Here is a 130,555-nt window from a genome sequence, read left to right on the forward strand (position 1 = left end):
AACCGGTAGGTCCATTATCAGGGTCCAGAACAGTCCATGATATAACTGAATAAGTGAAAGCACTCAAAGACCAAGATTCTGGAATATTCGGAAGTACAGAGCATTATGCAACGCAAATTAAGTTTTAAACACCCAAAAACTATCGGCCCACCGACGTTTGCCTTTTTTCGAAGCATCCGCTTCCACCGGCTAATTGAAACGAGTAATAGAGATACTTTCAACCAAGTATGGGATTGAATTGCGGTCAATTGTATTCTTGTATTTGATACTTCCTTTCAAGTATATACTCTACAATTTTCAGATGTAAACAATAGCAAAGGTTTCAGGTGAATAAAATCAACACAAGGTTGAAATTGAAAGTGTGTTACATGTCTGTATTAACAGATAAACAGAAGTCTCGCTTTACGTTTCGAGCGTTAGCCCTTAGTGTTTTTTGTTATCTATCGAAGGGCTCAGTAACGCTCAAAGAGTCGGCAACTACTCTGTTCCATAGAGGCGTAAAACACACTATTTTAACCTGATTCCACAACGCCTTCGCAGAGCACTTAGTTATTCTACAGCTTTTCTGTTGTTTTTCTAGTCATAAGTTCGAAGAAGTGTGATCGAAATTCTCAGAAATAATGATTACCTCACGGGTAATTTGGAATTATTGGACGCCTAAATCATAATCAGAATAACTTTATTGTTACTATGCATTTAGCTTGGTTGCGGGATTTTTAAAGAATGAATTTTGGTCATTTCATGCTGGGTCTGGGAAAATTATATTTTCGAGCAGGGGAGATCTTTGTTTTCTGGTCATTACACATTTCGTGTGTCGGGGGGGGGGGGGGGGGGGGGGGGGAGGAGGGTGCCAGTGAAATTTTGCGCAAAGCCCTAACCTGCTGCAATACAAATTCATGAATGTTTATATCTTACAAAAAACGTTTAAGCAAAAAGTTTGCACAAAAATTCCATCTACGTGCCATATTTCCCTATCGACCGTACCTCCCTGTTACTTACAGTTCACGCGGTCTCTCGGGACTGAAGACATCCAGACTATCCCCGCCTTTCCTTCATGGCAAGAGCTGACTAAAGGCTTCTATGAGATGGTCTTTCTTTTATAACAGATTATCTGAGTTCAGCGGATTGCTTGCTAAAGTACTATATACCCCCCAGGGACAGTGTGAGAATTTGTCAGGATATTTCCTAAAAAAAACAACCCAAGATGGCTGATATCCTTCTTGTAATAGTCACTTTTATCGTCTCACAATGCGGATCCGTGACTTCTGCGTTTCCCGTTAAGATATGGTTGTTGGCTATTGTTCTTACAAAGGGAAGAAATGGCAGATGGACTGATTCGACACCCTTTGCATGATGGTCTCCCGTGATCCTTTGCGCCCGTCTTAGTGTGTTAAAAAACACAACGTAATATACACAACCAACATGTAACACCTAGAAAAGTCTTATTAATGCAGCTATCATATTGTAGCAGCTCAGTGGTTAAGATATTTCCTATCGCTTCTTAGTCGCAGTTTTAACAAACAAGAAATGCTATTTCATGTGATACTGTCTTTTATCCTTTTTTACATTCTCTTTCCTCCCTCAAGGGCAAACTACAAATCCCTCTAATTTAGTTATCAATGGCTTTTGGTGACTTGACACCATCGTTTTTAGTGCTTGTCTTTTGCTGATTTAATTAAATGCATTTAATCTTTTTTAAGCCTACAATTTCTTATCGTTTTTTATTTTTTCATTTTTCCATACTATACATTTTTCACACATTTTTAAATTACATCACATTTAAATCACATTTTTAAATTTAAAAATTACATTCAATAGATTAGCGCTCTGAGTCTGAGGGGAATAAACAGCGAAATAAAAACTGTGTGTTGAGATGGAGAGGGCAACATGCGCGAAGGCGTGGCGAGGGTGTAATATAAGACATTTCTCAACGAAAACATCTTAAATTCGAAAAAAATATACAAAGTACGACTAAAAAATAAGACTTACAGACGGCAAACAAAGAGAGCCGGAAATTGGTAAGATAGACAGAGAGGTGAATTCTGTGATTGCATTTACGATTTACACAAATAGTCTAAATAAAATATGCGCCTCGACTTAATTGAGCAATCAGTGGTGTCATTTAAGCAGACGGTTCTTGAAATGGGTTGACATAATTTCGATGGATAACATATGTCTCCAGTCTGACCCGACTTAATGAGGTGAAACAGAGTGTTGAAAAAAACAGCAGATTGTTAAAACATTCGCCCTAGCAAGTGTTTGAGTCCATTCAGGGAGTATAAACAATACCTTTCTACACTTCTCATAGTATAATCTATTAAAATTTCTGGTCTTATATACCTTTGTAAATCAACCGAATAATGAAATAAGGGTATCCAATTGGTTGTGTAGAATTATTCTCATAGATAGTTTTGTTTGATTGACGCATGTAATCTCACCAAGGGATGACGTCAGTGAGAGGATTGAGTGTAGGTTGGCTAAAGGGCTAAGGCATACATCAATTTGAGGATTTATTCCATATATATTGTAGACGCATGAGAGGTGTAAACCAGGTGATGGAGGTTTTCATGATGTAGACGAAGAAGTAACACAGTCACAAAAACACGGTATGAAACAAATTTCAGCTCTTAACACTCGTGCATTTTTCACATTCTCTAGCTGTTGCCTGTTGGAATAAGTATTCTTTTGTTGGTCGAAAAAAGAGCATGGTTTCTAACCCAGGCATTTGCCCCGCGGGTATAACACACTTTAATAAATGTTTTCTTTCTATGTTTCATAGCAATCAAATTTGGCTTTTGGGTCGGAGATATACCGAGTGTCAATTTTGCTCAAGCAGTTATAACAAAAATATTATTGTATGCACTCTTCAATCTTTGACATTTCTTCTGTTCTGTGATAATGCTAGCTTACGCAGTTCACAGGAAGGTTCGTATTAAGGTTAACCTAATGCATTTGCAGAGGATTGAATTAATCAAGTTCATTAATTGTTGCAAACTAAATAAGTCAGGGAATACAATATTCGGGGATATTCTAGCACTTTATACTTTTTTTATTGTTTACGATCTTTGTCGGTGTTTTCCTCTTTCCTTTTCCTGTCCTCCTCTATTATTGTTTCGATTGTGGATATATATATCTTCTCACTTTAGAAGATAACGCTTATTCCATTAAACTTCTGGTTATAAGGGGATTATCTAGGTGCTAAAATTGTTTAGTGTCGTCTTTCAGGCTTTCAGGCCTGGATCACGGCACGATATTGTATTTTCGCGTTTCAAAATCATATTATCTTATTGAGCAAGGACATCATAACCCCCGATGGTTATATTTATTGATCTTGTTTTGCTTGATTTATATTGAAATGGTTTATTTTCTTAAAAGTTTACACATTTTATTCACTAGTAGAGTAGCTGTAGATTTTGCACGATTGTTTGCCATCTAGTGAGTGTGTTGGTTCGTGACCTCCAGTTCCTGAATGAGAATTTGAACAAGATTAACTCGGAACCATTTAAACTTTGAAGAGCTAAATCAATTATAAAAAGAGACCAGCCAATGAATACGAATGCACTTTTAGAGCTCCCTGGACATTACAGTAATTGTTTCTCAATAAAATCTTTCTATCCGATAGAGACATACGTAGAATTTATCGCCAGTTTTTTGTTGCGCGCTATTGATTTGCTGTTCATTAGTCAGCAAAAGTCTATCTGGTCCAATACGTATTAAGCGAGAATTATCAAAGACATATGCCGTCTTGCTTTATCCTCGGCAGAGTAACTTATCAAACAACCACTGGCGCTGAGCTATCAACCAGATCACTTGCAAAGTTGATTTGGGACTTGTGCACAGTATTGCACCGCTGAGGTACCTTTTTCATCTATGATATTTTTTTCATATCTTAGATGTTATCGTCAAAATGTTATTGACGGCGTGCCTCTTTAGGATAGGTATTTCTAGTCAAGCTTTCATAGAAGCATTTTATTCATATAGTTAATCTGCACAAGAGAGAGAGAGAGAGAGAGAGAGAGAGAGAGAGAGAGAGAGAGAGAGAGAGAGAGAGAGAGAGAGAGAGAGAGAGAGAGAGAGAGAGAGAGAGAGATTTGCAACATTGTGCCTAATTCTTCAGTGATTACAAGCGACGGCACAGTGTAACATGGTGCAACCCCTGCTTTTTGCGTTTGCGCAGAGTGACGATACTGGTTTCCGAACTAAAGCTGCACTAATTTACCGCTTATCAACAAACATGTTTAAGACTGCAACGATGACCACTTTCTTGACAGAGGTCAACTATCTTCAAAGATTGGCTTTCACGGGGACTCAAGTACGGAGCATTGCATGTGCCATTCTTATATTTTGGTAGTTTTTTGCGTTGTTTTTTTTTTTTAGTTGTTTTTTTTTTTAGTGCGATTCGCATTGCCGCTAAGGTTGCGACTAAGGTAGTGTCTTAGATTGCTTACTTAGGCTGCAACTTTAGTTACAACTTAGGTTGCGACTTCTGTTGCGGGTTATGTCAAATCGATCACAGGCGCAAAGATATCGAGCAGGTGTATCATTTTTCATTAGCGTTTCACTGAAAATAAACCTACATTAATCGTGCTACACATGTCGTGCTCGACATGTCGCCTAGTTTAGCCAGGCCTTTACTTATATGTTTTTTTATGTTGATGCTTGGGTTAGAAAGCTTAAAACCGTTTTGTCTATTGCAGTCAACATGAACATCACCAATCAAACCAACAGCTCGACTCTACCCTCCCACATCCATCCCAGCTACCCCCGCGAGCTCAGGCTTTTCATGCGATCCGTGGAGGGATTGACGACTATTGTGGGTATCCTGTGTAATGTTCTGGTGTGCGTAGTGATCCTGGGGCGCGCGCGCAAATCCGCCATCTCACATTATCTGCTGAGCCTCGCCACCGCTGACCTAGGTATCCTCATCTTTATCGTCCCTGTGTTCATTGTCCGCATGGAAGCCGTCACGTGGCCATTCGGGGAGTTCGGCTGCGTGTTTATGCTACCACTCGCCGAGATGTTCTACCCAGCGTCCATTTGGACAATAACCTTCATCGCTGTGTCGAGATACATCAGCATTGTTAGAAGATCCCATCTCCGCCCCCGCGTGCGAGGCACCAAGTCCTTGAAAGTCACCAAGGCTACCCTCGCGGGTATCTGGCTGGCGGCGTTCCTGTCAGGAAGTCTCCCGATGTTCTTCATGTTCAGGCTGATTAAAGTGCGCTTCAAATGGTTTTGCTCACCGCAGTGGCCGGCGCGTAACACTATAGCTTACGTACGAGCGTACCATCTAATCACCTCGCTTATCCACTACTTTATTCCGCTTGTTATCATTCTGGCGACTTACTGCACCATTCGCAACACCCTCGAGAGTAGCATCGACTTCCATAAGAAGATGCACCAAGGCAGAAAGAATGAAGACTCCAACACCATCGCCCTCAACATCAAATCCAAGCGGATCTTGACTCCCTTAGTGCTGGCCTTTGCAATTCTCATGCTCCCAGTCACCTTAGCAAGACTCCTACAACTATTCAATGTAGCCATCCATTACTACTTGCTTTCGGACATTTTCCTGCTTTGCTTGGCCACCAATAGTGCGATAGATCCGTTCATTTACTACATGGTGAATTCGGAGTTCCGCACGGACCTGATAAATATGTTCAAAGCTAGACCACGTCTGCCTTCGCGTGCCAGCAATATCTCCCTCACTGTAACGTCCCTGCCGAGATCCGGGCGAACTCTGAGTGTGTGCCGGAACACGAGCGACGGGAATGTGCGCAATGAGCCGAGAGACTTGCAAGAGATTGATTTTGCAGTGTTCCCTTACACGCGCACTAACAGTGATGCAGGACTTACCTTTCAGGCAAGAGGAAGGGGGGAGGTGGATCTGTGCGGGATAATACAAAGGGAGGGGAGGGATACTAATTGCAATTGGGACATCCAAAGCGATAGTAGTTCTGGCATCAAAGATCCAACAGAGGGATGCTCTGTTATTTGTGAAAATCGTAACGCCATTGAGTGAAGTGATAGGGCTGTTTCCAATGCAAAGACACGCAAAGAATGTATATACCGTAAAAAAAAATCCGATTGCAACGCTAATGCATCTTATGGAATTATCATATACATACGAACGAAATATCATCAATAAAATCAAGCAGTTAAAAAAAACTTTTTTTTGCATTTCTTTATGGGCCAACATGGAGAGGTGTGTATTAATCAAATCAACAACGAAAATAAAAATGAAAGTACATAAAGACTGCTGATACAGTTTCCAAGGGTTCCCCATAGTGCCACACAGGTAACTGCTGATACAGTTTCCAAGAGTTCCCCATAGTGCCACACAGGTAACTGCTGATATAGTTTCCTAGAATTCCACAGTGCCACACAGGTAACTGCTGATACAGTTTCCAAGAGTTCCCCATAGTGCCACACAGGTAACTGCTGATATAGTTTCCTAGAATTCCACATAGTGCCACACAGGTAACTGCTGATATAGTTTCCTAGAATTCCACATAGTGCCACACAGGTAACGGCTGATACAGTTTCCAAGAGTTCCCCATAGTGCCACATGGGTAACTGCTGATACAGTTTCCTAGAATTCCACATACAGCCACACAGGTAACTGCTGATACAGTTTCCTAGAATTCCACATACAGCCACACAAATAACTTCTGATACAGTTTCCAAGAGTTCCCCATAGTGGCACACAGGTAACTGCTGCTACAGTTTCCTAGAATTCAACATACAGCCACACGAGTAACTGCTGATACAGTTTCCAAGAGTATTATTTCATAAATAAAGTTTCTGAGAGTTCACCATAGTAACACACAGGTAAGTGATGATATTGTACAGTAGTTTCCAAGATTTTATTACAGATAACTGCTGACATAGTATCACAGAGTTTACAGTAGTGTCACCAAGACTTTTCCACAGATAACTACTGTTACCTTTTTCAAGAATTCACATAGTATAATACAGTTAAAGCAACCGCTGGTACGGCTTTCGAGAGTTCATTGATTTTATCAATCCTTCTTTGCAACCTTAAGGAAGCCAGCAGTGCTAGAGAAGTACTTTGCATTCGCATCTGCCACCTTCTTCTCTGCGGCTTGTGGGTTGACAATCTCTAGACCTTGCAAGGGAGTGAAGGCAACACTAGATGCTGTCCCTGAGACTGTACTACGAGCACTGCGAACCGTGGACTGACCTCCATACCCTTGAGACTGCTGAAGACTCCGCTATAAAAAGAAGCAACAACAAATAAGTTTAGTTACAGTTAATTTCACAAAACTTTTCCACGGGGGGTTAAGAACTTCGTTGGGTAGTTGGGAACCTAGTTCGCAACCTAAGTTCCCAACTTCGATTTTAAGGTTGGGCTCTTCAAAATGAGTTAGAAAAATATAGATTTTAGATCGATGATGTAATGGAAATTAGACTATTACACTGTAAAGTTTGTTATATTTGAATTTTATCTGAGCTCTGATAAGAAAATGAGAAGGGTTCCCACGGCGAGAGCTAAAAATAACCTTCACATACACAAGCACGGCTTCCAAACAATCAAAGTGACATTTTCACATAAAAAGCGGTGACTAGAAATAGAAAATGTTAATTAATTATTAAGTATAGCCCGCAAACATGCATTGGCATTTTTAGCCCTTGCTTCATAAAAGGATTTCTCTCCATTTTGAAGGGCCCAACCTTAAAATTGAAGTTGGGAAATTAGGTAGAGAACTTGGGTTCTTGACAACACTAGTTCCCAACTTCCCATCAAGTTCCCAGCCCCCCGCGGATAAGTTTTGTGAAATTAACTGTATCAGTTTACCTTTTAGAAGATATATACAGAGCAACATAATATTTGACAAAACTATCTCAGCCTAAGGACCATGCATAATAGTTTTGCTTTTAGTGAATTCTTCCCTGTCAAGATATTCTGAAATTGAGTGGTCAAGAAAGTTTTTGAAACTTTTTATATTATTTAAAATAAGGGGAAAAATAGGTAGCATGGGGATGTGTCAACATTGATATCTGCACCACTCTACCAGCATACAATACAGAAAAGCCCTTTGAGTGGCTGTTATATGTTCTAATATTTTCAAGAAGTATTTGTGATTACGGTGCAATACCTGCAAACGTTTGGAGATGGAGACTTGTGTCTTCTTGTCAACCGCAGGTGTCCGCACCCTACCAGTATTCTCCTTCCTGCCGAGAGTTCCCACGGAGAAACCCAAGTCAGTCTGATACACATCCTCCCCAATCTTGCCAAACTCAACCTTGTTGGCTTGTCTCCTCATCTCTGTCACTGCAAACTTCTCCTTCATCTTTCTCACTCTACGGCCACCTCTTTTTTTCCTTGGGGCGTCATCTGGTCTCGGCAATGCCTTGGCTTCCTTGACAGGTGGAGGCTCAACCATCTTTTCAAATTTCTTGTCAATCTCCTCTTGCAGACGTTTCCCTATTGTACCTTCAGTACTCTCGTGGAAGCTGTCGACTCGGGCAGCAAGAGTGCATTTTGCAGCAACAATACGAGCAGCTTTCTTTCTCATGTCCTGAGGCATGTTCTGCAAAAAAAAAAATGTCATGTAAGAGCTTATTCATTTCTGGTTACATTTGAGCAAACCTATGAGTAAAAAGAATGAAAACAGAAATCTCCCCATTTCAAGTTCGACAAAATCAGTCAAACTCAGTATGTACATCCGATAGTGAGCCTCAAAGCATCAAACAATGCACAGTAGTCACCAATCTGCTGCTGCTAAAAAAATACAGATACACACATGTGGAGGGGCCCTATGTGCCACCGGTCACAAGCAAGACAGGGGCAGGCACCCCAGGAGGGGGCCTAGCACATCACTTAAACTGTTTGGGCAGAATGTATGCTGTGCTTACGGATTTTTACATGCTAAAGTTGATTAAGAGATAATTTTTGGTTTTTGGATTCATAAAGTGAGAAATGACTTTTCTAGGACTTACTCTACGTAGGTCCCTTTTACCCATTAATGGACCATCCCCAATTTTTTTTTTTTTTTTGCTGCTGCCATTCACTCATAGAGCAGACATTAGCATGTATATGCTTAAAATGTGATGTTTGGTTTACATCCATGATGTTTTGGGTAGTTGTGGATGAATCATCTATTGTTTTGGTGGAAAGGTTTACCCAAAGACTTGGTTTTGAAGTTTTCTAATTCCTGTTTTTTTTTTTGTGGGAGGTGGCACACATTTTCATAATATATATAATACTGTATAGAACTCTTACCTGTACAATTGGACTGAAGTAAATAAACCCAGTATGTGGAAGTATAGCAGCACTCGAGAAGCCAGACAGAGTTTTCTTCTGTGCTCCAAGGATCATAACATTACACGCAGGCATCTTCCCAAGGTTGGTCAGTCCACCAGCCGCACCCATAAGCTTTGCCGCAGTTGATGCCCCAACAATAATTGATATATTAGGAGCAATGAAAGCCATCCTAGACTCTACATACTCAAAAATTTTCAACTTAGCATCTAGTAAATGTGTCACCATTTGACAAGCCTCAAACACTCGTTCAATTTCTTCATCATCTAGTTTCTCTCCTTGCGTTGTTGAGGCAGTCACACTGATAACCATCTTGGTTGCCGGTGGTAAGATATCTGTGAGGTCAACTTTTGTCACTTCAAGCTCATTCCCCAGTAATTCAACCGTTCGTATGTAATCCAATGCATGTGGAACAAGCGATTCAAGCTCAGGAAAGCGTTTAGAGTACAAATCACGCAGATATTTATGAATTATCCCTATCTCATTATCGACCTCTGCCGTAAGGTTATTGGCCTCAACTATCAGTTGATACTCGGGATCCGCTTCCGCCGGACCAAACACTTGATTCCGTGGTTTTTCACTGAATTCTGTAATTCTTGCTAGAACACTGGTCAGCTCTTGACTGTCTCTGAGTTTGGCGACGTGTTGAACAGATTTGGAGATGTCCCCAATATCTGTAGTCTCCATCGCTTCTTCGATATCATTTTCGTTGTCCCTGTAGTCTAGATCTATACCTTCTTCTCCTGCTTCTTCGAGATCTGCCAACAATTCGTCCGCCAGAGACATTTTTCACGGTTCTTTAGAAGAACACTGAAAACAGGCGGCTTTTTACAGAATAACTCGCTGCGACGCGGAAAGGAAATAAACACACTAAAGAAGGGAATGTTAATTCTACTTCTAGCTCTGAGAACTAAGCTTTTAAAGCTTGAATACCTTTTTCTACGACAACAAATAAAATAAAGGTGAAAATTGTACGTCGTCGCCACGTTCAGTATTCGTGACGGTAGCACTCTCAGCATGATCTACGCATGCCCAGTAACAGTTTGTGCGCCCGCGGTACGGCAAGTTAAACGACCTCGAACGTTGCCGCTCGTCGCTCGTTGAACATTTGTGTTGCTGCGTTCCAATACGGAAAATCTGCAACCATCTTGCGAGCAGAATGACATCCTTGTAAGTTTTTAACTGATATGCATGGATCACATCTATTACGATCATTCTATGTCATTATTTTTCGTGAATCCATTGAGTTTTTAAAAGTTTCTTCCAAACCTATCCGCCGTCGATTGTCTTTCTTCTGGATGGGGCGCTTGAAAGCAAGACAAGAATGATATTTTGCCATTCAAAATAAAAAAAATAAGCGTGTGTACAGTCGTTGTGTCTGCATTTGGTATCTAGCTATATGTTACTCTATTTTATTAGGCGAATGTATACATTTATTCCCGTCTGTCATTCAGCGTCTATACCATGCAAATGTTGACGAATCTATCTCACTTCTTTACAGACTTACAAAACCCAAGTCAGAAATGACTCCAGAAGAGCTCGCACAAAGGGAACAGGAAGAGTTTAACACAGGACCTCTCTCTGTGTTGACCCAATCTGTGAAAAACAACACACAAGTTCTCATCAACTGTAGAAACAACCGAAAATTGCTGGCTAGAGTGAAAGCCTTTGACAGGCACTGTAACATGGTTCTGGAAAATGTTAAGGAAATGTGGACTGAAACTCCCAAATCTGGCAAAGGAAAGAAGAAAGCTAAGCCAGTCAACAAGGACAGATATATTGCTAAAATGTTTCTTCGAGGGGACTCTGTGATTTTAGTACTAAGAAATCCTCTAGCGACGGCGAAGTGAGACTTATGTACTTCACCTTTATACTATAGTATACTCTAATGAGTGTACTCATCTGGGCCAGGAGTGACTGTATTATAGTGCATTTACCATCTTTTTTTAATCAAGAGCATTCATTTAGCTATTACTTGATAACAACTCAACTTTTATTTTCTGTTAAAGGACAGTTGATTATCAATGTATTTTGAGCAAAGACTGACGAAATGGTTGCCAGTTGGAATTAGTACTTCATGTGTTGTGCTAATTGTATGTTTTTTCAACTCATCCTAGCATGCTATTGATGTAGTATAACTGTCATAAAAACAGCTCCACTGCCATACTTGTAGAAATATATCTTTTTTAGCTTCGAAAACTAAAGCTTTCAATCTCAACCATTTTATCCCTTTGGATTATCTCTAATCAGATAATAAGAACATATTTCCTTGCTTTTAGCTACTGTTTGAAGTGCTATACACCTATTTCAAATAAGTGTTTCATGGGTAACATATAAATGGCTGATCTCTAAAAGCCATGAAAGACCCAAAAAGCACTGTGGGTTATGAATAGATTCTCCTATTGCGACCTTATTTGGATAAGATGACACACCTGGTGTATAAAATATTTAGCCACCTTCAACTGCTCAACCAGGCAGAAGATGATGGACACTGGTAGTGCTTTGAGTAACTGTGATTGTGATTGAAGAAAAAGATTTTGCCTCCCCTGCTCAAGTTATTGAGTGCTCGCCCCCAGGAACCACGCGGCTTAAAATACAAAATGGCGCCCGATCAACGAAAGGAGAGGGTTTTCTGTGATGATAACACGGCCTGCTAGCAGGCTAGATTCAATGATGTTATATAAAGGCTGTAAGAATATTGTGGGCTCGTAAAAAATGATAGAGAGAAAGATGATTAATGAATGGCCAGGGTAAATTTGCACCTAATTTCACAGGCAGCCCAAATTCTTTATAAGTACAATCTACTGTTTTGATGGGGATATGCAGTAGTTTTACAGTGTTTATATGGGATCGTAAAAGAGTCATAGATAGCTCCTACTGGTTATTTCCTTGTAATTTTTGAAAATATTGGGGGGCACATGCCCCCAGTGCCCCACCCCCTGCTACGCCCCGGTATTACCTTCTTGGATTTCAATATAAGGCAACTGCATGCCTTTTTTCCAAAAATCCCTTGTAGCCAAGGCTGTGATCACGTGCCATAAAAAAAACTATGTGAGGGAGAAAAAAGGTAGGTTGAGGAGGGAGGAAAAGTAGTGTCTTCCAAATAAAAAATTCCCCAATGGGTGGGTAGAAGGGGGCTGCCTGTGGTTGCTGAGGCGAGCGACACAAACAAGATGGCGGACATTAGATGATATCTTGATTTTAGCCTTTCGTAATAAGTTTACCTCGAAATATGGCCGTCGATATGATCGATAGGTTCAACCCAAAGCTCGCTAAGTACATATCGGCCCTCACAGCTGCAGAAGAGCTTTGTTTAAGCGGTGAGCCACCGCAGATTAAGGACCCCAAGACAGGGTTAGTGTCATTCATTAAACCAGTGTTTAACCCTTATGTATTTTGAATTCAAAGTAAGTGGCCGTTGCCATTCTTTAGAATGACTAAATGATCTCTCCTTGTAGTGAAAGCTATCCCCCAACCAGCGCAAGGTGCCATGATCGATTCAAAGTCGTCATTCCTTTTGCTGGACAGACATTGAGGTGTAAGTTCTCAATCCCTTCGTGTTGCTGATCAACAATAAATTTCTAAGGTCTGTAATCTTTATCTAACGAAGACAAGTTATTGTCTATCTTTGCAGGGGAAGTGATATTTAGTGATGTTGATATGCCTCCCGACCTTTCATTTGGCTCACACGATGCAGGGTTTGTCCCAGATATTACTTCTTTACAGGTTAGCATTGCAGTATGGAGGTAATCCTGGGGTGCTCAATTGATAAAAAACAATAATCAGAAATCAAATTGATCAGTCAATATTTGTCTCCATAATCAGTAAACTGATATTGATCGATTAGACAATGAACCATCAATAGAAGGTCACTAGCAAACACAGACCAATCAATAACAAATCATTACTTAACCACAAACAATCCCAATAAACTATCTTTCATTGGTCATAATTTTTTTGTCCATTGATTATCAAATTTGGTTGATTAAGTGTCATCAACTGTTATCAACCTACCCCGAACGAAATTAGTTCTCAAGATCTACAACAGCCCAGCAATGAGTGAGATCAGGCATGTGCTTTGGGGTGTGTGTAGGATTCACGTTGTGCCTAGAGATGAATTGTAGGATGTGTGTTGTTCCTAGGGGTGTGTATATTAGGGTGTGTGTTGTTCCTAGGGGTGTGTATATTAGGGTGAGTGTTGTTCCTAGGGGTGTGTATATTAGGGTGAGTGTTGTTCCTAGGGGTGTGTATATTAGGGTGAGTGTTGTTCCTAGGGGTGTGTATATTAGGGTGAGTGTTGTTCCTAGGGGTGTGTATATTAGGGTGAGTGTTGTTCCTAGGGGTGTGTATATTAGGGTGAGTGTTGTTCCTAGGGGTGTGTATATTAGGGTGAGTGTTGTTCCTAGCGGTGTGTACATTTAGGCTGAGTGTTGTTCCTAGGGGTGTGTATATTAGGGTGAGTGTTGTTCCTAGGGGTGTGTATATTAGGGTGAGTGTTGTTCCTAGGGGTGTGTATATTAGGATGTGTGTTGTTCCTAGGGGTGTGTATATTAGGGTGAGTGTTGTTCCTAGGGGTGTGTATATTAGGGTGAGTGTTGTTCCTAGGGGTGTGTATATTAGGGTGAGTGTTGTTCCTAGGGGTGTGTATATTAGGGTGTGTGTTGTTCCTAGGGGTGTGTATATTAGGGTGAGTGTTGTTCCTAGGGGTGTGTATATTAGGGTGTGTGTTGTTCCTAGGGGTATGTATATTAGGGTGTGTGTTGTTCCTAGGGGTGTGTATATTAGGGTGAGTGTTGTTCCTAGGGGTGTGTATATTAGGATGTGTGTTGTTCCTAGGGGTGTGTATATTAGGGTGAGTGTTGTTCCTAGGGGTGTGTACATTTAGGGTGTGTGTTGTTCCTAGGGGTGTGTATATTAGGGTGTGTGTTGTTTCTATGGATGTGTATATTAGGGTGAGTGTTGTTCCTAGGGGTGTGTACATTTAGGGTGTGTGTTGTTCCTAGGGGTGTGTATATTAGGGTGAGTGTTGTTCCTAGGGGTGTGTATATTAGGGTGAGTGTTGTTCCTAGGGGTGTGTATATTAGGGTGAGTGTTGTTCCGAGGGGTGTGTATATTAGGGTGAGTGTTGTTCCGAGGGGTGTGTATATTAGGGTGTGTGTTGTTCCTAGGGGTGTGTATATTAGGTTGAGTGTTGTTCCTAGGGGTGTGTATATTAGGGTGAGTGTTGTTCCTAGGGGTGTGTATATTAGGGTGGGTGTTGTTCCGAGGGGTGTGTATATTAGGGTGTGTGTTGTTCCTAGGGGTGTGTATATTAGGGTGAGTGTTGTTCCTAGGGGTGTGTATATTAGGGTGAGTGTTGTTCCTAGGGGTGTGTATATTAGGGTAAGTGTTGTTCCTAGGGGTGTGTATATTAGGGTGAGTGTTGGGCCTAGGGGTGTGTATATTAGGGTGAGTGTTGTTCCTAGGGGTGTGTATATTAGGATGTGTGTTGTTCCTAGGGGTGTGTATATTAGGGTGTGTGTTGTTCCTAGGGGTGTGTATATTAGGGTGTGTGTTGTTCCTAGGGGTGTGTATATTAGGGTGAGTGTTGTTCCTAGGGGTGTGTATATTAGGGTGAGTGTTGTTCCTAGGGGTGTGTATATTAGGGTGAGTGTTGTTCCTAGGGGTATGTATATTAGGGTGTGTGTTGTTCCTAGGGGTGTGTATATTAGGGTGAGTGTTGTTCCTAGGGGTGTGTATATTAGGATGAGTGTTGTTCCTAGGGGTGTGTATATTAGGGTGTGTGTTGTTCCTAAGGGTGTGTATATTAGGGTGAGTGTTGTTCCTAGGGGTGTGTATATTAGGGTGTGTGTTGTTCCTAGGGGTATGTATATTAGGGTGAGTGTTGTCCTAGGGGTATGTATATTAGGGTGCGTGTTGTTCCTAGGGGTGTGTATATTAGGATGAGTGTTGTTCCTAGGGGTGTGTATATTAGGGTGAGTCTTGTTCCTAGGGGTGTGTATATTAGGGTGTGTGTTGTTCCTAGGGGTGTGTATATTAGGCTGAGTCTTGTTCCTAGGGGTGTGTATATTAGGGTGAGTGTTGTTCCTAGGGGTGTGTATATTAGGGTGTGTGTTGTTCCTAGGGGTGTGTATATTAGGGTGTGTGTTGTTCCTAGGGGTGTGTATATAAGGGTGTGTGTTGTTCCTAGGGGTGTGAATATTAGGGTGAGTGTTGTTCCTAGGGGTGTGTATATTAGGGTGAGTGTTGTTCCTAAGGGTGTGTATATTAGGGTGAGTGTTGTTCCTAGGGGTGTGTATATTAGGGTGAGTGTTGTTTCTAGGGGTGTGTATATTAGGGTGAGTGTTGTTCCTAGGGGTGTGTATATTAGGGTGAGTGTTGTTCCTAAGGGTGTGTATATTAGGGTGAGTGTTGTTCCTAGGGGTGTGTATATTAGGGTGAGTGTTGTTTCTAGGGGTGTGTATATTAGGGTGTGTGTTGTTCCTAAGGGTGTGTATATTAGGGTGACTGTTGTTCCTAGGGGTGTGTATATTAGGGTGAGTGTTGTTCCTAGGGGTGTGTATATTAGGGTGTGTGTTGTTCCTAGGGGTGTGTATATTAGGGTGAGTGTTGTTCCTAGGGGTGTGTATATTAGGGTGAGTGTTGTTCCTAGGGGTGTGTATATTAGGGTGAGTGTTGTTCCTAGGGGTGTGTATATTAGGGTGAGTGTTGTTCCTAGGGGTGTGTATATTAGGGTGTGTGTTGTTCCTAGGGGTGTGTATATTAGGGTGAGTGTTGTTCCTAGGGGTGTGTATATTAGGGTGAGTGTTGTTCCTAGGGGTGTGTATATTAGGGTGAGTGTTGTTCCGAGGCGTGTGTATATTAGGGTGAGTGTTGTTCCTAGGGGTGTGTATATTAGGGTGAGTGTTGTTCCTAGGGGTGTGTATATTAGGGTGAGTTTTGTTCCTAGGGGTGTGAATATTAGGGTGTGTGTTGTTCCTAGGGGTGTGTATATTAGGGTGAGTGTTGTTCCTAGGGGTGTGTATATTAGGGTGTGTGTTGTTCCTAGGGGTGTGTATATTAGGGTGAGTGTTGTTCCTAGGGGTGTGTATATTAGGGTGTGTGTTGTTCCTAAGGGTGTGTATATTAGGGTGAGTGTTGTTCCTAGGGGTGTGTATATTAGGGTGTGTGTTGTTCCTAGGGGTGTGTATATTAGGGTGAGTGTTGTTCCTAGGGGTGTGTATATTAGGGTGTGTGTTGTTCCTAAGGGTGTGTATATTAGGGTGAGTGTTGTTCCTAGGGGTGTGTATATTAGGGTGTGTGTTGTTCCTAGGGGTGTGTATATTAGGGTGTGTGTTGTTCCTAAGGGTGTGTATATTAGGGTGAGTGTTGTTCCTAGGGGTGTGTATATTAGGGTGTGTGTTGGGCCTCTGGGTGTGTATATTAGGGTGAGTGTTGTTCCTAGGGGTGTGTATATTAGGGTGTGTGTTGGGCCTAGGGGTGTGTATATTAGGGTGAGTGTTGTTCCTAGGGGTGTGTATATTAGGGTGAGTGTTGTTCCTAGGGGTGTGTATATTAGGGTGAGTGTTGTTCCTAGGGGTGTGTATATTAGGGTGAGTGTTGTTCCTAGGGGTGTGTATATTAGGGTGTGTGTTGTTCCTAGGGGTGTGTATATTAGGGTGAGTGTTGTTCCTAGGGGTGTGTATATTAGGGTGAGTGTTGTTCCTAGGGGTGTGTATATTAGGGTGAGTGTTGTTCCTAGGGGTGTGTATATTAGGGTGAGTGTTGTTCCTAGGGGTGTGTATATTAGGGTGTGTGTTGTTCCTAGGGGTGTGTATATTAGGGTGAGTGTTGTTCCTAGGGGTGTGTATATTAGGGTGTGTGTTGTTTCTAGGGGTGTGTATATTAGGGTGTGTGTTGTTCCTAGGGGTGTGTATATTAGGGTGTGTGTTGTTCCTAGGGGTGTGTATATTAGGGTGTGTGTTGTTCCTAGGGGTGTGTATATTAGGGTGTGTGTTGTTCCTAGGGGTGTGAATATTAGGGTGTGTGTTGTTCCTAGGGGTGTGTATATTAGAGTGTGTGTTGTTCCTAGGGGTGTGTATATTAGGGTGAGTATTGTTCCTAGGGGTGTGTATATTAGGGTGTGTGTTGTTCCTAGGGGTGTGTGTTGGGTGCACATGCAATCCTTCTTCCCAGGATCATCAAATAATATTTCCACACTTATAACTACCACCCCGCCCTGCTCTGCCCTCAGACCCCTTCCCCCCAGAAAATCCTGGGTCTGCACCTGTGCGTAGTGGTGCACTGATAAGCCCAAAATAAATCCTTGAGCTTCCTACCGGTAGCTATCCAAGTTTGATTGAAAACAACCAAACTCCTGATTTCACAAATGGTGTTCTTTTCTGTTGGTTTGCATACAAAACTGCTAATTTTTATTAATTGCAGTTCCTCAATTCCTGGGATCTTGATGACCCCAACAGCCTTGTAAGTCTGCTACAAGAGTTGATTGGCCAATACAAGCAATACCAGGCAGATTTGGTTGCGAAAATACCAAGACTGCAATTCGACTGTGACTTTCTTACATCAAGTGAAGAATACAGTGATTTTGAGATTCTGTCCTTCCGTGGAAACCAGGTTTGTCTCGTTTACCAGGGTTGTCCCTAAGAAGATTGTCTACCGGTTGGCTAGGATATTGAGCTGGTTCAATATGACACAAAACCAAGTGAAAGTGTTAATAAATAAGTCATAATTCAGCTGACTTTAACTATACCAGCCAGTGAAATTTGCCAGCAGTTGGCCCTTATGCCATTATTACGCCACCAGGCCAATGAGGCCGCCATTTTATGCTCCTGATTTATGACTAGTCAGACAAGGCATCCAATCCCATTGGGTAATTCAAGTGAGTAATCAAGATATTTTTGATCAAATATCAACAATAATGTAGACTTTCAAATCATTTGTATGATGCAATTCAAGCATGTTTTTGTCTTTTTACAGAGCTATGAAAATATTGTGAATATTTTTATCAGGATACCTGTTGATCTAGATTCCATTCCACCATATCTTATTGCGGTAAGTTCCTCCATCAGTTCCTAATGCTAGGTTACGCTAAAAGTTGTAGTGTGAGAAGACGGGTGAATGCATGAATGCACATGTTAAAGCTGTGTCAGTTTTTATATCAAAAAGAAACTACCCCCAAACTTTCTTTTTATATCAAAATGTGTTACAAAGTGTGTCCAGACTTTGTGAATCACTTCATCCCGAAGTGCATCAATTATTACAAAGTGTGTATTTTTCAAGGGGTGTAGAGAAAAATCTAGTAAGAACTCAAAAATGTTTTCAGAGTAAAAATACAATTTACTAAGAACTAGATACCTTTTCATTGGGGAAGAATACAGCAATAGATTTAGCATGCCTGTTTACTTTAATTACAAGGAGAACCCTGGCAAAGACATAGCATGTCTGCTGATTTCATACCAGTCACCGGAGGGATCAGTTCAAGTCACGCCCAAGCTGTTTCTCTCACCTCGGCTAGAACGGTGATTTTCTGTCTGATTAATGCACTTTTATCATCATTTCTTTACAATATCCATTCATACATATAGAGAGAGGGACCTGTTTGGTGGGATTATCGCAGCACAAGTTTGGGTTTTTTATTTGTTCAGGAATAAGTGCCCTTCTTTTAATTATCACTCCATGTTAAATTAGTTATTGCTTATTATGACAAGGCTTTATGGAGTGAAGAACAGTGAAGAAATTTAAAATTCTCTCTTCAAGCACCCTAATAAACAAGTGAATCAGTGCTCTGTACCAGTACTTATGCTTGATATTAATGTTGGTTAAATTTTAATTAATTTCTTAATTCTGAATTTGCTTTAGAGCATTTGGCAGATCATCATCTCTGCACATCCCTCCTTGGGGAGGACAAAATGGATCTTGCCTGATGGACTACGTGCCTGCAGTCCATCAGATGCTCACGCAAAAGGTATCCTCTAATGACAAGATTGAATATTTCAATAGGCCATTCCAGTGCATGCATGCATAACAGTAGAAACCTACCTCAACTACCAGAATGCAGCGCATGCTTGTTTAAGCTGACATCAAAGAAGCATACGCATGAAGGTAGTTGAGGTAGGTTACTATGGTGAGTGCGCATACATGCTTATAGCTTGAATGGCCTATTTATGGTGCATGTTATGCCTGGTGCACAATAGTTACATAAACGACATAACTACATATGAGCCCACTCTTATGTTCATATGTGCAAGTGACCGAAATAACCCGACATAAGAGAAAAAACTTTTTTTGTCCATTCTGTCCATGTTGTTATGTCATACATACGAACATAAGGTTGGTTCCTACTTGGACGTACAGTAAGCCCAAGCAGAACACACATACTTTTCTGATTCTTACTAGAACATAAGTGCAAGAGAACGCAACTGCTTCATTTTCTTGTGCTAAGTCTTGGTTGTCTAAGTTGTTTGACCGATTCTCACTTGTGTTGCGCTTTCATTTGGGCTTCCATTTGGGCATAAGTGTGCGCACTTATGTTATGTCATTATGTCACTAGTGTGCACCAGCCATTACTGATGACTGATCTTACTGCCTTTTTCATCCATTTCAGGTCAAAGCAGTCAGCTCTGGCTATAGGCTGAGAAAGGATTATGTCTCTGCTTTTCTGAGTTTATTTGGAGGGTAGGTTTATTTTCATGTTGTTTTAGTTTGTGAACATCTCCTTACTATAATATCAATGCCGTTTTGTAGCTCAGTGTTGGAGTATGATGCAGGAAAGTTTCACTCACTGAGCCTTCTTTTCAAAGTCCAGGGATTCTGCTGCATATTAAAAAGTAAGTCAGTTGCTCTTTTATTTGTGACTTTTTTGAAAGATGCCAAAAGAATCTGTTTTGTTGTTGAATAGATCTCTCATTGTTCTTGCTTGCTGTAACACCCCACCATTCTGTAGGTAGCCGCAAATTGTTAACATTAGTTTTTTACTACATTTAACATTATTTTGCTTTCTGTTAACTTTGCTCAGCTGAGTACACTAGCATAGCTGTCAACCTCGCTTTAGGAAAAATCTTGAGAAAATACAGTGAATGTGTCAGAAGTACCAAGATAGCTAATGCAAGAGAATTCAAGTAAATGTATGGGATATTAAAAAAAATTGGCTTGAGAAAAGGTTCAAAATTTTGAGACTCCCACCTAATGCAGGAGAGTTGACAGCTATCCCATTAAAAGTCAATCTAACAGATCTTTACATCTTTATTGCCTTTTTCTTTATTATTTGTTATGTATCAGTCCATTTGTCAGTGGGTTTTCCTCTGGATAAACCATCCTTCACCTTGCACTCAATATACCATGAGTCCAATGGTATCCCATATCACGAGGAACACAAAAATTACTCCTACTCCCCGCGGTGGTCTCCATCAGAAATGGCAGAGGCAGCAAGGTATGATGCATTCAGTGACTGATGATCTTAGACCAGGCTTCTAATGTATGACACCTAAATGCACTTTACATAACAAAATGCTTAATAGTTTCCTCACTTTATCCTTTGCTTCTTATGGTTAATGATGTTCACTTGGTTGAACCTAAATTGATGTCCACTCTTTTTCACTCTTACTGTTTTCTAGGAGCTATCTGCTACAAGCTGTACCAGAGTTCAAAGAATCTTCCTTATCCAATGGAACCTTCTGAGACAAAATATGTTGTAGACAGGACATTATATATCTGGTAAAACAAAGATCAACTCGATACAAGCCACTTTGGAATTGAAACAGATCCTTTTCCAGTGGAACCTTTTGCATCTGACCACAATATCTCATGAGCTGGTCAAATGATGTCAACTGAGTGAATCCAGACTTTTTTAAACATAAGTCTTTGATATAAGACTTCAAATGTTATTTATACACAACAAGGAGACGTATTTTTCATATTGTTTTACTATAAAAAAAGGGGGGGGGGGGGGTTGATATCCATCTCATTCACTCCCCCATATCCATCCTGATCAGGCAAAAGAGTCTTCCTTGGTTGGGGGGGGGGGGGGGTGAATAGGTTAGCGGATATGCGGATTCGGCTCCGAAATGCTCACGGATTACGGATTTTGACGATTATTTCAGCGGATTGGCGGATTTTGGTAATATGGCGGATCACGGATCTGTCGACAATTTGGGCGCGGATTTCGGATTTTGACTGCTTTGACGGTCGAATTTCGGATTTAAAATGAATTTCGGTCGATGCTATTGTTTATCTGTCAAACCATGCGGATCTAAAAATATCTGCGGATCCACGGATTTGCCCCGAAAATGTAGCGGATCTGCGGATTTACGTACCCCTATTCCCCCCCCCCCCCCCCCCCCCCTTGGTTAGACATTAAACTTTGTGGTGATACTCTAAAAGAGGATCAGGCCGATAGAAATAAGGACTCTGGTACATCGAACATAAAGGTGATATGAGATTTTTAAATTTAAGGATTAAAATAAGATATTGCAACTCAGAATCAAGTAGGCCTACGGTATTATTTTTGTAGATCACCTCATTTAGATGTTTCAAGCTAAGTTTTTCCTTTTTTATGTGTGATTTAAGAATAATCAACACCTCCTCTACTAAGGGAAATAGAAATTGAGGGAGGAAAATGTTATAAAGCGGCATAGAGATGGTGAAAACACCTGTATACAATCACTAAATTTTGTTTAATCTACTGAATTGAGATTCCATGGGTGTTTTCAGGATAAAATATCCTTCCGAGTGAAGAACAGAGTTTTTAAACCACACAACATTCTCCTTTGTATATTTCTTTTAGTTTTGTAGTGACATTGCTTGATTATACATTTATTTAAAAAAAGTGTTGAAAAGGGGTTTTTGAATCGTTTAAATCACGTTTCACGGACATCGAAATGGATTATTTTATTATTTTTTAAGGTGAAAAATTTCCAAATCTCGTTTCATGAAAACCCTTTATTACCCTGTCTTTTGGTGTATATTAATTAATTTGACGCTTTCTAAGAAAGGAGAGACTATTCTGTGATGACAAGAATGTTTAAGCAGCATCAGAGCATTTTGAGAATACCAGTAACTATAATTGACAGTCATATACCGATTCGCATCACAGCCCCTTACTAAGGATCTTTCTTGGGGGAAGGGTACAAATTTATTTTTCCGGGGGGGAGGGGGGGGGGGGGGGGCTTGGGAGCGGGTGAGTTTCTAAAGAAATTCTGACCATCCCGGAAAAAAAGAAAAGGGATTTTTAATACTTTCTATACTTGCCTATCGGGTTTGGCTAGACTTGATTCATAACGCACCAGAGTGTACCGACCTGATTGCCTTGCTTGCTCTCACGTGCTAACCGAGTGCCTTTGGTTCTGCAATCGATTTTGCGAAAAAGACTGCCGCGTAAAAAGTATTGTCCTGCAGTGATATTGTTGCGCGTCGCGTGTCTCAAGTACCCTAAAAAATTGCAAGCTGGGAGGTCAGAGTGTGTCGTCATTTTTATTATTTGTCCTAAACAGGGTCCCAAAATCAAGGGTGTTGTCCTAAACAGGGTATGTTTTTTTTTCATTTTCGCTTGCTTAATATTGTGTGGAGTTTTTTTTTTCGCGGTATTTTACTTTTGTCATTAATAAAAGAAGCAAAGGCAACCCATAGTTTACTAGTACCAGTCTCTTTCACAATTCAAGATGGCGGCCGATGCCATTCGGCGGTCTTTTCAAACTTGACAAGCCCTTTTCATTGGTAACTCCTGGAGAAAACAAACAGTTGCCGTAATGCAATGACTAATTTGCCAAGAATATAAGCATGGAGAGGCTGGATCTACCACCGAGAATAATCAGTGCTTTGAGAAAAGGTAAACATGGTGAATGAATATTGTGGTCAAGGATTCTCCATGCCTTAGAAATCAATGCGAGTTTGTCTGTTCGTTACCTCTCAGTTTATTCAAAACTTAGCTATACTGCAGCAGATATTGCCTCATTCTAGCATACATTAGAATTAATATTTCATCATTCATCAATAGAAATACAGTAGCTCGATCCCGAAATAGTATCAATTTGTATATATGGGCCAATCATCAATGGTTAATCGAAAGTTATGCAAGGTCTTCAGCTAATAATATCTATTGACATAATTAAATGTCAGTGCTACATCGTTTATAGATTGCTAATTAATTTATTTAATTGTTTGTTATCAAAAGCCTTTGATTCGAATTGATTTCTATTCAATTATCATTTTCGACTTATCAATTACGCTGGGAAACATTCAAACTTGGCAGAAAATGGACCTATTTTCTTAATGCAGAGTGGTAGCAGGCCACGTAAGATTGGGTGGGGGGGGGCACAATACAGAAACATTAAGAAAATATTGGGATGCACAGCCACGCCCCTACTGGTCATTTCCTTCTCCTACGGCCCTGTAATGAACATGAGCTTTACTCTTTCTCACTCCAGCCCGCATATCCAGCATGCACCAAGTAATATGTATGTCCGCGGCAGATTTAGAGCGCAGCACAAAGCTATCAATCACAGATGTCCAACTTCTACAGCAAGTTGTCTCGGCTGTCATTCCACGACCACCCATGCAGTCTGCTCTGGAGATGTACCAGGATTGTTTGAGCGGTGGAAGGCGTGTCAGTGTAGGGTGTCCTGTCCTAGATAAGGTGCTGAAAGGGGGGCTTCTCTGTCATGGAATCACAGAGATCACAGGAGAGAGTGCATCTGGTAAAACGCAGCTGTGTCTGCAACTATGTCTGTCTGTGCAGCTACCCAAGGTCAGGGGAGGCCTAGAGGGAGGTCAGTTTTCAACCACTAACATGATGATGGTGATAAAAGTGGGATCTGTTTCATATTCATTATAATTCATTATTATCATCATCATCATCATCATCATCATCATCAAAATATATTGATTACTATTGTCAGACAAAATTTACAACCTGCAATATGAAAATCACATGAAATGTTTGTTATTTTTATTTCTAGGTGCCTTGTACATATCCACAGAAGATGTATTTCCCAGCAAACGTCTTCATCAACTCATCCCAAACTTTTTACAGGCCCTTCCAACACAAGTTGCTGCTCAGCTAAAGCTTGGAGACAATATCTTTATAGAGCATGCCTCAGATGTGGTAAGACAATTTCGCCTTTACCAAGTTTGGGACAACAATTTGATATGTACCTGTATGTCAAAGATTTTCCCTATTTCCTTCAGTATTATATTTTCATGGCCAGTTACTTTAATATTTTTCTCTGTAATTTCGCAGTGACTATTATCCAAGGTTTCCCAGCTAGCAAAGGCCTTGCAAATGCCAGCCCAGTGAGTCCTCTACCAGCAGGGAAATTCAATGTTTCCTTGTTCAAAATTTATCTCTTAAAAATCTGGCCTGCTCCTTAATTTTAGGGTTAGTTTTGTTCTAGCCTTTCAGATGCCAAATGATCAGTTCCTTCTATTGTGCACATGTGTGTTTAAGCAATTGCAGGGGAAAAAAATTAATCTACTTAGAATTCAACCCATGATTTTTTTCTGGAATAATAAGGGTTAATTTTCCTTGTTCACAGGATGAGCTAAAGGACATCATCTATACTCGCTTACCAATTCTCCTAAGCCAGCGTAAAGTCCAGCTAGTGGTGATTGACTCTGTAACAGCACTATTCCGAGTGGAGTTTGGTTTAGGAGAGATGTCTTACCGTGGAAAAGTGTTGAGGTCATTTGGGGCTCAGTTGCACAAGCTTAGTCATGATTATCAAGTTGCTGTTGTTTGTGTTAATCAGGTGGGTCTGTTATTCAATTATAATAGCATTTTTCCACAATATATTAAAAAATATAATGAAATGAGCAGTAGGGGCATGGCTGTGCCCTCCAAAAAAGTATATGAAAATTTCCATTTATTTACCGTATATCCTCCATGCAAATTTATTGCAATTTTGATTAGGTTTTAGGCATATTGTTTAGCTGTGGGGCTTGGCAAATATGTACATCATTTATTTGAATGATGGAAGACTTCTTTTTTTTGTGCAGGTTTCCGATGTTGTGAATGGCAGCAATACAGACAGGTAAAAGGAGTAGTTTTTTTTCATAAATTGGAGTCAACCCTATTCACACATATTCCTTTCATGTTTCTCAGGTTGCACAAAGTTATCCCAGCTTTGGGCCTAGCATGGTCTAGTATGGTCACTGTAAGGCTTATGCTCTCGCGCACAGAGGAGTATGTTCACAGTACAACAAGAATAGCTGACAAGGTATTTGACTGCTAGGGCTAGCCGCACCCAGCAGAAGACATCTCTTTAAAGAGCATCGGAGACTCATGTCTGACCACAGTTGCATCTTGCATGCCAATAGCATTTTTGAATTATTTGATAATAATTTATCGAAAGTGCTTCTGATCATGTTCTGCTTTGCTTCTATTTCAGCAAACTCTAGCCCCTGGTAAAGTGGTCAAGCGCTTGCTCTCAGTGGTGTTTGCACCTCATTTGCCAAGCAAATCCTGGCCATTTGTCGTCCAAGAGGATGGAGTACATGGCATCCAGGAAGAATCATAACATATGATGGTTCTTCCAAAATGTATACCAAGCCCTGTTCTAAAAGCTTTTATAAGCATTGCCAAACTTCACTGGAACCTCAATATAACAAGGGACAAAAAACATAATAAGGGATATCATTTTATTGAGGGAGGACCTGAAATTTATATTGTTAAACCAAGAGTATTGTTACAACTATTTCCCAGGTTTTCAAACCCAGCCTCATTTGTTTTGTGTAGAGAGAAGTAAGGGATGGGTAATGTGACAAAGTCTAGTTCCCAGTGCAGGATCAAAGAAACTGCAGAGCATACACTTTCCTAGAACTTTAGAAGTATATTTGTATGCTGTTAAACAAATATTTAAATGGAAGTGTATAGTTCAAAGCAAAATAAATTATAACGATTCTCAATACATCGTGACCCTTCACCTTGTAATGGTGATTTTGGTTATTTTTTGGACGTCAATCATCCACGTTTCCATAACGATCATGCAGACTTCATTTGTTTTGTGTATCAAAAGTTGTAGTCGACTTTACTCAGGGACACATTTGAAAACACAGTAAAGAAATGCAAAAGTTCAGTTCTCATAAAAGGATAAAAAATGTATTGCAAAACATTCAAGCCTTGTTCCAAATGCTTTGAAGCAATTTCAGCTGATCATACAAGTCAAACAGACCTACGCACTTCAATTTTCAATCTCACAAACAAATGAAGTTGACTGCGAAACTACGATCATTATGGAAACATGAACTAACCAAAAGCACTTTTAGAACGTCAAGGCAATGGGTCACTATGTATTGAGAATTGCTATGTTTACTTCATATATCTGTACATCTTGAATTTGCAAATGACATCAATGACTGCTTTGTAGCAGGCTTCCCCATAGTGCTAAAGAGAAGAAAATCATACCATGGTATGATTTAGAGTTTTCTATACAAATGAAAAAACCATTCATTCAATAATTTATCAGAAACTTCACAACACCATTTTCTATGCTTCCATTGTTTATTTAAAATCAGAAGTAGGTATGTAAGTGTAGGTCAGTGTTTGACTCTAGTGTTACTTGAGTTAAGCATTTGACCATTACTTACAGAGGGTCAAAATTACTGAACCAATTTAGACAGGAATGGCTTCTTAGCGAGCCACCTTCATAGCAAGCACTTTCATTTCAGTCAAACCCAAAGTTGTCGCTTGGTCAAACTTTCCACTAAAACCAATGGAAACACTTGCTATGTAGACTATTCTTAGTGTGATATACATTCCTGTAGCCACCAAGACAAAGTTTTGAGAAATTAAGCTAATTGTGATGCAAAATTTGCTGTCTGGACACAAATGCTCAAAGCATTTCATTGACTTGCTAATAGGCTTAGTGGGTATTCTGAGACTGTCATGGTGGCTACAACAGAGTGAGTGACACTGCAAACAGTCGTAGGAATGGCAAGGCCATAGCTAGAAAACACTGTTTCTTTAGTTGACTTGTGGTCAAGCACTATTTTTTCATGTCTTGTAAATTCCTACTGAACTATGGGGGCAGCTGCCCCCCCCCCCTGGTCCTGTGCTAGCTATGGCCCCGCCCCTGTGCTAGCTATGGCCCCGTCCCTGTGCTAAGCTATGGCATGGATAAAACACATGTACTTAAAATAAAAATAAATGTTCTCTGTACCATCCGTGGTATTGTTGGCTGCATCAACTGCAGGGATCAAATAAAAAAGAATTTAAAAAGGTTGTGTACAGCCCCTTCTTTGCATGGTTTCAAGCACAGTGTTTGCTTAGTTAAGGATTGCATTTCAAACCTTGGATGTCATAGAAATGTGCAAGGATCCAGATTATCTGAAGATATGATGTCCTTTAGCATGCAAAGATTCAATCCCTAGAACACCATCTCCATCCATCATACATTCACTGCAATCACAGACATCACACCCAAAGGTTGAAATGTTTGTAATGCCAAATTATGTTCTTTCTGCAGCAAGGATAACTGTGTGTTGACCACCAGCAGACACTCCAAGTACCCGATGTGTCTCAGAATTAAGATTCTTCCCTTGTACCTTAGCAGGGGTTGTTACATCATCTTCATCATTACCATTACCTAGCTGCAGACAGCTACCCATACCCCAAGAGTAAAGTTCTCCCTTATCAGACACAGCAAAGCTCACACACTCTCCACATGCAACCTTCTCAATCACCTCATTGTCCAGTGACGTGATGTGAGCCGGTAGGGCGGTCTCTTTAGCCCCATCACCCAGACCAAGTCGGCCATAGTCGGCCCTGCCTAGCGCATACACCTTGCCGTTAGGGTCACAAACAATAGTGTGGTGTTGTCCATTTGCAATTGTGATATGCTTGTCCTTTTCACTCTTATTAAGCTGACTCAAGGATTTCACTTTGACAGGGAAATGCCAGGTCTGGACATCACCAGTACCAAGCTGACCATAGTTATTCAGACCCCACGCATAAACATCAGATCCCGTTTTGGCAACCACAAAAGTAGCAAAGCTGCCACAGAATACATCTTTGAACTTAAGACCCTTCTTGCTGCGCACCAAAGCAGGCTCAAGGATATAAGCCAAGCCCCGGCGCCCACCACGTGCTGAGAAGCATTCCTTGACACGCCCAAGCTGGCCTTGCTCAGCACAACCCAGAGTGAAGAGATTCCCAGAGGTGGTAAGGGCTGCCGTGTGATCATTCCCAGATGCAATCTTGATGATGCGATCAGACTCTGATGTCAAGATGACGGCTGGTTTCTTCTTCACGCCATCAGGTTGGAGTCCTATCTGACCACTTGCATCCTAGGAAATGAAAATGCTATGTGATATGTCTGAAGGGTCACCCATACATTAGACATGCCATGACCAATACATTGGAGTGTGATATGAGTAAGTTCGCAGCTGCTTTGTCTCCTATTATCTTTGTTCTACAAAGGAGTTCTTTTGTCTCTATTCTTCTCGTTCTTTGTGTCAAGGTGCGGATATTTTTCATCTGCCCAATCAAATTGCAGCTTGTAAGAGCTGCGTACTGACCCTGTGATATGCCAGGCATCAACTATACATACACATGCCCTGACCAATAAATTGTAGTTTAATATGTCTGGTTTTACCTATAAGCTAGGCATACCCTCATTGATAAGGCTGTAGAGTAATATGCCTGGCGTTACCTATACATTAGACATGTCCTGACTAATAAATTGGAGTGTGATATACTTGGCATCAACTATAAATTACACATGCCCTGATCAATACATTGTTGTGTAATATGTCTGGTTTCACCTATAAGTCAGGCTTACCCTTGCTAATATGGCTGTAGTGTAATTTGCCTGGTGTTACCTATTAATTAGACATGTTCTGACCAAGAATACATTGAAGTGTAACATGTCTGGCATTGTTTATAAGTTAGATATACCCTCACTAATAAGGCTGCAGTGTAATATGCCTTCATTACCCATACGTCAGACATGCCATGACCGATAATATGTACAGTAATGAATAATATGCCTAGCATCAACTATACATAAGACACACCCTAACTATTACACTGCAGTGTGATATGTCTTTCATTACCTATACCTTAGACATGTCCTGACGAATAAGGCTGAAGTGTTGCAGTACATACCCTATAAGTTCCCCATGCGTACACTGTGCCCTGATCACTAAGGGCTGCGGTGTGACTGTCTCCTGCTGATACCATGACAATGTTAACATCATCAGGCATGCTGACAACCCCAGGCTGAAACTCCTCCTCGCCCTCAGATGTCGTTTCACGTCCTAATGCTCCGTCGTCATTACAGCCCCAGGTATATACCTAGAAAGCAATGCAAAGTACTATTCAACCACAATATGCCCCTTATTATCTAGCTCATTTTTTTAAGAAAAGATTTTATGGTATACCTTTCCCGTACAGACAGGTACTGTATGATGTACGAAATAAATGCATTTCCCCCTATTATGTTATTTATTAGTCAAGTAACAAAGAATCATAAGATAGAATAGGAGGGCGTATATATCCTAAATTCATGCCATTACATAATATGCAACAACCCCTTCCTAGGGTGTGTTTCTCCATTGGGAGAGAACTGACCTTGCCGTCCTTGGACAATGCCACGGTATGCATCCCTCCAGACTCCACTTGGACTATGGGCACACCCTCCAGGTCTATTGGTACTGCTGGCTTCTTCCTCTCCAGGGTGTCAGGGCCAAGGCCAAGCTGCCCAACATCACCCTGTCCAAGGGTGAGGGCCTGCCCACTCTCAAGACTACTAGTGAACACATCTGTAGAAACAACATCACGGTCACTCCCAAGACTACTAGTAACACATTTGTAGAAACAACATCACGGTCACTCCCAAGACTACTAGTAAAACATCTGTGGAATACCACAATCACTTCAAAGACCCCTATAAACACATCTTAGGAAACAATACCACAGTCCCTTGCAAGACCACTAGTAACACATCTGTAGAATCTGTAGAAATATGTTTAAATGTCATACCTGTCAACCCCCGAAAATCTCAAGGCTTGAAAATTTTTTGGGGGGAGGGGTGGGGTATATTCATTTTATTTGGGGGAGGGGTGGGTATATTCATTTTATTTGGGGGAGGGGTGGGTTTAACCTTGCAGGCATTTGCCTTGCAAACAAATCCACTTATAGATCTACGCAAGGAAATTGTTGTTTCAAATATTTTAATAGAAAATAGGCGAAATGACTATGAAGCGATAAAAATCGCTAAAAAGCGGGAGATTTGGTGCTCAATGCGGGAGAGCGGGAGAAGGAGCCCAAAATCTTGAGACTCCAGCCTAATGCGGGAGAGTTGACAGGTATGAAATGTTGTATGCCAAAAGTACTCAAGATGATGACATGGGAAGAAATTTAGTGAACATGGAAAGAAAGCCTGTGCAATAGCTGAATATTTTTCCATTAACAGAAAACCATTGGGTATTTTTTCAATGGAGGGGAGGGTCACATCTGAAGATTAAATGGTATCCAGAGTGAATATACCAGAGTGAGCACACAAAATATGGATAAAAATATAAAATCAATCAAAGTTAATTAAGGGAAGAACTCTGCCGTTACAATAATAAATAAGGTAAGTTGTATCAGAACAGAGCCATGGTTATAATCCTGTCGTAAATCAGAAGGGGAAAGGGGAAATGTCGGTGAGCTACAACGACGTTATGCAAGAGTATTTGTTGAAATAGTCGCAACTTTTTAGCGGCTCTTCGCTAGTTTTTATCATTGAGTCTAAACTATCCACTGTATTATAATACTGCCATCCAATAATGTGGCATAAACCTCGTTTATGTCACAACTAACTACCTAGAACACTAACCTTGCTTCTCCTTGGTCTTGTCTTTAGCTCTTTTTCCTCCGCTTCCTTCCTCAGTCGAACCATCTGCTTTCCTCTTTGGTGGCTGAGCGCGCTTTTTTGACGGCATAACGATGTTTTCTGTCAATATTAGATGAGTAAATTAAACGGGATGTATATAATGTTATATCTAATAGCTGTAGCTGGGCGACTAGTAGCGTAGAAGAGGTTGAGTTTTGAGATTTTATGCAGACAGTCTTCAAAGCTCGACTGATCTTTGCACATGGAACAGAGTGCGCGCGCAACTTTGTGATTGGCGGATTTGAAATGCCCGGGACAAACATTACTGGTGTGGGGTGGGGAGAGTTTATTTCCTTGTTGTCATTGAATAATTCCTTACCCATATACTTCATAAACAGGAAAAGTGTATTTTTAAAGGATCTTTTAGGCTACAGTCAGAGGGCTACAGTGGACGCTTATTTCAGTTATTTATTGGCATGAAGCTCCTACTACTCATAACGACCCGGCCTTGCATTTTGGCAAACATGCATGCAACCGAAAAACATGAGATAGCTTTTTGATATGAACCTCATCCAGCGAAATATTTCAAAGGAGCTTTTTACTATTAATTCTCTAATAAAAAATTAAATGGCCCTCGCGTTCCACCCCACCGTACCCCCTCATGACAGACGATAAGGCATGCGCACTGCGGGTTCCATCTGGAGAAGGGAAACAAAATGGCCGCCTCTGGTGCAGGGTAGTTAGGTGTTGTGCGCTCTATCAGCGACCTTACGCGTACATGTTCATGACAAAAATATGTTCCATAGCAGGAAAAGCCACACAGATACCAAGAGGACTACGCAAAAATTTCTAGATCCCAAAAAAGAGACACAAGGGAGGTTGAAGGCTTTGCGATCGTTGCTGGGTATGTTATTGTATATATTGTGCCGTATTTTGCTTCACACTGGCCATAACTCAAATTCCTTGATCGATATTTACTTAGATATCTTTGGACCCTCGGACTCTAAAGTATTCTTTCAAGGCCATTACTCTGAGATTTTCTACGTGTTTAACGATGTCTTCTGTCAAGTGGAAACTAACCTCAAGCAAAAAGGTAGGTTCTCTTATTTATCGCGTTTGAATGCTGTGTAGCAACAAGCGACACATTCTAACATTCAGATTGAAGTGATGATAACGATGCTGAAAAGCAAAAGGAGGTTTAATCTTTGATATATTCTACGTATCATACTTAGGCTGTTAGGTTTGTATGTACAATTGAATATACTTATATGTTATTGTTGCAATTTGTTATGGTCAAGTTATGCTCTTTTGTTTACGCCTTTAGGCCATAGATCACAAAGAGAAGACCTCGATAGCGTCTTGTACATACTAGAGGTGAGATACCCCTGTAGAATTTGCTAATAATTATTTTGCGATATTTATGATCACTTCTTTGTTGTTTTAACAATAAAAAATGACCACTTGTCAATAACAATAACTTTGTTTGTATTTCATTTAAAATATGTCATTATGTTTGGTCAACAGCAAATTCTTCTACTTCTACCAGAATTAATCCATAAACGATGGCAATTCAACAGTATTGGTGAGCATTCATCAGATTTCTCTTCTTCTAAAATAAGCAATTATCTTTTGTAAACAACCAATCTTATCAGAATCTTCTTCTTATAAACCATTGTAGTTCAGGTTTTTTGGCTTTTTTTTGGAGTGACCTCCCTCCAAAAACAGCTTTTGAAGTAGGGTTTAAAGTGCAGACTACTCCATTTGCTTGGCACCTTAATTTTTTTTAATTGCAACCTAAGTTGTAATATTCCTGGCATAAATGGAAATAATATGTAACAGAAAATAATTTCTAATGTAGTGGTGCAGAATATATACATGCTCACGTCTAGTAGTATTGGCATGAGGTTTTCATCTGCACCTACAACAAACTGAAGTAGCCAACACGATGAGCTGAGTTTTGCTCAAAGTGGACCGAGGCTTCTAACAACTCACAGATCAACTATGAAAATCAAACTAGGAAAAGAAGAGATGTTATTTAAGACATTGTTTTTCTCATCCTAGGGCGTATAATGCTGAAGCTGCTGCATCATGGGAATGCCCTGAAGGTATTCCTTAAATTTAGAAGGTTTACAGTTGACAACATTTTCCACATTTAAGTCATCAACTTTTTTTACAAATGTGTGCAAGCATCAAGTGGACTATCACTCACAGATTGCTCGCCTTATCCTTCAAGCAAATCATTGACAAGTGTAAGGGTAATTTCAGCAGCTGCCTATGTTTTCAATCTAATGATTGTCTGAATTTGTCCTTGCAGCTGCGGAGAGAGGGAGTGCGTCTGTTCATGTTGTGGTACCAAGCGTTAACTGTGAACTCTGATGAGCTCACCCAGCTCATCTATGCTAGCATCATTCCTGGATTTCCGAGTGCAATTGACACCATTGACTGGTCAAAGTCAGTGCTCTCCAGAACTGAAGCTGATGAAGTGGTGCAAGCTGTTCGCAGTCCAGACAATGATGACCACTCTTACCACGGATCTGTCAGCTCATTCTATGTATCTGATAAAGATAATGAAGGTAATTGCTATTCAAATATAAATCACTAAGGCATTTCGGTTTTGTTTATAGGTCATTGTTTATAGGAATTGAGCTACACTTTGTCAAAAATAAAAAAAACCTTACAGCACAAGAAGTCCAAGTGTGACCACCTTTAATAAATTCACATACTTTTGGTCCCCTCGACCAATCACGTACGGCCTAGCCGGCATGCAATCGGCCAAGAAAGAGCTGAGAAATCTACGTTAGCCGAAGTACAGAGTGAGCTTTACAAAGATCAAATTTGGAGGAATAAACGAAAAAACTACCAAATTCCCAATAGAACTGCCTTAGTTTTCATATTGACCAGGGACTGCTACGATTTGATTGTGCTAGGAGAAAATATGAAATCGCTGAATCCCTTAAAAAAAACAGAACGTGAACTGAGAGCGGAAAGATCGAAATGGAAACACTCTTACAGCTTAGTCTAACACACTGGCTTTCAAAGTTTTTACTGATAAGGGCCGTAAATTCAATGCTTTTGCAATGTTAGAATTCAATTGCCAGTTTTATTTTGCATTCTTCGCCGGATTCCGATTCATATTCCACTCCACTCGCACGGCAGGGAATGAAAATGTGATACCTCTTGACTCAAAAAATAGCGTGACAGCCCTGACAGCCCCGGCCAGACATTTGAATTTGAATATTCGATAACGGTAAATACCGCAAAGTCTCACAACTCATCGTAATATCGAAAAAAATGCGAAACTGAGAGAGAAGGAAATTCCCACCTCCAGGTAAAATATAAAATGAATATAAAAAGAAACTTGCAGTTCCCCTACCACAATCAAATCATAGCAGTCTCTAGTAAATATTAAAACTAAGGCAGTTCTAGTTGTGAATCTGGTAGTTTTTTGTTTATTCACCCAAATTTGATCATCCCGGCTAGGCCGTACAATATTGGCCGAGGGGACCGAAAGTATGTGAATTAATTAAAGGTGGTCACACTTGGGCTTCTCGCGCTGTAAATGCTGATTTAGACAGCACTGAATTACACGCTACAATTTTCAGAGTGAGCATCATAGAGGAGTTGTCACACACTTGAATACATAGTACCATGTTATTCTGGGACTTTTGCATGACTGGCTTTCAGTGTGTGAATTCCTCTGGTTGGCACACAAATGATTGACATTTCGGATATGCATTGGTATGCTACAATGAGTTATTGCAGAACTTTAGGCTGTACTTGTGGCAAGGAGGTGCATTTTTTCAAGGCTTCCTATTAATAGCCCAAATACTGTATATACTGTTGTCAATAGAGGCTGCAATGCCATGATGGATTTTCATAAGTGAAGTTGCCCTGGCCTGATTCATTAAGAACGTTTAAAAAAATAATACTCATCTAGAGAAACTATTAAATAGGTGACGTAAGGCAGGGTGTGGGGGAGGGGTGTCGTCTGTTGCAGCCTTCCAGCCTTTATTGATGCATTAATGAGTTGGTGACTGTATGTTCCAGATTGGTGCAGCCAAGAAGAGATTTTCCCAATCTACCCAATGGCAGGGAGTGAAAAAGCCCCGCCGTTTGAGACCCTGACAAAATTCTTTCTAGACAGAGTGTTGGACTGCATGAGTTCTCAGGTAAAGATATGTTCTTAATAACTTTTTTTTATAGACATCAAAGCAGTTAATTATTTTGCTAAACATTTTCTTTATTTTCTGTCACCGCAATTAGTTTGTTGCCTTACAGTCTGTTTTTCACACACAGGGCCATATATTTAGGGTTTTAATTCTTTGAATCCAAGGGACACTTGAATGCTAAAGTTTGATTTAGCTGAAAGATTGAAAATAGACATATAGAATAACTGAAATAGACATCCAGGTTTATCAAATGACTCTTGATAAACATGAAATTGAGCTATGTCGATGAAAACAGATAAAAAATGAGCTTTTATGTTTTGGCAAAGGCTGTGCTTTACTAAAAGCTTTAAATTGTACACAACAAAAATAATTAGCTCCTTTCAGCTTATTAGACTCAAATCTACAAGAATATTTTCATTTTCTTTGCTCTTTTGTTTTAACAATTTCTGAGTACAACCATTCCCTTTTAAAGCAGTGTAAACTTGGAGATCTAGAAATAATGAACTATAGGCAAGCCCCCTGTAATGTCAACAAATGATTATTTTTTGCTTCTTAGATGGTACTTGTGGAGTGGGCTGAACCCAGGTCAAGAGATCATGCATTTGCATTCCTGTTCAATAGCTTCAAGAAGTATTACTTGCCGTACATCTTCCCCCAATGGAACCCCTCCCCAGCTTTATACCATTCTTCTCCAGGTACTTATATTTCTCAAACATTTATTGTTACACTACCTGTCCCTCCATGTTGTACAATTGCCCCCTTCTCCTCCTGAAGCATACATTTTTTTGTACAAAACTCCTCTAAAGTAGAAACATGAACACAGTTTCAGTCAGTAGTGTTTATGAATACAGGTCATTAGGGCAACCCAGTCATTTGGGTAACTGTGCAAAGTCACTAGGCAACCGGTTGTCCCATAACTTCCATGTCAATTTTCCGATAATTTTTTCAAAATGGCTCTAAAGCCATATTATAGATTTTTCTAATATTCATTTTTTTTTTCAATTTTGCTTTACACAGAACTTCAAGTGCCCATGGCAACAATGAACCCAGAGAATGTGAGCACACACATGGTGGGAGCTCGGGAATCAGTGCTCAGGTGGTTCGTAGCCTTCACAGTGCGCTTCAAGAGACAGGAAGAAGGTCAGGAACCCAGTAGCCCCACCTTCACTTCCAAGTCAATGGAGTCCCTCCCCCCTAGCACGACCACACCCGGTATGGGGTCCACGGCAGACATGATGAAAAGCATCAGTAACGACAAGAAGAAGGAGGACTTGCATACGGCTAGTGACATCATCCGCCGAGTGCTGTATTCCACTAAAGAGAATGTGCAGCTTCTTCATGAAGTTTTAAGACAGGTACAGTAGGGCCAGGGCACACTATTATGAGCAGATTGAAGCAAAAGTAGAATAGCCAGCCTGACAAAAGGAAAAGCTGAAGTACTGTACATCCACATTTAACTTGATGATAATTTTCAGGGTTTCAGGCTACCACCTAGGAACCTCAACACCATTCGGCAAGTACTATCAGTCTACCAAGAGTGGATTAAGGTACTAGCTATCATATGAGCAGTAACAAGGAAAAATGCCAGAATTAGAAAGCAATGCTTGCAAGCTAAAAATGTCCAGCATGTCAAAGTTGGCAAGAATGTAATATTATTACACTAAACTAAACAGAATGATGCTTTTTTTGTTTTTTGTTTTTGGTGATATCATCATTTAGACTTTTTTAATCTGAGGTATAAAATCATCAAGCCTTCATTCAACCCTGCTGAGTTGAGCTCAAGAAGATTAATCAACACAATTTTGGAGTTGTATGTTGGGAACCTCCTATAAAAGTAGAGTAGTCTTTTAATTAACTCCTCATACAAATAAGACAAGCAGCTAATGATTAACCCCAAACTACCTGCAATCAACAACAATCCTATGTTTATTAATTTTTCTGTTTCCACATCACCTATTAAATGTAGACCACAAGTTTTTTACAGCTTGGCTGTAGTCTTACCAACTAATATAGTTGTTAAACAAGCAAATAATCATTTATTCACAGCATACAGAGAAGCCCATCTTTATGCAAGAACAAGTGCATGGTGTCACTCTCTCTAGTGATGCTGTTGATTCTAAAAGTGATCTTGCAGTACCAGAGTCTGTGGAGCCTCCTCAGAGCCCAGTCAGGACGTGGTCTTACTGCAGAGCCTTTAGCTTTAACAGAGAGCCAGTATTTGTGCTGCCTAGTGAGGAGGTGCGTGCAGGGCTTCAGGCCAACCTCAGACTCTTCATTCTCCATTCTGCTGAAGTCTTCCTTGCCCCAGAGGACTCTCGTGATCTGGAAAAGCAGGTGAGATGAGTTAGACAATGTCCAAGAGCCTGCCATTCTCTTGGCCTTAGATGACCTCTCTAGTGAATGTAAGTCCTGATGTGATAAAAAAAACATGGAGAAATAGCTGGAAAAAGTTGAGAAGGTCATGTGCAATACTGTAGCTACAGAATTTCAGATTTGTCTGGCCAATACAAAACGCAAATTACATGTTTACAGTTTCTGGTTGCTTTGTTACAGATTATTGTATTACTGGCTGTATGTTTGCAAGTAATTCATCTGTATTTCATAGATTATGTAACAGACTTCATTCTTTCTATATTATTTTCCTAGGTTGATGTTTGCAAGCGGGTGATACATTTGTACCGCAGCATTGTGCTAGAGGTTCAGATGGAACAGGCAACATGGGAGCAGCTGCTGGTTGTACTGCTGGAGGCGTGTCGTCACCTTCTGAGTGGCAATGCGCCTACGGACAAGATGCACTCTCTCAGTGGTCAATTAGCTGCAAGTATACTACAGGTAGGTAGCATTCTTTGCTTAGTGTTCAGTTATCAGTGTCATCCTTTTTTGGAAAGGAAATTTGGAATCTTGCATTCATGTCACCTTGAAGAAAAATGTACAGTCGAAGCTCTCTGAGCGACCGCTCTCGTAAGCGACCATCCCCGATAACGACCACGATCACGAATCACCGATTGAATTGTCACACAAACTCTGTAATTCTAAGCTCTCGTAAGCGACCAACTTATCAGTGCGACCAGCTCCGTTAACGACCACAATTTCAAAACTTCAACTGAGATTTTCTTTTATTTTTAAGCTCTCGTAAGCGACCACAATGATTTTTGGCTTTACAACATCAGTCAACACCTGATAAACATCATATCCAGTGCATGCTGAAATCACATATAAAGCGGAAATGTTGTAATGTTTCACAAAAGCTGCCTTTCCAGTAGGCAATTATTAAAGAATTCCATAATTTCAATTTTCTAACTTCAATTTCAACCATTTCTTTGTCTCCAAAAAAATTACAAGGAATCTCTAGTCCATTGCCAGCTCCATGATTTATCCTTTTTTCAGTTACAATAGCCATCCACTTGTTTGTTGCACGCTGTAGAAATCGGCTAACAAAATACGCCATGCGATAGTCGTAGACGCAGAAGATATTCTCATGACGAAAAGCTTAAGTCTTCGATATAAACAAGCATAACGAGCTACTTTGCGTAGAATTATATGCTATAAAATAAAACAACTCACTCTCATGATAAGTCAAATACCTAGTTTTAAAATCAAGCAATAAACCAAAATATCACAGCGTCGTTATTATCACGGTAACTTTTAGATTCCATTTTAATTAAGCTCCCGTAAGCGACCAACACCTATTCTTCAAGATTTTTAGCGCCCAGTGGTCGCTTATGAGAGCAAGCTCTCGTGAAAGACCAGCTCCGTTAACGACCAAAATTCTCAGTTCCCAAGGTGGTCGCTTACCAGAGCTTCAACTGTTAATGTAAAATGTAAAGAGAAAAGTATTTTTTTTTTGCACCCCTGTATTGTGACCCTCTTAAAAATCCTAGATTCTGTATTTTTTAAGACGCTGTTTGTGACATGGATCCGTGCCAACCTGAAGGTGCCCATATCCCTCAGCCTGTGGGACAAGTGTCTGGATGTGCTCTCTTCCCTCACACACTGGGAGGAGGTCATAGCAGAGTGGAACGTAAGTGTGACGGTTCTGCACCTCAAAGGCTCTTCATCTAGATGTTGGGTGTTCTCTGTGGGGTGGGAAGAGGAAATGTGTGTGTTTATGTAATCCCATCTATAACAAATTAGGAGGAGGTAATGACAGAGTGGATTGTTAGTTTGGTCCTTAATTTGACAGTTTGACCTTAAGCGCAGGGGATTTTAAGCTAGAGATGGAATGTGTCTCAGGACTTTAAGAGGTGGATTCAAATGTCTTGATGTGCTCAAAATGTCTAGAATGTCTGAAATTGTAACCAATCTAGCGAACAACTGTCCCAAGTGGTTCTTGATTGTATATTTGTTTTAATGATGACTTTTGTCTTTATCTCTTAGACTACTCTGCAGACCTTGACCAGAGTACTGGCCAGAACTGTCTATAACCTTGACCTAGATGACCTCCCGTTGGACAGGCTGAGTGAACAGAAGCGTAAACGGCGGCGGCACCAAGTCCAGGACAAGCCCAACTTTGACAAACTAGCCTTCTCCCGTTGGAGTCGAATGGAGAGTCGGGGCACGGGAAGTCCTAAGATGATTCGCTCCTCTCTAGAGGTTAAGAGTGAGGGAATGTCATCTGCACCAGTCACACCAAATATCAAAAGGCCGTCTGCACAGCGAATGTCCTTAGGGGCTCCTCAACAACAACCTGTTATCACTGGACCTCCTGGGGATCTACATGTGGTGGCCCAGACAGAGAGGAGTGCATTTCAGGTGGCGGGTGCAGCTCAGATGCTGCAAGACACGCCTTTAAAGACCAGGAACCAACTACCTTCTACCACTGCTGGTAATAAGTGTACTATACCTAATGGTTAAATGATAGGATAGAATTATTAATATTGTAAAAATATGATTAACCAGGATGATGAAGTAAAACAGATATGAGTCTGAAAACAAAAAGATTGCGATTTGAATGGGTGGGTGTTTTAACATTAGAAATCTTAATATAGAGGGGAACATGGTCACTGTAAAACGTATAATCATATCAAATTTTATAACCATTATGAAGACTTCTAACATCGTATTTACATGATGTTGATCAGGCACAGTGACAACTGAAGAGACTGCTGGACAGTCATTGGTTCCTGAACATAGCACCATAACACGGTCAGACTCACAGCTGCTGAACCGAGACCATACTGATGCCGACACCCTGTCCCAAGGTGACAGCAGTCTAGAAACCTCTGCATCGGGAGCTAAGAGCCAGTCTGCCAGAGAACTGTACTCACGAGGCATCTCTGAAAGCTTGTCGAGTACTGACTTTGAGGAGGATTTGGAGAGCCTGGCAAGTACAAACCTCAGGTCTAGGGATGACAGTGAGAGTATCTCTAGTGCAGATCGGAGGTCACGAGGAGAAAACGAGGTAAGAACTAATAGGTGGCTTAAGACCAGCGGTCTGAGTTCGTCAAGATTTCTCGGAAAAATGATGTTTGGGCGCCCTAGCTCAAAACTCAGTATACTGTGAAAGTTTGAAGCAATTTGGATAAATATTTTTGGCGATAGAAGCCGAAAAGTAATTTTTCGTCTCCCGCACCCGGATTTGAGACAATTTCGTGGTTGTTAGAAAAAGACTAAAAACCGGTTCGCAACGCGTGATAAAACATTTGAAGCTTATATAAACCTAAAGAATGGATAATAAGGATTTCCCAGGCTGAAAGATAAGCTGTTCTGTCAGCACCTTATTATTTTACGCGATTTTATTTTATTTTATGTTTTTAGATGACTTTGAAAAGCCTTGAAATGATCGTGTAATATCGCTGATGAGATGTGGATTTGGCAAAAATGATTGCATTTATCGAAAAGAACATCATTTCTACTTTTGATATGTGAAATAAAATTTAGGGGCAAATAAAATCCGACTTTTTTACAAGCCGAAATATGACCCCCACTTGACCCTAATTATAAACAAATGCCGACTACTGTATCGGGTTTTCCGCATTCAAACAACGCCTTCAAATCTCCAGAAAAACAAGAAAGAGCGTTCAAATCAAAAGAAATATACTGTCGGCAATACTAAAATTTAATGGTAATAATTTCATAGCATTTATTGCATTAAATTGCGATTTTTAGGCTCGCCTGATACTATTTTGTTTGCTATTTTGTTTACGTAATTAAAGCGTGACAAACAAAGCGACAAGCATAAAATACCTCACCATGACTGCAATAAGACTTTTCAGATAATTACTTATTAAAAAGAAAAACGTCCAAAAGAAGAAAATGAGAGTTTTGCATGCTTTTATTTAATTAACAAGCGATACTGACATAATTTTGTACAGTTTTAAATTGTAATTAAACAAAAAGCTTGATCAAATTGTCAAAATTTGCTTATTTCCAAAGCCTTTGTTCAACTACAAATTTGATCAAATAAAAATACAAATTATGCAAGAACGCTGAGACATTTGCGATATTGAGGCCTCTCACGTAAGCTGTTTTCCTTTTTAGTAAAAGAGAGTATTGAAGTGTAAAAACTTACTCTGGTCTTCACAACAGAACACAGGATTACCGACTCAGAAATCTATTTCATGTAACCATGAAAAAAATATAATCGGGACCCAAGAAATCGTGGATTTATTTTGCGCAACTACATCTTCGAATAACATCCACGAGCGTGGCTACAAAAGAAGTTTGCGTCGGGTTGCTCCGGGCACTTGAAGCTCCAGCTCTTTGCAGATAGTGGGAAGGGTGGCCACTGAAAGAAAGGTGAGCCTGGACCTGGAGTACAAGTGGCACAAGTCGATGCCGTTCGCTTCTATTGGGTGATTTAGTTGGCATTCATCTAGGATGGCAGCTCTCGTACGGAAGTAGGCGGCTGCCTCCTCCGCAGCCTCTACTGCCTCCGCACCCTGTGTCTTTTTCGGAAATAATACACCTATACATGGCCCGGTTATAGGAACTCGTTGATTTAATCGGCGTTCCCCTGTATAGAGATGCAGCTTGTTGATTCTATCACTTCATTCCCAATTAATGGTACGCTCCCCTCCTCCCCCCGACTACTTTTTGGTGGTGGCCAAGCTTGCCGGGAAGGGGGACCCCGATAAAAACAGACGGGGGTGATCGTCGGCAAAATTGATTGTAACCCGTTAGGGATGGTACTTTAGGCGTGGTCAACAGAAATTATTTCCTCTAAGAGATGGAAAATTGGGTGAGGTCGAAGGAATTTTTGCCCCTAAGGGATAGCAGAATCGAAAAAAACCGTTTAACACCACCTTAGGAATAGCAATTAATCGAAGTTTATACCCTAAGAGATAACAGAATGAAAAAAAAAAAACGTTTAACACCAACTTAAGAATAGCAGTTGGTCGAATTTTACACCCTAAAAGATAGCAAAATCTGAAAAATCCTCCAACACCCCCTAAGAGATGGCAGTTGGTAGACATTTTATACCCTAAAAGATATGACGATTACCACCGTCTACATTTTTAGAGAGTCCCCCCCCCCCCCCCCCCTCCGGGCAAAGATATGCATTCCCCTTCTTTGTCAAACTCGCATTTGCCGTATAGTGTGTGCCGGTCTAACCAAGCCAAGCGTGTATAGCCTTTCACGCACTGGACAGCTGAATAGCTTTGTGGTAGGCTCTTCCTCGTTGCTGACTGCGGGTTCTGGCTCAGCAGCGTTCGCCCTGCGCTCGACAGCACGCTTGATGTCATCGAATTCACCGTCACTGAACGACCCCGGAAACGTTGAAATCGATTGGTCAGGATGCGGCTTGAAGGCTCTCTCTCCTCTTCCCCTCCCACTCCTCTCCTCTTCCCCTCCCACTCCCCTCGTGGCTATAATACACCGGGTAAACGCCCCCCCCCCCCCTTATTGAAGGCTTTTCAAATATAATTATTTTTCCAAATGGTACCTATGGTTGAGCAAGCCACACCTCCTCAGTCCTCTGTTCCTATGATCTCCTGCCTGAGACTTTGTCAAAGTAAAGAAGCGCTTATAGAGAGTAATTACCTGCTTGCAATAAGCGTTTACTGCACCTTACGCGCAATGATAGAATCCTGCGTTGTCTTGCTTGTAGTATGCCGGTAAAGTGAATAATGAAAGCGATTTTTCACTGGTTAACAAGCCAATCGATTGGCTAGGACAAAATTTGGACGGCTGTTTATCCCGGCCAGACAAATTTTGTCCTCCTAGTGCGATTAGGCCCTAAGTTAACGCGCGAAAAAATGAAAACAGAAAAGTCACCTCAAAATTTACCTAGGGAGGTTTTTTGGACATATGCTCCGTGACAAGAATGGAATTTTTTTGGTAGTATTGAAAACAATAGTAAAAGCATCAACTGTTATTTTTTCTTACTTTCTTTTTATAACTCAATTTACCTGGGGAATGGAAATTGGTTGGTTATATCATAAACAATAGTAGAAAAGCTTCAACTGTTATTTTTTTTTTATTTCTTTGTATGAACGCTTGTTGAATAGATTTACTCCTCGAATTTGCATAACAACACGACAGCAGAAGATGGTACGCGTTTCTAGTCCACGAAAGTAGGGAACGAAAGAAAATATTATAATGCTTATAGAACGAGGGATGGATAGAAATAAATATAGGACGATTTAAGAATAACTTTCGTGGGAAAAAGTTTTGTGATGCTCATGAAGCGGAAGAATAAAGAACCGGAAGTTTTTAGTGCCGATAATAATTATCATGCATGGGGATTGTACTTTAAAATGTTATGAAAATATTATCTTGAAAAGCATATAAACATCAGAGAGACAAGAATATTTGATCAAATACCAGTATTTTCAAGAATTATATTGCATCCTTTTTTGGGGGAGTTTTAATTGTTATTTATAAGTTTTTGGAAGCGAGGCATTAAAAAGTGAGTGTCGGCATTTGTTTATAATTAGGGTCAAGTGGGGGTCATATTTCGGCTTGTAAAAAAGTCGGATTTTATTTGCCCCTAAATTTTATTTCACAAATCAAAAGTAGAAATGATGTTCTTTTCGATAAATGCAATCATTTTTGCCAAATCCACATCTCATCAGCGATATTACACGATCATTTCAAGGCTTTTCAAAGTCATCTAAAAACATAAAATAAAATAAAATCGCGTAAAATAATAAGGTGCTGACAGAACAGCTTATCTTTCAGCCTGGGAAATCCTTATTATCCATTCTTTAGGTTTATATAAGCTTCAAATGTTTTATCACGCGTTGCGAACCGGTTTTTAGTCTTTTTCTAACAACCACGAAATTGTCTCAAATCCGGGTGCGGGAGACGAAAAATTACTTTTCGGCTTCTATCGCCAAAAATATTTATCCAAATTGCTTCAAACTTTCACAGGATAATCATGGTCACCCATACCTATTACCATTTTAATTTTGAGCTAGGGTACCCAAACTTCATTTTTCCGAGAAATGTCGACGAACTCAGACCGCTGGTCTTAATTATGCTGTTATGGTACTATGCATGCTCTCATTAGTTGATAAGTGGCCATACATCCTGGTACAGCCCGCTCTGAAACAAAGCAGCACCTTGACATATTGGATGGTAAAATTAGCTCCCGTAAGGCCTGTGCACTTGGTCTATAAGGGCCATTTAGTTAACTCTTTCATGTTGGCCGGGTTGGATTTAACTCATTTACTGCTTTTCTCTTACACTTTGCAACCAGTCAGAGGACGTCAGCACTTACTCTAAGCCAGAGTTTGACTCCTCCCCTCCCCATTTCCATCCATCCCCGGATTCAGCACATCTAAGGAGGGAAGACACATCTAAGTCTGCAGAATGGTTTAACATGAGCTTTGAGCCCGAGACTGGCAGTAATTATACTGCCAGTGATTTGTACCAGGGATTGTCAAGAATCAGTGAGTCAAGCCTGGAAACCAAGTTTGATGAGGTAGGAAATAGGGACCGAAATCAACGATAGACAATGATGACAGAAATCAATTGAGTTACATAGAGAATTAATTGACCTCATGTGGAAATGTTCTATGACTGAAACATTTCATCTGCTTTACAAAGTCCTAGGGCCAGATCATAGAAAGCGGATTAGCGCCAACCCAGGAATAAATGCAGCTTGACACTTGATTGGATAAAAAAGGCATTTATCCCTGGGTTAGCGTTAACCTACTTTTTAGGAACCCAGCCCTGACGTGAAAACTCCAACTTTTATGGTCTACCAAGGACACTAGGTGTTTTACCTGTAATCTTTCTGACATGGGAATCAAGTCTTCCTATGAGCATCGGTCGGTCTCGTGGCTGCTGTCAGCATAGGCTGCAATTGTGGTTAGCAACAATAACAGGGCTCAAAGTTAGCGACAAAAAGGGCCAGATCAGAATATGTGCTTTTAAATGCTCTATGATACTGTACATCATATTTTAACACATATTGGAGAAAATTAATTTTTTTCTTATAAAATGAGCTTCAAAATGTGTATACATATGCCAAGTCTGTTACTAATCTGAGGATCTACTATTGAATTAACTAAAATCCCATCCCACTAAAATTCAGCTGTGGATCTTAAATTCCAAAAATGGTCACACGTCTAGCAATATCAAGATCTTTGAGCCCTGAATAAGAACATAAGAAGATGACAAGAAGGTGATGTGATGCTTTGCTCAAGATGCAATTCCTTTCCCTTGTTGTACAGGCCAGTAAGGGTTCGACCTTTCTTTTCCTTGTGGTACACGCCAGTAAGGGTTCGGCCTTCCTTTCCCTTGTTGTACACGCCAGTAAGGGTTCGACCTTCCTTTTCCTTGTTGTGCACGCCAGTAAGGGTTTGACCTTCTTTTTCCTTGTTGTACAGGCCAGTAAGGGTTCGACCTTCCTTTTCCTTGTTGTACACGCCAGTAAGGGTTCGGCCTTCCTTTCCCTTGTTGTGCACGCCAGTAAGGGTTCGACCTTCCTTTTCCTTGTGGTACACGCCAGTAAGGGTTTGACCTTCCTTTTCCTTGTGGTACACGCCAGTAAGGGTTCGGCCTTCCTTTCCCTTGTTGTGCACGCCAGTAAGGGTTCGACCTTCCTTTTCTTTGTTGTACACGCCAGTAAGGGTTTGACCTTCCTTTTCCTTGTTGTACACGCCAGTAAGGGTTTGACCTTCCTTTTCCTTGTTGTACACGTCAGTAAGGGTTCGACCTTCCTTTTCCTTGTTGTACACGCCAGTAAGGGTTCAGCCTTCCTTTTCCTTGTTGTACAGGCCAGTAAGGGTTCGACCTTCTTTTTCCTTGTTGTACACACCGGTAAGGGTTCGACCTTCCTTTTCCTTGTTGTACACGCCAGTAAGGGTTCAGCCTTCCTTTTCCTTGTTGTACAGGCCAGTAAGGGTTCGACCTTCTTTTTCCTTGTTGTACACGCCAGTAAGGGTTCGACCTTCCTTTTCCTTGTTGTACACACCAGTAAGGGTTCAGCCTTCCTTTTCCTTGTTGTACAGGCCAGTAAGGGTTCGACCTTCCTTTTCCTTGTTGTACACGCCAGTAAGGGTTCGACCTTCCTTTTCCTTGTTGTACACGCCAGTAAGGGTTCGACCTTCTTTTTCCTTGTTGTACAGGCCAGTAAGGGTTTGACCTTCCTTTTCCTTGTTGTACACGCCAGTAAGGGTTCGACCTTCCTTTTCCTTGTTGTACACGCCAGTAAGGGTTCGACCTTCCTTTTCCTTGTTGTACAGGCCAGTAAGGGTTCGACCTTCCTTTTCCTTGTTGTACACGCCAGTAAGGGCTCGACCTTCCTTTTCCTTGTTGTACACGCCAGTAAGGGTTCGACCTTCCTTTTCCTTGTTGTACAGGCCAGTAAGGGTTTGACCTTCCTTTCCCTTGTTGTACACGCCAGTAAGGGTTTGACCTTCCTTTTCCTTGTTGTACAGGCCAGTAAGGGTTTGACCTTCCTTTTCCTTGTTGTACACGCCAGTAAGGGTTCGACCTTCCTTTTCCTTGTTGTGCACGCCAGTAAGGGTTCGACCTTCTTTTTTCTTGTTGTACAGGCCAGTAAGGGTTTGACCTTCCTTTTCTCATGCTCGAGGATCCAGTGTAATTTGCGGGCGCGCCCAAGTACGCTGGATCCTCGAGCATGTCCTTTTCCTTGTTGTACAGGCCAGTTACTGTTCGACCTTCTTTTTTCTTGTTATACAGGCCAGTAAGGGTTCGACCTCAGCAGCTGAGTGCATGTCCACTCCAACATATGATGAGGTGCTTGGTGAAGGTGGTGAGGAGGCAGAAGAATACTCAGCCCTAAACCCGGAGAGCAGGTTCTCTCCAGCAATTGGCAACCAAGGTACAGTATAGTCCCAGAAAAATTTTAATGTTTTAGTCAACCCTGCTAACTAGAAGTCGGCAAACTTGAATTCCCCGCTAACTCGAACTAAGTTCGATTCCCCTTGAACCAAAGTTTGAGTCATTTTTACTCTGCTAACTTGAATTCCCCGCTAACTCGAACTGATTTTTGCTTCCCTTCAGAGTTCGAGTTAGCAGGGTTTTATTGTATTTGTATAACGCAGATAAACCTCACGAGACATGATAAAAATGTGCTTCACTTATGCGCTTTTACTCAGAATGTAGATATGGACTGCTTCACACAGTTAACAATTTTGAGTGTGGGTTAGGGTGTAAGCACTGTCACTGAAGATGGGTACCAAGGGTCAGAATCCCAAGTAGTCTTTTACATCCCACAACACAGGCTAGTGGAGTGTAGTGAGAGATAGGATGTCCAGCATATAAGAGATTCATAGTCCCTAATGCAAAGAGCCAGGAAAAGCAAAGACGTGCCATGGATCTGACAAAACGTAAAATTTAGTGCCTCCTTTATACAAAATACCTTGAGATAATGAACCAGTAACACCCAAGTTGCAAACGTCTTGTACGCCCATAATGTGCTGGTTTAACTAGTTATAAAACATGATTCTCATAGCAGTATTTCATTGTCTGGCTAGAATTCTCCGAAGATCTCCCCCCTTCTTACCGGAGCCCATCACCCTCACTAGCTGAGACACGAGAAGAAATGTTAGACTTGGACGGGGATCACGCCGTGGGAGAGGAGATCAGTGTTTTGGCAGGCGGCATTCGTGAGGGCTGGGGACCTGTGGCTGCTGTGGCATTATGGAGAAGGATGCTGGGAATCCTCGGGAATGTCAATCAAATCAAGAGTCCATCGATACATGCCAAGGTTATAGAGTGCCTTATTTCCACCTGGAATATGCTCGCCAAGGTATGACCTGTTACATAACAACGGCAATAAAACGGGAGCTCTGATTGGTAAAAACAGCTGGTGATTATAGTACACACACATGTTTGTTGTTTGTGTGTGCGCGGTTTACTAAAATTAATTTAGTTGTTGTATAAAGCAAATAGATCTAGTTCCTTATTTGTCTGTCCTCTAATAATCCATGACTGTTGTTCATGGCGTGTGCCATCAACAACGGTCAAACACTCTGTTAGTCATCCTTGGATTATAAGATGAAACTCACAAAAAATGTGACCAATTTGTTCTCCATTCACTGTTGTTTAGACCTCCCACAAAAGGAGTTCCGTTCAGTAGCACACCTCGGACACTTTACAAAGACGTGATCCCCAATTCTTTAGTAAATCTCTATTGATAAAACCACAATTTACCGGCCTTCTCCAATGGTCCATTTTCCCGTCCAGTGTGTTTCTGTTACAAAAAGGTTCTGCCATACTCTTAAAATATCAAAGATACTCACTTACAGGAGCTTGGTATTGTTAAAGAGATTAAAATTTTAATTCCTTTGTTCTACCTGTTAGTAATGAATGTAGAATTTTTTCTACTTTGCCTATACCATCCAAACCTGAGAATATACAGCACATAAGAAAAACAGGACTAGAACCAAGCTAAAACAGTTATATTGTGTTAGCCATATATCATTCTTTCCATATATTTTCGAAAAGTGGCATTTTTATTTCGTGATAGGTACGAATGAACCAAGGTATTTCATTGGATAACAAGTTTACTCCCGCTGTACCAGATCTATTACCTCCTCTTCAGTACTATGCCACATGGGTGTTTGAGGTACACACAAATTCATTGTTGCATGTCTCATACCACCTAATTTTGTCTGTCAATGATTGCGTGCAAAATACTTGATCCACTTTACATGACCATAGTTCCTATGTGCTCTTTGATTTGTGTTCAACTCAATTTCCAGGCAGCATCATTGTTGATGCCACACAAGTTTAAGAGTGGTCGCCTACTAGCATACCAGCTTATCTGCACAATGACTGTCCGGCAGCATGATACCGCCCTATCTCAGGAGTACCTCACACACTTCTATCGGCTCATGCACATTGGTCTTACAGGCACTGACCAGGTAGAAGAACCTCACACACTCTAATACCATCTCATGCACATCGACATCACTGACTAGGTGGGGTATCTCGTACGCTTATACCACCCTGTGCACTTCCGTATCAGTGACCAGGTAGAAGAACCTCACACGCTTTTACCTTCTCATACATATCGACCTCACTGACCAGGAAGAGTATCTCACACACATTTATACCAGCTCATTCACACACCGGCCTCATTCGTACTTATACCACCAGATTACAAATCAACCTCACTGACCAGTTAATAAAACCTCATACACATACTATTTCATTCGAATCGACTTCACGGACCAGGTTGGATTATCTCACACACTTATAACACTTCATGCTTATCGATCCACACTCCAAGTTCTCATGAAAGCCTTTGTTTCTTTAGGACGTCATAAGTGTCATTATAAGGAACTGCAGCAAGTTCTTCTCGATGATGCTGCCCTGCTCCACTCTTCTCATTCTAGACTTTATTCAGGCCGCAAACACTATCTTCATCAACCAAAACCTGGAGGTAAAAGTCTTAGCTTGATTCAGTTCCTTTGTACACGCCCCCCTTGTTACCCATATAGCAGCCCTCAGCTCCTAGGTTGACTTATTCTCTTCGCATTTGACCAGTATTAGGTGATTGCTCTAACCTCCTGATGATAAACGTACTAGTAGAACACACGTCAGTCTGTTTAACACATTAAATAGCTCTATAAGATATCCTATTGTTACGTTTTACAGCTAATATTTTGTTAACATTTATTTTCTTTGCTCCTATTTTTCTACCTTTGCCATCGTTTGAGTATCTTCTTATTGGCCTGTAGGTTATACAATATTAACTTTCCTTTTCACCCCAGCATTCTATCTACTGCCATACCCACTACCCCCCCATAAGTAGCCACCCTTTCACCTCAGCTTTATCAAACGCTTCAGGAGTGTTTATGGCCCCGCATCAGGTGCTGATACATCAACGTTATCACTATGCCGCCTTCATCAGTTTGAAATAACTGAGTACCTTTTCCTAAAAAGGCAGCATTGCCGAAATATCAGCAGTGACTTCAAATAGTTCTAAATCTGGCAATTCATCAGAGATAAAGTGATACCTCCCCTTCCATTTTCATTTGCTGTTACTCAGCCTCATCTGTTTTATCGAAGTAGTCGTGATAAATAAGTAATATTATGTCTTGTAACAGCTTCCGCGTGCAGAGGCAGTGACTCTGATGGGATCTTTACTGTGTTACCCCAATGCATTTCCAAACATGCCTTTGCACCAGCCTGGGCACCAGACAAACGAATACCAACCAACCAGTACTGGTAAAGACATCAAGGTAGGCAATAGACCAGGATAAACACCACCCAAGTATCCCTGGAATGCATGCCAACCAGTACTGGTAAAGGCATCAAGGTAGGCAATAGACCAGGAAACACACCCCATCCGATTATCCCTGGAATGTATGCCAACCAGTACTGGTAAAGACATCAAGGTAGGCAATAGACCAGGAAACACACCCCATCCGAGTATCCCTGGAATGTATGCCAACCAGTACTGGTAAAGGCATCAAGGTAGGCAATAGACCAGGAAACACACCCCATCCGAGTATCCCTGGAATGTATGCCAACCAGTACTGGTAAAGGCATCAAGGTAAGCAATAGACCAGGAAACACACCCCATCCGAGTATCCCTGGAATGCATGCCAACCAGTACTGGTAAAGGCATCAAGGTAGGCAATAGTCCAGGAGACACACCCCATCCGAGTATTCCTGGAATGCATGCCAACCAGTACTGGTAAAGGCATCAAGGTATGCAATAGACCAGGAGACACACCCCATCCGAGTATTCCTGGAATGCATGCCAACCAGTACTGGTAAAGGCATCAAGGTAGGCAATAGACCAGGAGATACACCCCATCCGAGTATCCCTGGAATGCATGCCAACCAGTACTGGTAGAGGCATCTTTGGTATCCATGTATGCTGTAAAGATTTCGCATGTTTAACCTGAACTTCAACCATTTCACAGGAGAAGCTGATAGTTGCGCTGCTGAGAGCTGCAAAACTTGACCCTTCAGTCACTGCAAGGTACTGTTGCCACAGAATATGCACTTTTATTACTATTATATTAATTCAATACTATAAACTGTGTGCGTGTACCTTCTCTGAAATCTCTTATCAATTCCGTAATCAAGTCCCTGTTGTTAAGCGCCTAGAACGTGGTTGGTGTAAGCCGCAATACTAGTGCACCTAACATCTGCTGTTTGTGTCATTTCAGGTGTATAGCGTTGAACTCTTTGGGCGTGTTTTTGGTTGAGGAGCTGGTTCACTGCAAGGGACATCCTCGAGTGCATGACTGCATCTGCGTCTTGCTCCAATCAACCACGGTAAGCACATTACTTTTGCTAAAATTCTGCTAGAATATCAAAACGAACAATAGAGAAAACATAGAACGACCTATACCATATCATAAGCAATTCTTACTCGTCTAAATTATACTGTTCGCAGTTCAGTCTAAATTTTAGTTACTGAGATCTTAAAAAGCTTCACAGACTCATTATTAAAGAATTAAGGATACCATTTCATGTCTCAATTTCATGTCTCAATTGCCTTCAAAGACTCATGAGGATACCTTTTCGTGTCTCAATAGCCTTCAAAGACTCATGAGGATACCATTTCATTTCTCAATAGCCTTCAAAGACTCATTATTAAGATACCATTTCAAATCTCAATAGCCTTCAAAGACTCATGAGGATACCATTTCATGTCTCAATAGGCTTCAAAGATTCATGAGGATACCATTTCATGTCTCAATTTCATGTCTCAATTGCCTTCAAAGACTCATGAGGATACCATTTCATGTCTCAATAGCCTTCAAAGACTCATGAGGATACCATTTCATTTCTCAATAGCCTTCAAAGACTCATTATTAAGATACCATTTCATGTCTCAATAGCCTTCAAAGACTCATGAGGATACCATTTCATGTCTCAATAGCCTTCAAAGATTCATGAGGATACCATTTCATGTCTCAATAGCCTTCAAAGATTCATGAGGATACCATTTCATGTCTCAATACCCCTGATTTTGCCAAACCCTTGTCTTTCCCACCTACTTATTGCCATTTGACAAATGGTTCTTGAGGACAGTGACCGTTGAAGGTAGTTTTTTTCCCTTGTAATCTAAGCTTCCGGGGATAGCTTGGTAAGTAGGACAGTAACAAAATCGAACTCGAACTTTGTATGAGTGTTATTGTTTTTTCTCTTTTATCCCAGTTCCACCACAAGACCGTGTCCACCTTGGCTATTGACCTTCTTCACATGCTTTCCCAGTATACCCAGGAGTTGTGCGCATTTGACAGTGAATTGCCAATCAAAGTTGTAGAGGTACCATTCACAACCATGCGCGATGTCTATAAAATTGCTTCGTATTATAGCCAAATTCGGTGTTGCCCGACCTCACAGAATCCAAATCTCCTTTCTTCGTTTGGGAATAGCGCGTAGTCAATCAAACCAAACAATCAAAACCAGACAAACCGCCCCCAAAGCTTGTGTCTGACTACGCGCTATTCCCAAACGAGACAGATTTTGGATTCGCTGAGGTCGCGCAACAACGAATTTGGCTGTAAAGGGGCTATGCCACTTGTTTTCCGTGGGCCATGGTTTACACAGCTATACGGCATTAAGAGAAAGGTTAAAGCTAGTCCACATTTTCTTTGTTATGCTCTCGATATAATAAGAGAATCGAGGCCCACGCTAAATTAAGCACGTACAAACTAGATACACATCTGATGTGTTTCCTATAACTTAGTTTGTTGTCTCACTATCAGGAGATTGACTGGATACACAACTGCTGTTGCTGCCTGTTTAACTTTGTCTGTTGTTGTTAGGTGATGTGCCACACTGTGACAAGTCTACTTCCAGGAGGAGAATTTGCTAGCGTTCAGGAGGAGAACTCTGTGAGTGCTTAAAGGTCAACGCGTATTTACTATGCTGAAGCGCTAAACTAGCTGTGCTGAATGTAATCTTTATTGAGTGATATTGTGCTTAGGAAGAGAACTCTGTAAGGGTTTGCCCTTTCCATGCTCAAGCGTATCTGCTGGTGTAAAAAAAATTCTGTCAGCCGCTATTTCGATTGAGTATCGATTTTCCTCAGCTAATTTGGGCAAGCTACTGCGAGATTTCAAGTTTGTATTTGTTAAACTGAATATAAAGCTTTTTTTAGATATAGCTTTACATAATTTCTCTTCAAATATTAAATAAAAACAATAACAAAAGTGTGACTAATGCCCTCGCCTACTCATAGATTTATATCTCACATTGCCCCTTGCAGAGTTTTTTTCTACAGCTTGACTTAAGTCTTCTTAGTTATAGCATGCGTCTGAATAGAGCCGTTTAATTTGAACTGTTTCCATTCTCTTTTGTCAACTTGTCTTGATAGGTTGGGCATAGCGTTTTTAATAACTTTTATCCTGTATTAAAAATACTATGAAGGTTCAGGAATTTGTGTCAAAGGAAAACATCCCAGATTGGGATAGCGTGCGGCATTGGATCTGGCACATGGGTACAGGAGGATATGTTGACGTTCCTTTTACCTGTATATGCTAGTATGTCGTTTATATTCCGCAGATTTTGGTGTCTGTGATTCTCTGCTTACTGGATTGGGTGATGGTTATACCAAGTGCGAAACTAATGGCCAGGAAAGGGGAGGAGAATCGCTCAACTCTTTCAAGAGTTTTCCAGGTAACTTAGACTCACTTATTTAAATAATGCACTATGTTGAAAAAAAAACACACACACACACACGCATATACAGTGTAGCCCGTTTGACCCCAAACCTCGAGCGGGACGAAAAGCAATTCTAGTGGGGAACTTAGGGAACTCAGTTGGTTCGAGTTAGCGTACTATTCGAGTTATCTGAGTTCGAGCTATCATGGTTCCACTAATGATCTAATGATGCATTAGATGATGCATAAGTCTTGCATTAGACTTGCATACAGTTGCTAGTCATTTGGTTGACTTTATTCTTTGTATCGAGGCACTAAAATTTATTTACGAGGTTATAAATCTGCTCGCATTATTTCTTTTTAATAAGAACCACTATTAAATTTTTACATAGAGTGGTTGTTGTTTGGACGGTACTTGAATGGGGAATTTTAGCCTAGGCTCGTACAGCTTAGGTTCTTATACGCGTTTTTTTTTTTATGCTGTATACCATTAATGTAGTTTGTCCGTTAATAGTTCGACTGAATTCTTGAACTTCTTAACAGGTTCTTCAGATGGCAGCACATAACCGAACTGTCCCCAAACGCCGCAAATCTCTCAACATCTCTACTATTATCAGCGGTGACGGCCGGCCGGTCAGGCTTGCGCGAGTGCAGGAAACAAGCAAGACGCCTAACCACGTGCCAAGTCCCGCCGAGCCAACAGAGACAATAGAAGAAAAGAATAACGAAAATGATAGCGATAATGATGATCAACAAGGTAGGTTTACCCTCTTGTGGAGTTTATGAACAAAATGGTTACTTTTGTGAAACGAGATGGTGAAGGCAGATTGGGCTACCCTAACAATAAACAACGTGGTCGAGTCAAAGGCATTGAAGGCTTGTTGGTTTTTGCTAGAAAAAGCCTCTTCAGTTTTTCGTTTGGCTCACCAGCTAGATAAGTGTAATGACGTAAAGGGCACGTGTAGCCGTTTAACAAATCGCGGAACAAATCTCAGTGTCTACGCAATGCCGGCGATAACCGTGTTCCCTGGCGTCAAGGGTTTTTCAAGAAAATATTACCGTAATAATCTCTGATTGGCCACTCCCATTCATTTGGAGGTCATGACATCCCCAACTGCTGTTCCAGTTTGATAGAAATCCTGCTGTTCCAGCTTGATAGAAATCCTGCTGTACCAGCTTGATAGAAATCCTGCTGTTCCAGTTTGATAGAAATCCTGCTGTTCCAGTTTGATAGAAATCCTGCTGTTCCAGCTTGATAGAAATCCTGTTGTTCCAGCTTGATAGAAATCCTGCTGTTCCAGCTTGATAGAAATCCTGCTGTTCCAGCTTGATAGAAATCCTGCTGTTCCAGCTTGATAGAAATCCTGCTGTTCCAGCTTGATAGAAATCCTGCTGTTCCAGCTTGATAGAAATCCTGCTGTTCCAGTTTGATAGAAATCCTGTTGTTCCAGTTTGATAGAAATCCTGCTGTTCCAGCTTGATAGAAATCCTGCTGTTCCAGCTTGATAGAAATCCTGCTGTTCCAGCTTGATAGAAATCCTGCTGTTCCAGCTTGATAGAAATCCTGCTGTTCCAGTTTGATAGAAATCCTGTTGTTCCAGTTTGATAGAAATCCTGCTGTTCCAGCTTGATAGAAATCCTGCTGTTCCAGCTTGATAGAAATCCTGTTGTTCCAGCTTGATAGAAATCCTGCTGTTCCAGCTTGATAGAAATCCTGCTGTTCCAGCTTGATAAAAATCCTGCTGTTCCAGTTTGCTTCGAACGTCAAAAGTCAAGGAACGCTGACGATCAACTTATGCAAATATTCCCCAATAACCAGAAAAAGAATGCATTTTGCCATTGGCAGATTTTAAAAGATGGACTAAGAATATTGGTCTGGATATTAGCAACTTCAGGAAGATGTTGGAATGTTTCGTTTTGTATTGCGAGTTTTCAAAGTGTTGGCGTATTGGAATCGATGACAGGATTGTGCTATGTTTATCCATTAAAAGTCCTTAATAATTTATTATAGATGCTGGCCCCAAAGCTCCAGTCTCCTTTATATTTCCTCCGAAGCCTGAACCAATCAAACTTACTGCTAAAGCGGTGAGTACACATGTGCCATAGAAGCAGGAAAACGGGCAATGTCATGTTACTGATGGTATACCTGTGTTTAGGCTCTGATGCATATTGTGAATCATCTTGGGCACTTCCCACTCGGCGCAGGCCCCTCTCGGCTGGATAGTCTCATCAGCGAGCATGAAGATCACCTCAGCACCGATTGTGACGAGATGCAGCCCACCATATTCAACTCGCCTAACATACAGGTGCGCCTCGTAACCTTTATATTGTTCGACTGCAGAAAAGCGATTTACTTCAAGCAAGCCCCCTCCCCCGGTTTTCACCGCAATGGAAGTGGCCATAATGCAGTTTTGTAGAAAAAATTGCCACAGTATGACCAACGCCACAAACCCTGGAATTTCCCTCCTCCTTTTTGGGTAGGGATCACTGTTTTTTTTTTGGAATGAAACATTGCCTGCTCTTGATGTTACGATGTCCTTAATAAGTACATGTGACTTCTATGTCAACAGTTTTTCGTACTAAACGACAGTGTACTCGTCTCCGCCGTGGAGTTGCCCAAGGAGGTACGTTTTTGAGACTTTTTTCGTATCTTTGAACGCTTTCTGCGTATCTTTCAACACTTTATAACAACGTTTGATGAGAACGCCCTTCTCATTTCATCCGGTTCGGGTGTTAGTATCTCTCGCCTCGTTCGTGTCTTTGAATTCTAAAAGCGTCTTTTATTCTTTTATTTATGGTACTTTTATAGTAATTTGTTTCTTCTATGATTAATGACGGGAAAACAATTACGAATGTTGTTTCTCGGACACCTCTAGTAACAACCATCTCACATTGCTTTATGTCGGTTCTGTACCATTCATAGCCTCCTATTGTCATATCGTGTCTTATGGTATTTGTATTGCGTTACAAGAGCGTGTTTGATGGTGTTTGCATTGCGTTACAAGAGCGTGTCTGATGGTGTTTGTATTGCGTTACAATAGCGTGTCTGATGGTGTTTGTATTGCGTTACAATAGCGTGCCTGATGGTATTTGCATTGCGTTACAATAGCGTGTCTGATGGTGTTTGTATTGCGTTACAAGAGCGTGTCTGATGGTGTTTGTATTGCGTTACAATAGCGTGCCTGATGGTATTTGTATTGCGTTACAAGAGCGTGTCTGATGGTGTTTGTATTGCGTTACAATAGCGTACCTGATGGTATTTGCATTGCGTTACAAGAGCGTGTCTGATGGTGTTTGCATTGCGTTACAAGAGCGTGTCTGATGGTATTTGTATTGCGTTACAATAGCGTACCTGATGGTATTTGCATTGCGTTACAAGTGCGTGTCTGATGGTATTTGCATTGCGTTACAATAGCGTGTCTGATGGTATTTGCGGAGGAATTTAACATGTTTGGTTGTAAACTGTCGAAGTGTAAAGAACAAGATTGCAGACATCGCTGTAGTAATCAATGAACACCAACCTGATATCGTGTTTGGAAACGAATCCTGGCTAAAACCGGATATCAGTAGTGCAGAAGTTTTTCCCGAGAATTATAAGATCCTGAGGAAAGACAGAGACAACAATCGCGGCGGTGGAGTTTTCCAGGCAGTAAAGAATGACTTAATAATTACTCATCGCCCTGATTGGGATTCTGATTGCGAGATTATTTGGTCTCAATGTCAATTAGCCGGAACAAGAAGTGCGAAATCCATTTATTTTGGGTCCTACTATCGACCAAATAAATCTGACATTGAAAGTCTCGACGAGCTAAATTCATCACTGTTGAAAATGGGAACTACTTTGCATAAGAACAATGTGATTCTGGCCGGAGATTTCAATGCCCCAGATATTGACTGGGTGAACCCAGAAAATCCAGATAAATTAACCTCAGCATCCAAGAGGCTCCTAGACATTACTGATGACCACGATCTTAACCAGTTTGTCAAAGAACCAACTAGAAGGAATGGAAACATACAAAACATCTTGGATCTAGTGTTATCAAATAATAAGGATATTATTAGAGGTGTCAAAGTCATCGATGGTATAAGCGACCATGATATTGTGCTGTTTGCAGTAAAGTTAGCTTGCCAGCGAAAACGAAATGTGAAGCGTAAGGTCTATATTAAGAAAAAGGCTGATTCCGATCGTATTAAACAAGAACTTCATAATTTGCTGCCTACGATCCTAGAATTGAATTCAAACACTAATTCTGTTGACAAGATGTGGGATGAATTCGAAAGAAATATCCACCGCATAATGGACACTTGCATACCTCATAAAACGACTAGTTCGAGATACAACCTCCCCTGGTTTAACCGTGCTCTTAGAAGGCAGGTGAGAGCTAAACAACGGCTGTATAACAAGGCTAAAAAGTCAGGAAATCCTACTCACTGGAATGAATTTCGTATTGCCAGAAAACGTCTGCAAAAGAACTTGAAATCTGCCAGAGAAACTTACATTTCCGATTTTCTTGGAGATGCAATTGAGGAAAACCCAAAGCGCTTCTGGTCGTACATTAAGCAATTGAAAAACGACGATCCTGGTGTCGCAGACTTTAAAGTGGATGATAGGATTATCAGTGATGGCCAATTGAAAGCAGAACTCCTGAGCAAGCAGTTTTGTAGTGTTTTTACTGTAGAAGACCTGACTGATATTCCTTCTGTTGGTACTGACCCAAAACAAAATATCAGCGCCCTCACCATTACAATTCCAGGCGTTGTAAAACAGTTACAATCATTGAAACCAAACAAGGCGAGTGGTCCGGACGAAATACCCCCATGGTTTCTTAAGGAATATGCTCTGGAAATTGGTCCTATATTAACATCTATTTATCAAACTTCGATCGACACTGGACTTGTACCCTCTAGGTGGAAACATGCTAATGTTTGTGGTGTGTATAAGAATGGAGAAAAATCAGATCCTGCAAATTATAGACCCATTTCTTTAACTTGCATTGCATCAAAAGTTCTAGAGCATATTATCCACAGTCATGTGATGAAACATTTACAGCATTACGGAATTCTCACTGATGTACAGCATGGCTTTAGAGCTAAACGATCAACAGTAACCCAGCTAATTCTGACAATCCATGACATGGCCAAGGCCATTCAAGAAAATAAGTCTATCCATGCGGCAGTGCTAGATTTTAGCAAAGCATTTGATAAAGTTCCCCACGAGCGTCTTATCAAGAAATTACAATACTATGGCATCCATGGTCCCTTGCTGTATTGGTTTATGTCGTTTCTTAGGAACCGTACCCAGACTGTTGTCTGCGATGGTAAACGATCCTGCCCCTCACTAGTAACATCAGGGGTCCCTCAGGGGACAGTGTTAGGACCCTTGTTATTCTTATTGTATGTGAACGATCTGCCTGACAATTTGAAGTCTTCAATAAGACTCTTCGCTGACGACGCCCTGTTATACGGTGTGATTGTAAACGAAGAAGATGGTGACCAGCTTCAGGAAGATTTAAAGAGATTAGAAATGTGGCAAAGCAAATGGCAAATGGTATTTAATCCTTCCAAGTGTAAGACCATCTGCATATCCAATAAGAAGATCCCACCACAGAGGTCATATGTTTTCTGCGGGGTACACTTAGAGCAGGTCCAATCTATTACGTATCTAGGTGTCATCCTAAATGATGACTTAAAGTGGTCAAAACATGTTAAATCAACTTCAGGAAAAGCAAGTAAAGTCATGGGCATGATAAAAAGGAACTTCTGGAACTGCCCCCAAAGAGTAAAAGTTACTGCTTACACAGCAATAGTTCGTCCTATGTTAGAATATGCAAGCGCCGCCTGGGACCCTCATCTCCAGAAGGACATCGCCTCCCTCGAGAAAGTTCAGAGGAAAGCAGCACGATTCTGCCTTAAAAATTACATCCCTACTGCAAGTGTCACCGAAATGCTAGGTGATCTCAAGTGGTCCACCTTGGAGTTAAGACGAACAATGGCACGACTTACCCTCCTTTACAAATTGAGTCGAGTCCAAATTGACATTGACACAAGCATGTATCTCCGGCCACACCAAGATCTCAGAACTAGAAATAGTCATAATTTTAAATATTATCAAGAAAAAGCTACAAAGAATAAGTATTTTTATTCTTTTTTCCCCCGAACGATAAGGCATTGGAACACTTTACCTAATGAACTTGTCGAGCTAGGCTCAATCGAACATTTTAAGCGTGACCTCGAAATCTATCTTAATAATAATAAGAATTGAATTTTAATTTTATAATTTTATTTCTATATATTATTGAATTGTATTATTGAATTTTCTTTACATTATTTAATATTTTATATATTCTATATATACTTAGTACCTATCCATGTATATATGTATATATTTTTATTTACTTATCTCCTTATTTATTTATTTATATGTAAATACTTTTATTTAAGGTTGGTGTGATATCGCAAGACTTTTACCGACTTAATAAATGTAGATGTAGAGATGTAGATGTATTTGCATTGCGTGACAGGATCCAAAATGCCACCCCCTGCTACAGGACATGACTACAGCAAAAACCCAAGTTCGGTTGATCACGCGGGACATGACCGGCCGGTTCTCTTGGGACCACACCATGATGTACAGTCGTAGCGGCACCCCCGAGCCCGAGCGTCACGCCTTCCCCCTCCCCGGACTCCTGCTGGATCAAGAGAGGGAGGCGAAGGAGTCTCCAGAGGAGTCACGACGCACCATGAGAGGGGCACTCAGCACCTTTAAGAGTACCACGCCCATAGCGCCGGACAGACTGGATGAGGTAGGAGTCACCATGTCACGATATGGGAGGCAATGGGAGGGATGTACATTACACGCCCATAGCACCAGATGGGGGTCAGTACGCAACTCTTACAAGCTGCAATTTGATTGGGCAAATGAACAATATCCGCACATCGGCACAAAGAACGAGAAGAATAGAGACAAAAGAACTCCTTTGTAGAGCAAAGATAATCGGAGACAAAGCAGCTGCGTACTTACTCCCAGATGGACTTGAATCTAAAGCTAATTGCTATTATAGGCGCTGAGCTATATCGGCAGCAGTAGCCGGGAATGTGTACTTTTCCCAGACCAAGCACTAAACGAACCCGCCCCAGCTCCCGTTGGCCACTCCATGGAGTCTTCAGTTATGGAGCATGTGCTAACACAGCATACCGCTGAGCACTCTTACATCCGGGATAACACGACGGACGCTAGGTAAACAAGCCAAGTGCTTTTTGCCCATTCCTAAATACGGTATTGAGCCAGCGAATCATTGCCCATTTATAGTGATACCTCTGTTCAGCTCCACCTTTTTAAGCGGCCAATTCCCTGGTAACTATAATATTGGTCGCTAATACACTTTACTTTTTCCCTCTTTTAAACGGCCATAATTTTCCACTACCAAATTTCCTTCCAAAATCCCTTTAGTCTTGAAAATAAGGTCTTGATAGCCACAGAACTTAAATGATTTTTTTTTCTTGTTAGAGAGCAGCTGCATACAGATGTACCACTCATTCTTTTCTCTAAGGGTGATATTCAAGTTTTAAGGGCGCACTTCAACGCGTTTTATCCGAGCCGATATAAAAATGGTCCGAGTTCTTAGACCTTAGTCAGAATAGAATTTCAGTTTTTACCGTTTTTGTATCGTCAGGGGTTCCAAAAAATTTCCGAGACTTGATTTGCCTCGAGATCCCCAGACTGTCCTCTTGGTAACTTTCCCGTCTAGTAGTAGACCTATTGAGCCATAGATAGTGAGTAGCGAAAAAGCCGACGTTTCACAAAAACAAAAAACAGTAAATTATTAAAATCGTCATTTATATAAAGGTAGTATTTGGATTTATGCATTTTTAGTGAGTCAAATAATCAACTCGGCGCTACGCGCATCGTTGACTATCTATTGACTAATAGAAAACTCGAACTTGTAGTCTAATTGTTAAATAGCAAAGCCTTTTTGTTTTTAGTTTGTGTTCGGTGGAGTTCAGACCCCCGGCATATGTAGATCCCTCGTCACCATTCCAGCTCGGTCGGTTCCTGATCAGTGAGACTGGACTTCTCGCTTGGGAGAAAAGGTAACAAGATCATCTGGTTGTAACTTATTTGTGACTACTTACCCGCTTATGACATGACGGTAAAACCCTGAACATGCGCACTTCGAAGAAATGGAAAAAGAAGATACAATTTTTAACATTGGCCATCATTTTCCTGTATTCCGGACTGATTTTCCCTTTTCAAAACACCAATTTCCTAACAAGTGGCTGCCATGCACATACCCAGATTTTGGATTTTTATAATAACTTTCTAACTTTCTCCTTGATCATCCTTGCGCCATGGATGAGCTCAGGAACGAAAAGCTCAAATTTAAGTGACACTTTAAAAAAAGTCGCATCAATTTAAAAAAAAAGTCGCATTTGATATTACTCACTAAGTACTTAGGAGAATTTTCCGCCTTATTTGATGTGAAATGAGCTTATTGGAAACGTCAAGCAATGTGTTTCCGTCATGTCCCAGCTTATAAGAGCTAGCTCACTATCTCTTTGTACCAAATGTGTTTCCGTTATGTCCCAGCTTATAAGAGCTAGCTCACTATCTCTTTGTACCAAATGTGTAAATACACGTCTATCCTTTGTCTTCTTCTTTTAACAAAGCTGATCATAAGCCGCCTAGGTTCCGGCTTTGGCACGTTTCATCTTTCTAATGTGTATAGTTAAAGATGAATAATTTATTGCTTGAATTGATTGATATCTAGTAACTAAGTGTTGTTCTGTTATTTAAAGGCTGCGGGTTGATCTATTGAAGAAGAACGAGAAATTCCTTCGAGAACTCAAGAATCTGGACAACAGGAGATGGTATACATACTTTTCCGAAATTAAAACAATCGCTGCTGCTTATTTTGTTGTAATGAGAGGTATAAGATCGGCGGACCAGTGTTTTATCTCTTGTTTTGTTGCCCTTGTCGTTCGCGTTGTTATTGTCGTCGTAGTCGTGAGACTAATAAAATCGCCGTGCTACACGTATCGGCGTAACAGTGTTAAATGTCTTGTTTTGTTGCCCTTGTTGTTAGCGTTGTAATTGTCGTCGTAGTCGTGAGACGCATAAGATCGTCGTGCTACACGTAGCTACGGAAAATTTTTATGTCTTTAGTGTTGTTGTTTATGTCTTTTGTTTATGTCTTTATCGTTGTCCTCGTAGTCGCGAGACGCATAAGATCGCAGTGCTGTACGTGGCGGCGGGTCAGGAAGACAAGACGTCAATTATGTCGAACTCAGCGGGTAGTCAGGCGTACGAAGACTTTGTGGCCGCGCTTGGATGGGAAGTAAGTCCAACAATAACAAAGTTGTGGCTTACCAGGGCTGTTTAACTGGTTGTCTGTGTTTTGCAGGTTGACTTGTCTACGCACACGGGGTTCCTGGGGGGTCTTGAGCGGAACCTGTCCACGGGAGAAACCGCACCTTACTACGCGACCTCCATGCATGAGGTCATGTTCCACGTGGCCACGCGGATGCCTCTTGCGACAGACGGCACGGGTTTCAACAAGAAGGCAAGTAACGCGCGTGACACACGCGTGACACACTAGCGTATAAACTGTATCTTAAATGTCCTCTCCTTTACTCTACGAATCTGAATGTTTTCCTAATTTTTCCTTTCAAAGCCTGAAAAGCAGCTAATCTAGTCAACCAAATCCGAAAACTGTAATAGCTTGGGATGGTTGCCAGAAACTACAGTCAGTCATTGCCTCTTGACTCTTGTGCTCTTACATGTGCTTGTCTACTGCGACATTTTTTTATGGTCACATAGTATGTTTAGAAGCTGGTCCCATTAAGGAAGGAGGTACTCGGTGTTATTATTGCGGAAAACCCTCTCAGTTCGGTGATCGGGCGCCATCTTGTATTTTAAGCCGCGTCCGTTTTTGCGTCCGAATCCAGGAACCACGCGAGTACCGCCTGCAAGAAGGCTAGGAAGGAGGGAGGGAGAAAGACCGCAAGGAAGGAGGAGGAACCATTGCCATTTTTCAGTGAATTACATACTTAGAAGACAGAACCCTTGCACTATAACCATCTACTGTTTGCAAAATATGATATTGCCATAGAAATCACTTTTAGACATGAAAGGATTAATTGATAAATGGTCGTGATTTGCAGATGCGCCATCTCGGCAATGACGAAGTTCACATCGTGTGGTCGGAGCACAGTCGGGAGTATCGTTACGGGATCGTGAATACGGAGTTCGGTGACGTATTGCTGATAATCTATCCTCTCAAGAACCACATGTTTAGGATTCACATCATCAAGAAACCGGAGGTGAACACATCAAGGATCTTAAGATCTTTAAAGCTTAAAACCTCAGGGTTAAAGCCCCGTGTAAATAGCGCTAACATCGGCCGGCGTTTCATCGCGCGATCGAGGCTTCGTCCCCTAGTAATGGTTGATTAACTGGTCTTCCCTTGTGTAGGTCCCTAGTTTCGGGCCCTTGTTCGATGGAGCAATTGTCAACAGACGCGTTTTACCGTCCCTGGTGCGCGCTACGGCCATCAACGCCAGCATGGCGAAACGCTCCCTACTGCCACTCTACGAGAGATAGTATCCTTGCAGTAATGGTATGAAATAAATTTGCGTGGGCAAAATTCTGGGGCGAACTTTTCGAGGGCAAACCCCCCCCCCCCCCCCCACCCCGTTTTTCTCTCCCTCTCTCTGTCCGCCAGTCTGTGTTTATCTGTCCGCCTGTCTATCCACCCGCCTTTTCTGTCCGGCGGCATCTTTGTCTGTGTGTGTCTGCCCGTTCATTCGTCCATCTGTCCGTCCATGTACCTGTCTGTATTTCTGCTTTCCATCTTTCCGTCTGTCTGTCCAACCGTGTTTGTGTCTGTCTGTCCGACCGTGCTTGTGTCTTTCTCTCTGTCCGACTGTATATGTGTCTGTCTATCCAACCTTGTTTGTGTCTGTCTGTCCAACCGTGCTTGTGTCTTTCTCTCTGTCCGACTGTATATGTGTCTGTCTATCTGTCTGTCCAACCGTGTTTGTGTCTGTTCAACCGTGCTTGTGTCTTTCTCTCTGTCCGACTGTATATGTGTCTGTCTATCTGTCTGTCCGACTGTGCATCCGTCTGTTGCCTTAACTCGCTGCCACCAGCTACGAGGAGCGTGACAAGTGCATCGAGCGCATTGTGCAGTACCATAAACAGCCCTCCACCTTCGAGGAGTTTGCTTCACGCGTCTTTAGCCCCGCCCCCAACACGCTGAGCAGGCCGTCGACGCCTTTAGGGACTGCGGCTGAAGCCATGACCATCATGCGAACACAGACCTTGTCACAAGATGATTCATCTCTACGCATGCGCTCTAAGAGCACAGGAACCGGTCTGATAATGAGTCACGAGAATGACATTGGTGAGTAACGTGCATGTTTCCATGGTAACAGCTTTGGTTTGGTAAAATTTTATGTTCATTTTTTTTTAAAGTCCCCCGGGAATAATTTTTTTACAGGGACTGTGCGGTCTAATGGAAGTTTTGAAGGAAAACAATATATATCTCCTCTTCTTCTCCTAGGGACCCGGGGAGGTGGGAATCTTAATAAAGTAATAACCTTTCGGAGGGGGAGGGGAAGTCGGCAGCTGTGCTCATTCTAAGACTGGCACTATGGACGGCCGAGTAGGGAAGTCCCATTTCTGTATATCTGCTTGGCGTGTCCTTCTTGACGGCACAGCTCTTATGGCGGAAAACCTTTTTAAAAACACTGCTTTTTCCCCACTCAAACACTATGTTTACTCATTATTGTAAGAGGACAGATCCTCGTTATTAGACGCGAACAGTTCTGTACGGGGCGCAGTCTTGTGATGCCATTTGTGTCATCAGGTAACGAAGAGCTTGCCACGTCATTACCTGACGAACTTGACAAGGTTAGTAATCACTCGACCGATGGCGGCGCGACCCTACGACAAGATAAGAGGAGGCTCTCGCTGAGATGGCGTAACAAACCCTCGCCTACCCCCGAGGCGACCACTACCGACGCAAACAACCCAGCAAGCGGCGAGGAATAGGCGACAAATAACCTACACAATCAACCCAGCAAGCGGCGAGGAATAGGCGACAAATAACCTACACAATCAACCCGGCAAGCGGCGAGGAATAGGCGACAATCACCGACACAAACAACCCGTCAAGCGGCTAGGAATAGGCGACATTCACTGACACAACCACAAACAACCCAGCAAGTAGCAGGAATTGATCCCCTGTTATATGCGAGACGCAACTCACTTGCATCCTAATGTTAGTATCCGCAGATACGTTTGCTTTGAGACGCAACCGTTTGCAACTGAAGCCCGAATCGTTTGTATAAGATGTGCAACTCATTTGCAGCCTAGGCGAAAATCCTATGTCACCTGTTTATGTCCGAGGCGCAACTCGCTCACACCCCAGCTGCAATTTGTTTGCAACCCGGACGCAACTCGTTTGCACCTGGGGACTCGAGCTGGCTTGGGTGTTATCCATCTCTTGGTGATAAGATATCGCGTGTTTTTAGGTGATCTGGTTTTATAAAATCTTATACGAACACTAAATGAATTGATTTGTTTATATTTTATAAAAATAATTCAATTGTACATAGGTAATGCCGTCAGGTGCGTGTAATAGGTAAAGAGCAGGTATATGAAAATTGAGCTATGAATCAATAAATATGTCGAGAAAAAGCATGAATAAAAGAAAGAACTTTCGCGAATAAGTGTAATAGCGACAGCATGACATGACTGATCGCGTTACTTATCTGCACACAACATCTGTCGCTTGGCTGATGATACATACGTTGTGTGACACAACTGTTACGTTACGGCAAATGCCTATTGAATAACGGAGTACCCATTTGTAGTAGAAAAAATTAATTACGTAACAGTACACATGTAGCGTGACTCTGTACACAACTGTCATGCGCGTACACAGGGGGTGCGCGCACCCCCCCCCCCCCCCCCTTGACGGCCAAAAAGTGGGTTATCTCTTATAAAAGAATATTATGCTTTTACCGTGATACCACGCGCCGGACCGTTGCGTGACAGCTCTGCGTCAAGAGTGCCCAATCAACACAACAAAATATTTCATACTGAAAGGCTCTTTCAGATAAGGCTGGGGGCAACCGGGGGGGGGGGGGGGGGGGGGTATAATCGTGGATTTCGTCCCCCATTCTTTCTTTTTTCTTTAATTTCAGCTCGAAGGCGGGTCAAGGTCCTAGACTTAAGCACGTTTTAGACCGGGGAGATTAGTCGTCAATTAGACCAGACCGTACTACTGTTTAATGCAATTAATTAGAGATTATAAAAGAAACCACCGATGAGGTATTTATTGAGTCCGCACACTTTTAAAGTAAGAGAACTCCGAAAGCGTTTTCCGCTAGATTCCAAAAACTTGACTTTGTCTATAGAAACGTCGCGGCTTCAGAAAACAAACTATTCTGATCCATGTTTACCAACAATGAAATGATACGCATGATATCATGCTTGACTTAACACAAGACAAAGGCACGCAAATTCTACGATCAGTGGAATTGAGTTAAAGCCGGCGATCGCACATCTAGAAGTTGTAAAATGCCTATGAGAAGTAAATGGCCGGCAGTAAGCATCCCTGAGGACGTCTCATGGGCGGAGTACATCATGAAGGGGTTTGGTGTTCACGGCGACAGGACAGCTATCGTAAGTACGACGGGTCCCATTTTTTGTAACACTAGGCATTGCTCGGTTCGCTATGTGTCTAGCTGGTGATGATTCTTGTATAACAGCAGCATGGAACTCAATTTTACGAGAAACCTTCAAAGTAAGACTGACCAAATCTAGAAAAATATATTCGAATAAAATACATAGATCAAAAGATCAGGCAACCGTTAAATCAAGGTACTTTGCATGCGTTTTATAGTGTAATTTTCTCTGCCAGGACATCGAAACTTATCCTGAAATCGTTGTTATCGTAGGAGTTGTACTGTACGTTATAATATATATCCCGTTGATAAGGGTCATTAGTAGGACAAGAGGGAGATAGGACAAGAGCATTACGAATCTAGCGAGCTAGTTGATATATGTATCACACTGTACTCCATTCTATGGAATAAATTTGTTTCATTGTTTCCATGGAAATATTAGATAAATTGTCAAAGACAATTTATTTATAGAATTGCGCGCTTTAGGTGGCAAGCGCTAATTGCCTTGCGGGACGTACACAAGTATTATATTGATAAAAGTGGTAAAGTATCAACCTGTATGATAATCGGTCTGCTATTGATAAAAAACGTTTATAAGACAAATTGGTGATAATAATCGGTGCTAGTTGTGATGACCCAATTATAGGTAATTATGCTTACACCCGTTGCTTTGCCCGATTTACAATCACGGTACGCTTCACTTAGCTGTATACTTGAGTAACTACAATACGTTTCTTCGATTCACACTTGTGTTTCGCATTTGAGAGTACGTAATTCGTGCGTTTACCCGGTTCACAAGTAGTGCTCCTTATTTTACTCTTCGCCCGGTCCACACATTCATGTGCTGTTGACTCTCGAAAACTCCCGATAGGACTGTAATTTTTATCTTCCTTCCGGTGGACCCTCAGTTGGTCATATACTTAAACTCAGTGGGGTTCACTGACTTCCGCACTTACTTTCGCGCGGAGAGTTAAAAGTTGACAAAATGACTTGCTTGCGCGCGAAGTCTTAAACCTGGTGTTATCGTGTTCCTTTGTATTTACGAAATACTGATTACACCGGTATATGCATCACTTCCCCAGGTGGATCCACAGAGCGGCCAGTCATATACCTACCCTGAGCTGAAGGATTTAATCCACAAGATGGCTTCCGCACTTACACGCAAAGGCTTCAAACAAGGAGAAGTGCTTGCCATAATGTGTCCCAACATCCCGGAGTTCGCCATCGCTTACTTTGCAGCCATCCTAATAGGGGGTATCGTCACATCGATGAATCCGCTGTACACAGGGCGCGAAGTCGCACACCAGTTAGTGCATTCGCAAGCTTCCTGGCTCCTCACAGTACCCCCCTGCATACCCCGTGCGATGGAGGGTGCGAAAGAAGCAGGCGTGGCAAATGTTTACGTAGTCGGTGAAGCAGAGGGGTGCGCCTCTTTGTCAGAGCTCCTAGAGGATGACGGGACATGTCTACCTACAGACCTGTCAATCAAACCACGAGAAGACATCGCCGCATTGCCATACTCAAGTGGCACCACAGGGTTACCAAAGGGAGTCCAGCTGACCCATTATAACCTGATCGCGGACTCGTGTATCGTGATGGGGGAGAGCTTCACGCATTACTCACGTGACAGTCACGTGCTGGCGCTGCTTCCTTTCTACCATAGCTACGGCCTGATGGTCAACCTTGCCAATGTCCTTCTTGTGGGGGGTAGGGTGGTGTGCATTCAACGGTTTGACCAGGAGGCTTTCCTCAAGACTATTCAGAATGAGAAGGTGCCTAGCTTAATACATTATAACCTGGATATAGCGATTGTTTTCCTGCATATAGCAAAATGTGGACTTTAAAAGCACACTAGCATACACACATTGGCACCAGTCGGGCCAAGACGGGACGCTAGCACAGTCTATTACCCGTGCAGTTCGGCAACCATGGACAGCTGTTTCGTCCTTATTAGGACTCGTCAAAATGGCACATAGCGATATTCAATATAACGATGATCTCGTGAGAAAAATCACGATTTTTGGTCCCAAGAGTAAGCATTTGACATTTTTTCGATATGATTATGCTATTGTTTTTGTCCCCTTGCCTTACCCTTATATCGAGGTTTAATTGTTAGTTTATATTTTCTTCACATTAGTGATTAATCATTATCAGAACCATCACTTCTCCTTTTTATTCCACTTGTTTGTTTTCTTTTTCCCATATCTTTTTGCTTTTCTTTGTTTTTCCCTTTTTTTCATTTCCCTTTTCTCCGTTTTCTTCTGAGTCTCTTCTTCCTTGTCCTTCTTCCTTCTTTCCTTTTTTCTTCCTTTGCTATTCTTTTTTTCTACTTGTTCTTTGTCTGCTTCACCTTCTTCTTTTTCTTTTTCTCACACCTCTCCTATCTCTCATACCTATTATTGATATCATTAATTCCCTAGATTACCCATGCTGCCTTGGTGCCCCCTATAATGATCTTCCTAGCTAAGCACGAGATGGTCGACCAATACGACCTCTCGAGCTTGATTGACATCACAGTAGGCGCCGCTGGCATGGGGGAGGAGCTCATGCAATCAGTTAAAGATAGACTCAGTAATCTCAAATATTTACGACAAGGTATGGAACTATTCCCTTCTGATTAGGTCGTCATCGATGCAGAGACAGTATAGTTTAAGCGGCAATGTCAGTAATTACTTCCGGTTGATTACGTAACAATTTCCGATTGTTTTTAACGGAAAACGCGAAAAATGTTTCAATTGTAAAATGAGTTTGTCTATAGGAAGATTCTTAGAGGAAGTGACTAATAATTTAGAGCGGATGGCCTGGATTCTAATAGATTCGTTGTCTATGTCGGTTGAGGTTTCCGTCGGCCCTCCGGAAGTAAACTATTGAGCGACTAGTGCCGCTTTAACAAGTGTAAAAATTTAATATAAATTGGTTGTTCTAGGTGCTCTACTCGAACATTTCTGTTGCTATTCAATGAATTCTAAAAACGCTACAACTTTGCTGTTTTGGCATCATCTCACAGGCCCGTAGCCAGGATTTATGAAGGGTTTTTTTTTACCCATAAAGCGGACCATTTTCTCTTAGGAAGTTCGTCCTACCTGGAACTACTACTTAGAGTCGACCTTTCAGTGTTAACTGAGGGGCGGATGCTACGGGCCTGTCTCATTCTTATTTGTTTTCTTTTCTTTTCTTAGGTTACGGTATGACTGAGCTAAGTCCAGTTTCACATGTTGTACCGCTGGACACTTACAACCCGAAGTCCGTGGGCGTGCTTCTTCCTAATTTGGAATGTAAGGTAGGGAACTGCTACTAAATATGTAAAATAAAAATGCAACAGGCACACTCCCCTGGGATTGCTTTTTTCGCGGACCAATGAAACCATGATGATGCCATGATGAAACCATGATGCACCAAGACTCATGTATCTTTGCTTGTCTGCAGATTATCGATTTGTCATCTGGAGAAGAAGTGGAGCAAGGCAAAGAGGGAGAAATTTGTATTAGAGGGCCCACTGTCATGAAAGGTATAACGCATATCAAACCATTCCTTGATCAGGGCCGAAGTAGGAATGAGGGTCATTTGGGGTCACATTTTTCTATTTTCACTCAGCCTTCCCTTTGCTTTTTATTTTGTTGTTTCTTTTTCCGTATCATCAATGTCCCTTCCCAGAGATTTTTGCTTTGCTCTCCTACCTCCCCTCCGTCATTCTACTGAACAAAATGATCTCCAATTCTGACTAAACAGGCCCGTACCCAGGGGGGTCTACAACGGCCAAAAGTCTACTTTTGGTTCTCAATAGACGTGCTATTTGTAGACAAAACACAAAATCATAAGCTAGATCACTCTGGTATGTAACCAAATCCTACATAAACCTCCCGTGTACATACTGCAAAGGCATAAAAAATCCCTTTTTGTTCTTTCGGAGGTGGTTAAATTTTTATCAGAGAACTCCCTCCCTCCTCCCTCCCCCCCCCCCCCCCCCCCCCCCGGAAAAATTAGGTCCACTTTTTCGGATTTCGCACTTCCCCCCCAAGAAAAATCCTGGGTACGGGCCTGCTAAATGTCATCATCAAGTTTTGCTATGTGGCGCACCATTTTATCCATGGCGTGCTATGTGTAACGTCGTGTATCACCCTGTGTAACGCAATGTGTCACACAATGAATCACACCATCTGTCGCGACATTTATCACGTCCTGTGTAACACCACACGTCACGTAACATGTCTTCAGGCTACCTGAAAAATCCCGAGGCGACTGCACGAACGCTTGACAGCGAGGGCTGGCTTCACACGGGAGATATCGGTCACTGCGACCAAGGGGACTTCTTTTACATCACAGACAGGCTGAAAGAACTTATCAAGTACAAGGGTTTTCAAGTAAGTGCCCTTCACGACCGGTTCGGATACATCACAGATAGACTGATAGAACTTATCAAGTACAAGGGATTTCAAGTAAGTGCCATTCACGACCAGTTTGGATACATCACAGACAGACTTCGCCCCATGTAAGGTAATCCAGAATCCGTAATCCAGGTTTTTAGGGCCCTTGGAATCCGGAATCCAGAGATTGGAATCCGGAATCCACAGTTTGGAATCCAGAATCCATACTTTTCATTCAAATTAATGACTTTAAAAAATCCCACAATGACCACACAAGCGAAGATGAAGATTGAGTAGCCGAGTAAAGTGCCACGATGTTCCTCAAGCCCTTGCCTTTATTTGCATTTCTAATGATGGGGTGTGTCTGGTTAGTGTTTAGCATAATTGATTGAAAAATCATTGTCGATCATTGTACAACTTTTTCCGGTCTAATTAGCTTCAATTGGCAGAATTCTTTTATTCTTAAGAACACTAGTAAGAGTACAAAACAAGTTCTCCAGTTAAGACTCACAGTATTTTTCTTATTAGAGTTACAATTCATAAAATTGAGTAGGCAAGGATATCCAGAGAAGCCATAAGCTTATAAAATAGGACTCCCTTCTAACATTATGCATTTTGCGGGAGATATACGCATTTTAGCCTGATCTCCCGTTCTTGTTAGAATGAGCGAATTTCATATTAATGTCGAAAATTTAGCCAATCGGGAATGGAAGCCATTCAACAACAAACAAATCAGGAGGCGAAGAAAGTCAAATTTGCGTTTAGCTTTGACGTAAGTACTGGCGTTTTGATTTAGTTTGCAATTTCATTGGCTAAAATTCAAAACACTATACCCTAAACCAATAGAAACGCTAACAGAACGGAAGCCTGACTTACTTTTACTTTTTACACTCATCCGAAATCCGCTCTATGAGATAGAAGGCGTGTATTGCACAGAGTATAGCCATTCTCACGTGCACACGTCACCCAAAACTCGGTTTTGTTCGTCTTTGAATAGACCATTCCAGCTAAAACGCACGCGCGCGGCATGACGGTAGTTGTGGTAGATTCGTCGAGCAAACTGTAAAAACGTGCGCGTTGCATTCTGGTTCTGGTAGCTGTGGTAGCGTCCTCGGCATTTCTGATTGAAAATATGCAGTTATAGCTGGAATCGCCTATTACTAAATTGGAAATAATCCTTCAGTGCCTGTGAAACTTTTCGTCAAAAGAGCGAGTGAGTTTGCACTCAGACGTTAATCCATATCAATTGTTTTATTTCCGAGACCCGAGTTTGAGCAACCCTTTTATGATATCTTTCTGATTATCGATACATTAACGCGAACGCATGCATTACGAATGAAAGGATTTACAATGTGTCAACTTGAATTCCTACCAAATATACCATGCAAGCGGCCCAAATATTGTGCGTCGCGTCACGGAAGCCATGAATCCGTTTTGCAAAGTTTTTTTTTCCTGGCGACCGCGTGTGGCTGAGCAGGGTGTAACCCCGTGAAATCTCGGTTTCGAATTTGGACGTCAACCAAATGCCTTTGCTCTTTGAAAAACGTTGCAAGACGTAAAGAAAACAGTGACGCCAGTGACGCATATTTTAGTAGTATAAATCATATTTTAGTGTTATAAATGCATGTATAATGCATTTTAGTGGGATACATATCTTAGTGATATAATGCATATTTTAGTGATATAATGCATATTTTAGTGATATAATGCATATTTTAGTGATATAATGCGTATTTTAGTGTTGTAATGTATATCTTAGTGGTGTAATGCATTTTGGTGGTATAATACATATTTTAGTAGTATAATTCATATCTTAGTGGTATAATGCATATCTTAGTGATGTAATGCATATTTTAGTGGTATAATGCATATTTCAGTGATATAATACATATTTTAGTGATATAATGCATATTTTAGTGATATAATGCATATCTTAGTGGTGTAATGCATATTTCAGTGATATAATGCATATTTTAGTGATATAATGCATATTTTAGTGATATAATGCATATTTTAGTGATATAATGCATATTTCAGTGATATAATGCATATTTTAGTGATATAATGCATATTTTAGTGATATAATGCATATCTTAGTGGTGTAATGCATATTTCAGTGATATAATGCATATTTTAGTGATATAATGCATATTTTAGTGATATAATGCATATCTTAGTGATATAATGCATATTTCAGTGATATAATGCATATTTTAGTGTTGTAATGCATATCTTAGTGGTGTAATGCATTTTGGTGGTATAATACATATTTTAGTAGTATAATGCATAACTTAGTGGTATAATGCATATCTTAGTGATGTAATGGTAAACAAATGGTTTCTTTTCACTATAGTTGTCCCTTTTTAGCATTACGCTTCGATACCCTAATGTTTTCTGTTCATTGCTATGTCGAGAGTTTTGCATGATTTTCATAGAATGTCATTAATATTTTGTTGGAATCCGGAATATAAGTTGTGCCTGGAATCCGGAATCCAAGGGTCGGAATCCGGAATCCAGAGCCTGGAATCCAGAATCCGGAAGCCTCTTGGATTACCTTACATGGGGCGACAGACTGAAAGAACTTATCAAGTACAAGGGATTTCAAGTAAGTACCATTCACGACCGGTTTGGATACATCACAGATAGACTGAAAGAACTTATCAAGTACAAGGGATTTCAAGTAAGTGCCATTCACGACCGGTTTGGATACATCACTGATAGACTGAAAGAACTTATCAAGTACAAGGGATTTCAAGTAAGTGCCATTCACGACCGGTTTGGATACATCACTGATAGACTGAAAGAACTTATCAAGTACAAGGGATTTCAAGTAAGTGCCATTCACGACCGGTTTGGATACATCACAGACAGACTGAAAGAACTTATCAAGTACAAGGGATTTCAAGTAAGTGCCATTCACGACCGTTTTGGATACATCACAGACAGACTGAAAGAACTTATCAAGTACAAGGGATTTCAAGTAAGTGCCATTCACGACCGGTTTGGATACATCACTGATAGACTGAAAGAACTTATTAAGTACAAGGGATTTCAAGTAAGTGCCATTCACGACCGGTTTGGATACATCACTGATAGACTGAAAGAACTTATCAATTTCAAGGGATTTCAAGTAAGTGCCATTCACGACCGGTTTGGATACATCACTGATAGACTGAAAGAACTTATTAAGTACAAGGGATTTCAAGTAAGTGCCATTCACGACCGGTTTGGATACATCACTGATAGACTGAAAGAACTTATTAAGTACAAGGGATTTCAAGTAAGTGCCATTCACGACCGGTTTGGATACATCACTGATAGACTGAAAGAACTTATCAATTTCAAGGGATTTCAAGTAAGTGCCATTCACGACCGGTTTGGATACATCACTGATAGACTGAAAGAACTTATCAAGTACAAGGGATTTCAAGTAAGTGCCATTCACGACCGGTTTGGATACATCACAGATAGACTGAAAGTACTTATCAAGTACAAGGGATTTCAAGTAAGTGCCATTCACGACCGGTTCGGATACCTCACAGATAGACTGAAAGAACTTATCAAGTACAAGGGATTTCAAGTAAGTGCCATTCACGACCGGTTTGAATACATCACAGACAGACTGAAAGAACTTATCAAGTACAAGGGATTTCAAGTAAGTGCCATTCACGACCGGTTTGGGTACATCACAGATAGACTGAAAGAACTTATCAAGTACAAGGGATTTCAAGTAAGTGCCATTCACGACCGGTTTGGATACATCACAGAAAGACTGAAAGAACTTATCAAATAAAGGGTTTTCAAGTAAATTCTGTAACGACAGAGGGGTAGAGTTGTGATACTTAAAAAGTCCGTCAATATAAGGAATACTATGAGTATGGAAAGCATTTTATATCTCTCCGTCCCAGGTCCCTCCGGCAGAGCTTGAAGCATTACTGTTGTCTCATCCTGATGTCGAGGACGTGGCTGTTATTGGAGTCCCGGATGTTGAAGCTGGAGAACTACCTAAAGCCTTCGTCGTCAGAAAGAAGGAGAGCCTGACCGTGGAGGATGTCACTGGCTTTGTCAACTCTAGAGTGGCGCCGTATAAACGCCTTCGTGGCGGTGTCGAGTTCACCGACGAGATTCCTAAATCAACAAGTGGCAAGATACTAAGGTAGCGTAGCTCGAATGTTCTGGGGAGGGGAGGGGTATAGGACTGCGCAGTTATAGATATCGAATGCGAGAACTAGCAGTGTGTGCGTCCCCTTTGCCCGCCTTTAGATAGTTTAACACCCTCCCTCCTCTTGAGTCAAACTACCAAATAAAAGAAAATATTAAGAAAAATGAAGAACTTCCTTTTTCTTTGTCCGTTACTCGCCAAAGGCTAAAAAATTGAAATGTAAAGAGCTGAAATTTTCAAATCCAAGATCTGTTCATTTACACGAAATCTACTTCAGTTCTTTTTCTGTTGCTCTGTGTGATAATGACCCTGTCTTCAGTAGTGCAAAGTTTCAAAACCAAGATTTGATGTTTGTGTATGTGTGTTTTTAGGCGAGAGCTGAAACGCCGCGAGCTAGAGAGAAAACCACAATTCGCTGAGATAGTCAACAAAAGAGATGCCAACGTCATCAACAGCAGATACCCGGATGTAGAGATACCGGAAATGACGTTACCCGATTACGTCATGGAATTTTTTTACAAATATGGAAACGTTCCCGCTATTGTAAGTATTAAAGCCGCATTGTCACCAGTTTACTTCCGGAGGTCCGACGGAAACCTCAACCGTTAAAAGACAAAAGAATCTATTCGAATCCGAAATATTTAACAGGCCATCCGCTCTAAATTAGCAGTCACATCCTCAAAGAAACGTCCAATAGACACACTGCTTTCTATATTTTGAAATATTTTCAAAACGTGTTTTCCGTTAAAAATCATCGGAGATTCTTACGTAATCGGCCGGAAGTAAACTGGTGACAATGCGGCTTTAAGTAGTCCTCACTCATAGCTCATTAATTCGCAAATTGACATTCTACAATGCGCATGCGCCGTTTCAGACTGACTGCAAACGAGAACAGGTCTACACTTACACTCAGCTGCTCGACCTAGTACCAAAATGCGCAGCAGGTTTGATCCGTCAGGGACTGGGCAAGGGGGACGTAATGATGATCTACAGTCCTAATGTCCCATCATTCGTCATCATTCTTCTCGCCACACTCAAAGCTGGCGGTAGCGTCACCACAGCCAACCCACTCTACACACCGGGGGAATTAGCAAAACAGATGAAACTCTCGTGCGCGAAATATCTCTTCACGGTCCCAGCCTTGGTCCACCGAGCACGTGAGGCCGCAAATGTTGCTGGTATAGACACGATATTTGTGGACGGCGTGATCGAGGGCTGCAAGTCGTTTGCCAAGCTCCTAAAGAATGACGGGTCTGTTCACCGTAAAGTTCCCATTGATACGGCGGAGGACGTTGCTGTGATACCATTTTCTAGCGGTACCACAGGGTTACCAAAAGGCGTGATGCTGACGCATCGTAATGTGGTCGCCAACTGCAGTATGATGTGTGCGGACGACTTTCTTGGGTACGACTTGACCTCGGTGGTCCTGGCGTTTCTACCTTTTTTCCATAGCTACGGCATGTCAACGCTGTTCACTGGGCTTCGACTGGGTGTAAAACTCGTGTGTATGGATAGATTCGAGAAGACGAAATTCCTGCAGGCACTACAAGATCATAACGTGAGTTAACAATGGACTTATGGGGCAATAAGACCAGGGAGATACGTGCTTACGTATAAAAAGTAAATCATAAATGGTGGATCTAGGAACTGGGGTGGATCAAGGGTAGTTTATTTATGTAAACTATACCAAGTCATATAAGGCATCAAAGCCCTTCATTGTCTGCTACTAAGCATACAATCATCATTTGGCTTAGAAAGGGTCTGTGTTATCATACCGCAGTTGTGTATAAGATTGACACATTATTGTTATTGGTGATGATGATTGGCACGTTATTGTTGTTGGTGTATAACGATTGGCACGTTATTGTTATTGGTGTATGATGATTGGCAATTTATTGTTGTTGGTGTATAACGATTGGCACGTTATTGTTGATGGTGTATGATGATTGGCACGTTATTGTTGTTGGTGTATGATGATTGGCATGTTATTGTTGTTGGTGTATAACGATTGGCACGTTATTGTTGTTGGTGTATAACGATTGGCACGTTATTGTTGTTGGTGGATGATGATTGGCACGTTATTGCTGTTGGTGTATGATGATTGGCACGTTATTGTTGTTGGTGTATAACGATTGGTACGTTATTGCTGTTGGTGTATGATGATTGGCACGTTATTGTTGTTGGTGTATAACGATTGGCACGTTATTGCTGTTGGTATATGATGATTGGCACGTTATTTTTGTTGGTGTATGATGATTGGCACGTTATTGTTGTTGGTGTATGATGATTGGCACGTTATTGTTGTTGGTGTATGATGATTGGCACGTTATTGTTGATGGTGTATGATGATTGGCACGTTATTGTTGTTGGTGTATGATGATTGGCACGTTATTGTTGTTGGTGTATGATGATTGGCACGTTATTGTTGTTGGTGTATGATGATTGGCACGTTATTGCTGTTGGTGTATAAAGATTGGCACGTTATTGCTGTTGGTGTATAACGATTGTGACGTTATTGTTGTTGGTGTATAACGATTGGCACGTTATTGCTGTTGGTGTATAACGATTGGCACGTTATTGTTGTTGGTGTATGATGATTGGCACGTTATTGTTGTTGGTGTATGATGATTGGCACGTTATTGTTGTTGGTGTATGATGATTGGCACGTTATTGTTGATGGTGTATGATGATTGGCACGTTATTGTTGTTGGTGTATGGTGATTGGCACGTTATTGTTGTTGGTGTATGATGATTGGCACGTTATTGCTGTTGGTGTATAACGATTGGCACGTTATTGTTGTTGGTGTATGATGATTGGCACGTTATTGTTGTTGGTGGATGATGATTGGCACGTTATTGTTGATGGTGTATGATGATTGGCACGTTATTGCTGTTGGTGTATGATGATTGGCACGTTATTGTTGTTGGTGGATGATGATTGGCACGTTATTGCTGTTGGTGTATGATGATTGGCACGTTATTGTTGATGGTGTATGATGATTGGCACGTTATTGCTGTTGGTGTATGATGATTGGCACGTTATTGCTGTTGGTGTATGATGATTGGCACGTTATTGTTGATGGTGTATGATGATTGGCACGTTATTGCTGTTGGTGTATAAAGATTGGCACGTTATTGCTGTTGGTGTATAACGATTGGCACGTTATTGCTGTTGGTGTATGATGATTGGCACGTTATTGCTGTTGGTGTATGATGATTGGCACGTTATTGCTGTTGGTGTATAACGATTGGCACGTTATTGCTGTTGGTGTATAACGATTGGCACGTTATTGTTGTTGGTGTATGATGATTGGCACGTTATTGTTGTTGGTATATGATGATTGGCACGTTATTGTTGTTGGTGTATGGTGATTGGCACGTTATTGTTGATGGTGTATGATGATTGGCACGTTACTGCTGTTGGTGTATGATGATTGGCACGTTATTGCTGTTGGTGTATAACGATTGGCACGTTATTGTTGTTGGTGTATGATGATTGGCACGTTATTGTTGTTGGTGTATGATGATTGGCACGTTATTGTTGATGGTGTATGATGATTGGCACGTTATTGCTGTTGGTGTATGATGATTGGCACGTTATTGTTGATGGTGTATGATGATTGACACGTTATTGCTGTTGGTGTATGATGATTGGCACGTTATTGTTGTTGGTGTATGATCATTGGCACGTTATTTTTGTTGGTGTATGATGATTGGCACGTTATTTTTGTTGGTGTATAACGATTGGCACGTTATTGTTGTTGGTGTATGATGATTGGCACGTTATTGTTGTTGGTGTATGATGATTGGCACGTTATTGTTGTTGGTGTATGATGATTGGCACGTTATTGTTGTTGGTGTATGATCATTGGCACGTTATTTTTGTTGGTGTATGATGATTGGCACGTTATTTTTGTTGGTGTATAACGATTGGCACGTTATTGTTGTTGGTGTATGATGATTGGCACGTTATTGTTGTTGGTGTATGATGATTGGCACGGTATTGTTGTTGGTGTATGATGATTGGCACGTTATTGCTGTTGGTGTATGATGATTGGCACGTTATTGTTGTTGGTGGATGATGATTGGCACGTTATTGTTGATGGTGTATGATGATTGGCACGTTATTGCTGTTGGTGTATAACGATTGGCACGTTATTGTTATTGGTGTATGATGATTGGCACGGTATTGTTGTTGGTGTATAACGATTGGCACGTTATTGCTGTTGGTGTATGATGATTGGCACGTTATTGCTGTTGGTGTATAACGATTGGCACGTTATTGTTATTGGTGTATGATGATTGGCACGTTATTGCTGTTGGTGTATAACGATTGGCACGTTATTGCTGTTGGTGTATGATGATTGGCACATTATTGCTGTTGGTGTATAACGATTGGCACGTTATTGCTGTTGGTGTATAACGATTGGCACGTTATTGCTGTTGGTGTATGATGATTGGCACGTTATTGCTGTTGGTGTATAACGATTGGCACGTTATTGCTGTTGGTGTATGATGATTGGCACGTTATTGCTGTTGGTGTATAAATATTGGCACGTTATTGTTGTTGGTGTATAACGATTGGCACGTTATTTTTGTTGGTGGATGATGATTGGCACGTTATTGTTGATGGTGCAGGTCAGCCACACGCTGCTGGTGCCCCCTGTCGCCACCATGCTGGCCAAGGACCCTTTTGTCGATAAGTATCAACTCACAAGCCTGGTGGAAATCACGTGCGGTGCAGCCACGCTATCCAGCGACATCTCACAAGCCGTTTTCGACCGATTTCCGCTACTCTCACGTGTCAGACAAGGTACGTGATCACACAACACAATACGCAACACGATCACGATACATAATCTCGCAACACGAACACGGCTCACGAGCTCCACAAGTACGACCAATTTCCGGTACTCTCGCGCGTCAGACAAGGTACACGATCACGCAACATGATTCCACAACACGATTTTAAAACATGATCTCGAAACACGAGCACGGTTCAAATACACGGTTCACGATTGCCACAAGTAAGACCGAGTACTTTCTTTAACTCTTTCTAACTCTCGCGTGTTAGACGAAGTACAAGATCAAACGAAACGGTCATGGTCACGGTACACGATCACGCGACGCGGGCATGGTTTGAATAGAACAGTATAAGGACGCCTGACATCTTACTTACCGTGTTCTACCGATCGTCGATACTCGTACTTGTCCAACACGATCACGGGATACAACTAAATCAAAATGATCGCCGGATAAGGTGATGGGACGCGATCACGTGAAATGGCCCCGGTGAACAAAAGCAAACATGAACATGCTCTACTTTCACGGGGGACCATCACATAAACTGCACGATGACGGACCTTACCCTGGGCATGTTCGCAGCAATTTAACATCAAGTATCCTGACAGTAACATACGGTCGCACAAGGAAAGACCACAAAACCTGCAGACACGCTTGTCGTCCATACTTTTGTGTCATTTTTATTGCGATTTTGAGTTATCTGAGAACTCTCCCGCATTTTAGCTTCCGTCAGTCAAAAGACTTTAACCGTTTTATTTTCCTACACAAACCAAACCATCTCACTGTTTTACGTAGACCAGAGAATATAAAACATCCATTGACATCCAAACTTGATTAACGTAAGTGAGAAGCACCCTTGGTTTAGCATTTCCGGAATCGCTGGCGATAGTTCTCAGAATAATCAAGATCGGAGTAAGGTCTGATTTTGTCTGGTTCTAGGCTATGGAATGACAGAATTGAGCCCAGTTTCCCATTTTACGACAATTAACAACACAAGGCATGGAACAGTGGGTCAGCTTCTTCCGAACCTTCAGTGTAAGGTACCGTATTGCGCCGCGAAGATGAAGTGTTGTGGCCATAGTACGCATCAGTGTAAGGTACCGTATTGCGCCGCGAAGATGGAGTGTTGTGGTCATAGTACGCGTCAGTGTAAGGTAGCGTATTGCGCCACGAAGATGGAGTGTTGTTGTCATAGTACGCGTCAGTGTAAGTTACCGTATTGCGCCGCGAAGATGGAGTGTTGTGGTCATACTACGCGTTAGTGTAAGGTAACGTATTGCGCCGCGAAGATGGAGTGTTGTGGTCATACTACGCGTCAGTGTAAGGTACCGTATTGCGCCGCGAAGATGGAGTGTTGTGGTCATAGTACGCGTCAGTGTAAGGTACCGTATTGCGCCGCGAAGATGGAGTGTTGTGGTCATACTACGCGTTAGTGTAAGGTAACGTATTGCGCCGCGAAGATGGAGTGTTGTGGTCATACTACGCGTCAGTGTAAGGTACCGTATTGCGCCGCGAAGATGGAGTGTTGTGGTCATACTACGCGTCAGTGTAAGGTACCGTATTGCTCCGCGAAGATGGAGTGTTGTGGTCATACTACGCGTCAGTGTAAGGTACCGTATTGCTCCGCGAAGATGGAGTGTTGTGGTCATACTACGCGTCAGTGTAAGGTACCGTATTGCTCCGCGAAGATGGAGTGTTGTGGTCATAGTAGGCAATAGGGTTGAGGCACAGGCTAAGGCATAGCCGTAACAGGCCTCACATGATTGGGGGGGGGGGGGGGCACGTGCCCCTAGTGGACGGCGCCAAATGGTTTCCAACCACGCTAGCTCTCAGCATGGCCTTAACCACTCAAAAAGCAACAATTCTGAGTGAAGGAAGCCTAAAAGGGGTTTAGGTTGACAATTGTTGGTTGTTGGAATAGTAGTAGTAGTATGAGCGGATAAATTGGTTTACCTGCCTGAACTCCATGGGGCTTCATACAACTTACCCCCCTCCCCTCCCCCCTTAACCTCCCGAGTGACAACAAGAATGTATCCACTCCATGAGGCACTTGTTGTCCACAGATCGTGGATATAGAGAGCGGCAAGTCACTCGGCCCTGGGGTGGACGGCGAAATCTGTGTTCGTGGACCGTCTGTTATGAAAGGTGAACAACTCTGAAATTACCCATCATAACGGAACCGATATTTGACATTTTCGACGATTTTCGCCCTTGTGTTCTGTTTGTATTTTTGTATTGCTTGTTGCCTCATTGTACAATACTTGTTTTGTACTGTGTTGTTATTGTACGATACTTGTGTTGCCTCGTACGATACTTGTGTTGCCTTGTACGATACTTGTGTTGTCTTTTACGATACTTGTGTTGCGTTGTACGATACTTGTGTTGTCTTTAACGATACTTGTGTTGCCTTGTACGATATTTGTGTTGCCTTGTACGATACTTGTGTTGTCTTTTAGGATACTTGTGTCGCGTTGTACAATACTTGTTTTGTACTGTGTTGTTATTGTACGATACTTGTGTTGCCTCGTACGATACTTGTGTTGCCTTGTACGATACTTGTGTTGCCTCGTACGATACTCGTGTTGCGTTGTACGATACTTGTGTTGCCTTGTACGATATTTGTGTTGCCTCGTAAGATACTTGTGTTGTCTTTTAGGATACTTGTGTTGCGTTGTACGATACTTGTGTTGTCTTTAACGATACTTGTGTTGCCTTGTACGATACTTGTGTTGCCTTGTACGATACTTGTGTTGCCTTGTACGATACTTGTGTTGCCTCGTACGATATTCGTGTTGCGTTGTACGATACTTGTGTTGCCTTGTACGATATTTGTGTTGCCTCGTAAGATACTTGTGTTGTCTTTTAGGATACTTGTGTTGCGTTGTACGATACTTGTGTTGTCTTTAACGATACTTGTGTTGCCTTGTACGATACTTGTGTCGCGTTGTACGATACTTGTGTTGTCTTTTACGATACTTGTGTTGCGTTGTACGATACTTGTGTTGCGTTGTACGATACTTGTGTTGCCTTGTACAATATTTGTGTTGCCTCGTACGATACTTGTGTTGTCTTTTACGATACTTGTGTTGCGTTGTACGGTACTTGTGTTGTCTTTAACGATACTTGTGTTGCCTTGTACGATACTTGTGTCGCGTTGTACGATACTTGTGTTGTCTTTTACGATACTTGTGTTGCCTTGTACGATACTTGTGTTGCCTCGTACGATACTTGTGTTGCGTTGTACGATACTTGTGTTGCCTTGTTCAATATTTGTGTTGCCTCGTACGATACTTGTGTTGTCTTTTACGATACTTGTGTTGCGTTGTACGATACTTGTGTTGTCTTTAACGATACTTGTGTTGCCTTGTACGATACTTGTGTTGCCTTGTACAATATTTGTGTTGCCTCGTACGATACTTGTGTTGTCTTTAACGATACTTGTGTTGCCTTGTACGATACTTGTGTCGCGTTGTACGATACTTGTGTTGTCTTTTACGATACTTGTAATGCCTTGTACGATACTTGTGTTGCCTCGTACGATACTTGTGTTGCCTCTTACAATACTTGTTTGCCTTGTCCGATACTTGTGTTGTCTGTTACGATACTTGTGTTGCCTTGTACGATACTTGTGTTGCCTCGTACGATACTTGTGTTGCCTCTTACGATACTTGTTTGCCTTGTCCGATACTTGTGTTGTCTTTTACGATACTTGTGTTGCGTTGTACGATACTTGTTTTGCATTGTACCTTGCTTGTGCTGCCTCATCCGGTATTTGTTTTGCCGTTGTGCTGCCTCGTACGATGCTTATGTTGCATGGTATTGGTGTCGCCTTGTAACGTCTTTGCTCAAACTCTTCAATCACTTATCTCCCCAAGGGTATTTGAATGACCCTGACTCAACATCGCAGATTATCGACGCTGACGGCTGGCTACATACCGGTGATCTCGGTCACTTTGACATCGATGAAAACTTTTACATCGTAGATCGGCTCAAGGAGCTGATCAAATACAAGGGATACCAGGTAAGTCTTTGTAGACACACAGCGCTTAAACAGCCTATTTCAGCCGCCTTTTTTCCATCCTAGCAAAGTACGAAGTGTGAAAAAGCACCCATTTCAATCGGCTGATTTGAGGAAGCAATGCGACATTGAATTTGGTAAATAAAGAATTAAACGTTGCTTTTAGAAGGTAATTCCGATATTTAAACACACGAGTAGCATCGAAACGTCTGCGAACTCGATCTTCTTTAGCGCTTTTTAAACTATGATTGAGAGTCTTCAATTAGATTTTTAACAATTAGCAATATCATCTTAGGGTTGCTAAGATTATATGAAAGCATTGCAGTTTTACTGGGTTATTATTCAATGTTGTCACGAATATTCAGATATCTGTGCCAACACGAATTATGTATTCAGCATAGGCAGCTCTCGGGGGTGTGGCACCGTGATGTACTGTCACGATATTAGTAGGCGATATTGCTCATCACTTTGTCTATACACGGTGGAAGCACCCTGTACTGGATGCCACTTGTAAAAACATGGCACTCTATGGCCGTCCATGGCAGTACCAGGGGGTGGAGCACTAGGGGCATGTATCCCCCCCCCCCCCCCCCATATTTCAAACATCATAAGGGAATGACCAGTATGGGCGTGGCTGTGCTCCCCTGATATTTCTTAGTATTTCTGTATTGTGCCCCCCCCCCCCCCCCTTGCAGTCCATGGTAGTCAATGGCATTAATCAAGGGTATTATTGTAACCACCCTATTTCTTCCTTAACTTCGTGACATCGTTTCAGGTGCCCCCGGCCGAGCTTGAGGCCATTTTAGTGTTGCACCCGTCAATCACCGATGCTGCAGTAATAGGTGTCCCGGATGACGAGGCTGGTGAGCTCCCGCGAGCATATGTGGTCAGCGATGGTTCTTTAACTGAACAAGATGTCATGCAGTTTGTGGAAGAGAGAGTAGCGCCTTACAAAAAGCTTAGGGGAGGGGTAGAATTTATTGATTCTATGCCTCGCTCAGTTAGTGGTAAGATTCTGAGGCGGGAGCTGAAGGCGAAACTGATAAAAACAAAAAAGAACACTCCCAACTTTAAAGTAACATCCCATGACGTCAACAGAAACATCATGTCTAGGTCTGTGTGCTGTGTCATTATCTGATCACGTGATACGCATGTGGGAAATCATCGACATGCACGTGGCAAGTTCTTTATGATCAGAGCACTTTATTGAGATGCCATCTCTAGACCCACGTGCCGTATAGCCACCAGTCACGTGATGCACACGTGGTAGTAAATCTTGTAAATGTTAGTATAAGCGAGAAACGCTATAATCAAGGAAAGGGGCAAGTATGCGCCTGTTATTTTTAAGAACCTTTTCTCTCAAACCATTGAAACCAAGTATACTAGTAATAGGGAGTAAAACTCGAACAAGGCAAATGTGTACACGGACACGAGGGGGGAGGGGGTTATCCCATAAAGCTACCGTCTTCTGCCGAACATGATAGCACCAAAGCTTATATTGCCTGGTGCACACTAGCAACATAACAACATAACAGTGTTACGTCACAACCGGAAAAGTGTGGGACAACAACAGAAATGCCCAGTGATTTAAAACATGACATGTACACATTGCATTATGGCTCGAATCAGGTGTATTTATTTATTCCCGTTAACGCTTGGCTATGAAATGACTTATTTATTCCAACGGTACAAGGCGCGAAAGGTAATTTTTTCCCATTGTCCACTGCCTTTAGCCCAAGCCGCTAAATTGAGTGCAAACGGGTCACCATTTTTTCGCAGGAAACACTTTGTAGCGACTTGCTGTGCAGCTATAATCATCTAACTACCACATGTTCCCTCGACGGATGCGATGTTTTTGATTCAATGCTCTAACTTTCTTTACTTATTATGCTCAAGAATTCCTCGAGCTGGATAGATACCTAGGGGCCTGTAGCGATTAGTGCAACGACTGGAATTGTCTAATCGCGCGTGCGGCAATGAGTTTGATGTTAAATCGGGAGCTTTTACTTGCCGACTTGGTGATCAAAGTGAGACGCATACCGGCGAATGTAACAGCCTCTTTCATTAAAAGGATAAACAAATTACACGTTACAAATATGAAGGTGAGTTCCTGAATTGTTACAGATTGGAGCACTCATTGACATGTTGCTATTTTTGCATGCACTCTCAAGTATCTAATCAAGTTTTCCATTTTTTAGAATGCATATCAAATTTGCTTTTACTGATCTTAATACCTTCACACTGGGCTCGAAATTAAATGTCCGTTATTAAAAGTATTATAATTTTCAAATTTTTTTACCTAGCTATAAGCAGTAAAAGACTAGAGTGTGTATCAATTTTCTTCCAAACAGATTTATGGAATATTGCGCCGTTCTCTGTAAAGGGAGAAAACAAATAAACAATTAAACTAAGACTGCTTTTCTCGTTATGGAAGGTTAACAGCAAACGTAGAACCCTCGCACGTGTCCGCGTTACCCGATATTATCACCAGAATAATGATCATTTCAGCGGCCCTCTTTTCGCATTAACAAACATCCTATCATTCTACTAAGGAAGACCATTTATCTATATCAAAACTAATACTTTCGACGCCCTTGCACCGCTGTGAAGGCGTTTGGAACTCAAGTTGGTGTGTTTGCAGGATGGAGCTAAATTTAGGATATCGATACGCGCGGCGAGTATTATCACCTTGTTTTGCGGGATATCACACCTCGTTATCGCGATACTTATAATCAAACGAGCGGCCCGCTCCTTGGGGGCGTGGCCGTGCGCGGTCCTGTTTGCAGCGTTTGACTTTGCGTCTCAGAAGAGGACGTGCATAGTAGCGATAGCTATCGTGTCTCTTTTGTTCGGTTGTGGAGAGGAAGAAAATTCTAAAGGGATCTCGCATACGCCGAAAGGTGTGTATGTAACTGTGTAAAATGCTATATCCTCTAGGAAAATATGTTCAAAGTCAAGATCTTGTTTCGCGGGGTGAAAAATTAATGATTGTTGTAATGTACCTATCTTTCTTTTGAACCATCTAACTATGAAAAGGTTGCTTTCGAATGCTAACTCACAACGTTCAGAAACCTTAACATATCAGTTTATTCTTTGGTAACAATCAAAGCAAAACTACGTGCATTTTGCACAGATTACCAGATCCTTGTAGTCAAGTGTAGTACACCATGTCCTCAGACCAATATGCATGCTACGGGATCGGAAATATTCTCGTTGTAATAATGGAGTATTGAACGTTTGCCAAGGAACTTGCTACGTTTTTTTTTACGTCCATATAAGCACTTGTCCGCAGTTCTCCATTTCTCGTTTGCGTGATCACGAGCGCTAAGTATGCAAAGTCAGGGATATCATGTTTAACGCACGGTTATCTCTCTCAATGACGTCTTGATGCGGTGATTTACTCGGTGTTATCCACTTGCACTTTGAACCTGCTTATTAGCACAGGATACAAGATACATCTGCGGTAAAACGCACTATTATTTCCAGAGCGGTTTCAGAGGTCTTAAGTGTTTCGCGACCCTGTACAAACATTTAAATATTGTGAAATGCGTCTCTAGAGGTTGGGACGTTTCGAGCCCTGCCTTTAAAGGTAGGTTGCCAAAGATGCAAGGCGCAAAATAAAATATGTTTAGGAAATGTCGATTATATCAAGGACTCATTAAGGAGGGTGATCAATTTCCCCACATTCTAGTATTTGGGGATCTTAAGATTGACGACGACGACTAGGACAACGGTATCGAAATAAAATGTGTTCGCACTTTTATTCAACTCCAACGTCCTAGTGGCGAATTTCAAGCTGCAATAAAATGTGCAAAACATTAGGGCTAGAAACAGATGACAATAAACTAAGGACATTATTCTACAGTAACAAAAGGTGTTTAAAGGAAAAACGTTCGCGTCCTCAATTTATCGCCTGAAAGTTCAATCCAATTCTATTGTTTTCTGTCGTCGTCGTCCACGTTCTCGTCTCTAGGTGTCACGGGCGGCGTTTCTATGACTAGGCTATTTTATACGCACGGATAAGCCAATATAATTATATATAAAATATCGACGTATTGGTTCTCACTTGGACGGAAGCGCAAGCGCAGCGCACGTAATTTCCCGATTCTCACTGGAACGCCAGCACAAGGGCAAGGGCAAGAGAAGGCGGCTGCTTGATTTTCTTGTGCTTGCGCTTGTGTCTGACCAATTCTCACTTGAATTGCACTTCCGTTTGCGCTCCCGTCCTAGTGAGAACCAACCTTTAGGCTATGCTCATTTGCCGGCGCGTAGTCTCAAACATAAAGCTATGTTCTCGCTATGTACTCTACTTGACTTTCGTTGTTCTTCTCTTCAATATGAATTCATGAATCTACCTCTACCTACGATTTTGAATTCTGGCTAACAACTTTTTTGGTAAACAAAACAAAACCAACGAATGACGGATACAAATATTATTCCTAAATGCAACTTTTGATGCAGCCCCACGTCACTCGTGCGACTGTCAACGTCGCTGATAAGCCCCCTTTTGCACACTAGCGACATATCGACATAACGACATTGGCGCGCGCACTCTTATCTTCGACATAACGACATAGACATAACGATATATGAGAAAAAAAATGTCTTTTCTTTTATGTCATTATGTCCATGTCGTTATGTCGGGCTAAACATAGTGCGCGCGCCCATGTCGTTATGTCGTTATGTTGTTATGTTGCTAGTGTGCCTTAGCATGATAGGCCAGCTTGTGCGCGTGCCCATGTCGTTATGTCGTTATGTTGTTATGTTGCTAGTGTGCCTTAGCATGATAGGCCAGCTTGTGCGCGCGCATCTAAAAATGGCCTGGTAATGAGGAACACCTTGACAATTATAATACTGATGATTACTTATGAGTCCAAGATTAAAATCTATTTAGAACCCTAATTTTGGAGCCTTCATTGAATGAGTAACAATAATGTGATAATGGATAGATAATGTATGCTAATTGCAAACCAAAAGTTTTCTTTGAACTTTTTTGTTCAAGGTGGTTTATTCTCAGGGTGCCATGATTTCTTTGCCGTTGCTATGTGCCGTGATTCTGGCTTGTGTTATTCAAGGTGCTGACACTTGCTCGCCATCGGCAAAGAAGAGTGCGATGGTAAATGGAACTAAGTTTAATACATATCGGACATTGATAGCCCTAGACCTTACTTAGGTAACTTAGGTACTTAGGTTAGGGCCTATACCCCTAGTTCTTATCCCTAGCCCTGAGCTTAACCTACATCTCTAGTCCTTAGCCTAGCCCTAGTCCTTATCCTAGCCCTAGATCTAACCTTAGCCTATACCCCTAGTCCTTATCCTAGCCCTAGACATTACCTTAGCCTATACCCCTAGTCCTTATCCTAGCCCTAGATCTAACCTTAGCCTATACCCCTAGTCCTTATCCTAGCCCTAGACATTACCTTAGCCTATACCCCTTGTCCTTATCCTAGCCCTAGAACTTACCTTAGCCTATTCCCCTAGTCTTTATCCTAGCCCTAGACATTACCTTAGCCTCTACCCCTAGTCCTTATCCTAGACCTAACCTTAGCCTATACCCCTAGTTCTATTCTAGATCTAACCTTAGCCTATACCCCTAGTCCTTATCCTAGCCCTAGACATTACCTTAGCCTTTACCCCTTGTCCTTATCCTAGCCCTAGACATTACCTTAGCCTATACCCCTAGTCCTTATCCTAGCCCTAGACATTACCTTAGCCTATACCCCTTGTCCTTATCCTAGCCCTAGACATAACCTTAGCCTATACCCCTAGTCCTTATCCTAGCCCTAGACATTACCTTAGCCTATACCCCTTGTCCTTATCCTAGCCCTAGACATTACCTTAGCCTATACCCCTAGTCCTTATCCTAGCCCTAGACATTACCTTAGCCTATACCCCTAGTCCTTATCCTAGCCCTAGACATTACCTTAGCCTATACCCCTAGTCCTTATCCTAGCCCTAGACATTACCTTAGCCTATACCCCTAGTCCTTATCCTAGCCCTAGACATTACCTTAGCCTATTCCCCTAGTCCTTATCCTAGCCCTAGACATTACCTTAGCCTATTCCCCTAGTCCTTATCCTAGCCCTAGACATTACCTTAGCCTATACCCCTAGTCCTTATCCTAGCCCTAGACATTACCTTAGCCTATACCCCTAGTCCTTATCCTAGCCCCAGACATTACCTTAGCCTATACCCCTTGCCCTTATCCTAGCCCTAGACATTACCTTAGCCTATTCCCCTAGTCCTTATCCTAGCCCTAGACATTACCTTAGCCTATACCCCTAGTCCTTATCCTAGCCCTAGACATTACCTTAGCCTATACCCCTAGTCCTTATCCTAGCCCTAGACATCACCTTAGCCTATACCCCTAGTCCTTATTCTAGACCTAACCTTAGCCTATACCCCTAGTTCTATTCTAGATCTAACCTTAGCCTATACCCCCAGTCCTTATCCTAGCCCTAGACATTACCTTAGCCTATACCCCTAGTCCTTACCTTTGCATACCAATAGTCCTAGTCCAGTTTCCTTTGCATACAATAAATTAATCACGACCAAACCCGGAATGATTGATATCTCACGGCTCATTAATATTTGTAGACGACTATCCGTCCTACAGTCCCATTAAGAAGTCTCGAGAATTCTCAAGCCTTAGCTCAACCCACAACAGCGCCAGTAAGACGAAAACGCGCTAAGTGCACTAAGAAGAGGCATCGAGGCGCCAACTCGCAACCGAGGAGATCAACTAGGACCAAAAAGCGCAAGAAACACCGAAGGTGTCGGAAATTTCAGACGCGTAAGAAGAATATGAAAAATGGAGCACACAAGTCGTCATCACTGCGCGCCAGGTCACGTGACGTTACACGACCGCCGATAAGATTGGGTAAGTACTTCGGGCTCAGGTGGATATCCTCTTTCAAAACAGCTACCGCCTTTGAAATAGGATAATCTCCGCCCGACACTGTACCACTATAAGGCTGTGTGATTCTGTTTTTTTTTGCGACACTAAAGCATTGTCACACATGTCGGTTAAAAACCGTATTTTACCCTATGAAAGGGAGAAAATTCAGGGGGCTGGAGTGTCCAAAAATATTATCTTCCTAGCAGTATGGGGATGTGTATCTTATCTGGAATCTTCATTTTTAAAATCATTTCACAGAAAATTATCCACCCTCTGGAGACCTACGCGGAATTGACAAGATGACAGAAGATGGAAAATCACTCCCATCGAATGCAAAGGAATCAACCCCGAACATCATGACGTCACCCAACCTGACGTTACCAAATATGACGTTACCCAATATGACGTCAATAAACATGACGTTAGCAAACATGACATTACCCGACAGGACATCAACAAACATTACGTCACCAAAAATGATGTCAGCAAACATGGCGTTAACCACCATGACGTCATCCTATAGGACGTCGCCAAACATGACGTCAACCAACATTGCTTTACCAAAAATGTCAGCCAATATTACGTATACCAAAATGATGTCAACAAACGTGACATCGCAAAACATGACGTCTTCTAACACAACGTCACCTAGTATGACGTCAGTCAACACGACGGCAACCAGCATAACCTCAACAAATAGTACCTTGATCGCTGATTCACAAGTCCGTGCCACAGGGTACCCCAATACAACAGGTTCAAGGTCACCGAATGGCACAGGGTACCCCTATACACCAGGGTCCAAAAATGTCACTTTTACTTCTGCTACAGATGTCATTGGATCTCCACTATTCACACCTCAGAGGTCAAAATCAACTAGTCCCAGTGGTGTCACGGCCGAATCAGCAACAGGTAGACCGCAGACAACAGACGCCCTAGCTGCCACGCAACAGCTAACAGGTAAAGACTTCAATAAAGCAGGATATCTGTTACCTATCCCTATCACCACATAAGTTTGACCAAATTCTCAATCAGGTTTCATATAAGAGTCACTAGGGTGCTTAGGCGTATTAAATCAACCGTAATAATGTTAGGTTGCTTCAGCAGTGATGAAATTAAAGAGGACGGGAACAGCATAAGACAATAACAAATCAAAACCAACACGTAGAAACGCGTCCTGTTTGATTCAGTCCATGCGTTTGTCATCAAACTACGACGTAAAATTACCAAGTTTGAACGTTTATCGAGGACGATGACGTTTGCGGTGTAAACCTGACTTTATATATTTTTCTGGGAGTGGAACCCTAGTCACCTTTGTATGAATTCGTTTAGAATTTAGCATTTATATGATAGCACTTTTTCCTAGCCGTCACCGTAGTCACCTTTATATGAATTCGTTTAGAATTCAGCATTTATATGATAGCACTTTTTCCTAGCCGTCACCGTAGTCACCTTTGCACGAATTCGTTTAGAATTCAGCATTTTTATGATAGCACTTTTCCTAGCCGTCACCGTAGTCACCTTTATATGAATTCGTTTAGAATTCAGCATTTATATGATAGCAATTTTTCCTAGCCGTCACCATAGTCACCTTTGCATGAATTCGTTTAGAATTCAGCATTTATATGATAGCACTTTTCCTAGCCGTCACCGTAGTCACCTTTATATGAATTCGTTTAGAATTCAGCATTTATATGATAGCACTTTTTCCTAGCCGTCCCCCTAGTCACCTTTATATGAATTCGTTTAGAATTCAGCATTTATATGATAGCACTTTTTCCTAGCCGTCACCGTAGTCACCTTTGCACGAATTCGTTTAGAATTCAGCATTTATATGATAGCACTTTTTCCTAGCCGTCACTGTAGTCACCTTTGTATGAATTCGTTTAGAATTCAGCATTTATATGATAGCACTTTTTCCTATCCGTCACCGTCGTCCTTGCTAAAACTCACTAATATTTCCATACGACGTTAAATCAGGCTTTTCATTATTCCATTATCATGAGCTAATGTCACATGTTCCAGACTCGAAAGCTATAGACCCTTGTTCGACGTGGGAGCGATGCTCTGTCAACCATGACCCGTATGTGAAGGCGTGGCTATCCATGTTACCTGCTTGCCCGTGTCATTTTGCGCGCAGCCTCTACTATAACAGTACGCTGTACGACAGCCTTCACGCGCGATACTTCCATTGGCGCATCGTGAATCATCGCTACGAGAGGCTCTCTGTGTATAAGCCCACCGCCGTGCAGTGTATTCGTCAGCTGTTGACAGACAAGTCCATAACAGTAGCGACACAGCAATGCTGCTATGATAGGTGGGTACCCTGTGGTTAGTGTGCTATGATAGGTGAGTACCCTGTGGTTAGTGTGCTATAATAGGTGGGTACCCTGTGGTTAGTGTGCTTTGATAGGTTGGTATCTTGTGGTTAGTTTGCTATGACAGATGGGTACCCTGTGGTTAATTTGTATGAAAGATGGGTACCCTGTGGTTAATTTTTCTATGAAATGTGGGTACCCTGTTGTTTGTGTGCATTGTTAATACCCTATCCTCAATAAACAAGCCTCAGTTATTTTTCTAAAGTACCAGGAAACAGTCCAGGAAATATATGCAGTTTTATTTTTTCAAAATGAGTCAAATGAGCGACAAAGAACTAGCTAAGAACAAAATTGATCACGTGTTTTCTCTACAGAATGGCCCGTCTGATCACACGCGGTAGCGGAGCAGGAACTCCGAATCTCGTGGCCCCGGAGCTCAACTCCCAGCTTCACACGTTACTAGACCTAGCCCCTTACTACGCGTGCCAAGGAGACTGGACCCGATATCAGACTGTGCGACCGCCCAATAACGCCCTATCCTGCAGGGAGAACCCCCCGCATAACGAGTTTCACCGACAAATCCAAAAGGCTCGAGAGTTTTAGTTTACATGGTTATTAAAGATGGTGTTTATAGAGCCTATGTAGACCGCACCTTTGTTATTTTAAGTTATTATAAATATCGTAACAGCTTCCCAAGGCCAGCCTGAAACAGCCTCTGTCAGTTTGTCATCCTCACAAAGCACCAAGTGTGAAAAAGCATCCCTTTCCATCGGCTGATTTGGCGAAGACAATGAGATATTCTTAGATTGAATTTGGATAATATAATATTCAATTATGTTTTAGATGGTTATTTCGAGATTTTATCTAACATTATGTGCCTTCTAATAGTAAATAAAAACAATGACATAGGTTTGGCTGACAAGGGCACTTTAGATAAAGTACAAACATTAATTTCTTTCTCTTTGCGTGCTACCCAAATGTCCAAAGACACCTCGCATGCAACAATACATTAGTCCTTTTGTAAATAAGCTTCGCCCTCAGATAAAAAGCGCTCATCTGATACTAAACATGAACACGGCCCTTTGTTAGCCCGTTGCACACGGTGATGAAAATTTCAAGCGTGCACTTTGCTCATTGCCTCGTCAGGCAAAAAACGCAAGAGAGTATTATTGCCTCATTTGCTCGGAAGACATGAGATCGATCGATGTACACACTCTGTTAGTTTTTGGCCTTGCGAGGCAGCGAGTATACAGCTATTTCAATAAACGTTGTCCAAGAGCGCTTTGCCGCACGCGCCCATACCGCGAGGTGGTATGGGTAATATATGTTGTAACAGGTTTTCAGTAAATATGCCGCAGTCTTATAGTGAAGCCTTCGCTGGCGAGTTATCTGGATGGTACAGTTTCTTGCATTATCTAACGAAGACACTGCGGCATTTCTTTCTATGTGCCTTTTACAATTGTAAAAGGTATTTGCAAAAATAGGGACCAAAATAGGGACGACAACGGCAACGCGAAAGACGACGGCAGAAAACAATTGAGAATTCAAAGAGCCAGACGTGAAATATACTCTGAAATGGATTCTGTCTGATACATTTCACCTTTTTTATTCAAACGACAACGTGAAAACTCCAAAGTGTCGTGGTGTAAGGAGGACGGGAACAACGTGTGCGCTAAAACTAGACTATCCTTGTTCGCTATGCTAGAAAAAAGATTCTAGGTTTTACCATAGTTTTAGGGGGAATACATAAACGAGTGAATTTTATCTAAACTTGTTTAAAATAGGGCTCAAAGTATGAAAGCTTTAGGGGTTCTCCCTGCAGTCTGTCGCCGTCGTCGTTGCTATTTCGTTCAGGCACTTTGTTAACAGGTTTTCTTTTAGTGTAACTACGGAGTCTCCGTTTGACACCTCTTACGGTATAGGTGGCAAACCTGTTCTTGTTTCCTCGTTTAAGGACGCGCAGATATATATTTAGAAAATTATCAGACTGTACTGCCATTCTGATAGCGTTCAACGAAGTTCGTGTCGGTGGTGAAGGATGGCGGAGCTTAAAACAACATATATTACCCATACTACCTCGCGGTGTGGGCGCGTGCGGCAGAGCGCTCTTTGACAATGTTTATTGAAATAGCTGTATACAGTGAGGAAAGTGCACGCGTGAACAAAGATTCCTTACCGTGTGCGCCGAGTACGGTACGATTCCTCACCGTGTGTGCCGAGTACGGTACGATTCCTCACCACCTTGTGTGCCGAGTACGGTACGATTCCTTTCCGTGTGTGCCGAGTACGGTACGATTCCTCACCGTGTGTGCCGAGTACGATACGATTCCTCACCGTGTGTGCCGAGTACGGTACGATTCCTTCCCGTGTTTGCCGAGTACGGTACGATTCCTTACTGTGTGTGCCGAGTACGGTACGATTCCTAACCGTGTGTGCCGAGTACGGTACGATTCCTCACCGTGTGTGCCGAGTACGGTACGATTCCTTACTGTGTGTGCCGAGTACGGTACGATTCCTTACCGTGTGTGCCGAGTACGGTACGATTCCTCACCGTGTGTGCCGAGTACGGTACGATTCCTTACTGTGTGTGCAGAGTACGGTACGATTCCTTACCGTGTGTGCCGAGTACGGTACTTTCCAGCCCTGCGGGGAGTTTTTTGCGTTATGGTGTTTGGTGGTATCATTACAGTTAATTTTACAGAGGATTAGCACTATACTAATGAAATTCTGAAATTTCTACTGGAATTTATACACTTGCTGTCCACATAAAGAAATCAAATTAACCAGGAACAAAATAAACCTTGTAAGCGTTATCCCCGGGCATTTAGTTAGAAGGCGAAAAGAAGTAAGTTGGGTATAATCATTAAACACTTTTTTTTCCAGTATTACATAATTTAAAACACCGCGGCTAACGCTGCTAATACGACAGAAACTCATATTCAGGCGTGTACACACAGGCCAAAAAGTGAGTAATCTTTTTAAGGAATCTTCAAATACTATGCTTTTTCCATATGATACCTATGACTGCGCACCCCCCTCAGCAAATCCTGTACGCGCCTGATATTCGATCTAGCTTAACTCATAAAAGATGCATATGTTTTGTTAAACTGCTGTTTGTTTGTTTGTTTGTTTTTTGTTGGCCGTTGTTGTTGTTGTTGTTTCTCGGAAATCTAGCGACCAATGGCCGATATCTTTTGTATAGATTTCTTTGAAAACGAAATTCTTTACATAGATACTCTAATTTAGATCATTTCAAACAGAAATGGCAGAATATGCGAATTTTCAAAATGATGACCATAAGTAGGCAAAACAAGTTTTCCGTGATAACTAGGAATTGATTGAGAGTAAGTTAATTATCAAATTTTAATAAAATATCAAAGAATTTGCGCATCATTAAAAATAATAATTAAATTCCATTAAACTTCATTAGAACACGCGGCGGGACTCATGCGGTCAAACCCCGACCAGCCGCGAACACCGCCTGATGGACGCGACCCGTGCGACCTGTTGACTTCCCACACACAACCTGCACCGTGGCTCTCCTGGCTTGTTTACATTATTTCGTCTGTTTTTGTTTGTTTGTGCTTTGACGAGGATAAAATAGGTTGGAAAAACTGGTCAGATGGCGACGCGAGCATCTTTTCAGAAATAGTGGATAACGGGCGCTTGCTATTTATAGATTGCACTGGAATAGTAGGGGCCCCCGGATGGTCTTTGGCGAGCACTTGCGAGCACCCCGTTTTTATGCGAGGCCGAGCATTTTTAGTCGAAAAATTGCGCGAGCATGCGAGCATTGGCCGAAAACTGCGAGCACATCGAAATTTCGGGGGACCGTTCGGGGGCCCTTATAATGATTTGCGTATAAGGTTTTTGGAGGGCTCATAATTTAAATATAACGTTACAGTAATTTCGGTAAGTGGCTTTATACGGACATGTGTAAATCATTTCCGTCCCTTATTATTTTCGACACGCAAACAAGAGCCCAAACAAGTTCTTTTTTCCATGGAGAGAGCGAGACATCGGGAAAAGTAATAAAAAGAAGTAGGATGAAGTGATGAACAAAAATAATAAACAAACAATGTAGATTACAGTTCCTCTCCGCAAACTAAACCAAAACAAAACAGCAATGCAATCTCTTTATTAAGGTCGAATTAGCCTGGGGTAGCACTATAGTAGAAGTTAGAGTATTGAGTTACAAATTTGCGGTTTATATTGTTATGATTGTCATACGTATGTATAGCGGCTGATTATTAAAAGAGAACTTGAGACAAACAAATTAATATGGGAACTCTAAAGTAACTTTGACATCACAACTGGTGGTCATCTGAGTGCCTCATTTAAAGCGTAAAATTAAATATCTTTTCGATTATACTTCTCTGGTTACGTCATGACCGAAATCCCCCCAAGGAACAGATGAATCCGTCACATGGGAGATGTGTATTAACTGAGACGTCACACAAGTACTGAATTGGTGGCAATAAATCACAGGCGCGCGGGCATCTGGGCAGGATTACAAACATTAGGAACCAAATAAATATCGTAGAACACTCACAGCGAGGACAACATGTCTTTTCCAACGACGGGAAAAGGGTCTTCAAAAATACATCCTCTTGGATCCGACATAGAGGACATGTCCGAATCGGACGGATCAAAGCCGCAAATGTCATTATCCCTGAGTGATTTCACAAACGAGCGCGACGAGCACCAAGACGAGTCTACCGAAACGCATCGCGCCGAGTCACAAGGAAGCTTGGGAGTCGACAGCGGAATCTCCCGCTCTCAAGTTTCCTTAGATAACCACACTGAAGGCATAAGAGAACCATTTGGAAAGAACTGGAAAGTGCGCGCTAGTCCAGCGTGGGTGAGGCGGTACCGTGCGTTTAGACACGCCCGTAGCTGCAGTCTGTGGCAGCTGGCCGTTCTCTTGTGCAGTGGTCTGAATGTTCTTCTGGTTGTGTTATTGGCGTCTGGGGTGTTGGGAGGGAGATGCAGCTGTGTGCGTACTGATGGTGAGTTTATAAATATTGATAAGTGGCTAATGCGTGTTGATGTTGGATAAATGTGCGCTGTTTAAAAAGCAATATGCAAATGCTGGCGAGGGTGGGAGAGGAAGGATCTAATGTTGTGCAAATTTTATTTTTCTTAATAGTGGTTTTGAGTTTATGCCTTAATATAGAACTAAGATTTATGAACCCGAAAGAAAACATTAAAAAGGTTTTAAAGAAATGATGATTACTTAAAAGCAGTTGCGTTTGCTGACTTTGCCGTTACTCGTTAAGCTACGAAAGATTTTACCGATACTAAAGATAAAAACACGAGGATGACACCGATCTTAGTTTACATAAATTTTATAATATTTACGCCAACTGAGTTGAATTTTTTTTTCAAATTCTCCAGTGCATAAAGGCAATGATGAAGCTAAGTTTTAATCATTAACAGTCAGTACTTGCTAAGGTTTTCGAAGTTTGTAATCAGATACAATAAAAAAGAACAAATCAGCGCGCGCGATAGGAACGCCCTGTGTCAGGACGCGACATAAGGCGACGACTGAGGCTCTCCGCGGGCAAAACCGCGAGCATCGAATGGATTTAATTCAATAAATGTAAAAGTTAACAAACTGTTTGCTTAGACATGTTTAATAGGTTTTATTTTAGGGGTGGCACCGGAGCATGGAAACACGGCTTTATTTTTTGGTGCACGCACGCTTTGACTTTTTGTAGACTGCATGCAGCGAGCATTTCGAGCAGCGAGTAATAAAAACAAATTAAAACCAATAGTTAGCGGTGATGCACTCACTCGTTTAGTCACAAATTATGCAATGCAAGGGCAGCTAGAATGTGCACGGACACTTGGTATACTGCGAGTGATTCCAAATTTGCTGGACCATCCGACCAAATATCTTAAATTAGATAACTACCGCATTTGTATTGCGGTGGACGCGTTCTTAGAAAGCAAAATGTTGTGCGTGGAAAATGTTCGTGTCTCTTCAAAGTGAGGTCGACGCTTCGGGCCACCAGAATGTACGATGTTTACTAGGCCTTTTGTGTGCGTGACAACCGTCTTTGCAAGCTCTTCACCCTTTGGGACCTTTGGTCGCCGGCACGGAATTCAGCAGCTTAACAACCGCAGTCTGACCTTAGAGATCGAATTGAGCGAAAAAAAATCCCAAGTTTTTATCTTGATTGTGTTGTTCTATGTGTTGTTTCTGTTCAACTTTTACCAAAACGAAGGTCACCCACGTATCAATATATGTTCAAGGAATACCAAATGAATTAAAGTCGCTAAGTAGTTTGGTGTTACATATTTTGATAACTTTTGGTAAGCCGCTTATTAAGACATTTAGAACTTCGGCAACTTCAGAAGCCATTCAAGTGCTTGCCTTCCTTTTTAAATCACCTATTCTTTACTTAGGAAACCATACTATCTTTAGCAAGTGCTCGAAAAGCACCGCTTGCACTGCTTGAGTTCCCGATAATTTGTCTGTTTTCCATTGCTGTTTTCCTTTTGAGAAGTTAATGTAAACTTTCCTGTCTTTGTTTACAAAATGCAAAGTTATGTAAATCTGTTTGTTCAAGAAGTTTGCTTAGCAAAAGATAGCTTATGTACACTGTACACATTCCCGAAGCATTACAAACCTAAATAACCACAGGCATGCGAACTATTGCAGCTATCTTTTGTTCGATAACCAGCAGATTCTGCTGCTTCCTATATTACAAAAATCTCTATAAAAGTGCGATTGCTGCAGGGAAAAGTTGAACAACTTAAAAAGGGATATCAGTACCCCCCAAAAAAACTGCACAACAGAGCTATTGTATATTAAAGGCTCTATTGGCGTTTTTGGAGCCACAACTCCACTAAAATCAGAACCGTGTGTATTGTTTGTGCGTTTTCGCGCCAAGCATTCACCATTTTGTACTTTTCCTTTTGTGAATGCGTGTAGTATGAGTGGTTTTAATTAAATGTCTGTAGAGTTCAGCATTCAAATGTTTTTCAGTGGTTCGCGGGTATCACGCATAGTATAGTACGCAGTAGAGTGCGGCTTAGCATGTACGCACTGAACGCATTCGCGGGTATCACGCCTATTATAGAACGCAGTAGAGTGAGGCTAGGCATGGACGCACTGTACTCATTCGCGGGTATCACGCCTAGTATAGAACGCAGAAGAGTGCGGCTAGGTATGGACGCACTGTACGCATTTGCGAGTCGTATCGAGCGTAGTATAGTTAGGCAGTAGAGTGCGGCTTAGTATGGACGCACTGTACACATTCGCGGGTATCACGCCTAGTATAGTACGCAGTACAGTGCGGCTAGGCATGGACGCACTGTACGCACACAACAGAAAGTATGTACGACGTCGTCCGTGTCGGTATTCCCGACTATACCAGGATGGAGAAACGGAATTCCTATACACGACGCAAGCTTTTCCGTGACCGATGTCATTATTTGTCACATTTTACGGAAGCGTAAAACGTTGAAAGCAAGTTCATGGAGCGTGGAACGCCTCCATTTTTTTCTTTTCTAGTTAAAGAATAGAAAGGTAGAGTCCTAGAGGTACGTAATGTAACCTAATACGAAAACCCGGTGATAATCACGCGATGAATCTGGTGACTCGCTTTCTCCCACGCAGGGCATTCCACAGACTTCGATTCCTCGATTTCCGGCCTAATGTAAATAAACATTACGCATGCGCGAGCCCTCGTGGTGCCACTAGGCGCGAGAATAATACTGAGAGCGCACGCAGCGAGTTCATTAATGAAACGAGCCCACCCAACCACTACAAACACACCGCGAGGAGTATCGTATCGAATAGCGCACTGATACAGAGAACCAACAGAGGGCAAGTTGAGACAAAGTTTTATATGAAACCGCTTTTAAATGAACTTGGGTCATAAGAAAAGAACATTGGACTGGAGAAAGACGAAGATCACGCCGGACTCCGACACATATATGCACAACGCGGGAGAGACAGACTTCCAAATACCACGACAAGCGAGAATGGCGCGCGCTACAGTTATAACAAATCTTTCATTGTGTGAATTCTCTCAGGAGCCTAGACTTTCAGGAATAGCCGAAGAAGAAACTGCAGACTCACAGACGCAGCGCAAGTCAGCGCCGAGTTCTCCTAGTAGTGACTGTCGATGGGTCGAATCGCCAGAGAGTGGCGATGATAGCGCGTCTACGCATCATGATACGTATCGGCGCCCCAGCAAAGCACTTCTGTACGTCGTCCTCATTCTCTGTACCGTGTCGATACTGGCGCTGGTCTTGACGATATTGATGCTTTTTGGCATCGTTGGAGTTGTCCCTTGTAACTGCCACACTACTCAAGGTACATGACGCGTTTTATTTCACTTGTCATTTTGCACCTTTCCTCTTCCGATTTCTTCCGGAATTTATTTACGTGAAAAATTTTATGCCTCCAAACTATTAAAACATAATCCTGATAATGTACTTTGTACGTTATCCAATTTTTTTTTTAGAAAACCAGGGAAAAGTTACAAATTAAGAGTAATACCATATATTTAAATTCCTACATCGTATTCTGCGTTACGATTTATCTGCGCAATCGATGGCCTTATGCACGCAAAGTAACTCTGATACGTCCGTATCAGAGGGATTAAGCTGTAGCTAAACCTGATACGAGAATGCGTACAACTACTTTTAAGCGATGTTCTGTAATAGCGAGAGATATCTTTTTTTTTTTTGCGTGTTTCAGAATGGAAGAAGGTTTTTCTTCTGCATTAGATAACGAAGTGTTCGTAATATTGGGGTGTTCGTTAGGGGGAGTTGTGTGTTTATTACCGCGGGCGCTAGGAATGTACGGCACAAAGACAGATATGTATGTTTGATAAAATACAGGGGCAGCTCTATGGGTGGCGCCCTTCCCCCCCCCCCCCCCCCCCCCCTATTTTCAGACATTTGGCTTAAAAATAACAAGAAATATAAGGAAATCCACGGAAGAACAATGAATCCGGCCACCCTTTCTGAAGCCCTTCCTTCGGCCCCGCTTTTTGAATTCCTATCCGCCGCTGAATAATACTTCGCAAAAACAGCGCGGGATGGGAAAACATGCTTTACATAAGACATAACAGTGCAATGATCCGTCGATGCTCGTTTACAAGGATTTAGACCTTGCTACGCGTGCGCAAATACCTCTGGGTTCAAGGGCACATTTGGCTCTAATCGCCAAAAATTTTTACTATAACTCGTTATTGATGACTAAACATAATACATACATACAGTAGAGTAAGACACTGTGTGCCCTATATCTTAGAAGTACCAGAATGACAATAGTACTGCCGGTCCAGATTGCTTTTTGGGTTCAAGTAAATTTCGAGTTCAAGAAAATTTAACATCATTTATGTCAAACAGATAACAATACGCTTACTCGTGTTTTTATTTTTTTTTATATTTTTAAGCGGCACATTTTGCGCGCACTCCTTAAAAAATAACAATAACGACAATATAAATAGAAGGAAAAAAACCTTGAGAACATCAGAATAGCGAATAAGTAAACGAGCGGACCACATGTTGTAGGCCTCCTATCGGAAATTGACGCGTTTTTTTCCCAATGTCAAATGTCGGCCCCCACGAACTGACGAAAGCTTTTGCAGGCAGTGCAAACAGGAAATCGGGGTTCAAGTATGCCTCAAATGGGAAAAAAGTGTCATCCTTCGATGTTACATATTCCAAAACACAATAGAGAGATTGCGGTTGAATATTCTTGAATAGGGCGCTTTACGTATTGTTAGAACTGTTTTTTTTTTATGATTGATATTAAAATCCAGCTTGTTTGAATTTATTTCTGTCTACCTTTCAGAATTCGAGTTAGCGGGGTTTACTTTATCACCACTTTCCATAAGACCCGTCAGAATTCGATTTAGTAGGGTAATTTTGTAGGGTATTTAGTAGGGTAACTGTTTTACAACTATCCACAAGACCCTTCAGAGTTAGAGTTAGCGGGGTTCTACTGTATTACAATTACCCGTGAGACTCTTTCGAGTTCGAATAAGCGAGGTTTTACTATATTACCACTATTCATAAGACCCTTTAGAGAGCGAGTTTGTTCTACTGTATTACAGCAATCAATAAAACCCTTCGAGTTCGATTTTATAAGGCTCTACTCTATTACCACTATCCATAAGACCCGTCAGAGTTCGAGGTAGCGGGTTTCTACTGTATTACCACTATCCATAAGACCTTTATGAGTTCGATTTAGTAAAGTTGTATTGTACAGTATACGTCCTCGAAATATTGTCAAACACTGTATTTTAGACCTGCTAAGCGCAAATCAAATTGGGATCAATTAAAGCTGCATTGTCAATCACCAGTTTGCTTCTGGTCGATTACGTAACATTCTCCGATGATTTTTAACGGAAAACGCGAAAAATATTTTAAAATATTGAAAGCAGTGTGTCTATTGGAGGTTTCTTTGAGGATGTGATTGATAATTTAGAGCGGATGGCCTGTTAAATATCTTGGATTCTAATGGATTCTTTTGTCTTTTAACGGTTGGGGTTTCCGTCGGACCTCCGGAAGTAAACTGGTGACAATGCGGCTTTAAACCCAAATATATATTATTCACTGTTGCTATCACCTCCATAAAGCGACCAAACAACCTTTATTGCATCTAAGAACGAAATTGGTGACAATTAAATTAAAATAAAAGTGAACAGGTTTACTGTTGAGAGCGACAAATTTTTCATGTATGACAACCATACAGGCGACCAATGAGACATTTTGTATAATGTGACATTTTGCGGCAGCATTGATCGTAAAGTATACCGAATTTTCCGGTCGGTTGACGTTCCGGCCGGCCGGAAGTAAACTGGTGTGATTGCAGCTTTAAGAGAGTTTTAATTCTGTTGGATGTAAATATGATGGCTTTTGCGGTTTATGGGTATGCATGATTATCCTTGTTCGCTTTGTTGAAAAAAAGATCCGCAAAGCAATATTGTATGTAATGTTTTAATACCAGGTATACTAGGAATAGTGGCATCTAAGAAATTTAACGCCATCTAAAAGTTATTAATCATCTCACCATTAAAATATGTGAATCCTATGCATCCCTGGGGTGGCCGCCCAGATAGACTAGACTCCCACTTAAGGTCAGCCACTGGGTTTCCGAGAGTCGTCTAAACCCCATTGGTTACCATAGCAACCCGGCATGTACGCGGTCTGGTACATGTGAAAATAGTATCTAAATCATATCAACATTCTCGAGAAGCGACAGTTATCCCGATAAAGAGGCTAAATGTCAAGTTGGATGAGTTTAAAGCTAGCATTTTGATGAAGGTTCTAATATCTTCGTCTTACTTCAACATTTACTTGGGCTATTAGTTTCATATGAGTGGTGTGTTTTTCGTCTTATCTTTATTTTCTTTACTGTGCTAGATAAGATATATTTATAAGTAACCGTTTTGTTGCTGATGTAATGACAAAGAGTCGTAAAGACAGGCACAGAAATAAGTCTTCTTCACTCAGGGTGCTAGTTAGTGTGGTGATGGTGGATGATGGTGATGGTGATGGTGACGGTGACGGTGATGGTGATGGTGACGGTGGGTGATGGTGATGGTGGTGTGGTGATGGTGACGGTGACGGTGATGGTGATGGTGACGGTGGGTGATGGTGATGGTGGTGTGGTGATGGTGATGGTGACGGTGGGTGATGGTGATGGTGACGGTGGGTGATGGTGATGGTGACGGTGGGTGATGGTGATGGTGACGGTGGGTGATGGTGATGGTGACGGTGGGTGATGGTGATGGTGACGGTGGGTGATGGTGATGGTGACGGTGGGTGATGGTGATGGTGATTTTATAAGTTAATACAGTAGAAACCCGCTACCTCGAACTCTGACGAGTCATGTGGATAGTGGTAATAGAGTAGAATGATGATTATGATGGTGATGGTTATTGTGGTGATGGTGATTGTGATGGTCTTTATGATTTTGGCTTCGGCTTAAATTCTAGGCTCGAGATCATCGCAAGCTACATACGGGGTATCAGAACTACAAAGACGCGTCCAAGAAATGGACAAGAACATGACAGAGCTGACTGATAGAATAGTAAGTTACGTCTTTGCCGTCAATCATGTGACCCCTTTCACTGCGGTGTGGACGACGTGACATGTCGTGACATGACAGCGTAACAATACCGTTACAGCGTGACAATGCCGTGACAGCGTGACGATACCATGACAGCGCCAAACATTTCTGTAAAAGCGTGACAACACCGTGACCGCGTGACAACACCGTGAAAGCGTGTGACAACACCGTGAAAGCTTGTGACAGTGTCGTGACAGCGTGATATGTTTTTCAGGCTTTCCAGCATCCTGCTGTAGAGCAGCTTTGGGCTGCACTGAACGCAACTCGCACAGAGTTAAAGGAATTATTGCAAGTGACAAGGCCTACGCAGGCTACTCCTGAATCAAGCACAAAGAGCACGACAATTCGGCCAGAGGCCGAGAATAACGTGACCACAACAAAGCCAGGAATCCTGGAAAACACCACCTCGCCCACGAGGTACCTGGACGAACCGACTACACTGCCACAGGTGAACAGCAACTAGGAAATAGCAAGGGGGGTAGTGAACAGGTTGGGTTGCGGATGTGGTTTGAAATGATAGAGGGTAACTAAAGGAGGAAAGAGAGGAAATGAGGAGAGCAATAGGTCGGTAGAATTGCGGGGGAAGGGGCGATTTGAGGTATGATAGCTTGAGGTTCGCTTATCTAGCTTTGATTTCAAGCCAAGATGAATTTAAAAACGGCACGGCGGTTAATATTGACAAAAAATGTTCAACTAAGAAAGCTGAAGTGTTGAGGAAAAAGTGTTGGGCTTTGGTAAACCCTTGCACATTTGTCTTTTGGTTCGCCAGGTGGATTATACATCACAACAACTGCGCCTTTTATGGTCAGCGGACAACAACACCAAGACGCAGCTTCTTGCTTTGGAGCAACAGGTGAGTGAGGACTGGGCCCGAGAACACCACATAACTCATTTAAGTAGCTAAGCTTTCGAGATTATTGCTTTTTGATAGACGTTTTTCTTGGTGCTTTTTAGATGATGCTAGAGAACTAATGCGTTAATCACGACCGCCATCTTACATTGCTCTGGTATCGCGAGAGCTTGGGAGAGGGATTCTCGCGTCTCTTTTAAATCACCGAATAACGCCAACAACTACAGTGCCGTAGTAGGCCTTTAAATATTGTGGGAGTTCAATAAAGAAACATTGAGAACGTATTTGGGCCACACCCACGCCCTTCCTGCTCATTTCCTTGTAATCTTTGAAAATATTGGGGGTACGTGCCCCCAGTGCCCCACCCCCTGCTACGGCCTTGAAGTAGGTTCTATAGTCAGCAAGGAACTAATTTGATCTATGTCCCCAAACAGGTACAGAGATTATCACAAGCATCAGGTTCAACCGGCCCAAGAGGATATAACGGCTCACGAGGTCCACCGGGTCCTTCTGGTCCCCAGGGACAGCAAGGGCCTCCCGGGACTAAGGGACCCCAAGGATTTATGGGCCCGAGGGGACATAACGGAACGGCGGGCCAACAGGGGCCTCAAGGGCCACCGGGTCCTAAAGGGGATACGGGACCTGCCGGGCCAGGCGGGCCCCGGGGTAATCAGGGACCCCCAGGGCCATCCGGTACCGGGGACTTGACTCAGTGTGTGCATAAGACTGTGGATAGCACTGGAGTGAGGCCGGGAAACGGCGCGGATAACAACGCAGCGCTACTAATACCAACTGTAAGTTGCAGACTGATTAGTTCCTGCTTTTCAGGCTAATGCGCTGTAGATGATAAGACTTCCAGCCTTTTATAAGGACATAAGCAGTCGCGTACACAGGGGGTGCGCAGGGTGCGCGCGAACCCACCCTTTCCAGCTAAAAGTTGGTCATTTATTATTAAGGAATCTTCAAATATGCTTTTTCCATTTAATACCTATGACTGGTTAAGGCATGATATTTGGATTCTTTGTGAGTGGAGAAGGGTTATATAATAATCACATGCTCCGCCTAGTGCGCGCATGTTCCACTTGGTAGCACATGTGAACATTCTAACTTTCCTTTGCGCTTGTATCATACACCTATTTCAATTAACGTTGTCGTGCAAATGGCGAATGGCAAATGCCAAACGGCAGTTCTACGGCCGAAAGGGTATGATGGGTATTGATTATTTGTAAAAATAAAGATGGTAAATAAACTTAAGCGATGTTTTATCTATATGTTTTTGAATTTGGAGTAAATATTTTGGGATTCATGGGTCCTTTCGGTCGTAGAACTGCCATTTGTCAATCGCTATTTGCCATTTGCACTTACAACGTTCTTTTTAAAGATGTATGTTACGTAACGGTCGAACCGAGTTTGAAGTTTGAGCGAGCCCAGACACTTCAAACAGGAAGATGTAATTTGCTGTACGTGCGTCAAGAAACTCGGTTGTTTCTCTACTCTAACGAGATCTCATTATTGTTAATTATCAGGATAAAGTAGTGATTGGCGCTTCCTGCACGTCAAACTGCGCTGCCGAGACCATAATGCTGAGTGGCCTACACGCCCAGTCGGGGAAGAATTACTTCAACTGCAAGTGTCGAGGGCAGGCAAGTCACTTCTTCTGCTCTGGTCTGATGAAATGCCAGCTTCACTACTGGGAATGCCCCCGTGTGACTTGATGACAGATAGATGGACAGACAGACAGCCGGAAATACAGACAGACAGACCCAAACTAGCGGACAAAGGACGGATAGACAAGCAGATATAATGACGCAAATATATGAACAGAAAATAAAGAATATTAGGGTAGAGGCAAATTTAGTTATTGAATTTTTAGTGTAAATTTTAGATGTACATATTTAAATATTTACTCTTTTTTCTATTACTTAGAATGAAAAGTTTAAACCAAATATTAACATGATAAAATAGAAAAAGGAAAATCTATCCTTATTTCCACGCATTTCTTGTTAATTCTGGAGTGGCAAATAATAATTATCGTACATACAAAACAAAAGACTTTATTTCTGACGATACTTATATATGATTTCAACTAAATTGATGAATTGTTGGGTACTCGGTATCTGAGCACCCACTCTCTCGCCCTCCCCCTCCCCCTCTAATACTGTTAGCTACAATACTAATGGGAAAAAGTACTCGATTTAACATTTTCTTGAATATTAAATAATTAATGCAACATTGGTTTGATGTTTTTCTGTTGGTGTAGTAATAGCAGTAGCCACAAATTGTACTATTTGACTATTCCATTTTTAATATACCCGGTCAACCCCTCCCCTCTACCCCCTATAAATAGGATTCCCAGGGGTCACGCCCATCTGGATCCCAGAGGAAGACACTGTTTATTGATTTCCAAAGGAGTTACACAAAGTATGCTGTTTACTGAGAATCCCTATCCTGTTCCGGTCCTTCAGCCAGTAAAATATCGTTTCCAGTAATCTTAAGTCCCATTCCCCGGCCTCAAATAATAGGCTGATTTAGATCCACGACGCCGGCAAAAAGACGCCGCCTCGCGCACGTTCGATTGCGCGCGCACGCTTTTCTTGCCGGGGTAGCGTCCTCTTCCAGGACGGGTTTTAAGGGTGTACTGACATTAGTGTTGCTCAGTAACGACGTTGCTACGCTGATGGCGTTGAGCGCGCGCATATACATGACACGGAATTCGTCATTCCAAGCTTTCCTGAAGTAAAAGAAGCAAAAATATGCGTTTCAAGTTCCCAAAAATTGACTTTAAGTTGATCTCAGCCTTTTCGGGTGATGATAGTTCCCATATTTTGCAAAAAAGAAGATTTAGTAAAGCCAACCTTTTTGAAGCCAAAGTTTTCAATTTTCACTACCTGCGCGTGCTGCAAACACCGAACGCTCGCGCACGCATTGAAAATCTTATTTCAAAGTAGCGCGCGCTGTATCAGAATTTTAAAATACTTTTTCCATTTTCATCATGACATGACGGATATCGTTCCTTTGAAGTGTAAATACCACGAAACACTATTGGAATTTGTTTTTAAACTTTATAAAAAATTTCATCATGTGAGATATCAGTGTGTCTGAGCAGACCGAATGAGCACGCGCGGGCTCAATCATCTCTCAATCATTTCTAAAACGCATGCTTGGCTTAATGCACCCATCCCTCAACATTCATAAAACGTATTCAATATTCGTTTTCGAGCAATTTACTTGAAATATTTGCTTTTATCTGTATCTATGACGTCACATTATGACGTCACGGGGTAACGTCATCATAATCGTCAGCACACTTGTGGTGGTCAACTTGTCAAATATTAAACCCTTATGACTTTCTACAAGGCTTTTATGCTATATTAAATTTTCCTTAGCAACAGATTTCAGTACACCCTTAATGTTTTTTCACGTCCTCTTCAGGACGGAACGCCGGCAAAAAATAGCGTGCGCGCGCAATCGAATCGAGACCTCGCGCATATTCAAAAACGGACCGTTAACGTTCCTGACTGCGCGAGTACAACATGAAAATAGGACAATGCGTTCTAGATTTGCCGTTGCGGACGAGAGCGCTTTTTATAGCAGTTCGTGAATGCGCTCGCCGATCTTGAAAGGTCCCTAATAGCGAGTCCCGTTCCGGTAATCCAAATTCCCAATTCCGAAGTCCGGTTTTTCTCCTTCTGGACCCTGCCAATAGGCCATTGGTCACATTTTCGCACAATAGGTTTAGACGCTCTCTCGTTACATATTTTGCTATGCTCGCAAATGTTGTGCTGTGGCGAAATACGAAGCACAAAATCCCTCAACTTGTCGCGAATTATTGTTGCGTAGCGAGTTATGCATGGATGTTGCGCCATAACCTGTCACGCTCCAAAGCATTTGTTGCAAGTTGTTGCGCAAAGAAGAGCCGCGGGTCTTTATTGAGATATAAATTCTGGCTTTTCTCAAGAACCAAGTTAGACATGGCCGAGAAACTCTCGATAAACACTTTTATTGATGGTCGTTCTGTGACGTGATTTGCGCAAGCACACATGCGCGCGCACGGAACATATCGCCAATTTTTTTGTGACATTTGATGTGACATGATGTCGCTGATCAAACATAAGCAAGGCTAGATGAGAAGCAGCGTGTGTGATCAACATGCGGTGAGTCAGAGTGTACAGGGCTTTTCACACGCAGAAGCAGATAAAAGGCAAGTGAGGGGAAGATGGGTAAGGCTGAAAAATCGAGATCATCACTAACCAAGAATACGACTCGAAGATGGGGATACGAGCTTTGATGTCTCAGTAACGCGGTGTAATATTGACCAATCATGAGCAGCTATTGTAGGATCTGCATATATGCTTAATCACGTGACAATTCACGTTGTATGAAGAAGGATTATACTTGGCAGGTTTTGGCCGATGCGTTTAAAGTGGGATAATGACAGCATTATATAGGGTCGGAATCTAAATTAACACGTCCTTCCTAACAATCATCAGACAAACACTCGCTAATTGATTACGGTAATTCCAATAAAAGTTTGACCCGCTCTCAGACAGACAGATGCAGACGTAGAACCCAAGGCCGCCGGCTCGAGGCACGATAAGCTCTATTTGTGAATTCCACAACACAGGGGTATGGTCTACACTCGCGGACCCTCTTTGTAAACTAGGACAGGGCTGTTTTCAGGCGCTTAATTGGGGTTTCTATATTACCCGGTGTTGTTTACAGATGGTAATCGCTAAGCAAATACTAAATAACCCCTATTTGCTCCTTTGTGTTGGAATAATAATGTCAGGATTGACAATAGATAGTCGATAGAGAGTGGTTGCGCCCGGCTTGATTTGTAATGTTATAGCAATTTCGTTAAATTAAAAGACATAATGGTGGACAAACTTGTGATGAGGATGTGGTCTACGCCAAAATGCCAGTAAGGTCCCGATAAATAACGTCCAATCTTTTGTGCTTTCAGCACGCTTAAAGCATTCACGTCTGGGCTTATATCAACAAACTGGCATCTCCCACATATATAAAAGCCAATGTAAGGGTGAACTAGTGCCCTTTGCGCACTCGACGAACCTAACATCACTAATGTCAGCCATTGTTTAGAAAGAAAGGAAAGGGATCTGATTACCAATAATCGAAAAACCACTACAGACCCCATCCACAAATATGCGAGGTAACAAATACAGGGACACGTACGCCGAATGGTGAGAGCTTATTAACAAGAACTATACAGGTCAGGATAACGCAAGAAAAATGTCTTTAAATTCACCGCGTGTTGGCCCAGTTCACGCTAGACAGCACAAACGAACGCAAAAAGAAAGTGAAATCACTCTGGAACAGCTTAACGATGAAGGCAGCCCATTAGAGACTAATGATGGCAAAGCCACTCCGTCTGAAGTTCGCCTTTCCACTAGCCCCTCTAACGAGCTGCTTGTTCGTAAGGAGGCATTTGCGGAGATAAAGAGCGAGTCTCGGCCATGTAACGTACAGGCCTTTTGCCTGGCTCTGGTTTGGCTGATGGTAGTGGTGAGCCTGGCACTTAATCTACTCATGATCTTCGGAGTTATCGAGAGCCGCGCGTCCAGCTATAAAGGTACTGCGAATACGTGAGTTACACATCCAAGAGTTTTTACTGTACAATAATTGTTTATCAGTTTATAGTTCGATTCTTGACACTATGCTTTCTGTTCGCTCGTCTTAGATTCGAATGCGCTTTGATTGGGATTATGAAGACGAGTTGATATGTAACCAGGAATAGACAAATATTTAAATGATGTATTGATTATAACGTTAGCCCTCAGGATTTTTAGTTATTTTCCAACGGCGCATTAATGAACATAGTATGCCAAATAATATTCAAAATCACATACATACAGGAAAAACAAGAACTATATCATGATTTAAATACTTATAGTGTATAGAGTCACAGCTGATAAAATAAATCTGGGGTGTTCGGGATCAGGAGGGGAGAGGGGGTGGGGGTGGGGGAGGGCCAGAGGAGGGAGATGAGTACCCACCTTCCATGATCTCTAATCCGGGACTTCTAAACAATCATAACATCAAGTTACGGTGAAATGTGTCATACAAGGGCAAAACGTGGGTACCCGAGACCCCCGAGACTCTATACACCGGCGCTCAGATACAGCAAGCACAAGAGAGATTGACGAGTCTCTGTGCAACTCTGCCTACAGAGGGGAAAGCCTCTAAAGCCCTTCTGCTTTCTCCATTTTTCACAGCTCACAACTTAGATACAAACAAGCACATTCCTGTCAAAAGAGACCCAATCATGTTTACGGCATTGCAGTTGTCGCGTAAAGCTAAATTTAGCAACACTTGATCAAAGCTTTCAGTCATGTCTCGTCCTTTTATTTTGAGCGCAATCTCGATATCGAACATTTAGATTCAAAGGTCTAAATAATACCAGACCATTGAAAATCTTCCATTTCTGATAAAAATATAACCCTGTTCTGTCAGCTATCTCTGTGTGCCTGGTATCGTAAGGTAAATAGCTGCTTTCATACTATTATTTGGTTTTCAGATCAAGCAGACCTCTCCTCTGATGAGCAACTGGTAAGACAGGAAGGAGAAAATACAGACACTTTGGAATGTAGTGAAACGTTTGAAGATCTCTCGACACTGTATGAGGCCATATTTTGAATATTGTTCCACTTTCTCATCATTCAATCTTCTTATCCCTTCTTCCTTTATTCCATCTTTTTTTTTTCTTCTTTCTCTTTTCCATGCTTCTTTTTCTTATATTTCTTCGTCTTCTCCATGTTCTTATTGCTTCTCTCGTGCATGGGGGGGGGGGCATACAGATTAAATTTGTCAATTCATCATTTAAACCTGTCAACTTTGTAATGGCTTCTCAACAGCACCAAGTGGTGTCAATCACCGAATCACCTTCCACGCTAAAAATATCTGCAAGAACCTCAAAAATATGTATCAAATTAATCATCGTTTTCCTATTTCTTGATTTCCCTCTGTTGTCACAGAATGTGATCAACTTGCGGACTTCTTTGAACAAAACAAATAAAGAGCTAAAGAGACTCAAGGAGGAACAGAAGATATACCAGAACCAAGTAAGTATTACACCATTAGGGGAGGGTGGGGAAAGAGACTCAAAGAGGAACGGGAGATATGCAAAAAGGAGGTGAATATTACACCATCAGGGGAGGGGTGGGGGTACTCCGCTAGTTTGGGTAAGGGAATGCTCTTCGTATCCGTTGGGGTTTAAAATGAATTTTAAAATGGGTTTTTTCAATTATTTTTATCTTAATGCTTCTTTTAGTCTTTTAAGATGTACTTTTTAGGGTATGAAATAAAAACAAACAAAACTTGGAAGCCTTCTCAACAAATATTGTTCTTGACGTCTCTCTTTGTGTACTTCTAGTTGCTTGTATATCCCATCACGTAGCCCATTTTTTCTGTTATCAGATCTTGGAGATCAATCAAGTACTTATCGGCCTAAACAACTCCAAAACCATAGCAGGGCCGCGAGGGCCGCCGGGATACAATGGAACCCAAGGCCCAGTCGGCCCATTGGGACCGCGGGGGAGTGGTAACATGACTATGTGCCAGTACAAGGTTGCCAAAGGACCGGGGACTAGACACACTGTCAGTGCTACTGATTTTGTCAGCATAGGAGAACCAGCGGTGAGTCCAACACAACCTTTTTTTTCTTGCTATTTTGAAAAAGTAGTCAATCATTTTCCTCCTCCATAATGTCGGACTAAAGTCTAACTACTGACTTTCCTTTTGCCTTTGCCAGAAAATATGGCATGCTTTTCGACTTGAAATAACAGATCACACGACTTTTTGGTGGCAAACTTGTGTTTGCTCCAGATTTAAGCGGCAAAATAACAACAGAAAGCAACTTATTATTAAACGCTTTCGAATGGCCCAGGAAGTTCTTTTTTTGTCAGAAAGGGCTTATTTTTCTTTTTTCTTTTGATTGGCAATCCCTTTTAGCGCTTTTCAAATCCATAATTATACTTCTATGTCTTCTGCAGGGCATGAGAATAGTTGGCGCCACGTGCTCGACTGACGGGGCCGCCCAGTACGTCCTGACAAGCATACAGCTCGGCAGGTTTCCACGTTCCTACAAGTGCGAGTGCAAGGGAAGCTCTTCCTTATTCGTGCCTGCTGGGAAGATGCATTGTTACGTGCACTACTGGGTGTGTCCGCTGGTGTCGTGAAGGCTCACTACCAAGAGAGCTGTGACTCTCGACAAAGCGCAGATGGGTAAATCCGACATGTCCGACACATTGCATCAGTGCATCGCACCAATTTGTAAATCATCACAATGCCCTGCTTCATCCCCACTGTTTTCCGGGGTATAGTTTGACAAGAAACGAACGTAGCGCAAATGAGGATCCCCTCTAACCCCCCCCCCCCCCCCCCCTTTTCGGTATGGTGCCCAATTTCCTTCGAGAAATCGTTGATCTGCCCCTTCCTGCATAGAATCGAATTGTGTTTTGTTTGAGACTCGCAAAGGCTTCGCTGCTTTTCGTTCTCAGTGATTCGTTTAGTCGTAGCCTTTTACATAGCCGAAGCAGGCCTCGAATTATTTGAGGGGGGGGGGGGGGGGAGGGGCACGCATCAGTAGCATTAATAGAAGCATTAACAAAACATTGGGGGGGGGGGGGGAATAGCCACGCCTCTACTGGTCATTTCCTTATATTTTTTAAAAAAATATGGGGGGGGGGGTTCGTGCCCCCAGTGCCCCACCGCCTGCCCTGAGATCGTTCGCTGGTATCTTGAGTGTCTGATAGAATAGGTTAGTTGAGGCGATTTTCTATCGATATGACACCTTGAGTTGCAAAATACAAATCCTCATTGCTTGATTGTTTCGCTCATTCAGGGTATAACCTCTGTAGATGACTAAGGGGGAAATTTGAGTTCTTGATTACTGGGAGAAACTTTAGTATGAAAAGAGATGCATCTACGATTAGCAAAGTCATGTGGAAAAACACTCAAGGGAGACCACAGACGCATATTAGTCCTGTCCTGCTAAAAGTGTCCTTTATGATTTTTGTTAGCGAGTACATACATTTTGTGTAAAAAAAGTGTGGATAATGATTAAACTGTGCTAAACGCGAAAATGTACCCTACTGTTCACCAGTAAATTTAACGAAAACTTGAAAATAAATTACTTGATTTCAAAATGGTATAAAACGATGATTTTAAGAGATAAAGGGAAGAATTTAAAGAGATGGATGGGAAGAATTTAAAGAGATGGATAGGAAGAATTTAAAGAGATGAATGGGAAGAATTTAAAGCGATGGATGGGAAGAATTTAAAGAGATGGATTGGAAGAATTTAAAGAGATGGATGGGAAGAATTTAAAGAGATGGATGGGAAGAATTTAAAGAGATGGATGGGAAGAGTTTGAAGAGATGGATGGGAAGAATTTGAAGAGATGGATGGGAAGAGTTTGAAGAGATGGATGGGAAGAATTTAAAGAGATGGATGGGAAGAATTTAAAGAGATGGATGGGAAGAATTTGAAGAGATGGATGGGAAGAATTTAAAGAGATGGATGGGAAGAATTTAAAGAGATGGATGGGAAGAATTTAAAGAGATGGATGGGAAGAATTTAAAGAGATGAATGGGAAGAATTTAAAGAGATGGATGGGAAGAATTTGAAGAGATGGATGGGAAGAATTTGAAGAGATGGATGGGAAGAATTTGAAGAGATGGATGGGAAGAATTTGAAGAGATGGATGGGAAGAATTTAAAGAGATGGATGGGAAGAATATAAAGAGATGGATGGGAAGAATTTAAAGAGATGGATGGGAAGAATTTAAAGAGATGGATGGGAAGAATTTAAAGAGATGGATGGGAAGAATTTAAAGAGATGGATGGGAAGAATTTAAAGAGATGGATGGGAAGAATTTAAAGAGATGGATGGGAAGAATTTAAAGAGATAGATGGGAAGAATATAAAGAGATGGATGGGAAGAATTTAAAGAGATGGATGGGAAGAATTTAAAGAGATGGATGGGAAGAATTTAAAGAGATGGATGGGAAGAATTGAAAGAGATGGATGGGAAGAGTTTAAAGAAATGGATGGGAAGAATTTAAAGAGATTGATGGGAAGAATTTAAAGAGATGGATGGGAAAGAAAAAACCAGTAGGAGAAAAAGGGGGTCGTGAGGGACTGGTACCGAGGAATCTTAGTTTCTTTTCGATACTTTCTGCATTGACCAAGGATAATCACAGTAACTGTTTTTCTCTTCTGATTACAAGTCAAAAAGTTTACGAAGCACCTGCGGTACGGTAACCTTAAAAATGTCAAGAATCATGCAGTTTTTCCAAATAAGGAAGATATTAGTTTCCTTATATGGAAGTGACCGCGTTTGGCAAAAACGACAATTTTTGGCTAAATTTTCTTGATATGAAAGGGGTGGCGGTGACTTTGTTATTAAAGCTACCCCAGACGCGTCTTTGTGCAACCCAGACAGTCTATTCTTTAGCGCCGGAAAGTACAAAGGCATGTGTGTGATAACCCTTTCCCTGACTGCCACTAGGAAAGAATGTAGTTAGCCCCAAACTAGACCAGCCAAGAGGCGACGCATCACGATGCCATACCTAAATCCCGTCTGTAGAACCACAGAGGAGCCACATAGACACAATTCCATTAAGTTGTCATGCATATGTCAGTTATGAGCTTTTGTCTATTTACTCGTCGCCAAGAACAAAGCGAAGGGTCTTATTACCGTTATAAAAACAATCAATACAAAGACATCTGGTTAGACTGTGAACTTGCGGGTTATAAAAACCCAGTTTATGGCACCGTGTTATTAGAAGTATTAAACACTGGTATAATGCGAAGAAACACGTGAAAAATATTCGTCGAGGAGTGTAAAGATGTGACTTCCTTACCGTTCTCCTCCCGGGGAAGTTCTGACGCAGATTTGGGAGTAATCATTGAGTGCCTTGTCAATGAAACAGCCGAGCGACCCACTACAGCAGATGGGGTTTCAACAACAAGATGTTCTACTGTAGTTGCACGGCATGGAGATACTGTCTTTCCTATTTGGTCAATACTTGTTTTAGGAGCTTCAAGCGTTGTGTTACTGGTTACGCTGCTCGCTGCATTTGAGTTTTTTGGCGGTTGCTTGTGTGCAGGTAAGAATACTTAGGGGGGAGAGAGGGTTATTGTAAGATAAACGAAAGGGTTCTCAGGCTGTTTGTGACCATCTCTTTGAGAGATTTATGCACATAGATCATTGGTAACGGTCACAAACAAATAGTCATCTGAATTTTTGTTGAATCGTCTCAAGATAAAATGTTGTTAAGGTAAGAGCGTTATGTTGCTGTTTGTTGTTATTATTGCTAATAATTGAATGAAAATGGTTGTAAAAATAATTTACACAACTATTTCTTGGGGAGATTGATATACTTATTGACCCATCTCTGTTTGTTGTTTTGCTTATTAAAAACCCATCATTAGCTTCCTAAATTTCTGGTGAGAAATGATTGGTTTTCCACATTGCGCCAAGTAACCAAAGTAAGAATCACAGGGAGGGGGCTGGTTCGCCAACCGTTATCGTGCTTTCGCCAAGCAAGCATGCCAAGTTAACTTCTGCTTACCTTATTACGAACAAAATAACAAATCCCCTTGACTGAATTTTAGAATGACTTGATAATAACCCCGGCAGTTAGGGACTCTAGCTATAAAGTTGTGCTTCATGGTATTTCAACATGCTGCAGGCAAAAATCCGGAAGGGAAGTACCGGACAGTCGAAGTGAAGAGACTTGAGCTGGAATTGAACAAGACTAGCGCTGAGATTGACCGCGTGCGATCACACACAGAACACTCAAAACAAAAGGTAAAACTACATGGGGTTACTAGCTTTTCGCTGAACGGGGAGTTGTTTGGCTTAGAGACGGGGGGTGTTATTATTTTTTTTTTTGTTACAAAAGCTTTTCTCTTATCACATCAGAGTCTCACAGAATCAAACGGCTTTTATTCATAAAGCGTCGTTTTCCTAACACGAGCGGCCAGTTTCATATTAGGAGATTACCCACCATGTTTGGGAGTCATTTTTTAACTTGCAAGAACTTGTGTGTTTCTGGCATTTTACTGACGTTTTACCTGTTTTACTAACGTTCACATATTTCCCACAAGCTCAACCGAGGTTCTTATAACAGCAATTAAAGGGGCAGCTTCATGGTACTGCGCATGTCTTGAGCCAGTGTTTATTGTAGGCTTTTAATTGTCTACAAACAGTTAAACTTTAAGCTGTCAATGCCTTGTTAAAATAATATGCAATATTTCATTGAAAACTATGTTTATTGACAGTTTGTGGTCCTTCCCTTTAAATTTAAGTCTCCCACATGTATCAAAGTCTTTTCAGTTAATATTAAAATTTGACTGAAATTGTGTCCTGGCCGGAGACCTATTGCAAAGCCCTTACCATGACATTGCCCCTTTGATTCATATTTCTGCGAAGTTTGTTAAAGACGATGCTTTATTAGTGCGCCCTTTCGCAAAACGGTTTATTGTGACGTAGCCAGGGGGTCCTATCCCTTTTATACCGGAATCTTGTGATTAAATTAATGTTCTGTGAGAACATTCAAAACGGTTCATCGTGTCAACAAGGCCCCGATGCGTTCAAATAAACAACATCATATTTCTGATTTTAAAGGACAATGTGTATGTCTGCTTGCTTGCAAAACGGTTCATTGATATCTAACCTGATATATTTCTATCAAGTTGACTGAAATGAAGGAGACTTTAAAGAGGCTTTCCACCATAGCTCCACCGGGCCCTCAAGGTCTGCCGGAAAGGAACGGGTCCCAATGCCCGCGCGGTTTAATTGGCCCACAGGGGAGTGATGACATGAGTTTGTGCGAATACAAAGCCGCTCAGAGTGTGGGTGTGAGGCCAAGTAGCTCGGCAAGTGTTGTCATTTCCACTCCTGAGCCAGTCGTAAGTCCTGCACGTGACAACCACGTGGGCAAGACATAGCCTTGTTCTTACCAGAAAATTCTGTGCCAATCACCATATTTTTCTTCATATCAAAATTTATTTTTATCAAAAGTGTGATTTTCGATTCAATATGGTTTTATTTCGAGAGTTCTTCACCTAAACTTGCCTTCCACTCCCCTCAACTACACCCTAGAATTCTTGCAAGGTTACCAAAATTGCTTTTTATATTCGCCATGATACTTTCTTTCATCCCTATACTAGTAATATGTATTGTTATTGTGCTCACAGAATTGGATCAAAATGCGGACCAGTTCTTGGATGAGGAAATAACAACTTTAATCTTACCTGGAAGAATCCCACAGCCCTCCATTTATGCATTTTACCATTATACACACTGATATCACAATTAAAGAGTTTTCGAACACAAAGTCGTTCGCAGGATTGAATAATATTGCAAAACAAGTGTTTTTTATTTGTTTTTCAGGGTAAAAAGATATTGGCAGTATCGTGCTCGAGTGATGGATTTGCGGAATACATTTTTACGACTGAGGTGGCTTATAACATACGATTTTACAAGTGCCACTGCAAGGGAAACCCGTCTCACTTTATCCCCGCAGTACTGATGCGCTGTTAAGTTAACTACTGGCTTTGTCCTCTCATGTCATGAGACCCTTGTGGCAGGCTAGCAACGCCAGCCTGAGGCTAGTAGAGGCTAGTAAAAAAATAAGCGGAGGGCCTGGGAGGAGATGAGAGGGGGAGAGTGGAGATGTAAAAGGAGATAGGAGGGGAGGGGAACAGGACTTATGCGCTGTTACGTTAACTACTGGCTTTGTCCTCTCATGTCATGAGAACCTGTGGCAAGCTAGTTAGACATAAACGGAGGGCCTGGGGGAGATGAGAGGGGAAGAGAGGAAAGAAGAGGGAAGGGTAGTGGTTCAGGACTTGTTGGTTGTTACCTAAACTACTGGCTCTGTGCTATCATGTCATGAGATCCAAAGATGTGATGTATTAGTAAAAGGGAGGGCTGAGGTCACGAGAAGGGCTGTGCGGGGATGAGAAGATAAAGTATCATCGGAAAATAACTGTACTCAGCCCGGTATGTCCACTTTCAGTTCTCTTTGTCATTAAAATGGCAAACAATAAGCTACTCTACTGAAATGAACTGGGAAGACGTTCATAGTACAGTAGTTTATTGTTTGCCATATATGGACAATAACATATGAGACTTGAGTATATTGAAAGAGACACACCGGGCCTGCTCTAGAAAATAATTCGTAGCATGTATAAATTAAAGAAAATGTGATTAAGTTTTATCCCCTGTACCCCTGAAGATGTTTTTTTAAAGACGAAAATTTGGCAAAATCGAATAGCAGTATTTGGTGTATTGTATTTATTCTTCAGAGCAGGTCTGCCCTGAAGAAGACTTATTAAAGACGAAAAAAAGAGTCGAATACCTGGTGTATTGTATTTTTTCTTCTGGTTCACGAACACGACTATTTGGGCCTTTTGAATTGATTCCTAGCAGTTTACAAGTATAGGTGTCTTCTCGTCTTTTCACACGCTGTCTTTTCGGCGTCGGGTTTACTCCTGTTGTTAAACTTCGCACTTCACAAGCATAGTCTACAAGTAGTAATCTACAAAAAAAAACTTTTGATAGAATCTTATAACAACAATGGCTTAATAATCAAGCCAGAATAAAGGTAATGTTAACCATTTTTGTGTATAGATAAAGTAAAAGGAAATAAAATGGAAAATTGAAAAGGGCAAAAAAAATGATGTTGGGGCTGTGGATCAAACCTGAAGTTTCAAGATTAGCAAGAAAAAAAATGTAGACCATATATCCAGACAAGCGCTGAATCATCGTATGGCAGCTGAAAGCTTTACGGCTAGGCTGGAGATTTCGGTCCCAGCACCGCTATCTAGCGAGCTGCACAACACAAAGGAACCTGAGGTACCCGCGCATTAATGGGGAGGCAATAACCAGGATCCCAGCCCTGTTTTAGTCGGTTACGCCACGCACAGCTCGTTAAGATGTAGAATAGAAAATATCGATGTCTATCAGGGCGCCATTGGTATCTTGGGAAACCCCAAACCTGTATGATAAGCAGTGATGTAATCGTCATAGGCACGTGTACATATTATTTCTTTTGTGCGCAAGAGACAACAAAAATAGCTGAGTTGGTAAGATTTAAATAAGGATCCAAGACAAAAACATTAGTGCAGTTGTATGGGCAGGCCGTCCTGGATTATAGGTTGTTGAAAAATCGAACGTAGTTTGCATTCTGCCTTCTGTCAAGCGATTGGACGTGTGAACCTTAGTCTAATACCTTAACTCTTCTATTATGACCATTACTCCAAGTTGTGAAAGTATAGTCACAAAAAGGCATTGGCAAGATAACCTTGATAATATGACCGCTTCTCCGCATTGGCAAGGCATTTGACACAAGAGAAACTGTATAACGTGACCGTTTGTAAACTGGCCTTTGTCTACCCCATATTCCTTTGCCGTTCTCGGTAACTAAATCCCAGTTTTCGATGACACAGATCTCGTTATTTTCGGTTTCAAATAAGGCTTATCCCTGTTATCGGATTTTTAGGACTCTGTAGAATGAAAAGGGTCTGGCCTCATGCAAAAAGCTTTGAAAGCTATCAAATACCAACACTTTTTCAAGACCTTAGCAGCGGGTGGGGCACTGGGGGCATGTGCGCCCTCAAATATTTTCAAACATTATAAGAAAATGACAAGTAGGGGCGTGGCTATGCCTCCCATTTTTTTCTCTGTTGCGGCCATTTTTCATATTAAAGAAGACCATGATCACTGCTTTTTTAGTGGTAAACCGACTTTCATATCAATCAATAGCAGTCGTTTTTCTAATGGTCTAAAATAAAACTTTTAAAAGAAAAAGGTAGGTTAGGTTACTTAAAGCCAAGCTACCCTCCGACCGCTCTACCACCAACCAACCTCTTGGTGCCTTCCGCTGCGGAAAAAACTGCCTAACCCTCCCTATAGTAGAACCGATGGCCTGACAAGCTACAAATTTTTCTCAACAGGTGGAACACGACCTATAACCTCCTACATAACCCGCGATACTAAAACCTCGATTTATATGATTCAATGTAGCCGCTGCAACCTTCATTCAATATATATTGATGAAATTAAAAGCAAAGCAAGAGAAGCCACACTGATAGCTCGCCAGCTCTCGCTGGCACTTTTGAACCCAGTGGCCTCAACCGGCGTGAAGAAACCGTTTTACCATCTTCCTTAAGTTACTCCTTACTCAATTACTACTTTTATATTTTGTTAGTTAATCATCAATGAACTTTGTACATATACTAGCTGTAACATGCCACTGTAACTCATTTATAACCTGAAGAAGGCAGGTATTGGCCTGCCGAAATATGGTTTAAAAATAACAACTCTGCGTTGTTGTGGACTTTTTCTTTTAAAGGTTTTATTTCATAAATCAACTGTCGACGCAGATTTCAAGGTCCGACGACATCAGCAGATAGAGGCTGACCGGTGGTTTCTTCCTACCTTTTTGTGGTCTAAAAGAGCCTGGGTCGAGCACGTGGGAAACCTGTGATTCTCTAAAAACGCTAAGGCCTGGGCAGTTAACATGAATTCCTGCAAGTTTACGTAGAAATTCTCGACGTACACAGTTCTAGGGCGACAAAAAGCAAAAAAAAAATTGATTGAAGCGGGTTTCTAAAGACAATATGTTATGTACTCATAAAGAATTGACCGAGCGAGCTAAAAACGACAATGTTCAAATCAAGATTGATTGATATGGATAGAGAATACTTGAAGTAACATGACCCTCTCTGGATATCAGTGAGTTCGAGGACTACATGGTTAACTTATGTGCTGTTTGGTCTACAAAGTCGGCATGTCCGCAGGCTTTTCGTGTCCAGGAGGCAAGACTAACATTAAATAAACGGATTGATATGAAAAGTGCCGATACCTGCTGTACTGTATCTGACGCGCTGAAAGACTTTCGATGAAGTCCGCAGCTATGAGTTGACCCCCACCCACCCCACCCCTTGAACGCAAATCTAGACTTTTTGCATATGATGGGATGGAGATGCCTGTGTGTTCCCTGCATAGCAAGGAACGCCTTGGCGTTTACTTTAAAAAGCTTGAAACACCCCCAGCCTGCCAGCAATGCGACTTTATCAATTAGTCAAACAAAGTGTTACTTACTGTTGGAATTAGCTCGGATATTAGAATTTGAAGAGATTTTCCACGCAAACTTACAGGAATTTGTTTTAACTACAATTATGCAGGCTGCCATCTAAAAAAATACCCAGATGCCATCTAAAAAATACCTAGACCCTAACTTTTTAAGTTGTAACAGGTTCCCCGTGCGCTCGCTCCAGTTTCTCTCTACTGTCTTTTAAAAAAAATCGACAGCCATTGATGAATGGGATGTCGGGTCATTTGCAAAAATGGGAACCTTGCATTTCTATTTCCTTGGGAGAAACTCGGAACAGATTCAATTAAAAATGAGACATCAAGTTAAGAGGTTATTTGATTTAATCGATGGTAACTCGGAAAAAAGACTATCGATTCAGGAAATACGAGACATTTGTTCCATAACAACAATAGCCATACAACATCCGCTCGGTGGCCGATACAGACACGCGATGTTTCCGATTTGAAGCGATCGCAGCTCGGGTCAAGTCGGACACCTTCGGGTCATCCAATTAGATCCAGACATGACAAACTATCCTATTACGTCGCTGTGGAATCCTAGTCTCGCTTATGAGCCGGTGGCGTGATCTTTTCACTTTAGATCTTCTGATATACCGAGGAAGAGAGAGCGTGCGCGCGGCCTAGTAATAGAAAGCTCATTCAAGTTACACCCGGCAAAGTGTTTCTACACTTCTCTTAGAAATGGGCCATAATATTCCTCACAAAGATAAAAACCCGAGCCCTCGATCAATGGGACGCCAATCGGGCACGGAGATGTACATAAATCCGACTTATTTAGAGTACAGAGCGTGGTTAAACGACCAGGATTCGGACAGAGTCAGCCTTCCAAGCGCCTCCGAGCTTCACATAGACGGCTTGTGTAGAATGACCGAGGATACTATTTCAATGACGAAATCTGATGTTGGATCGCTGCAACGAAAATCCCGGTCAAGGAACAAGGCAGTGTTTTTTAACGCTTTGGTATTTTTATTCTCATTCTCGTCCATGGTAGTCACGGCGCTGTTCCTATTTGGGGAAATCAGTTCTCCCTCGTGCGGATGCGGCGTCCAAAAAGGTGAGTACTACAAACCGTATAACAACCCACACACCAAGCCAGGCAATTTGAAAGCTCTCGAGTACACCGCTAAACCGTGTGAAATATCGTAAGAAGCAAATATCAGGTTACCAAAAATTTCCTTGATCTTTCGAGAGTTCGGGAAAATATGAGAAAGTTTTCCGACAGAAGAATTACGATCCGCGCTTTGTAACCAAGTATTTATATGAAATGCGCGCGAATATTTTGCTCGCACAAGGCGGGTGACATTCTTGTGTTAGTAAACATCGCATGCTTCAACTTCAACCCTTCAAGTTTTTTTAATGATCTTGCTGAACCTCGTTTCTACCTACTGATACCACTAATAGTAAACGTAGTGCTGCACGTATAATTGACACTCGTTTATAATACTCTTATATCGACTTATATGTGTTTATATTCATATCGACACTCACGCCGTTTGCGCGCTTTAAGAATAATTCTAATACATTACACACGATTTTCTAAATAATCATGAGTTTGTCTCAAACACGAGATTGCGTGCACTTAGAGAACTGCTTGTCAAAGGCTTTTGACTGGAAGTCCCAGTCAATGATCAGTGTTTACAGCCCAATCCTTAGGGGGAGTGGCAGAGGACTTGGTTGGGAGGATGCCATTCTTGTATTTTTTGGCAAGATATACGATCTGTAGCAGAAGGAGTCCTACAACAGATTTCAAGGCTAAAACCCTGTCAAGTTCGCAAACACAACGAGCGTGGGAAACTTATACTACTGTCTTCTTGATCTAAGCATCGTGACCCCTAACTTTCGTTCCAAGAAATAACTTGCAGTACTAGCCACTAGAGCTTTCTATCAAAAGTAGAGTTTCGATAACGGAGTTTTGATAACGAAGTAACGGAACAAAACAACCTATAACCTTTTTTTTCTGAGACAGTTGATAAATTTGTGTTCATAAGAAATACAATTACTTTGTACGATGTGTAGACTTGTGTTATTTAAACTATGTACATCACCGTTTGTCATATTTAGTCAGCGAGGTATGCCAATCTTTGGCAAACATGATAAGCGAACGGTGCGGTGATGACATTCAAAAGAAAACTTCCGAGCCACGTGCTGTTTCACTGTGCTAAGACACAGCGATGAGTCCGTATTAACTTGTTGAACGCCAAAACAGCTGTGGAATACACGCAATATTCTCCTAATACTGCCGTAGTCTTCCCACGATGTTGTTAAAGCACTAGGACCCACAGCTCAACCATATTGTTTTGATTACTGAGCTTTATTCGTTTGACTTTTTTAGAGAGAAATACAAAAAAAAATCTGAAAGCATTTTTAGGGACCCGCTATTTGATACGTGGCGGGTCGGTAACGAAAATTCCCCGATTGTGCAATCCACAACGCTTTTTCTCCTCAACTACTCAATTACACCCACATTACTCCCTAGCTATACTGTCATTTTTTACTAATTTCTATCTAGATAAAGAAGGGGTTAAAAAGGCTGCCCTGCCCTTCCAAGGAGAACTTGTTTTGCTTATATGGGCACGCTCTCGTACGTGCGTATTTCAGCTTTTCAGCTTACTTCGATCTCTATCTAAAAGGGTTGAAATTTCAGACTAAGCCTTACCATAAAAAAAGGTTCGAGACTTGAAGAGAAAAAAACGTGGATATTTGTCAAGAAAGAAGAAACATGGTACTCGTAAAACTACTTGACCGGCTGGCGAAAAAGTCTCGGAGATTGATATACAATTCAAAACAAGTGCAACTTAAAAAAAACGAGCGTAACACAAAACCGAGTCGCCAAAAGCATTATTGACTCTTTCAAGCAAGAAGCACGGGTGCCCTAGTGTGTTAGCACGTCGGCCTCTCACAGCTGTGGCCCAGGTTCGAATCCTGGCTCAAACTGGGGATTTTTTCCGGGTTCCTGCCTTGATTCGAATTGTGTCACAAGTGAGTTGAAGTTATTCTCCCGTGTTTCCAGTCTTCTCGGATAAGGACACTAAACCGGAGGTCCCGTCTCTTCAAGCTGCATTACACTAACCTGAACCGAAGGGACGCAAAAGAACCACTGAGGACGCAATAAACCCTCTGGCAGTGACCACCCCCAGTGACAGTGCTTACTAACAATACACACACGGGGGCACTTGATGTGGAGCCCTAGCTCTGTTGTGCCTTCCGCACCATTATAGCTGGTGGAAGTTAGTACATACAAACAGATGTATTCTCGATATGACAGTCGATTTTCAATATCACCAATAAAGTATCAGACTTCACCCGATTATTTGAACATCCCTTTCAAAAAGAGCGTTAGTTTTAATAATGTAAACAATAACAAATGAGTGGCTGATCGACATTCATTAATGTCCAAGTATGCGGCGTTTTATTAAGGCGAACATCTCTGCGTCATGTGTCTGCCTATCCAGTGCATATACCTATCTTGAACATTATGCACTCGTAAGATTTACGTCAGAATATTTAATAAAGGTCAGAAGCAATCGATCTTATAAACGCACTTTTTCCTTGTTGCATTCCAATCTGTGAAGATTGGTAAAACAAGAACACAAAAGTTTTCCTCGAAGTGTCTGCGACAGTTTGCGTTCAATGTACAGGCCCGACTGAAAGGTCAGCTCTTTTTAAGGAAAGTTTTGTACTACTCCGCGGTAGGACGAGCTACCTTGAAATAAAATGGTCCGCTTTATGGGTAAACAACCCCCACCCCCCCCCCCTCCCTAACAAAACTCTAGCTACGGGCCTGATGTAATTGTTTTCTTTTTACGCGTTATCTAGAATATAAACGGCTTTTTTTTTCGCTTCTGATAGCCTAAAGGGATAACTGAAATTGCGAAAGAATCACAGACATTTACAAATGATATAAAGGCGTTCGACGATCTTTTTGTCGTTTACCATTGGTTTTTATTATCGGAAATCCATGCTCCTTCGTGTACAGGAGAACGGAAGTACCGAATGGTGTTTTTGAATATGGCATGGCTAGCTTAATCACCAGAAAAATATTGTGGGTTATCAGGAAATAGAGCTTTTCAAGCATCACTTGAAGAAAAAAAAGTGCGACATATTTTAGAGGGCCCTTTACTCCAAATATTACCTTTATATCCACCCGAGACCTCTGTCACTAGGTTCACGCCTTCCCCCAGGAGCCAGCATTACACGCCACCTAAGGCTCTTCAGAACAGAGAGTTTGATAATAAATTCAATACGTTCGTGTATAATTTTGACATTTTTTTTATTTCTAGCCAACAAGAATAACAATTTTTGCGTTACTGTCGAATCAGTTGTATCGCGACCCGCGTTTTCGAAACACGACTTGTTTTGGTTTTCTGTTCCGTCAGTAAAACCATATATTCTGAGCCAATCAGAGTCTCGCTTTGTGCACTTCCCTGGCTACCCTCTGGACGAAAACCACACAGTTTCGCGACAGAAAGCCAGGCAACTGCACTAGGCGAGAGATGGCAAAAATCTGATTGCCTTAGAATAATTTGACTGGCGGAACAGAAAATCCCAAAAGCCGAAAACAAATCGATGTTTTGAAAGTGCGGCGTCGCGATACAACGGATTCGACAGTAATGCATTACGAACCTTTAATGGGAAAATCATGTGGTCCTTTGTCATTATAAAAATGAGCAGACCCGCACATGTCTGTTTGTTTGGGACTTATTTGGGAATCTATCATGCCCTTTATACTCTCTTTATGAAGGATGGTGTTAACATCTTTTTGCGATTTACGCGCGTAAGAGTGATCATCCACCTGTCAACACAGGTGCGTCTGCAAAGAAGTGAGTCCAAAGTCCACAACGCTTTTCTACTCAACTACTCAAATACACACACATCACTGCCTGGCTATACTGTCATTTCTTACCGTTTTCTACTTGGATGAGGATGGGGTTTTAACCTCTTAAGGCTGCCCTTTTTAGGGAGAACTTGTTTTTGCTTGTATGAGCACGCTCGCGTACGTGCGTATATCACCCTTTCGATCTCTATCTTTCGTGTCGATCATCGCGGATGTAAAAAATGGGTTGAAATTTCAGACTAAGCCTTACCATAAAAAGATTTTTGAGACTTGAAGAGAAAAAAACGTGGATATTTGACAAGAAAGAAGCGACTTTGAATACATGGTACTCGTAAAACTACTTGACCGGCCGGCGAAAAAGTCTTGGAGATTGATATACAATTCAAAACAAGTGCAACTTGAAAAAAAAACGAGCGTAACTATAGAACAAAGCACAATTTAACAATCGAAGGGACTTTGGACTGCTCAAGGGCTTACTCTTAGCAGAAATATGCGGGTATCTATTTTTATTTGTCCCAAAATCTGATTTTAGGTGTGCATAGTTTTACTGTCGACTATGATTTTTCTTACTTTTTAGTTCTTATTTATCTTATGTACAGTACGTGTAGGAATTTTCTTGTTATCCCCGATGGAGATTCGGAAACCGGAATGTCAGACAGCTAACCTCTAACCTATTCGTCGCTGAACCTCTATCGATATATAAACTAGACAAGACGTGAATCGGAAGACAAGAAGTAACTAGAAGGCACACTACGCATACAAGTCACAACTCCTACTCAGTCCACCTCAATCACCGACACCTGCCCAGTATAAGAGCCTCACCTAATTAAACGTGTTGTACTTTTATATAATATAGAATCCGATGACGAGGGGACTGTACGTGAGAAAGGAAACAACGAAAGTACTGACAGTGCTACCCGCCACGACATTTCATAATTTTAAAGCTTGTTTTGTCATAGTTCTGGGAGGATTTGTGATCTTTGCTAGTTGGAAAAAAAAATGTCTAGAGATAAAACAGATTTTAAAATAAGCGCCTCTCACGAATAAACGCCCTGTTGGGAATAGATGAAAAAAATAAAAGAAATTCCGTGCTCGATTCTCGCCAATGATCC

The 130,555-nt window shown here is 41.7% G+C and overlaps 11 protein-coding genes across 15 annotated transcripts in view; 9 read left to right on the forward strand and 2 right to left on the reverse strand.

Moving 5' to 3' along the window:
- Positions 1-2,341: 2,341 nt before the first annotated feature.
- On the forward strand, positions 2,342-6,168 carry LOC116612146 (substance-K receptor). 2 transcript variants are annotated; one of them, XM_048730113.1, is made up of 2 exons: positions 2,342-2,606; positions 4,698-6,168. In XM_048730113.1, exon 2 carries the CDS (start codon positions 4,703-4,705, stop codon positions 6,020-6,022), a length of 1,320 nt encoding a protein of 439 aa, XP_048586070.1. In that variant the 5' UTR covers positions 2,342-2,606; positions 4,698-4,702; the 3' UTR covers positions 6,023-6,168. The 2 variants fall into 2 exon arrangements, with proteins under 2 accessions (XP_048586070.1, XP_032228664.2); XM_032372773.2 differs by lacking the exon at positions 2,342-2,606 and adding an exon at positions 4,061-4,312.
- A 679-nt stretch (positions 6,169-6,847) lies between these two features.
- Positions 6,848-10,271, reverse strand: LOC5504455 (U4/U6 small nuclear ribonucleoprotein Prp31). The gene is made up of 3 exons (XM_001625296.3): positions 9,248-10,271; positions 8,121-8,555; positions 6,848-7,235 (listed from the first exon to the last, which is right to left on the reverse strand). Exons 1-3 carry the CDS (start codon positions 10,070-10,072, stop codon positions 7,023-7,025), a joined length of 1,473 nt encoding a protein of 490 aa, XP_001625346.2. The 5' UTR covers positions 10,073-10,271; the 3' UTR covers positions 6,848-7,022.
- Positions 10,272-10,307: 36 nt separating this feature from the next.
- Positions 10,308-11,450, forward strand: LOC5504454 (small nuclear ribonucleoprotein Sm D2). Its single transcript, XM_001625313.3, has 2 exons — positions 10,308-10,456; positions 10,788-11,450. Exons 1-2 carry the CDS (start codon positions 10,446-10,448, stop codon positions 11,134-11,136), a joined length of 360 nt encoding a protein of 119 aa, XP_001625363.1. The 5' UTR covers positions 10,308-10,445; the 3' UTR covers positions 11,137-11,450.
- Positions 11,451-12,404: 954 nt separating this feature from the next.
- Positions 12,405-22,123, forward strand: LOC5504437 (BRISC and BRCA1-A complex member 2). Its single transcript, XM_001625312.3, has 11 exons — positions 12,405-12,640; positions 12,745-12,824; positions 12,921-13,012; positions 17,711-17,899; positions 18,263-18,337; positions 18,701-18,804; positions 19,145-19,250; positions 19,890-19,960; positions 20,030-20,112; positions 20,564-20,714; positions 20,899-22,123. The coding sequence occupies exons 1-11, from the start codon at positions 12,519-12,521 to the stop codon at positions 20,960-20,962; spliced, it is 1,137 nt and encodes a 378-aa protein (XP_001625362.3). The 5' UTR covers positions 12,405-12,518; the 3' UTR covers positions 20,963-22,123.
- A 790-nt stretch (positions 22,124-22,913) lies between these two features.
- LOC116612147 (DNA repair protein XRCC3) lies at positions 22,914-27,494 on the forward strand. Of its 2 annotated transcripts, none has more exons than XM_048730440.1 (7): positions 22,914-23,108; positions 23,707-23,976; positions 24,238-24,383; positions 24,814-25,026; positions 25,274-25,308; positions 25,380-25,494; positions 25,666-27,494. In XM_048730440.1, exons 1-7 carry the CDS (start codon positions 23,060-23,062, stop codon positions 25,792-25,794), a joined length of 957 nt encoding a protein of 318 aa, XP_048586397.1. In that variant the 5' UTR covers positions 22,914-23,059; the 3' UTR covers positions 25,795-27,494. The 2 variants fall into 2 exon arrangements, with proteins under 2 accessions (XP_048586397.1, XP_032228667.2); XM_032372776.2 differs by having other exon boundaries at positions 22,915-23,108; positions 23,707-24,048.
- On the reverse strand, positions 26,759-31,377 carry LOC5504453 (regulator of chromosome condensation). Its single transcript, XM_001625295.3, has 4 exons — positions 31,096-31,377; positions 29,847-30,037; positions 29,382-29,570; positions 26,759-28,561 (listed from the first exon to the last, which is right to left on the reverse strand). Exons 1-4 carry the CDS (start codon positions 31,199-31,201, stop codon positions 27,725-27,727), a joined length of 1,323 nt encoding a protein of 440 aa, XP_001625345.1. The 5' UTR covers positions 31,202-31,377; the 3' UTR covers positions 26,759-27,724.
- A 404-nt stretch (positions 31,378-31,781) lies between these two features.
- On the forward strand, positions 31,782-66,985 carry LOC5504450 (ral GTPase-activating protein subunit alpha-2). Its single transcript, XM_048730111.1, has 41 exons — positions 31,782-31,996; positions 32,075-32,185; positions 32,417-32,466; positions 32,617-32,674; positions 33,154-33,197; positions 33,407-33,665; positions 35,140-35,261; positions 35,818-35,956; positions 36,279-36,616; positions 36,737-36,808; positions 37,308-37,595; positions 37,908-38,093; positions 39,160-39,282; positions 39,639-40,086; positions 40,343-40,662; positions 44,905-45,129; positions 47,358-47,499; positions 48,155-48,429; positions 49,150-49,248; positions 49,385-49,546; positions 49,942-50,067; positions 50,735-50,869; positions 51,560-51,618; positions 51,809-51,917; positions 52,806-52,916; positions 53,420-53,488; positions 54,159-54,272; positions 54,800-55,013; positions 56,268-56,341; positions 56,413-56,562; positions 56,827-56,880; positions 60,778-61,059; positions 61,318-61,493; positions 62,240-62,347; positions 63,053-63,124; positions 63,468-63,591; positions 63,658-63,816; positions 64,418-64,576; positions 64,728-64,855; positions 65,405-65,658; positions 66,124-66,985. The coding sequence occupies exons 1-41, from the start codon at positions 31,888-31,890 to the stop codon at positions 66,306-66,308; spliced, it is 6,432 nt and encodes a 2,143-aa protein (XP_048586068.1). The 5' UTR covers positions 31,782-31,887; the 3' UTR covers positions 66,309-66,985.
- A 486-nt stretch (positions 66,986-67,471) lies between these two features.
- On the forward strand, positions 67,472-86,908 carry LOC5504436 (4-coumarate--CoA ligase 2). The gene is made up of 14 exons (XM_048730446.1): positions 67,472-67,946; positions 69,031-69,720; positions 70,369-70,543; positions 71,128-71,228; positions 71,375-71,456; positions 72,164-72,309; positions 76,221-76,468; positions 76,846-77,017; positions 77,349-78,032; positions 81,113-81,287; positions 82,217-82,317; positions 83,341-83,422; positions 85,153-85,298; positions 86,071-86,908. The coding sequence occupies exons 1-14, from the start codon at positions 67,842-67,844 to the stop codon at positions 86,431-86,433; spliced, it is 3,270 nt and encodes a 1,089-aa protein (XP_048586403.1). The 5' UTR covers positions 67,472-67,841; the 3' UTR covers positions 86,434-86,908.
- A 157-nt stretch (positions 86,909-87,065) lies between these two features.
- Positions 87,066-95,417, forward strand: LOC116618611. Of its 3 annotated transcripts, none has more exons than XM_032382522.2 (6): positions 87,066-88,195; positions 90,298-90,411; positions 91,893-92,175; positions 92,452-93,150; positions 94,216-94,507; positions 94,883-95,417. In XM_032382522.2, the coding sequence occupies exons 2-6, from the start codon at positions 90,319-90,321 to the stop codon at positions 95,109-95,111; spliced, it is 1,596 nt and encodes a 531-aa protein (XP_032238413.1). In that variant the 5' UTR covers positions 87,066-88,195; positions 90,298-90,318; the 3' UTR covers positions 95,112-95,417. The 3 variants fall into 3 exon arrangements, with proteins under 3 accessions (XP_032238413.1, XP_048586404.1, XP_032238414.1); XM_048730447.1 differs by having other exon boundaries at positions 90,313-90,411; XM_032382523.2 differs by lacking the exon at positions 87,066-88,195 and adding an exon at positions 88,240-88,884.
- Positions 95,418-101,775: 6,358 nt separating this feature from the next.
- Positions 101,776-116,715, forward strand: LOC5513049. Its single transcript, XM_048730233.1, has 11 exons — positions 101,776-102,837; positions 106,478-106,572; positions 106,826-107,059; positions 107,381-107,464; positions 107,896-108,255; positions 108,988-109,167; positions 112,670-113,051; positions 113,997-114,028; positions 114,454-114,540; positions 114,896-115,114; positions 115,471-116,715. Exons 1-11 carry the CDS (start codon positions 102,384-102,386, stop codon positions 115,654-115,656), a joined length of 2,313 nt encoding a protein of 770 aa, XP_048586190.1. The 5' UTR covers positions 101,776-102,383; the 3' UTR covers positions 115,657-116,715.
- Positions 116,716-125,167: 8,452 nt separating this feature from the next.
- Positions 125,168-130,555, forward strand: part of LOC5513014 — a 15,480-nt gene continuing 10,092 nt past the window's right edge. The window contains exon 1 of the mRNA XM_048730333.1: positions 125,168-125,663. Within this exon, the coding sequence (XP_048586290.1) occupies positions 125,291-125,663 (373 nt within the window). The 5' untranslated portion in view covers positions 125,168-125,290. The remainder of the gene's footprint in view (positions 125,664-130,555) is intronic.

This window comes from Nematostella vectensis, chromosome 7 (genome assembly GCF_932526225.1).
Source record: "Nematostella vectensis chromosome 7, jaNemVect1.1, whole genome shotgun sequence".
Lineage (NCBI taxonomy): Eukaryota > Metazoa > Cnidaria > Anthozoa > Actiniaria > Edwardsiidae > Nematostella > Nematostella vectensis.

Excerpts from the sequence above, each read along its gene's own strand:
- LOC116612147 (XM_032372776.2), top strand. The coding sequence starts at position 23,060 with ATGGAGAGGCTGGATCTACCACCGAGAATAATCAGTGCTTTGAGAAAA. Across the intron at positions 24,049-24,237 it reads CAGGGGAGGCCTAGAGGGAG|GTGCCTTGTACATATCCACA; the intron begins GTCAGTTTTCAA and ends TTTTATTTCTAG. Across the intron at positions 24,384-24,813 it reads TAGAGCATGCCTCAGATGTG|GATGAGCTAAAGGACATCAT; the intron begins GTAAGACAATTT and ends CCTTGTTCACAG.
- LOC116618611 (XM_032382522.2), top strand. The coding sequence starts at position 90,319 with ATGATTTCTTTGCCGTTGCTATGTGCCGTGATTCTGGCTTGTGTTATT. Across the intron at positions 90,412-91,892 it reads CGGCAAAGAAGAGTGCGATG|ACGACTATCCGTCCTACAGT; the intron begins GTAAATGGAACT and ends TAATATTTGTAG. Across the intron at positions 93,151-94,215 it reads TGCCACGCAACAGCTAACAG|ACTCGAAAGCTATAGACCCT; the intron begins GTAAAGACTTCA and ends CACATGTTCCAG.
- LOC5504453 (XM_001625295.3), bottom strand. The coding sequence starts at position 31,201 with ATGCCGTCAAAAAAGCGCGCTCAGCCACCAAAGAGGAAAGCAGATGGT. Across the intron at positions 29,571-29,846 it reads CATTGTCCAAGGACGGCAAG|GTATATACCTGGGGCTGTAA; the intron begins GTCAGTTCTCTC and ends ATTGCTTTCTAG. Across the intron at positions 28,562-29,381 it reads ACGCATGGGGAACTTATAGG|GATGCAAGTGGTCAGATAGG; the intron begins GTATGTACTGCA and ends TTCATTTCCTAG.
- LOC116612146 (XM_048730113.1), top strand. The coding sequence starts at position 4,703 with ATGAACATCACCAATCAAACCAACAGCTCGACTCTACCCTCCCACATC.
- LOC5504436 (XM_048730446.1), top strand. The coding sequence starts at position 67,842 with ATGCCTATGAGAAGTAAATGGCCGGCAGTAAGCATCCCTGAGGACGTC. Across the intron at positions 69,721-70,368 it reads AGACTATTCAGAATGAGAAG|ATTACCCATGCTGCCTTGGT; the intron begins GTGCCTAGCTTA and ends TTAATTCCCTAG. Across the intron at positions 71,229-71,374 it reads TTCCTAATTTGGAATGTAAG|ATTATCGATTTGTCATCTGG; the intron begins GTAGGGAACTGC and ends GCTTGTCTGCAG.
- LOC5504450 (XM_048730111.1), top strand. The coding sequence starts at position 31,888 with ATGTTCCATAGCAGGAAAAGCCACACAGATACCAAGAGGACTACGCAA. Across the intron at positions 36,809-37,307 it reads TCTACCAAGAGTGGATTAAG|CATACAGAGAAGCCCATCTT; the intron begins GTACTAGCTATC and ends ATTTATTCACAG. Across the intron at positions 51,619-51,808 it reads GACCCTTCAGTCACTGCAAG|GTGTATAGCGTTGAACTCTT; the intron begins GTACTGTTGCCA and ends GTGTCATTTCAG.
- LOC5513049 (XM_048730233.1), top strand. The coding sequence starts at position 102,384 with ATGAACTTGGGTCATAAGAAAAGAACATTGGACTGGAGAAAGACGAAG. Across the intron at positions 114,029-114,453 it reads TCTCCTCTGATGAGCAACTG|AATGTGATCAACTTGCGGAC; the intron begins GTAAGACAGGAA and ends CTGTTGTCACAG. Across the intron at positions 115,115-115,470 it reads TCAGCATAGGAGAACCAGCG|GGCATGAGAATAGTTGGCGC; the intron begins GTGAGTCCAACA and ends TGTCTTCTGCAG.
- LOC5504455 (XM_001625296.3), bottom strand. The coding sequence starts at position 10,072 with ATGTCTCTGGCGGACGAATTGTTGGCAGATCTCGAAGAAGCAGGAGAA. Across the intron at positions 8,556-9,247 it reads ACTTCAGTCCAATTGTACAG|AACATGCCTCAGGACATGAG; the intron begins GTAAGAGTTCTA and ends TTTTTTTTGCAG. Across the intron at positions 7,236-8,120 it reads CCATCTCCAAACGTTTGCAG|CGGAGTCTTCAGCAGTCTCA; the intron begins GTATTGCACCGT and ends TTCTTTTTATAG.
- LOC5504437 (XM_001625312.3), top strand. The coding sequence starts at position 12,519 with ATGGCCGTCGATATGATCGATAGGTTCAACCCAAAGCTCGCTAAGTAC. Across the intron at positions 12,825-12,920 it reads TGCTGGACAGACATTGAGGT|GGGAAGTGATATTTAGTGAT; the intron begins GTAAGTTCTCAA and ends CTATCTTTGCAG. Across the intron at positions 20,113-20,563 it reads ATTCTGCTGCATATTAAAAA|TCCATTTGTCAGTGGGTTTT; the intron begins GTAAGTCAGTTG and ends GTTATGTATCAG.